The sequence below is a fragment of the Bos grunniens genome, chromosome 2 (assembly GCF_055505025.1).
Source record: "Bos grunniens cultivar Pamir isolate PY7600 chromosome 2, Bosgru_T2T1.0, whole genome shotgun sequence".
NCBI lineage: Eukaryota > Metazoa > Chordata > Mammalia > Artiodactyla > Bovidae > Bos > Bos grunniens.
Genome location: NC_141166.1, coordinates 53604692 through 53748870, shown reverse-complemented (window position 1 = coordinate 53748870; position 144179 = coordinate 53604692). Strand labels below are relative to the sequence as shown.

General features: G+C 37.1%; 1 long non-coding RNA gene across 2 annotated transcripts; it reads right to left on the bottom strand.

The window, feature by feature from the left end:
• Nucleotides 1–39840: 39840 nt before the first annotated feature.
• On the bottom strand, nucleotides 39841–121094 carry LOC147378107 (uncharacterized). Of its 2 annotated transcripts, none has more exons than XR_015151332.1 (3): nucleotides 120813–121093; nucleotides 107497–107583; nucleotides 39841–40500 (listed from the first exon to the last, which is right to left on the bottom strand). It is a non-coding gene; the product is annotated as an uncharacterized LOC147378107 (long non-coding RNA). The 2 variants fall into 2 exon arrangements; XR_015151334.1 differs by lacking the exon at nucleotides 39841–40500 and adding an exon at nucleotides 67086–68931 and having other exon boundaries at nucleotides 120813–121094.
• Between the last annotated feature and the right edge of the window lie 23085 nt (nucleotides 121095–144179).

Genomic DNA, 144179 nt, shown 5'->3' with positions numbered 1-144179 from the left:
TTAGCAAGCATGCACCTACTATGAAGTTTCTGTCATAAAATTACAAATCATCAGTTTAACTGCAAAACAAAAAGAAAAACAAAAGTATTTTATCAGATTATCTTGTAAATACAGACCATTTTTATTGAAATTAAATATTTTGCATTATTCATATTTATTTAAATGTCCACACATAATATATATCCCTGTTTCATGATTATGAGAATCCATAATTATATTTGTATTATTGACCATATATCAGGGCTCTAAACCAAGAGTTTGGGGGATGTGTAGAGTTCAATCAGATATGAATCTAGGAAGAGGATTATGATTTATTAAAGAAGATAAGCTAGGTATGAACCTAAATGACTATATTCTACAATAGGAAATGATGCAGTATGATTGGTAGAGATAAAATGGTTGTAGGATGAGGAAATACGAGCACATCTCTAAGGTATAAAATGCAAACTGTCTTAAGTCCCCTAAATATTTCAAAATAGTTGTAACAGTATTTCCCCTTTGAGACAATAAAAAGTGCTTCAAGTGCTTCATGTGCTTCTATATTATATGCACATAGGAAACCTTTTACTATTTCCTAGATGATATTTGTGTTATAATCTAGTTTACAATTCTTTTGATATGTTTGGAAATAACTGGGAAAGATAATTGGCAAAATATATTTCTCTCTATAACAGTGGCATAAAATATGTATGCTAATCACCAACAGATTTAAGAAACTACTCCAGAAAAGAATTTGAAACACAAATCTCTCATGCAGCTGGCTGTTATATTGTGTCATCTCCCTATTGAAGAACCATCATAGGTAAATGAAGAAAAATTTTTTTATATTTTAGATTAGCCACAAGAGGGAACTCACAGAGACCTGTTAATGCTAGTGAAATATATTAACAATGATAAAAAAAAAAAATGTTAGTCTGCAGAGTTCAAACAAAGTTCATTCTCTCTTACTAGGTTTTAGTGCTGTGATACTTGAAGATTTGATGAAAACAATTATTTTCCTATAGTTCCTGAACTTGTTTCACAAATTTAAAAGGGTTTTTTATTGCCCTATTATAAGATTTAATTATTTGATTAATTATCTCTTTTTAAGGGAGCCTCAGACGGTAAAGAATCTCCCTACAGTGCAAGAGACACAGGAGCCATGGGTTCAATCCCTTGGTCAGGAAGCTGTCCTGGAGAAGGGAAAAGCAACTAAATTCAGTATTCTTACCTGGAGAATTCCATGGACAGGGAGATCTGACAGGCTTACAGTCCATGGGGTTGCAAAGAGTAGGATATGACTGAGTGACTAACATGAGGCAAGTATTAGAGATCCTTAATAAACATAGTTTTGAACTGACTAAGCTGCTTTCACTGCAGTTTCACTTTAGGATCTTGGAAATCATTTAGTCTTTTTTCACATTATTCTATCTATTTCTTAAATAACGACACAAATTCATTAATATTCACACCTTTGTTTCAAAAAGTGCTTCAATGTCGGTGATATAAATCCAGAAGTAAATAGTAGTAATTGTACTATAGTATTGGCATTTTTAAGTTTCAACCATATTTGGCCCTAAGAAGATCTTAAATCTTATTCTATCTCTAAAAAAAAAAAAGAAGAAGAAATCCAGAGTAGAAATAAGTTAAACTACAAAACTAGCACATTTTTTGTAGCATTAACCTAATCAGATAATAACCTATTTAAATATTTACCAGAAGCTATAGAAACAAGAAATATCAATAACCTCATATATGCAGATGACACCACCCTTATGGCAGAAAGCGAAGAGGATCTAAAAAGCCTCTTGATGAAAGTGAAAGTGGAGAGTGAAAAAGTTGGCTTAAAGCTCAACATTCTGAAAACTAAGATCATGGCATCTGGTCCCATCACTTCATGGGAAATAGATGAGGAAACAGTGGAAACAGTATCAGTCTTTATTTTGGGGGGCTCCAAAATCACTGCAGATGGTGACTGCAGCCATGAAATTAAGACTCTTACTCCTTGGAAGGAAAGTTATGACCAACCTAGATAGCATATTCAAAAGCAGAGACATTACTTTGCCAACAAAGGTCCATCTAGTCAAGGCTATGGTTTTTCCAGTGGTCATGTATGGATGTGAGAGTTGGACTGTGAAGAAAGATGAGTGCTGAAGAATTGATGCTTTTGAACTGTGGTGTTGGAGAAGACTCTTGAGAGTCCCTTGGACTGCAAGGAGATCCAACCAGTCCATTCTAAAGGAGATCAGTCCTGGATGTTCATTGGAAGGACTGATGTTGAAGCTGAAACTCCGATAATTTGGCCACCTCATGCGAAGAATTGACTCACTGGAAAAGACTCTGATGCTGGGAGGGATTGGGGGCAGGAGAAGAAGGGGACGACAGAGGATGAGATGTATAGATGGCATCACCGACTCTATGGACATGAGTTTGGGTTAACTCTGGAAGTTGGTGATGGACAGGGAGGCCTGGTGTGCTGCGGTTCATGGGGTCACAAAGAGTTGGACACGACTGAGCTACTGAACTGAACTGAACTGAATTGAGGATATAAAAACCATTTTTTACATCTTATATATTTGGTCTAGCCTTTAATAACAGAAAATACCAGTTGGTGATACTGTGACAAGTTTTAAGCAAGTATAAGGACATTGAATTAAAAATAAGCAAGTGAACATACTTTACTTTATTACTCATTTAATGCAAAAAAGATTTCAAGTAATGCATTTCAGTGTATGGTCCTGAAATTGAACACCTTTAGATCTAAGATACTGACATCATAACTAAGTTGATTTAGTGTTAACAGTTGAGAAAGGGGGATATTTAAAGCATAGTTAAATATCTTTATGAAAAAAGTCAAAAAATTAATAAGGATATGAAGTAGTGCCTAGGTTACAAAAATTAGACTAAAACCAATCTCAGCATCTTTGTGGACATGTTTTAAGACCATATTAAATACCAACGCAATTTGTCTTTGAAAAAAAAAAAAAAAGGCCATGCTGTTGAATTTTTAACTCCTGTTACTTTAAAGGTAGGAAAATGTAATAACAAAAATTTAGCATCCTTAAGTAAACAAAATGCTTCTAATATTGTTGTCTCATCATATTTTCAAAGATTCTCCACATCCCAGAAAGTAAAATTTATACAACTTTTAAAGGCAGAAAACAACCTGAATCCTAGGTATCGTGATTAATTCTTGGATTATCTTTGTACTTTTCTTGCAACTATTAAAAGTTCTGTGGGAGGATACATTACAGAATATCTCAGAACAATTGAGACCTTGTTAGCTTTTTTTTTTTTTATTGCAATCTTGGCTGAAATTTTATTATTTGTTGTTTAATCCCTCAGTAGTGTCCACCTCCTTGCAACTCCTTGGACTGCAGCACGCCAGGTTTCCCTGTCCTTCACCTTTTCCTGGAGGTCGTTCTAACTCATATCAATTGAGTCTGTGATACCATCCAACCATCTCATCCTCTGTTGTCCCTGTCTCCTGCATTCAATCTTTCCCAGCATCAGGGTCTTTTACAGCGAGTTGGCACTTTGCATCAGGTGGCCAAAGTATTGAAGCTTCAGCTTCAACATCAGTCCTTCCAATGAATATTCAGGACTGATTTCCTTTAGGATGAACTGGTTGGATCTCCTTGCAGTCCAAGGGACTGACTCTCAAGAGTCTTCTCCAACATCACAGTTCAAAAGCATTAGTTTTTCAGCACTCAGCCTTCTTTATGGTCCAACTCTCACATATATACATGACTGCTGTAAAAAAACCATAGCTTTTAATATATGAACCTTTGTCAACAAAGTAATGTCTCTGCTTTTTAATATGCTGTCTAGGTTGATCATAGCTTTTCTTCCAAGGAGCAAGGATCTTTTAATATCTTGGTTACAGTAACTATCTGCAGTGAGTTTGGAGTCCAAGAAAATAGTCTTTCTCTGTTTCCATTGTTTCCCCATCTATTTGCCATGATGGGATTCTATGCCATGATCTAATTTTTTTAATGTTGAGCTTTAAGTCAGCTTTATCACTCTCCTCTTTCACCTTCATCAAGAGGCTCTTTAATTTCTCTTCACTTTCTACCATAATAGTTGTGTCATCTGCATATATGAGGTTGTTGATATGTCTCTCAGCAATCTTGATTCCAGCTTGTGCTTCATCCAGCCTGGCATTTTACATGATGTGTTCTGCATAAAAGTTAAATAGGCAGGGTGACAACATACAGCCTTGACATACTCCTTTTCCAATTTGGAACCAGTCTTCAATGTCTTCAAATGTCCAATTTGGAACCAATGTTCAATGTCCACTTCTAACTGTTGCTTCTTGACCTGAATACAAGTTTCACAGGAGGAAGATAAAGTGAAAGCTGCTCAGTTTTGTCCTACTCTTTGTGACCCCATGGACTATACAGTCCATGGAATTCTACAGGCCAAAATACTGGAGTGGGTAGCCTTTCACTTCTTCAGGGAATCTTCCCAACCCAGGGATATTCCCAACCCAGAGATCCCAGGTCTCCTACATTTCAGGCTATTTTTTTTTACCAGCTGAGCCATTAGGAAGCCCAAGAAAACTGGCGTGGATAGCCTATCCCTTCTGCACTGGATCTTCCCAACTCAGGAATTGAACCAGGGTCTCCTGCATTGCAGGTGAATTCTTTACCAACTGAGCTGTCAGGGAATCCCAGTTGTTCTGGTATTTCCATCTCTTTAAAAATATTCCACAGTTTGTTGTGATCCACACAGTCAAAGGCTTTAGCCTAGTCAATGAAACAGAAGTAGGTGTTTTCCTGGAATTCTCTTGCTTTTTCTATGATCCAACAGATGTTGGCAATTTGATCTCTGTTTCCTCTCTCTTTTCTAAATCCACTTTGTACATCTTGAGGTTCTCAGTTCACATACTATCAAAGTCTATCTTGGAAGATTTTGAGAAATTACTTTGCTAGCCTGTGAAATGAGTGCAATTGTGAGGTAGTTTGAAACTTCTTTGGCATTGCCCTTCTTTGTATTGGACGAAAACTGACTTTTTCCAGTCCTGTGGCCACTGAGTTTTCCAAATTTGTTGGCATACTGAGTGCAGCAATTTTCTTAGTTCTTCAGACACTCTGTCAACCAGATCTAATCCCTTGAATCTATTTGTCACTTCCACTATATAATTGTAAGGGATCTGATGTAAATTATACCTGAGTGGTTTTCCCTATTTTCTTCAATTTAAGTCTGAATTTTGCAATAAGGAGTTCATGATGGGAGCCACAGTCAGCTTGGTCTTGTTTTTGCTGAATGTATAGAGCTTCTCCATCTTTAGCTGCAAAGAATATAATCAGTCTGATTTCCATATTGACCATATGGTGATGTCCATGTGTAGAGTCATCTCATGTTGCTAGAAGAAGGTGTTAGGTATGGCCAGTGTGTTCGCTTGGTAAATCTCTTTTAGCCTTTGCCCTTCTTCATTTTGTACTCCAAGACCAAACTTGGAGTCTGTTACTCCAGGTATCTCTTGACTTCCCACTTTGCATTCCAACACCCTATGATGAAAAGGACATCTTTTTTGGTGTTAGTTCTAGAAGATCTTGTAGGTCTTCATAGCACCATTTAACTTCAGTTTATTTGGCATTCATAGTCGGGGCATAGACTTGGATTACTATGTTTAATGGTTTGGCTTGGAAATGAACTGAAATCATTCTGTTGTTTTTGAGATTGCACCCAAGTACTGCCTTTTGGATTCTTGTTAATTATGAGTTTTACTCCATTTCTTCTAAGGTATTCTTGCCCAAAGTAATAGATATAATGGTCATCTGAATTAAATTCACCCATCCTGGTCCATTTTAATTCACTGATTCCTAAAACGTCGATGTTCAATCTTGTCATCCCCTATTTGACCACTTCCAATTTACCTTGATTCATCAACCTAACATTCCGACTCCTCTGCAATATTGTTCTTACAGCAGCGAACTTTACTTTCACAACTAGACACATCCACAACTGGGCATTGTTTCTGCTTTGGCTCAGCCTCTTTATTTCTACTGGAAGTATTTTTCTGCTTTTTTCCATTTCCCAAACCACTGAGTCCATCTTTCAGTGTCATATCTATTTGCCTTTTCATACTGTTCATGGGGTTCCCAAGGCAAGAACTTAAGGGACTGTCTGTGGGAAAAACTGGGTTTTGCTCTGGTGGGCAAGTAAATACTTAATCCATGCTCAGTAAATCTTTAATCCAATTTTCTACTGATGGTTGGGGCTGTCTTTCCCTGTAGTTTGACCTGAAGCCTTCAAAAGAACAAAAGGACTTATGCCAGCACATGGTGCCTCCCAGGATTGCTGTGATCAGTGCCCCTGACCCTGCCGCAGGCCGCTGTTGACCTACACCTTGGCCAGAGACTCCTGGACACTCACAGGCAAGTCTGGCTCTGTCTCTTTTGAGGTGACTGCTCTTTTCTCCTGGGTCCTGGTGTGCACAGGTTTTGTTCATGTCCTTCAAGAGGGTACACATAATATTTTTATTAAATACAAATTTATTTGTCCTGCCGTATCATTAAATAATGGGGATGTGTGTTGGTATTTTAAAAATCTATGTCTGATACCATTTTAAAGAAATGTCATGAGATATTTAGTAAGTGGATTTATTAGCCTCTGTAGTTACTATACATTCATCTGTAATGTCTATCTTAGTCTTGATGTGGTAGGCAGAATAATAGCCTTTCATAGATGTCCATGTCCTAATTCCAGAAACCTGCACATTTGTTAGATCATGCAGCAAAGGGGAATTAAGGTTGCAAACAAAATTGTTGTCATTTAGTCACTAAGTCATGTCCAATTCTTTTGTGACCCCATGGAGTCCACCAGTCTCCACCCAGGGATCAAACCGTATCTCCTGCATTGGCCAGTGGGTTTTTTACCATTAAGCCATCTGGGAAGCGCTGCACACAAAATTATGTTTATTTATTTTTTTTTTGAAAGTAACATGACAATTTAATAGCTGAAAACACAATGCAAAATACAAAAATCTCTAGTGTCAGAAAGCAGATCAGTGGTTGCCTCAGAATGTGGCAGAAGGGTTAGGAGGCAGATTAACTCTCCTTAAAATAGGGACATTATATTGGATTACTTAAGTGAATCCAATGCATTTTAATAATCACAAGAGTCCTTAAAAGTGTCTCTGTGAGGCAGAAGAAAAGGATCAGAGGAAGCTGTGCTGATACAAGAATGATCAGAGAAATGCAACATTACTCGCTTTGAAGATGGAGGAAGGGGGTCATGATCCAGTAAATGGAAGTGGATTGCAGAAGCTGGAAGACAAGGAAATGGATTCACTTCCTTTCACTACCCAGAGCCTTCAAAAGGCAATGAAGCCCTGTAAATGCTCTGGATTTAAGCCAGTGAGAACCAAATCAGACTTCTAACCTACAGAAATGCAAGATGATACATCTGTGTTGGTTTAAGCTACTAAGTATTTAGTAAACTGTTACAAGTCTATATAAAAGTATTATAGATTTTGGTACCCAAAAGTGGAGTGCTACTGTGACAAATACCTAAAAATGTGGAAGTGTCTTTGGAAGTAGGAAGAAGCTTAAAGAATTTCAAAGGTCTTGATAAAAAACATCTAGATTTACTTGAACACATGTATACCTGTGGTGGATTCATTTTGATATTTGGCAAAACTAATACAATTATGTAAAGTTTAAAAATAAAATAAAATTAGAAAAAAAAGGTTAAATAAATAAATAAAACATCTAGGTTTGCTTGAATAAACTGGTAGTATTAATATGGGTTTAACAGCTATGCTAGGGAGGAGGCAAAGTTGAAAGTATGATAGAGAAAACATATACTGCCTTAGAGATTACCTAAACCATCTGAATACACTATAGAAATATGAGCACTAAAAGCACTGCTTGTGAAAGTTCAGAAGGAAATGGAAATTGGAAATTTGGGAAAGAGGATTCTTGCTACATGAAAGAAATATTAGCAGGATGATGTCCCATTATTATATGAAAAGCAGAACTTGTAAATGAAGAAAATGGATTTTTATCTGAAAGAATTTCAAGCAAAATGTTAACGGTATGACCAGGTTTCTTCTTACATTCAAAGTAGAATGAGAGAGGAAAGAGCTGGATTAATGGAAGAATTGTTAAACTAAAAAGAAAGTATGAAAATTTCTTCATGACTCAGAAATTTTTTAGCCTTCACTGATAGCAAAGGACTCTACAAAGAGAAAATCCTATGGACAGAGGAGCCTGGTGGGCTACAGTCCGTGGGGTCACAAAGAGTTGGACACATCTGAGTGACTAACACTTTCAATTTCACACTACAATTAAGAGATCCATTCTTCATAGAGAAAATGCTGGGGAATCATATTTGAAGTGGTCAATTAGAAAAACAAGCTAAACTGAAAGTACCAAGCAAGATTTTACTTACTACAAGACTTTGGATGGGTACCAAATTTGATGTTCTGGGAACAGATTTTTCTCATGAAACCTGCCCTGTAATTGTCTATAGTTGGCCCCAGATGATCCCAATAGGATTTTGGCCCAGAGACAAAAATCCTCACAATCATTTTCAAATACAGTGCTTCAGAAAGATCAAAAGGTCAGAATATTTAGTTGAATAAAAAGCAATTGGAAGAGATTAAGGATGAATCGATCCCCTGAGCCATCTCAACAGAAGACAAAAATAGATATGAGGTTATTTAAGAAAAATCTGTGGAGGGATCTCTTGCCTAATGGAGTAATGTCTCTGACATACACTGGAGATCCACAGAATTTTTGAGAATTTTAAGCTAGCAGAAATATTGTATTTTGAACCTGAAAGAACATACACATAGAGAGTACATGAAATGAAAAAAGGCTATTGAATTCTCAAGTATCTAAAGGTGAGAAAGTCTGATAAAACTACTGAGCTGCAAACATGTGGTCTGTCATGAAAAGAAAAGAATGACTCAGAGAGTGTAGTCATGGGCCTGGAATGCACCACCTATTCACAGACCTTAAAACCTAATGGAATTTACCCAACTTCATTTTGATAATGCTTGCGCTAGTGATTCCTTTTTCCCTTCCATTTTCTCCTTTTTTTGAATAGAAATATATACTACTATTCCTATTTCTTTCTTACAACTGTGTTCTAGGAATAGATAACTTGATTTCTTGTTTCCCAGACCCACAGATGGAAAAGAATTTTGCTCCAGAATTAATTATACACAAAGCCTCACACAAATCTAATTCAGATGATGAAATTTGAGACTTTTTAACTGTGGAGATTTGAGATTTTGCATTTTTTAGTTGATGATATAATGGGTTGAGAGTTTTTGGAGATCTTGATAAGAGGTGAATATTTTTCATATGTGGTGGACATGAACTTTTGTAGCGTACAGGGCATACCATGATAGGTACAATAATATCCCCTCCCCCCCACACACAAAATGTTTGCATGCTAATCCATCTAACATATGAACATGTTTCAGTTCAGTCGCTCAGTCATGTCCGACTCTTTGCGACCCCATGGACTACACTACTCCATGCTTCCCTGTCCATCACCAATCCCTAGAGCTTACTCAAACTCAGGTCCACTGAGTCAGTGATGCCATCCAACCATCTCATCCTCTGTCGTCCCAATTTCCTCCTCCCTTCAATCTTTCCCAGCATCAGGGTTTTTCCCAAGGAATCAGTTCTTCGCATCAGGTGGCCAAAGTATTGGACTTTCAGCTCCAGCATCAGTCTTTCCAATGAATAATCAGGAATTTAGGATGGACTGGTTGGATCTCCTTGCAGTCCAAGGGACACTCAAGAGTCTTCTCCAACACCACAGTTCAAAAGCATCAATTCTTCAGCACTCAGCTTTCTTTATACTCCAACTCTCACATCCTTACATGACTACTGGAAAAACCAAAACTTCGACTAGATGGAACTTTGATGACAAAGTAATGTCTCTTCTTTGTAATATACTGTCTACGTTGGTCATAACTTTTCTTCCAAGGAACAAGCGTCTTTTAATTGCATGGCTGCAGTCCGTGCAATTTTAAGTCTCAAAAAATAAAGTCTGTCATTGTTTCCCCATCTATTTGCCATGAAGTGATGGGACCAGATGCCATGATCTTAGTTTTCTGAATGCTGAGTTTTAAGCCAAATTTTTCACTCTCCTCTTTTACTTTCATCAAGAGGCTCTTTAGTTCTTCTTCACTTTCTGCCATAAGGGTGGTGGTGTCTTCTGCATATCTGAGGTTATTGAATATGCTAAATTACACAATAAAGAGGAATAAGATTGAAGATGGATTTAAGGTTGCTAATTGAAAGTGAAAGTGATAGTGTTAGTCATTCAGTCCTATCTGACTCTTTGTGACCCCATGGACTGCAGCCCACCAGGCTCCTCTGTCCATGGAATTCTCCAGGCAAGAAAACTGGAGTAGGTTGCCATTTCCTTCCCCAGGGGAACTTCCCGTCCCAGGGATTGAACTCAGGTCTCCCACACTGCAGGCAGACTCTATCAGGGAAGACTAAGCCACTTATAGTTTGAAGGGAAGGCCTTCAAATTGCAGACATTTTCTTGGATTATCTAGAAAGGTCCAATGTAATCAGAGAATGCTTTAAAATTGTAAGATAGAAGCAAAAGTCAGAGGGAATATGACTATAGAAGAACAATCAGAGAGGTGAAAAGTTGCTGGCTTTGAAGAAGGTGGCAATGGGGGTCAACTAATTGGGACAATCTCTAGACGATGGAAAATGCAAGGAAATGGATTTATTCCTAGAGTCTCCAGAAAAGAATGCAACTCCACCAGTATTTCTATTTTAGCCCACTGAAATCTGTGTGCAACATCTAACCTTCAGAATTGTAAGACAGTAAATTTCTGTTATTTTCAACTATTGTTTGTAGTGACTTGTTATCGCGGCCTTGGGGGTGGTGGTGGAATTAACACACCTAGGATGGTGAAATCCTTGATTTGTTATTCTTAATTAAATAGTTTGCAATTTAGTCAAAAGTGCTGCAACCTAGCATTAACACAAATTTTAATGTGACTTTTTTTTTTAATCTCAGGAATATATATTCTTAAACATAAAAATCAGCTAATACCTATTTTTTGAATAAAAGTCTAAAATAAATTGAAATAATCATTTGCATTTTTACATTACCAAATAATTTTAGGGATTCTATGTATATATCATTTTTTGTTCTACTTAGTGCCTACAAAACAGCACAGAAGAAAAAAAATAATACAGATAATGAAACTCAAGATTGAATAAGCCTTTAAAGGTCAAGGATTCTAACAATTCCTTTAATGCTTTTATTCCTTTCTCAGCATCCCTTTCAATTTGATTCTAGACTTTCTTTTGTAATGCACTTTACTTTCTGAAGCATCCTAAGCCATCCCCGTATTCATCAAATCAATGCAATTTTTGTTATTTTGTTATCCATACTTTCCATAATGTTGAAGGTGTGGTTAACTGGTAAATCCCAAATGCATTACACCTAAACTGAAGTAGCAGTTTTTTATTTTAATATCAAAGTAGATGAATTTTGGAACATTTTCATTCTCTTGGCCTTCTAAGCAAGGCTTTTGTACATGATTCTGACACACTGAAAGTTGGCATTTACTACTTTGGTCCATCTGTCAAAATGGAATTTTGCCTATTTTAAAATGTGATGAGGCAACTATACATTAACATGAGACCCAGCAAAATATACACATAATTTTTAATTCTGCATAGCATTTCTAGCATTATCCTTTGGGTGTTATGATATCTGTGGCAGATTTGACTTTCAATGGAAAAAAAGAAAAAAAGATATGTTTTAAACTCCATATCCTGCTGGATTACATCTGATCTTCATGTCAAGTTTTAGTTTTATCTCATGCCATGTTCAGCCATAGAAAAAAAAAAGAATCACTGTTGTCTTTGTTAAAAAGCTATACTCCATTTAAAGATACTCAAATCAAATATGAGGATAATGTGTGAAAGTGTAAAATACTGCACAGGTATGAAGTGTTATTTTATAACTAAAAGTAGTATTGAGCTTCAATTAACACTATACTAAAATAGTTTCCTTGTATCATGATTTTGAAATAATTGTTTTTTAGTTACTTGGCATAGAAAAAGAGAAATCTTTTGCAGAATAGAACACATTATTTAACACACAAAGATGAAGCTCAGTCTTTGGCACTTCACTTTTCATAAGCAATGTGATTACTACATGGATAAGCCATTTTTTAACAGGTATAGAGCACTGGGTGTTTGCTTCTGAATAAGTCAAAACATGCTTAAAATTTGTTTTTCCCAGTTCTCTAAACTATTAGAAAAATGTCAAATGCTGAGTAAATATTTGTGCTAATGATAAAATTAGATAAAAAATAGGTTAAACATAAGACTCATTAAACATAACTAAGCATGTAGTTCCTATAATATTTTATATGATAAGCACATTTTATATAATATTAATACTTTTCCTTAGTATTTCTGTGCTTTTGAGGCAGTCTGCTACTGCTACTGCTAAGTCTAACATATATTAAAAGGTGAAAATAGATAATTTTCAGTTGAGTATGGTTTTTACTAACAGTCTTAATACTTTAATGTTAAACCAACATAAAGGGGCTTCCCAGGTGGCACTAGTGGTAAAGAATCTGAATGCCAATGCAGGAGATGTAAGAGATACATATTCAATCCCTGGGTTGGGGCAGACCCCATTGAGGAGGGCATGACAATCCACTCCAGTATTCTAGAAAATCCCATGGGCAGAGCCTAGTGGGCTACAGTCCATAGGGTCACAAAAAGTCAGCCATGACTGAAGAAACTTAGCACATATGCACACAAACTAACTTAAAAGGTACTAAATAAAGGATATGAAAATATATATATAATCTAAAATTATTAACTTTACTCAGTGCTTAAATATTTAAAAAATAATATCTTAGCTGTTAAGATTTTTTAACTGTGTGTAAATTTTCCTATACCTGTGGCCTCTCTAAAGAATCAGGAAGGATGAAGAAGGAACATTTTACTTGGCTTTCAACATCAATTATTTGTCTTTTGTATTGGCTATATGTCTTTATACGGTCATTGTTCATAATCAAAAGAGTATACAAAATTATGCAATTTTTTTTCTCATTCTTGGAAAATTAATTCAGTTTTTTGCTTCAAAAGCAACCAGCAACATCAATTTCTCATGTATTATTCCAAAGTTAATTTTGTCATACTGGAGAACAGTATGCTGCTGCTAAGTCACTTCAGTCGTGTCTGACTCTGTGCAACCCCATGGACTGCAGCTTACAAGGCTCCTCCATCCATGGGATTTTCCAGGCAAGAGTACTGGAGTGGGGTGCCATTGCCTTCTCCTGGAGAACAGTATGGAGGTTCTTTAAAAAACTAAGACTTACCATAGGATCCAGGGACCCACATTTGAGCATATAGCTGGAGAAAACTTATATTCAAAAAGATACACGTACCTCAATGTTCAGAAGAGCACTATTTACACTTGCCAGACTTGGAAGGAAAGTTATGACCAACCTAGATAGCATAATGAAAAGCAGAGACATTACTTTGCCAACAAAGGTCCATCTAGTCAAGGTTATGGTTTTTCCTGTGGTCATGTATGGATGTAAGAGTTGGACTGTGAAGAAAGCTGAGCGCCAAAGAATTGATGCTTTTGAACTGTGGTGTTGGAGAAGACTTTTGAGAGTCCCTTGGACTGCAAGGAGATCCAACCAGTCCATTCTGAAGGAGATCAGCCCTGGGATTTCTTTGGAAGGAATGATGCTAAAGCTGAAACTCCAGTACTTTGGCCACCTGATGGGAACATTGATTCATTGGAAAAGACTCTAATGCTGGGAGGGGTTGGGGGCAGAAGAAGAAGGGGATGACAGAGGATGAGATGGCTGGATGGCCTCACTGACTCAATGGACGTGAGTCTGAGTGAACTCCAGGAGTTGGTGATGGACAAGGAGGCCTGGCGTGCTGCGATTCATGGGGTTGCAAAGAGTCGGACACGACTGAGCGACTGAACTGAACTGAACTCAACTGAGATATGGCATTTCCAGTAATCATGTATGGATATGATAAGAGTTGGACTATAAAGGAAGCTGAGCGCTGAAGAACTGATGCTTTTGAACTGCGGGGTTGGAGACTCCTGAGAGTCCCTTGGACTGCAAGGAGATCCAACCACCCATCCTAAAGGAAATCAGTCCTGAATATTCATTGGAAGGACTGAAGCTAAAACTCCAATTTTTTGACTACTTAATGCAAAGAACTGACTCATTTGCAAAGACCCTGATACTGAGAAAGACTGAAGGTGGGAGAAGAGGGGAATGACAGAGGATGAGTTGGTTGGATAGCATCACTGACTCGATGGACACGAGTTTGAACAAGTTCCAGGAGTTGGTGAAGGACAGGGAAGCCTGGCGTGCTGCAATCCATGGGGTCCCAAAGAGTCAGACACGACTGAGTGACTGAACTGAACTGAACTGAGCTAAAGACATGGAAAATGTCCATGTCCATCAACAGATAAATAGATAAAGAAGATGTGGCATATATACACAATGTAAGATTACTTGGCCATAAAAAGAAAGAAATAGTGCCATGTGAAGCAACATGGATGGACCTCAGTTCAGTTCAGTTGGTCAAACATGTCCGACTCTTTGTGACCCCATGGACAGCAGCATGCCAGGCCTCCATGCCCATCACCAGCTCCTGGAGTTTAACCAAACTCATGTCTATTGAGTCGGTAATGCCATTCAACGATCTCATCCTCTATCGTCCCCTTCTCCTCCCACCTTCAATCTTTCTCAGCTTCAGGTCTTTGCAAATGAGTCAGCTCTTCATATCAGGTGGCCAAAGTATTGGAGTTTCAGTTTCAACATCAGTCCTTCCAATGAAAATTCAGGGCTCATTTCCTTTAGGATGGATTGGTTGGATCTCCTCTCAAGAGTCTTCTCCAACACCACACTTCAAAAGCATCAGTTCTTCAGTGCTCAGATTTCTTTATAGTCCAATTCTCACATCCACACCTGACTACTGGAAAAAACATAGCCTTGACTAGACGGACCTTTGTTAACAGAGTAATACCTCTGCTTTTTAATATGCTGTCTAGGTTGGTCATAATTTAATGGCTCCAGTCACCATCTGCAGTGATTTTTGAGCCCCCCAAAATAAAGTCTGTCATTGTTTCCCAATCTATTTGCCATGAAGTGATGGGACCAGATGCCATGATCTTCGTTTTCTGAATGTTGAGCTTTAAGCCAACTTTTTCACTCTCTTTTTTCACTTTTGTTAAGAAGCTCTTTAGTTCTTCCTCACTTTCTGCCATAAGGCTGGTGTCATTTGCATATCTGAGGTTATTGATATTTCTCCCAGCAATCTTGATTCCAGCTTGTGCTTACTCCAGCCCAGCATTTCTCATGATGTACTCTGCATATAAGTTAAATAAGCAGGGTGACAATATACAGACTTGACGTACTCCTTTTTCTATTTGGAACTAGTCTGTTGTCCCGTGTCCAGTTCTAACTTTTGCTTCCTGTCCTGCATACAAATTTCTCAGGTAGGTTAAGTGGTCTGGTATTCACATCGCTTTCAGTTTATTGTGATCCACAAAGTCAAAAGTTTTGGTATAGTCATTAAAGCAGAAATATATCTTTTTCTGGAACCCTCTCACTTTTTCAACAGTGGAAGTGAGAAATAGATTTAAGGAACTAGATCTGATAGATAGAGTACCTGATGGACTATGGACTAAGGTTCATGACATTGTACAGGAGACAGGGATCAAGACCATCCCCATGGAAAAGAAATTAAAAAAAAAAAAAAAATGGCTGTCTGGGGAGACCTTAAAAATAGCTGTGAAAAGAAGAGAAGCAAAAAGCAAAGGAAAAAAGGAAAGATATAAGCATTTGAATGCAGAGTTCCAAAGAATAGCAAAAGAGATAAGAAAGCCTTCCCCAACGATCAATGCAAAAAAATAGAGGAAATCACAGAATGGGAAAAACTAGAGATCTCTTCAAGAAAATTAGAGATAACAAGGGAACATTTCATGCAAAGATGGGCTCGATAAAGAACAGAAATGGTATAGACCTAAGAGAAGCAGAAGATATTAAGAAGACGTGGCAAGAATACACAGAAGAACTGTACAAAAAAGATCTTCATGACCCAGATCATCATGACGGTGTGATCACTCACCTAGAGTCAGACATCCTGGAATGTGACGTCAAGTGGGCTTTAGAAAGCATCACTACGAACAAAGCTAGTGGAGGTGATGGAATTCCAGTTGAGCTATTTCAAATCCTGACAGATGATCCTGTGAAAGTGCTGCACTCAATATGCCAGCAAATTTGGAAAACTCAGCAGTGGCCACAGGACTGGAAAAGGTCAGTTGTCATTCCCATCCCAGGAAAGGCAATGCCAAAGAATGCTCAAATATCACACAATTGCACTCATCTCACACGCTAGTAAAGTAATTCTCAAAATTCTCCAAGCCAGGCTTCAGCAATACATGAACCGTGAACTTCCAGATGTTCAAGCTGGATTTAGAAAAGGCAGAGGAACCAGAGATCAAATTGCCAACATCTGCGGGATCATCAAAAAAGCAAGAGAGTTCCAGAAAAACATCTATTTCTGCTTTATTGACTATGCCAAAGTCTTTGACTGTGTGGATCACAATAAACTATGGAAAATTCTGAAAGACATGGGAATACCAGACCACCTGACCTGCCTCTTGAGAAACCTATTTGCAGGTCAGGAAGCAACAGTCAGAACTGGACATGGAACAACAGACTGGTTCCAAATAGGAAAAGGAGTACGTCAAGGCTGTATATTGTCACCCTGCCTATTTAGCTTCTATGCAGAGTACATCATGAAAAATGCTGGGCTGGAGTGGAGAAAGCACAAGCTGGAATCAAGATTGCTGGGAGAAATATCAATAACATCAGATATGCAGATGACACCACCCTTATGGCAGAAAGTGAAGAGGAACTCAAAAGCCTCTTGATGAAAGTGAAAGAGGAAATTGAAAAAGTTGTCTTAAATCTCAAGATTCAGAAAACTAATATCATGGCATCTGGTCCCATCACTTCATGGGAAATAGATAGGGAAACAGTGGTCATTGCAGCCACAAAATTAAAAGACGCTTACTCCTTGGAAGGAAAATTATGACCAACCTAAACAGTATATTAAAAAGCAGAGACATTACTTTGTCAACAAAGGTCCATCTAGTCAAGGTTATGGTTTTTCCAGTGGTCATGTTTGGTTGTGTGAGTTGGACTGTGAAGAAAGCTGAGTGCCAAGGAATTGATGCTTTTGAAGTGTGGTGTTGGAGAAGACTCTTGAGAAACACTTGGACTCCAAGGAGATCCAACCAGTTCATTCTAAAGGAAATTAGTCCTGGGTGTTCATTGGAAGGACTGATGCTAAAGCTGAAACTTTATTTCTTTGGCCACCTCGTGCGAGTTGACTCATTGGTAAAGACTCTGATGCTGGGAAGGATTGGGGGCAGGAGGTGAAGGGGACAACAGAGGATGAGATGGATGGATGGCATCACTGACTCGATGGACATGAGTTTGAGTGAACTCCAGGAGTTGGTGATGACAGGGAGGCCTGGCATGCTGTGATTCATGGAGTCGCAGACTCGGACACCACTGAGCGACTGAACTGAGCAGATGTTGGCAATTTGATCTCTGGTTCCTCTGCCTTTTCTAAATCCAGCTTCAACTTCTGGGTTCATGGTTCATGTATTGTTTAAGCCTGGCTTGGGGAATTTTGAGCACTACTTTACTCGCGTGTGAGATGAGTGCAATTGTGCGGTAGTTTTAGCATTCTTTAGCATTGCCTTTCTTTGGAAAGGGAATGAAAACTGTCCTTTTCCAGTCCTGTTGCCACTGCTGAGTTTTCCAAATTTCCTGGCATATTGAGTGCAGCACTTTCACAGCATCATCTTTCAAGATTTGAAATAGCTCAACTGGAATTCCATCGCATCCACTAACTTTGTTCATTGTGATGCTTCCTAAGGCCCACTTGACTTCACATTCCAGGATGTCTGGCTCTACGTAAGTGATCACACCATCGTGATTATCTGGGTTGTGAGATCATTTTTGTTCAGTTCTGTGTGTTTTTGCCACCTCTTCTTAATATCTTCTGCTTCTGTTAGGTGGATGTACTTAGAGATTATCATACTAAGTGAAGTAAGTCAGACAGAGAAAAACAAATGTCACATGGTAAGGCTTATAGGTAGAATTTTTAAAAAATTAAAAATTGAACTTACTTAAAAAACAGAAATAGATTCACAGACATAGAAATCAAACTCATATTACCAAATGTGATGGGAGGCAGAAAATTAAGAATTTGCTATTAAACTATATACACTATATATAAAACAGATAACAACAAGAACCTGCTGTATAGCACAGGCCATATACTCAATATCCTGTAGTAATTTATAATGGAAAAAGTCTAAAACAGAAGAAAATATATATGTGTATATATATATACATATATATATATGCATAATGAAATTACTCTGCTGTATATTTGAAACTATATAATTTACAACATAGTAAAATCAACTATTTATTCAACAAAAAACTTAAATTTAAGAGAAGTGAGAGCATCAACCTTAGGGCAATCTGGAGAAAGAGTGCTCAAATCTGGAGGAAGAGTATGTTCAAAGTATGCTTGGGGCTAGTGCACTGGGATGACCCAGAGGGATGGTACGGGGAGGGAGGAGGGAGGAGGGTTCAGGATGGGGAACACATGTATACCTGTGGCAGATTAATTTTGATATTTGGCAAAACTAATACAATTATGTAAAGTTTAAAAATAAAATAAAATTTTAAAAAAATAAAATATAAAAAAAAAAAAGCAATTCAATAACAACAACAACAAAAAAGATCCCCTGAAACACTATAGTTTGGTACTTACTGGCAGATAAGCCAGAATACCTGAAGTATTGATAATAAATTTATGCAAATTACTTTATTTTTGGTGGTTTAGCTTTTTGATTTAAAAATAAAAACTCTAAGTGAATTTCTTCGTATGCTTATGTTAAATAATGTATTAAAATCACATAGCATATTGTTTCACATAAAACATTTTCTTTTCTTTGTTCATTATGTTCTCATTTGAACTCTAAAGTTGGGGGAAGCTACTAGACTATCATTATTATGGATTTTAGAACATCTTTGATGAGACTGTTCAAAACAATGGAAAGACAAAAGCAATATATAATTATTTTGAAGTTGTTTGAAACAGTTCTTACTCTTTTTTGCACACAATATGGAAATTTAAATACATGAATAGATGAATAAATGAAACAACTACACATCAACTACCTCAAATATTCCTGTTAGTAGGAAGTCAAAAAGCAATACACTTTTTAAAATATAAATTTACTTATTTTAATTGGAGGCTAATTATTTACAAAATTGTATTGGTTTTGCCATACATCAACAAGAATCCGCCACGAGTATACACGTGTTCCAATCCTATGTTCTCCTCTAGAAGTTTTATAGTTTCTGGTCTTACATTTAGATCTTTAATCTATTTTGAGTTTATTTTTGTGTATGGTGTTAGAAAGTGTTCTAGTTTCATTCTTTATGAGTGGTTGACCAGTTTTCCCAGCACGACTTGTTAAAGAGATTGTCTTTTTTCCATTGTATATTCTTGCCTCCTTTGTCAAAAATAAGGTGTCCATAGGCAAGTGGATTTATCTCTGGGCTTTCTATTTAGTTCCATTGATCTATATTTCTGTCTTTGTGCTGGTACCATACTGTCTTGATGACTGTGGCTTTGTAGTAGAGCCTGAAGTCAGGCAGGTTGATTCCTCCAGTTCCATTCTTCTTTCTCGAGATTGCTTTGGCTATTCGAGTTTTTTTTTGGATTTCCATACAAATTGTGAAATTATTTGTTCTAGCTCTGTGAAAAATACCATTGGTAGCTTGATAGGGATTGCATTGAATCTATAGCTTGCTTTGGGTAGCATAAAATTTTCACTATATTGATTCTTCTGATCCATGAACATGGTATATTTCTCCATCTATTAGTGTCCTCTTTGATTTCTTTCACCAGTGTTTTATAGTTTTCTATGTATAGGTCTTTAGTTTATCTAGGTAGATATATTCCTAAGTATTTTATTCTTTTCATTGCAATGGTAAATGGAATTGTTTCCTTAAATTCTCTTTCTATTTTCTCATTATTAGTGTATAGGAATGCAAGGGATTTCTGTGTGTTGATTTTATATCCTGCAACTGTACTATATTCATTGATTAGCTCTAGTAATTTTCTGGTGGAGTCTTTAGAATTTTCTATGTAGAGGATCATGTCATCTGCAAACAGAGAGTTTTATTTCTTCTTTTCCAATTTGGATTCCTTTTATTTCTTTTTCTGCTTTGATTGCTGTGGCCAAAACTTCCAAAACTGTGTTGAATAGTAGTGGTGAAAGTGGGCACCCTTGTCTTGTTCTGACTTTAGGGACAATGCTTTCAATTTTTCACCATTGAGGATAATGTTTGCTATGGGTTTGTCATATATAGCTTTTATTATGTTGAGGTATGTTCCTTCTCTTCCTGCTTTCTGGAGAGTTTTTATCATAAATGGATGTTGAATTTTGTCAAAGGCTTTCTCTGCATCTACTGAGAGAATCATATGGCTTTTATTTTTCAATTTGCTAATGTGGTGTATTACATTCATTGATTTGCAGATATTGAAGAATCCTTGCATCCCTGAGATAAAGCCCACTTGGTCATGGTGTATGATCTTTTTAATGTGTTGTTGCATTCTGACTGCTAGAATTTTGTTAAGGATTTTTGCATCTATGTTCATCAGTGATATTGGCCGTAGTTTTCTTTTATTGTGGCATCTTTGTCAGGTTTTGGTATTATGGTGATGATGGCCTCATAGAATGAGTTTGGAAGTTTACCTTCCTCTGCAATTTTCTGGAAGAGTTTGAGTAGGATAGGTGTTAGCTCTTCCCTAAATTTTTGGTAGAATTCAGCTGTGAAGCTGTCTGGACCTGGGCCTTTGTTTGCTGGAAGATTTCTGATTACAGTTTCAACTTCCATGCTTGTGATGGGTCTGTTAAGATTTTCTATTTCTTCCTGGTTCAGTTTTGGAAAGTTATACTTTTCTAAGAATTTGTCCATTTCTTCCACGTTGTCCATTTTATTGGCATATAGTTGCTGATAGTAGTCTCTTAGAGTCCTTTGTATTTCTGGGTTGTCTGTTGTGATCTCTCCATTTTCATTTCTAATTTTATTGATTTGATTTTTCTCCCTTTGTTTCTTGATGAGTCTAGCTAATGGTTTGTCAATTTTATTTATCCTTTCAAAGAACCAGCTTTTGACTTTGTTGATTTTTGCTATGGTCTCTTTTGTTTCTTTTGCACTTATTTCTGCCCTAATTTTTAAGATTTCTTTCCTTCTACTAACCCTGGGGTTCTTCATTTCTTCCTTTTCTAGTTGCTTTAGGTGTAGAGTTAGGTTATTTATTTGACTTTTTTCTTGTTTCTTGAGGTATGCCTGTATTGCTATGAGCTTTCTCCTTAGCACTGCTTTTACAGGGTTCCACAGGTTTTTGGGTTGTTGTATTTTCTTTTTCATTTGTTTCTATGCATATTTTGATTTGTTTTTTGATTTCTTCTGTGATTTGTTGGTTATTCAGCAGTGTGTTGTTCAGCCTCCATATGTTGGCATTTTTAATAGTTTTTCTCCTGTAATTGAGATCTAATCTTACTGCATTGCAGTCAGAAAAGATTGTTGGAATGATTTCAATTTTTTTGAATTTACCAAGGCCAGATTTACGGTCCAGGATGTGATCTATCCTGGAGAAGGTTCCGTGTGTGCTTGAGAAAAAGGTGAAATTCATTGTTTTGGGGTGAAATGTCCTATAGATATCAGTTAGGTCTAACTGGTCTATTGTATTGTTTAAAGTTTGTGTTTCCTTGTTAATTTTCTGTTTAGTTGATCTAGCCATAGGTGTGAGTAGGGTATTAAAGTTTCCCACTATTATTGTGTTATTGTTATTTTCCCATTTCATACTTATCAGCATTTGTCTTACATATTGTGGTGCTCCTATGTTGGGTGCATATATATTTATAAGTGTTATCTCTTCTTCTTGGATTGATCCTTTGATCATTATGTAGTGTCCTTCTTTGTCTCTTTTCATAGCCTTTGTTTTAAAGTCTATTTTATCTGATATGAGTATTGCTACTTCTGATTTCTTTTGGTCTCTATTTGCATGGAATATCTTTTTCTGGCTCTTCACTTTCAGTCAGTATGTGTCCCCTGTTTTGAAGTGGGTCCCTTGTAGACAACATATATGGGGTCTTGTTTTTGTATCCATTCAGCCAGTCTTTGTCTTTTGGTTGGGGCATTCTACACATTTAGGTTTAAGGTAATTATTGATAAGTATGATCCCATTGCCATTTACTTTATTGTTTTGGGTCCCAATTTATACACCGTTTTTGTGTTTCCTGTCTAGAAAATATCCTTTAGTATTTGTTGGAGAGCTGGTTTGGTGGTGCTGAATTCTCTCAGCTTTTGCCTGTCTGTAAAGCTTTTGATTTCTCCTTCATATTTGAATGAGATCCTTGCTGGGTACAATAATCTGGGCTATAGGCTATTTTCTTTCATCACTTTAAGTGTGTCTTGCCATTCCTTCCTGGCTGGAAGAGTTTCTATTGAAAGATCACCTGTTATCCTTATGGGAATCCCCTTGTGTTTTATTTGTTGTTTTTCCCTTGTTGCTTTTAATATTTGTTCTTTGTGTTTGAGCTTTGTTAATTTGATTAATATGTGTCTTGGGGTGTTTCATCTTGGGTTTATCCTGTTTGGGACTCTCTGGGTTTCTTGGACTTGGGTGATTATTTCCTTCCCCATTTTAGAGAAGGTTTAAACTATTATCTCCTCAAGTATTTTCTCATGGTCTTTCTTTTTGTCTTCTTCTTCTGGGACTCGTATGATTTGAATGTTGGGGCATTTAACACTGTCCTGGAGGTCTCTGAGATTGTCCTCATTTCTTTTAATTCGTTTTTCTTTTATCCTCTCTGATTCATTTATTTCTACCATTCTATCTTCTACTTCACTAATCCTATCTTCTGCCTCCATTATTCAACTATTTGTTGTATCCAGAGTGTTTTTGATCTCATTTATTGCATTAATCATTCTATATTGACTCTTTTTTATTTCTTCTAGGTCCTTGTTAAACCTTTCTTGCATCTTCTCAATCCTTGTCTCCAGGCTATTTATCTGTGATTCCATTTTGATTTCAAGATTTTGGATCATTTTCACTATCATTATTCAGAATTTTTTATCAGGTAGATTCCCTATCTCTTCCTCTTTTGTTTGATTTGGTGGGCATTTATCCTGTTCCTTTACCTGCTGGGTATTTCTCTGTCTCTTCATGTTGTTTATATTGCTGAGTTTGGGGTGGTCTTTCTGTATTCTGGCAGTTTGTGGAGTTCTCTTTATTGCGGAGTTTCCTCACTGTGCATGGGTTTGTACGGGTGGCTTGTCAAGGTTTCTTGGTTAGGGAAGCTTGTGTCGGTGTTCTGGTGGATGGAGCTGGATTTCTTCTCTCTGGAGTCCAATGACGTGTCCAGTAATGAGCTATGAGATGTCAGTGGTTTTGGAGTGACTTTGGGCAGCCTGTATATTGGAGCTCAGGGCTGTGTTCCTGTGTTGCTGGAGAATTTGAGGGGTATGTCTTGCTCTGGAACTTGTTGGCCCTTGGATGGTGCTTGGTTTCAGTGTAGGTATGGAGGCATTTGATGAGCTCTTGTCGATTAATGTTCCCTGGAGTCAGGAGTTCTCTGGTGTTCTCAGGATTTTGACTTAATCCTCCTGCTTCTGGTTTTCAGTCTTATTTTCACAGTAGTCTCAAGACTTCTCCTTCTATACAGCACCGTTGATAATACATCTCCTTTCGAAGACAATGGACTGCTTTTCGGGGTGCCTGATATCCTCTGCCAGCACTCAGAAGTTGTTTTGTGGAATTTACTCAGCGTTTAAATATTCTTTTGATGAATTTGTGGGGGAGAAAGTGGTCTTCCCATCCTATTCCTCCGCCATCTTAGGACCGCCCTCAAAAAGCAATGCACTTTTTAAAAGCCAGATTTATAAAGATACAAAATGGCAAAGTGAAAGCTTAGTTCACTAAATTCTAATACATTATATGTAGAATTGAGTTCAAATGTTTAAACAGGCTTACATTGCAAAGGGGAATTATTTATAAATCTTATTCTTTTTGCCATCAGGTGATATCATGTAATTATTTATATGATGGTATGTTAAAGGAAAGTAATTCTTCAGTATGATGTTTAGGCTTCATTACTACATTTGAGAGATTTTGTGAATAAATGTGGGTTATTTATTTGAAAATGGATATATCTTATATTTTATTCCTCACTGATACAGCTAAAAACAAGAGAAGAATGTGTTTTTACGTACTTCTATTTTCCTGTCTTGTATAGCTTGATTGGAAAATGAATTACTTTATACCTGAATGAAGATCAATGCTGTGCCTTCTCTCCATGGTTTCACTGTAATTGTGGAATATTAAAATAATCAGAAATAGAACATGTTCATTTACATGAGGTTGAAGTCAAGCTATTTTCAGTGATGGTTTATAAGTCTCTCTGAACACAACTGGATGCTGTACCTCAGTTCAGGGCTCCCTTTCTCAAAAGATGATGCATTTTCTGAATTCCAGCTTGACATCTAGCAAGAATATAGTGGTTGCATTTCCTGGTCACTAAAGGTCCTGTCAAGAATAATCTAGTTTGAAGTTCTTTTAGCCTTTTATAACACAAGAAAGTAGTGGAAACCTTAAAACAAATGAAAAAATACTAAAACATGAGAGCAGTAATATGACATACAGTATTCTCCCAAGCACAATGACATGTGATATCCAGTTCTGTATTCTTTGGAATATAATTTTAACAAAAACTGAAGGCAGTGTTAGGTCCACATGTCTCCATGTGTTCTGTGTGTGTGTGTGTGTGTGTGTGTGTGTGCATGTGTGTGACAAATGTTAGTTAGAAATGGTAATGAGCACTATTTTAATCCCGTTCTTCAGTTGTTGAAATATGAATGATTTTCTCAGTTTTGCTCCACTGCTTCAATTAAATGCTGCTTCCCTTTGCTGTGAAAAATCATTCTAAATTTTTATAAGTGCTTTGCAATTATAGAATTTTTTTATACTTTAGAGGCCAGAGCCAACTACAATTGACAAATAGCTTTATAAAGAAGACACTTTTTAAAAAGAGGATAAGTAATATGCCATGCCAATTCAGAACACATCTCAGATGTTATAATTCTCTGCAAATCTATCTCATAATGATAGATTGAATGAAGTTTGCTGGAGGTTGTTCACTTTTATGCTTATGAAGTGTTTAAACAATTGATTTCAAAGTTTTGAAATAAGTATAATGATTGATAGAATTGGAATTGCTTGACAAGGTAGAGACAGACATCCTGGAATGTGAAGTCAAGTGGGCCTTAGAAAGCATGACTACAAACAAAGCTAGTGGAGGTGACGGAATTCCAGTTGAGCTATTTCAAATCCTGGAAGATGATGTTGTGAAAGTGCTGCACTCAATATGCCAGCAAATTTGGAAAATGCAGCAGTGGTTGCAGGACTGGAATAGGTCAGTTTTCATTGCAATCCCAAAGAAAGGCAATGCCAAAGAACGCTCAAACTACTGCACAATTGCACTCATCTCACATGCTAGTAAAATAATGCTCAAAATTCTGCAGGCCAGGCTTCAGCAATACGTGAACCATGAACTTCCAGATGTTCAAGCTGGTTTTAGAAAAGGTAGAGGAACCAGAGATCAAATTTCCAACATCTGCCAGATCATGGAAAAAGGAAGAGAGTTCCAGAAAAACATCTATTTCTGCTTTCTTGACTATGCCTAAGCCTTTGACTGTGTAGATCACAATAAACTGTGGAAAATTCTGAAAGAGAAGGGAATACCAGACCACCTGACCTGCCTCTTGAGAAATCTGTATGCAGGTCAGGATGCAACAGTTAGAACTGCACATGGAACAGCAGACTGGTTCCAAATAGGAAAAGGAGTACACCAAAGCTGTACATTGTCACCCTGCTTATTTAACTTATATGCAGAGTACATTATGAGAAACACTGGGCTGGAAGAAGCACAAGCTGGAATTAAGATTGCCAGGAGAAATATCAATAACCTCGGATATGCAGATGACACCACTCTTATGGCAGAAAGTGACGAAGAACTAAAAAGCCTCTTGATGAAGGTGAAAGAGGAGAGTGAAAAAGTTGCCTTAAAGCTCAACATTCAGAAAACGAAGATCATGGCATCTGGTCCCATTACTTCATGGGAAATACATGGGGAAACAGTGGAAACAGTATCAGTCTTTATTTGGGGGGGCTCCAAAATCACTGCAGATGGTGATTGCAGCCATGAAATTAAAAGACACTTACTCCTTGGAAGAAAAGTTATTACCCACCTAGATAGCATATTAAAAAGCAGAAACATTACTTTGCCAACAAAGATCCGTCTAGTCAAGGCTATGGTTTTTCCAGTGGTCACGTACAGATGTGAGAGTTGGACTGTGAAGAAAGCTGAGTGCCGAAGAATTGATGATTTTGAACTATGGTGTTGGATAAGACTCTTGAGAGTCCCTTGGACTGCAAGGAGATCCAACCAGTCTATCCTAAAAGAGATCAGTCCTGGGTGTCCTTTGCAAGGAATATTGCTAAAGCTGAAACTCCAGTACTTTGGCCACCTCATGTGAAGAGTTGACTTATTGGAAAAGACTCTGATGCTGGGAGCGATTGGGGGCAGGAGGAGAAGGGGATGACAGAGGATGGGATGACTGGGTGGCATCACCGACTCAATGGACTCTGGGAGTTGGTGATGGACAGGGAGGTCTGGCTGGCTGCAGTTCATTGGGTCACAAAGAGTTGGACACGACTGAGTGACTGAACTGAACTGGACTGACAAGGTAGAAAGAATTTTATGTTATTTCTCATCTTCCCAAAATTTGTCCAGTGCTTTTCTTGAGAAAAGCAATTTTAATTAATGTAAAAAGGCAGAGAGTAAAGGAGAGAATGAAAGAAGAAAGAAGGGAAATAAAGAAGACCTCAACTTATAATTCTCAGTTTGGTGTAGGCAGAGTCATGACCAAGTCTTTACAAATCTCAATGAAGACTTTTCAATTTAGAATATAGATAGATCATAAAGTAATAGGTTTATGTCTTATCTGCCCTTCATGTATCAGCCTAATTTGCAGTCTTTCTCTAATTATCAACCTCAGTCTCTATATTTGATTACCAAAGACAAATAAAATAATACATATATATCATTTAAATTGATCTTTTCTTTCATATATAATTCACTGTTGACAGTATATTCACACCTGAAAAGATGTCAGAAAAACAATATTTAACAGTTGTGAAATATAAGTGAAATATTCATATAAACTATCATATAAGACACGTAGAAGTCATTCAATAAATGGTCTCTATCTGTTTTATTTATCTGGTGTTCTTTGAGTTGAGAAAAATCACCAGGTTCATAGTGAAGTAAAGACAGTTTTTACTATATATAAGGAAATGAAGTCTACAAAGTCCCTCTGAAATATGTTCAATATTTTTTCATTAAATGATCAGCTAGGCATGGCCATAAGAGGGTCCACACGAGAAAGACAGGGAAACAGTGTTTATAATACTCACATGATCCCCTGAGAACACCAAAAAGTGGGCTTCAGAAGCTGTGGGCAAGTGTCTTATCAGAGGTCAGGATAGAGAACACAAGCAAAAGATGTGAGAAGAGTTCATTGGTGCATTTGAATACTAGGTCATAGCCAGATGAGGGCAAGAACAACTTGTGGTAGGGGTCAGCCTTATCACACTGTTACACCTGTCACCTGGGCAGAATGCTCACAACTTGTTTGTGGGGATGTTGAGGTAGCAGGAAAATAAGAAATTTTAAGATTTATAATATAAGGCTGTGTGTGTACTCAGTCACTTCAGTCATGTTTGACTCTTTGTAACCTTCTGGACTGTAGCCTGACAAGTTCCTCTGTCCATGGGGTTCTCCAGGCAAGGATACTGAACTGGGTTGCCCTGACCTTGGGGAGGTTGGGGATCTTCCCAACCCTGGGGTTGAAGCTGTGTCTCCTGTGTCTCCTGCATTGCAGGTGGATTCTTTACCCACTGGACCACCTAGGAAGCCTGTAATATAAGGTTATATACTACTATTAGCAATATACCACAGTGGGCAAAGGCAAGCCACCATGCAAGTATTCTTTTGTTACACCACAAGCAAATGCTGAAACTGGGATTTGAACTCAAGGTATTTGATTTTAGACCCCTTAGATTTGATTGCTTCCTGGCATTTCCTTGAAGCTAAATATTATATTTTGTCAGAAGATATTCCTTATAAGCTTATATAATGACAAAAATTAATTCAGAGGGGCCCAGAATGTGAATATATTGTTTAACACAATTGGAGAATTGCCATGGCGCTTCTGGGAAAAGACAATGAGAGAGAGGAGAGAAAGAACCTGGGCAGAGGAGTGAGCAAGTCCTTACTATTTCTTGATCCTTTTAGCACCCCCAGATCATCTAGCAAGTATTTGGCAATCATAAGTGATGAAAGAGAACTCCTGGAGAAATCACTGAAGATTAAAGATCCCTTAGCAACTAGATTTCTGTTAATTAAACATTCGTCTGCACCCTCCCCATTGTCTTTTCAAGGGTAGGAGCTAGGTCATGGTAAGTACACAGTAGGGATTTTGAACAAGGAATTAGAAGCTCTGGGATCCTCCCCCAGCTCTGTCACTCACTTGAGTGAGTTAAATGATCTAATTTTTGTCTCAGACTTCTAACCCTTCTGGGCCTAAGAGTTTATAATATCACAAGTAGAGTTGTTCTTTAAAGTTTTCTATAAAATACATAAATATATTGTTATGCTTTTTCAAAGAGAATTTCTTCATCACATGATTAATTGGTCATGGATTAAATCATAAATATAAAATAATATTCTATTAATGTAAATATGTCATATATTATGAATAACAAATATTTTGGAAACTTTTTTCCTTGTTTCTCAACTATTTTAGAGTTATTACTAAACATAATTTGGATTATTGTTTAGTTTAAGAGTCCTACGATTAGGACACTTTTGTTTAAATGAGCATGTGTCACTACATAGTGGGTAGAAATAGCCTAAATCTTACTAACTCTAGTGATTGCTCTCATAACCATTTCAATGGAAAAATGTATGTTGCTGCCAAATATTATCCAATAAATTAAGTCTCTTTGGTTTCATAAGAAGATAAACTAATCCTGGAATATAACATATTCCAAAAATCTGGTGGTTCATGAGGTGAGAAATTATGGGCTTGGGTTTTTATAAAATTTGAAAAGTCAAGAGGGTAAGCAGATGGCTAGCTGTAGAATATATTACACATTAAGCAATTGTTTTTATGTGCCAGGCAAAGTTCTGGAAGCTTATGAGATTGTAAAATCCAATGACCCTGCATTAGACTGAGGGTTCAGACTATGATACACATGCAATTTTAGAGACCACATTTATCACTGGTTTATTAGCTGTCAGAAACTCACACGATTCAACACGATTAATACCCTGCACTGTAGTTTTTACTACTGCTCTTTTTTTAACCTTCCCCCCCACCCATCTTGCTATTTTATGCTTCTTTTACAATATTACCAACTTCAGGATAATCAAGTGACAGTTCAGCAATGCTGAATGATTTTCCACTAACTTTTCAGTACTCATAAGTAATAAAATTTTATAAGGGATATAAAGAACTTAGATACTCAAGCCCACATACTGTCTTCAATGTACATGAATAATTTCATTGTCATCAGTTGGAGTTCTGAATAAAAAGAACGGCAGTAATTTTTTTCACAACTATGGAAAATGTCTAAAATAAATTATCTTCCTTAAAAAATTTTAATCCTAAGAAGGTGATTTGTAATAGGATGGTTGCTAAACCTTTCTCAAATCAAAATAAAAAAAAAAAAAAAAGCCAAAGGCAAATGACCATTTCAGAGACTTTGAGTTCAGTTCAGTTCAGTTGCTCAGTTGTGTCTGACTCTTTGCGACCCCATGAATCGCAGCATGCCAGGCCTCCCTGTCCATCACCAACTCCCAGAGTTCACTCAGACTCACGTCCATTGAGTCAGTGATGCCATCCAGCCATCTCGTCCTCTGTCGTCCCCTTCTCCTCCTGCTCCCAATCCCTCCCAGCATCAGAGTCTTTTCCAGTGAGTCAACTGTTCCCATCAGGTGGCCAAAGTACTGGAGTTTCAGCTTTAGCATCATTCCTTCCAAAGAAATCCCAGAGCTGCTCTCCTTCAGAATGGACTGGTTGGATCTCCTTGCAGTCCAAGGGACTCTCAAGAGTGTTCTCCAACACCACAGTTCAAAAGCATCAATTCTTCGGCGCTCAGGCTTCTTCACAGTCCAACTCTCACATCCATACATGACCACAGGAAAAACCATAGCCTTGACTAGACGGACTTTTGTTGGCAAAGTAATGTCTCTGCTTTTCAATATGCTATCTAGGTTGGTCATAACTTTCCTTCCCAGGAGTAAGCGTCTTTTAATTCCATGGCTGCAGCTACCATCTCAGAGACTTTAGGAAATGCTTTTCTGGAGGTTGTTTTTAGTATGATACTAATAAAACTCTACAAGTATGCTATGAAACAGCCTGCCATTGTGCTCCATTTCAAGAGTTTCTCATAGATGATGTCTAATAACTTAATATTTACTCAAAGCCAGCTTTAAAAAATGTACTCTCCCTTCTGAATTTCAGTAAATATAGTATTTCTAATTTTTAAGAATGCTATATGAGAAATCACAATGTCATTAAATGTACTATTTAAAATTCAAACGCTTAGCATTCTAAACTTGTGACTGGACTAAATCATAGTTTATTACTATGTTCATTCTAAGTTACTAATTTTAAGTGCATTTAATTTTGTTTAATGGAAGCTCCATATTTAGGGCAAACTTGACTAAGCAGTCTTTAATAAAATATAAAAGACTTTTTAAAATAATCAAATGATAACATTTCTGCTCCACACTTTTTTGTAGAAAATAACAACATAAGTGTCAAGATATCACACCTGAAAGAATGCTTTTTAAGATAAAACTTAATTCACTGTCCTCATTTCAGGGTTTATTTAGTGTAGAGGATACTGTTGGTAAAGATTTTCACTCTCTTTCAATTCCCTAGGACACTCACTAAATATAGCTGATATTTAATCTAGTAACTATGTCTATCTTCACACCAAATTAAAATAATTTTAGGAGTTATTTATTTCAAATTGTGGGAGAAATTACTATCATTCAATTACAGGCTATCTTGACCCATAGACTCTTATTTAAGAAAAGGTTTAAATACATGCTGAACTATTTATCAACGCAGGGACTCCCATCATGTGGGCTTTAAAAAAAATTAATACTAAAAAACAACCTACTGCGGGGATGTAAAGGGTCTGGATGATAAAAGGCAAAAGTATTATATGATCCTGAGAACACTGGGGTATGCTCTTGACAGAAAATGAATCTGTGCAAGATAGTGTACTTCTCTGGGACTAAGTTCAATTTTCTATTTAAAAAAGAAAAAAAAAATTGGACTATAGATCATCTTTAAAGTGGTGCCACAAAAGTATGGTTCTAGTAGGAGTAACCTAAATTTGCTTGGAGACAAACTTAACTGAAGTTTATTTTTTTTATTTATTTATTTTTTATTGAAGGATAATTGCTTTAGAAAATTTTGCTATTTTCTGTCAAACCTCAACCTGAATCAGCATATTTATTTTTAATGTGTATCATCCATATCATCATATCTTCCATGTAGCACTGCTATGGAAATTAAATGAGATAAATTTATCAAGACAAAACTAATACAATTTGTAAAGTTTAAAAATAAAACAAAATTAAAAAAAAAAGAATCTAGTTTAGCATAGGACATGTATGAGATGTTATTTAAAAATATGTATTCCTTCAATGGCTCAGTTGGTAAAGAATCCACCTGCAATGCAGGAGACCCTGGTTCAATCCCTGGGTCAGGAGGATCCCCTGGAGAAGGGATAGGCTACCCACTCCAGTATTCTTGGGCTTCCCTGTGGTTCAGCTGGTAGAGAATCCATTTGTCTTCTCTGGCCCTTTCTTTTCATTCTAAGTTCAAACGATTTACATCAAGATATTTTATACCCAGGTCTCCAAAAGTTCTTGAACTCAGATAATTATTGTAGCACAGGAATTCAATTGAGGAGTACGTTCGGCTTCAGATCATATCAATATGGAAAAAAACCCCAAGGTGTAAGGTATCATTGAAAACTTAAGAGAATTCATTCGACTTAAAAGTAAACTGTAGGAAATATTGCCCAGAGATAGGCACAACTCAAATATAAGGAACAATGTTTTCACATTAAACAATATTATGAATTCAGTGAAATTTTATTTTATTTTATTTTTTTGATTTGCTGTTCAGTCACTAAGTCAAGTCTGACTCTGCCACCTCATGGACTGAAGCACGCCAGGCTGCCAGGCTCCTCTGTCCTTCATTATCTCCTGGAATTTGTTCAAATTCGTGTCCATTGAGTCGGTGATGCTATGTAACCATCTCATCCTCTGGTGCCCCTTCTTTTTTAACCTTCAGTCTTTCCCAACATCAAGGTCTTTTCCAAAGAGTTTGGTCTTCTCATCAGGTGGACAATGTATTTGAGCTTCAGCATCAGCCCTTCCAATGAATATTCAGGGTTGATTTCTTTTAAGGTTGACTGGTTTGATCTCCTTGCTGTCTAAAGGACTCTCAAGAGTCTTTTCCAGCACCACAATTGGAAAGCATTGATTCTTTGGCACTCAGCCTTCTCTATGGCCCAACTCCCATATCCATACATGACTAACAGAAAAACCATAGTTTTGACTATGCAGACCTTTGTCAGCAAGGTGATGTCTTTGCTTTTTAATAGGCTGTCTAGGTTTGTCATAGCTTTTCTTCCCAGGAGCAGGCTTCTTTTATTTATTTATATTTTTTTGATAATCTGTAGAAATATATGCCTCTTGTGTTATTATTGTGTGCTAAGTTGCTTCAGTCATGCCCAACTCTTTGCGACCACATGGACTGTAGTCTGCCAGGATTCTTTGTCCAGGGACTCTCCAGTCAAGAATACTGGAGTGGATTGCCATGGCCTCTTCCAGAGGATCTTCCTGACCCAGGGATGGAACCCACTTCTCTTGTTTCCAGCCTTGGCAGGTGGGTTCTTAACAAAAGCGCCATCTGGTTATTAGTATTATCTTTATAAATTTAGCCACTGTTTGACAAAATCATGTAAGATAGACAAAATTCAAACTGATTAATTTTTAAATGTCTGTAAGAGTTGTATCTAATGAACGGAAAGGAATGCAACAGTATATAAAGTTCAATGTCTTTATCATTGGACAGAATATATTCTTATATTTATTAAGATACCATCTAGGTCAAATGCTGTTTGAATATAAAGAAAAAAAGAAAAAGTATGTATATATCTTAGAATTTCAAATTCCAAAGAATTTCAAATTTCAAAGATTATTTCAAATTTAATAATCAAATTTGGTAGAAGCTTCTGGTTCTACAGGTAGAAAATAATCAAGTAATGTGTATATTCTGAATATCAGGAGTTAAGTTAGATCAGTCTCTCCTCTGTGTTATGGAATAATTAACAAGAAATTCTACATATAGGATTTCATGTGACCCAATGATGTCACCTACACAATTCTGATAAGCATCCCAGTCAATATCCCTGGTTTGTCATAATTTCAGGTATACTGAAAAAGTCACTCCCAAAATTACTTGGGTAGATACAATAGCTTTCTGGATTGATAGTGAAATAAGTTGCTCTTAATGTCTGCAGGTTCAAGTTTCACACAAGGCCAGACTATCTAGTCTTCAGAAACCTTAGATAATAAAGATGGTAAACTAAATATTTTCACACTGAGGAAAATTTAGAGTTCAGTGTAGGGTCTGCTGCTGCTGCTAAGTCGCTTCAGTCCTGTCTGACTCTGTGCGACCCCATAGATGGCAGCCCACCAGGCTCCCCCGTCCCTGGGATTCTCCAGGCAAGAACACTGGAGTGGGTTGCCGTTTCCTTCTCCAATGCATGAAAGTGAAAAGTGAAAGTGAAGTCACTCAGTCGTGTCTGACTCCTAGCGACCCCATGGACTGCAGCCCACCAGGCCCCTCCGTCCATGGGATTTTCCAGGCAAGAGTACTGGAGTTGGGTGCCATCGCCTTTGTTTAAAAATTGGTAACATAACATTAATATTTTGTTTGAGAAGAAATTATTGGCATTTTTTGTGTGTACTATAAATTTTGTCTATTGGAGCAATAACCTTAGAGCTTCAATTTGAAGAGAGTAATTAAGAAATCTGTAATTTTAATTCCAAGCTGAAATATTACAAAATTTGTACAGTATTAGAACATTTAAGAGAATTTTAATTCCTTCATACTGTATTTACATATTTAAGTTATTAAACATTAAAGTCTATTTATCATTCAGAAAACTTTTGTTTGATAAGTGAGATAACTGAAATACTTATGAAGGGAATCAAATATATTCCAATTTAAAATTCAGTTAAAATATTTGAAAATATTTAATTAAGTTTGTAAACGGAATCAGACATTGCTCAAAGCTTACAAAAATTGCTAATACTCTGTAAATGTACAAACAAAATAATAAAATTTGTTTGCTTAACTTAAAGGCTTAAAATGTTTTTGCTATAATTTTAATAGTTTACATCTTAACACTAAAAAAAAAATCTCTGAATAATCATTTTGTATGTATGGTAAGAGTATGAAATGCATTCTCTTGAATTTTTAAGCACAATACAATACTGTTAAAGGAAGTACAATGTTGTATAACAGATTTCTAGAATTTATTCACCTTGCTTAACTGAAACTTTATACCCAAAGGATTATTAGCTTCCCTATTTTTCTCTGCCTAGCCCCAGGCAACCACCATTCTACTCTTTGATTTTGTGAGTTTCACTATCTGAGATACCTTATACAAGGGAAATGATGCAGTATTTGTCTTTCTGTAACTGGCTTTTTTCAATTGGAATAATGTCTTCAAGATTCATCCAGGTAGCACATATTGCAGAATTTGTTATCTTTTAGGGTGAGTAGTATTCCATGATATGTATATAGCACATTGCCTTTATCCATTTATTTATTGATGAACATTTTTGTTGTTTCAACATTTTGGCTTTCATGAATAGTGTTTCAATTAACATAGCAGTGCTAATATCTCTTTGTGATCACTATTTCAATTATTTTGAACTACCCAGAAGTGAGATTATAGGATTATAGTATAGATCTATTTTTAATTTTGGGGGTAATCTGTGTACTGCTTTCCATAGAGGCTACACCATTTTGAATTCCCATTAATAGCATGCAGAGATTTCAATTTCTCTACATCCTCACCAACACCTGTCAGTTGCTTTTTTTTTTTTTTTTTAATAATAGCCAATTGACAGGTGTGAGGTGGTATCTGATCATACTTTTGATGAATAGTTTTTCAAACATACAAAAATCACCACCATTGAGGGAGTTCCCTGGTGGTCCAGTGGTTAAAACTTGGCACTTTCCCTGCCTTGGCCTGGGATCAAAGGGAACTAAGACTCTGAAATCTGTGCTGTGTGGCTGAAAAATAAAAAAACAAAAAACACTCTTGAGAAATCCATAGTTCTTACTGAACTGCAGAGTCCAGTTTTACTACTTTTGTCTTAAAATTTCTAGGATATTAAGAATATAAGTTAATTTTACTCAGCCTTAGAATTTAACCTGGAAAAGGGGGATAAAAGCAACTATTTAATACAATTGCTTTAAGGATTGACACAAACAATATTTATGGAGTGCTGATTAAGTGCTTGGCACCTTTGTGCACAACAACTACTGTTACTATCAAACTCCTTCAGTTCAGTTCAGTCGCTCAGTCGTGTCCGACTCTTTGCGACCCCATGAATCACAGCACGCCAGGCCTCCCTGTCCATCACCAACTCCCGGAGTTCACTCAGACTCACATCCATTGAGTCGGTGATGCCATCCAACCATCTCATCCTCTGTCGTCCCCTTCTCCTCCTGCCCCCAATCCCTCCTAGCATCAGAGTCTTTTCCAATGAGTCAACTCTTTTCATGAGGTGGCCAAAATACTGGAGTTTCAGCTTTAGCATCAGTCCTTCCATAGAAATCCCAGGGCTGATCTCCTTCAGAATGGACTGGTTGGATCTCCTTGTAGTCCAAGGGACTCTCAAGAGTCTTCTCCAACACCACAGTTCAAAAGCATCAATTCTTTGGCGCTCAGCTTCCTTCACAGTCCAACTCTCACATCCATACATGACCACAGGAAAAACCATAGCCTTGACTAGATGGTCCTTTGTTGGCAAAGTAATGTCTCTGCTTTTCAATATGCTATCTAGGTTGGTCATAACTTTCATTTCAAGGAGTAAGCATCTTTTAATTTCATGGGAACTTCTAACACAACATTATTTTTCTCTTAGTAATTAAAAATGCTTTTTTGAAATACAAATCTGGCCATCTCAATGCCGAAATGTGAAACAGCACTTAATATGATATCTTTTATTGAATACCTCCATTGTAACTAGTCTGTGGAAATGTGTGGAATATTTAGTAAATTAGGCATTCCAAGGCTCTCTAGATATACACATTAGAAGCAGTTTGTCATATTCATATCAAGACTGTGCTTTGCTAAGGAAGTTTTAAAACATATATATTTTTGGCTATATATTTTTAGTTCAAGTAATTGCAGCTGTTATTCAAACTTTTGCAACTCCTAGGACCATAGCCCACCGGACTCCTCTGTTCATGGGATTTCCCAGGCAGAATACTGGAGGGGTTTGCCACTTCCTTCTCCAGGAGATCTCCCCAACTCAGGGATGTAATCTGTATAGGCAGGCAAAGTCTTTACCGCTGGGCCACCAGGGAAGCCCAATTCTTGCTCTTGTTGTTGTTCAATTGTTTAGTTGTGTCTGGCTCTTTGTGACACCATGAACTGCAACAAGCCAGAATTCCCTGGCCTTCACCATCTTCCTGAGTTTGCTTAAATTCATGCCCACTGAGTTGGGGATGCCAGCCAGCTATCTCGTCCTCTGTCATCCCTTCTTCTGCCCTCAATCTTTCACAATATCAGGGGCTTTTCCAATGAGTCAGCTCTTTGCAACAAGTGACCAAGTATTGGCTTGTCAGCCTCAGCATCAGTCCTAAACAAATATATGCTAGGGTCTGGCACAGATTTTCTTGTTAGCTTTTTAAATCCACTAGGTGACTCATCTAAGAGTACAAGATTACCTTTGGCTTAAACAAAACATACAAATCTTCTCCAACAATAGAAATTGCAATAGTAAAATGTATGTTGTATAAAAAATAAAGAGTGCCATATCTCTACATATCCAGGATAAATCCATGCCTTTAGATCCGTGTCACCAGGAGCTTCCCTGGTAGCTCAGATAGTAAAGAACCTGCCTGCAATGCAGGGGACCAGGGTTTGATCCCTGAGTCAGGAAATCCCCTGGAGAAGGGAATGGCTACCCACTCCAGTATTCTTGCCTGGAGAATTCCATGGACAGAAGCTACAGTTCAATAGGTCACAAAGACTTGGAAACAACTGAACACCAATGATTTCACTATCACTTTCACGAATGTAGCCATCTTTCCTAGCTAAAGAGGTAAAACTTTTAACTACTTCAGAAATATAAAATTGAGAAATCAATGGTTAGAGAATGTTAAGATTTATTAGGTACATGTATTTTTAAGCTTAGGGATTTCCTGCCATACATCAAAAACCAGTAAGTTGATAATACACATTGTGGAATTAAATGCTATTTAAAATTGAGCATGAATGAAATTTAAAGTTTTTTCTGCATTAAAGAAAGAAAATAATCTCAATATAACATTTTATAGAATAATTCCATTGAAAGAGAAATTAAAATTCATTAAATCATTGTGATATGTGTGAATATCTAGGTAATGAATATACCAACAAATAAGACATTATAATATCTATTTCACATTATGTTATCTATTTCATTGCAATTAAATAATTTTGGGAAAAGAAAGAGTCCATGTAATCAATCTGGGCTTGGTCCATTGTGGTGAAATTATTTCGGTTCAGTTCAGTTCAGTCACTCAGTCATGTCCAACTCTTTGTGACCCCATGAACCTCAGCACTCATGCCTCGATGTCCATCACCAAATCCCAGAGTCCACCCAAACTCATGTCCATTGAGTCGGTGATGCCATCCAACCATCTCATCCTCTGTCATCCCATTCTCTTCCTGCCCTCAATCTTTCTCAGCATCAGGGTCTTTTCAAATGAGTCAGCTCTTCGCATCAGGTGGCCAAAGTATTGGAGTTTCAATTTCAACATCAGTCCTTCCAATCAACAACCAGGACTGATCTCCATTAGGATGGAATGGTTGGATCTCCTCGAAGTCCAAGGGACTCTCAAGAGTCTTCTCCAACACCACACTTCAAAAGCATCAGTTCTTCTGGGCTCAACTTTCTTTATAGTCCAACTCCCACATCCAAACATGACCACTGGTAAAGCCTTGACTAGATGGACCTTTGTTGGCAAAGTAATATCTCTGCTTTTTAATATGCTGTCTATGTTGGTCATAACTTTCCTTCCAAGGAGTATCTTTTAATTTCATGGCTGCAATCGCCATCTGCAGTGATTTTGGAGCCCCCAAAAATAAAGTCAGCCACTGTTCCCACTGTTTCCCCATCTATTTGACATGAAATGCTGGGACCAGATGCCATGATCTTAGTTTTCTGAATGTTGAGCTGTAAGCCAACTTTTTCACTTTCGTCTTTCACTTTCATCAAGAGGCTTTTTAGTTCCTCTTCACTTTCTTCCATTAGGGTGGTGTTATCTGCATATGTGAGGTTATTGATATTTCTCCTGGCAATTTTAATTCCAGCTTGTGCTTCCTCCGGCCCAGCGTTTCTCATGACGTACTCTGCGTATAAGTTAAATAAGCAGGGTGACAATATACAGCCTTGACGTACTCCTTTTCCTATTTGGAACCAGTCTGTTGTTCCCTGTCCAGTTCTAACTGTTGCTTCCTGACCTGCATACAGATTCCTCAAGAGGCACATCAGGTGGTCTGGTATTCCCAACTCTTTCAGAATTTTCCATAGTTTATTGTAATCCACATAGTCAAAGGCTTTGGCATAGTCAATAAAGCAAAAATAGATGTTGTTCTGGAACTCTCTTGCTTTTTCCATGATCCAGCAGATGTTGGCAATTAGATCTTTGATTCCTCTGCCTTTTCTAAAACCAGCTTGAACATCTGGAAGTTCACGGTTCACGATTGCTGAAGCCTGACTTGGAGAATTTTGAGCATTACTTTACTAGCGTGTGAGAAGAGTGCAGTTGTGTGGTAGTTTGAGCATTCTTTGACATTGCTTATTTTTCGGATTGGAATGAAAACTGACCTTTTCCAGTCCTGTGGCTACTGCCAAGTGTTCCACATTTGCTGGCATATTGAATGCGGCACTTTCACAGCATCGTCTTTCAGGATTTGAAATAGCTCAATTGGAATTCCATCTCCTCCACTAGCTTTGTTCGTAGTGATGCTTCCTAAGGCCCACTTGACTTTGCATTCCAGGATGTCTGACTCTAGGTCAGTGATCACACCATCATGATTATCTGGGTCGTGAAGATTTTTTTTGTACAGTTCTTCTGTGTATTCTTGCCACCTCTTCTTAATATCTTCTGCTTCTGTTAGGTCCATACCATTTCTGTCCTTTATCGAGCCCATCTTTGCATGAAATGGTCCCTTGGTATCCCTAATTTTCTTGAAGAGATCTCTAGTCTTTCCCATTCTATTGTTTTCCTCTATTTCTTTGCATTGATCGCTGAGGAAAGCTTTCTTATCTCTCCTTGGTATTCTTTGGAATTCTGCATTCAGATGCTTATATCTTTCCTTTTCACCTTTGCTTTTCACTTCCCTTCTTTTCACAGCTATTTATTTGTAAGGCCTCCTCAGACAGCCATTTTGCTTTTTTCCATTTATTTTTCTTGGGGATGGTCTTGATTCCTGTCTCCTGTAAAATGTCATGAAGCTCCATCCATAGTTCATCAGGCACTTTGTCTATCAGATCTTTTCCCTTAAATCTATTTCTTACTTCCACTGTATAGTCATAGTGAAAGTGAAGTCACTGAGTCATGTTCGACTCTTTGCAACCCCAGAGACTGAATACCAAGTTCGTCTGTCCATGGGATTTTCCAGGTAAGGGTACTGGAGTAGGTTGCCATTTCCTTCTCTAGGAGATCTTTTCCACCCAGGGACTTAACCCAGGTCTCCAACAGTTGCAGGCAGATGCTTTACTATCTGAGGCACCAGGGAAGTCAAGGGATTTGGTTTTAGGTCATACCTGAATGGTCTAGTGGTCTTCTCCACTTCCTTCAATTTCAGTCTGAATTTGGCAATAAGGAGTTCATGATCTGAGCCACAGTCAGCTCCCAGGCTCGTTTTTGCTAACTGTATAGAGCTTCTCCACCTTTGGCTGCAAAGAATATAATCAATAAGATTTTGGTGTCGACCATATGGTGATGTCCGTGTATAGAGTCTTCTCTTGTGAAATTACTTATTTTTGTATAAGTAGAACTCCGTAGGTGAGTTTACTGTCAGATAAGTTTAAAGGTAATTATGTGAAGTCTTTTTGCTTATTTAGCAAATATTTATTGAGCAATTACTAAAACCAGGCAGACACTTTTAACACAGCAACAATAGAATTTTAAAAGGCCTTAATTTATAGAATTTATATTACAGTAACAAAATTATAAGATTTTATTTCTCCTCTTTTACTGATTCATGTAACACAGTTATTTTGATTTTAATATTAGTCTTAGAAGTGTTAATTAAATAGCTAGCAAACCATTTTTTTTAAGAGACAAAGACTCAATCTGAAATTAAGCCAAAACACTGACATTATTCTTGTTCATCTGTCCTGGCAATGTTAGGATACAGGCAGATTTCAGTAAACCAAAAAATAAAGGTAAAGAATAAAAGAAGTATCATGTCCTTCCTTTGTCAGTTCCAATATGAGCAAAAAAAAAAAAAAAACAGAGACTTTATTTTGCAAACAAAGGTCCATATAGTCAAAGCTATGGTTTTTCTAGTAGTCATGTATGAATGTGAGAGTTGGACTATAAAGAAGGCTGAGGCTGAAGAATTAATACTTTTGAACTGTGGTGTTGAAGAAAACTCTTGAGATTCCCTTGGACTGCAAGGAGATCCAACCAGTCCATCCCAAAAGAAATCAGTCCTGAATATTCACTGCAAGGACTGATGCTGAAGCTGAAGCTCCAATATTTTGACCACCTGATGCGAAGAACTGACTCACTGGAAAAAATCCTGATGCTGGAACAGATTGAAGGCAGGAGGAAAAGGGGATGATAGAGGATAAGATGGTTGGATGGCATCACTGACTTGATGGACATGAGTTTGAGTAAGCTCTGGGAATTGGTGATGGACAGGGAAGCCTGGCATGCTACAGTCCAAGGCATCACAAAGAGTCACACAGGACTGAATGACTGAACTGAACTGAAATAAACTGAATACTGTTGAAAGTTTCAAAACATTACCTAGCAACTAAGCAATAGAGAATTGAGCTGATAAAAGGCAAAGGTTTTCATCATGCATTCTTGTTTGTCTCACTGACATAAGAGAAAATTGGTACACTATTCATTTCATAACAGCAACTGGGGTACATTTTTTGACTCTTTGGTTGCAAAATAGTATATCAAATGAATTTATATAAGCATTAGTCTGGTGTTCATGTGTGTGTGTGTATTTTTTTAAGTTGGGCAAAATAATATTTATTTTTTCAATGTTCTGAGAAGTTAGAGTTAGTCATATAGTAGGTTCACTTGCTTAATACTTATTGAATATAATAAAGATAAGAAAATTATAATTTAAATAAAGAATATAATTAGTGTATTGAGTATATTTGCTTTCCTCTAAGCAGATAAATAATTATATATATCTGCTCAGAGGGAAACATAGATAAATTAAATGTAAACACACCTCACACTTGGATTGATACTAAACATGTGCTTGAGATTATATATAAGAAGAAAAGTATGGGTAAAGATGTATTGTTTGGTTTGCTTTATTTCCTTGGTCATTTTTTCATATCCTGCAGGTGTAATTTTCTTTCAAATCATATTTTACACTATTAAAAATTCATTTACATGCATTTATTTTATTAATTATCATTATTATAAAATACTGCAGCTCAATACTTCTCCAGTCCACATGGATATGAACTGGATTTTTTAGACCATGTTCTTTGAAAACCTGATAAAAATAATAACCTCTTGTTTTCTCTCTATATTTGCTTTCAAGGTGTGTTTGCCATTATGATTTACCCAATTAACATTTCATACTGATTTCTCAGACATTCAGAGCAGAGAATTACAGGGCTAAGTTCCTTGAAAGTCAAAGAAAAACTGAGTCACTGGGGATTGCAAGAACTTTTATTTGATTTTTCTCTAAATGTTTAAATAGGTTTTAAAGAAAGCATTGATAAACTAACAGGTATAAAATGTAAACCCTTTAATATGGTTGATGGAGAGCAAAATCTGGCAAATAAAACTTGCAGCATATAGAACTGCCTTAAGCAACCATATAATTTATCATCTAAACTGATCATTATGAAAGTGTACTATTAATAATTACATTAGAAATTTGTGTAACCTGCATCAGTGCTAGGCAAATAGGATTGTGAAAACCCTAGTAGTCAACATACATCATTACAGAGATAACAGGGTAATTATTATCGCTTTTTCTCAAAAGGAAAAAGAAGCAAATGCTTTTTCAAATTTGAATTAAAATTTAAAAACATAATTTAAAAATAGATATTTCACTGGAAAGTTTATATGGTTAACAACTTGTTACTTTTCAAATGGCCACTTCCTTGTATACATATAGAGCTTCTCTGATAAAGAATCCATCTGCAATGAGGACACCCCTGTTGGATTTCTGGGTCAGGCAGATCTGCTGGAGAAGGGATAGGCTACCCAGTACAGTATTCTTGGGCTTCCCTGGTGACTCAGACAGTAAATAATCTGTCTGCAATGCAGGAGACCCGGGTTCAGTTCCTGGGTTGGGAAGATCCCCTGGAGAAGGGAGAGCAAACACTCTCATCTAACAACACAAGGTAAGACTCTACACGTGGACATCACCAGATGGTCAATACTGAAATCAGACTGATTATATTCTTCACAGCCAAAGATGGAAAAGCTCTATACAGTCAACAAAAAAAGGACTTGGAGCTGACTGTGGCTCAGATAATGAACCAATTTATGTCAAATTCAGATTTAAACTGAAGAAAGTAGAGAAAACCACTGGACCATTCAGCTATGACCTAAATCAAATACCTTACGATTATACACTGGAAGTGAGAAATAGATTCAAGGGACTAGATCTGATAGATAGAGTGCCTGAAAAACTATGGATGGAGGTTTATGACTTTGTACAGCAGGCAAGGATCAAGACCATCCCTAAGAAAAAGTAATGCAAAAAAGCAAAATGTCTGTCTGAGGAGGTCTTACAAATAGCTGTGAAAAGAAGAGAAGGGTAAGACATAGGATAAAAGGAAAGATATACCTATTTGAATGCAGAGTTCCAAAGAATAGCAAGGAGTGATAAGAAAGCCTTCCTCAGTGATCAGTGTGAAGAAATAGAGGAAAACAGTAGAATGGGAAAGATTAGAGATCTCTTCAAGAAAATTAGAGATACCAAGGGAACATTTCATTTAAAGTTGGGAACAATAAAGGACAGAAATGGTATGGACCTAACAGAAGCAGAAGATATTAAGAAGAGGTGGCAAGAATACACAGAAGAACAATACAGAAAAGATCTTGATGACCCAGATGATCAGGATGGAATGATCATTCACCTAGAGCCAGACATCCTGGAATGCAAAGTCAAGTGGGCCTTAGGAAGCATCACTATGAACAAAGCTAGTGTAGGTGATGGGATTCCAGTTGAGCTCTTTCAAATCCTGAAAGATGATGCTGTGAAAGTGCTTCACTCAATATGCCAGAAAATTTGGAACACTCAGCAGGGCCACAGGACTGGAAAAGTTCAGTTTTTACTCCAATCCCAAAGAAAGGCAATGCCAAAGAATGCTCAAACTACCACACAGTTGTACTTATCTCACACGCTAGTAAAGTAGTGCTCAAAATTCTCTAACCCAGAGTTCAACAGTATGTGAACAATGAACTTCCAGATATCAAAGCTGGATTTAGAAAGGACAGATGAACCACAAATCAAATTGCTAACATCTGCTGAATCATCAAAAAAGCAAGAGAGTTCCAGAAAAACATCTACTTCTGCCTTATTGACTATGCCTAAGCCTTTGACTGTGTGGACCACAAAAACTCTAGAAAATTCTTAAAGAGAGGGGAATACCAGGCCACCTGACCTGCCTCTTGAAAAATCTGTATGCTGGTCAGGAAGCAACAGTTACAACTGCACACGGAAAAACAGACTTGTTCCAAATAGGGAAAGGAGTACTCAAGGCTGCATATTGTCACCCTGCTTATTTAACTTATATGCAGAGCACATCATGAGAATTGTTGGGCTGGATGAAGCTCAAGCTGGAATCAAGATTGCTGGGAGAAATATCAATAACCTCAGATAGGCAGATAACACCACCCTTATGGCAGAAAGTGAAGAACTAAAGAGACTCTTGATGAAAGTGAAAGGGGAGAGTGAAAAAGTTGGCTTAAAGCTGAACATTCATGAAACTAAGATCATGGCATCCGGTCCCATCACTTCATGGCAAATAGATGGGGAAATAGTGTAAACAGTGAGAGACTTTATTTGGGAGCGGGGTACCTCCAAAATCACTGCCAATGGTTACTGGAGCCATGAAATTAAAAGACGTTTACTCCTTGGAAGAAAAGTTATGACCAACCTATACAACATATTAAAAACAGAGATGTTACTTTGCCAACAAAGGTCCTTCTAGTCAAAGATGTGGCTTTTCCAGTAGTTGTGTATGGATGTGAGAGCTGGACTGTAAAGAAAGCTGAGCATTGAAGAATTGATGCTTTTGAACTGTGGTGTTGGAGAAGATACTTGAGTGTCTCTTGGACTGCAAGGAGATCCAACTGGTCCAACTGCAAGGAGATCCTGACTATTCATTGGAAGGACTGATGCTAAGCTGAAACTCCAGTACTCTGGCCACATGATGTGAAGAATGGACTCATTGGAATAGATCTTGATGCTGGGAAAAATTGAGGGCAGAAGGAGAAGGGGACAACAGAGGATGAGATGGTTGGATGACATAACCAACTCAATGTACACGAGTTTGAGTAAACTCTGTTAGTTGGTGATGGAACAGGATGCCTGGCGTGCTACAATCGTGGGGTTGCAAAGTGTCAGACATGACTGAGCGACTGAACTGAACTGATATGTGGCATCTAATAAAACCAAACTTAAATAAATAAAGAGCAGAATGGCAACTGCCAGAAACTGGGGAGGGGTCTGGGGAGAATGAGGAGATATTGGTCAAAATGTATGTACCTCCAGTTATAAGACAGATAATTTCTGGAGATCTAATGTAGAATATATAGTTAACAGTATTGTATTGAAAGTTGCTAAGGAAATATATCTTAATTGTTCTCACTACACACATAAATAAAATGATAATTATGGAGGTGTTATGGTGGCAATAATTTTCAATATGTAAATATTAATATATTTATTTGTTATGTTGTACATATTAAATTGGATTTCCCTCATAGATCTGTCAGTAAAGAATCTGCCTGCAATGCAGGAGACCGGGGTTCGATTTCTGGGTCAGAAAGATCCCCTGGAGAAAAAAATGGCAACCCACTCCAGTATTCTTGCCTGGAGAATCACATGGACTGAGGAACTTGGCAGACTACCGTCCATGTGGTTGCAAGAGTTTGACATGACTTAGTGACTAAACTACCACCACTACACATTAAACTGACTCATTTTTATATGGTAATTATTTCTCAATAAAGCTGGGAGAAAACTCCTGCTAGTTACTGTGTGGCAACAATTGAGATTTCACTGCCTTGATCAATAGAGTAAACCTCTTTTCTCAGGAAAGGTCAGTGGCATTGAAATAGGAGGGAAAAGGGCAGGGCACAGCAATTAAAAGAATGACATGGCCATGGAATATGACAAAAACTGGTTGGAACCAACTAGGTCCAAGATGGTAGAAGATTTGACTTCTGAAACTTGAGTCTCATTATAGGTTCATTGCAATATATGGGAATGCTAAATGATATACCACCAGTGCCATGAGAGTTCTGAGGTCAACATAAAAGGTCAAAAAGTGGGCAGTGGCTCAGTTCCTGAAAATCTCCATTCTTTCCCTGAAATAATTGAAAAAATCATCCCATTCATTAGCCTATGAAATTACACAGCCTATAAAAACTAGCTAAACAATAATCCAGGGCCTCTCACCTTCTGAGATGGCCCATGTTCTGTCTGTGGAGTGCGTTTCTTTCTAAATAAATCTATTTCTTACCTTTCACTTGATCTCTCACTGAATTCTTTATATGATGTTACATCATGAACCTGAGATTCATTAAATCCTGAGACCAGGTGTATGATCTCAATTAAAAGATTGTGGGCTCAAGTCCCAAACTGAGGTGCACAGTTTCAGCGTGAGGAACATAAAGTTGTAGAGCAGACTTCCACATCTTATGTTCTGCTTTTGTTTTCTTGAAATCTTAATAATTTTAACTGTGAACTTCTATTGTGGATGTGAAGTTTGACAGGACATTTGAAGATTCCTGTGAATAGAGTAAACTGTGCAATATGCATGTCTTACACTGTTTCTTGTCACTTCTTTCAAATATAGTATTTGCAATATCCCCTAAGCACTCTCTGGGACATAGTGAAGGATAGGGAAGCCTGGCGTGCTGCAATCCATGCGGTCGCAAAGAGTCGGACATGACTGAGTGACTGAACAACAAAAAATAAGCACAGAATTCCAGTGGCTCCATTATGCATGAGAGTTCAGTGAGATTCAAAGCACATTCAAGGTCATTATGCTGTGTCTACAACTGAGTCAGGGGAAACATTGACAATTTGTCATTGAACCAGAGCATGTTTCAAAAGCAAAAAGAAACCAACAGAGTTATGAGAAACATGAAAGACCAAGAAACCCTGTCATATTCTTTCTCACTCATGTTAATCCATGTATTAGTTATTCATTTACACTGAAAATGACACAGAGAAAGAAAGAAAAGGCAAGTACAGTTCTTTTTTTTCTTTTTTCTTAACTTAATTAGTAAGTCCTTCCTTTCTAATTCTGTACTAAGCCACAGGTCAAAAGTTTTGACAGAATGTGCACATATCAAGAAGTGAAATAAGTTAATTAAATTAGTCTCACACAGTATTTCTATTCTTCTGGTTACAACAAAAATGCATATTCATGTATAAGCTATGAAAAATGAATTGTATACTTTTTACAATTCTGAGTATGAGTTCAATGCTCTTTTATTTTTTATTTTTTTCTAATTTTATTTTATTTTTAATCTTTACATAATTGTATTAGTTTTGCCAAATATCAAAATGAATCCGCCACAGGTATACATGTGTTCCCCATCCCGAACCCTCAATGCTCTTTTAAATTAAATTTGCATTTAAAATTGTCATTGCAAAATAGATGATAAATTGAGAGAGACTTAAAGAAAAGAGAATGTTTTATATTTTAGTACTATTAAAGTTACTCTCCTGTCTTTTGAACATTTTGATTTTGTTCTTGGGCCCACAAATAGGAACTCCCTTTTTCCAACTGAAAAAGGAATAACAGTTAAATTACAATCTCTACCTTGACCAACTTAAGCATACTGAAGAGATATGCAAGCATTTTGAAGCTCTCTCTTTTCATAGCACATTTTTAATGAACTTTGTGAAGGATATAGTAGAAAAGTATGACTAAATTACACAGAAAAATAAGTTCCAACATTCCCAACTCTCTAGTCCTTAAAATCCTTCAACATTTAAAGGAAATTCAGGCATGACAAACTCACTGACTGTGATTCAAGACTTAGATTAACCAATACAACTGACTAATAAACCACTCAATCATAATTAAACCAAAATGTTGAAACCTGAGTTTTGAGTGTGAGACATTCACTAATAAATTCAGTCTAATGAAGCATTATATGCCTTCTCTGGTGGCTCAGATGGTAAAGCATCTGCCCGCTATGCGGGAGACCTGAGTTTGATCCCTGGGTTGGGAAGATCCCCTGGAGAAGGAAATGGCAATCCATTACTGACAAGCTTTATATATTTTTTCCCTGGGCTATTCTTTTTCATACGATTATATCTTCCCAGATTCCTGCTGATGCAAATTAGCCACCCTTTCTCTGTCTAAGCTGACATCTCTCAATGTAGACTGGTACTAGTGTGACTGATTGGAATCACTCCATTCTAGAAAAATGGCAGGTGGGGCTTGGGGACTTATAATACTAAGAATAAAGGCATCTTTTTGTATGGAAAAGTCTAACCACTAAAAGTCTTTTATACAGAGGAAAGCTGAATTCTTCAGTAGGAAGGAAAGCTGATTCTGCCAGATAGTTAGTTACAATAGGATTTATAGGTGTACATTTCTACCTTTGTCTTTTTGTTTGCCTAAATATCCCTATGCCGTGTCTCAGGGTCCACTCCTCCCCACACCTTAGTATAAGAAATCAAGTACCAATACAGGCTTGTTTCCTGTGTTGCTACTCAACTTTTATAATCAGACCCTGAACTTGATTTTGAAATATCTTCTCTGAAATTCTTCAAGAGGAGAGAGTCTATCAAGGCCAGCATGAGACTTTCTGATTTTATACCAGTGTGCTAAGTTGTGCTTCTCAGGTTCAGTTTGACCTTTTACTTGTATATGCTCACAGTGACCTTCCAAACCAGTCTCCCAAGTCACAAGCTCAGTAATCACCAACAATGATGCCACCTAAGTGCATAGATTATTAGTACACCACCACCCTCTACAGATAAATCACCTGTACTCCTCAAACATGTTAAAAAATGAATCCAAAATTCCATTGTGAAGGTCTGCCCATTGCTAATGCCATGGTTCCAGAGTGATGAAAAAAAGCATTCTTTGGGACTTCCCTGATGGCTCAATGCTAAAGAATCCACCTGTCAATGTAGGAGACATGAGTTCAATTCCTCATCTGGAAGATCCAATATTGCCATGGGGCAATTAAACCGTTGTGACACAACTATTGAGCCTGTGCTCAAAAGCCCAGGAGCCACAGCTAATGAGCCCACACTCTCCAACTGCTGAGTCAAAGAGCCTGTGCTCTGCAGCAAGAGAGTAGTTCACACTCGCCATAACTAGAAACAAGCCTAAGCAGCAATGAAGACCCAGCACAGCCCAAACTAACCAATTAATTTTTTTAAATAAATTATTCAAAAAAGATAGCATAAATTACACACCCCATTTAAAAGTCAAAATTGTACAAAATTACTATGAAAAAAGCAAGATGATTTCAAACAAGGAGCCATAATAGATTATTTTTCTTTTACAATCTGTACTTTCTTTCTAAATTGTTATACTAAATATTCAATGCAAACTAAAATGTATTGTTGAATTTAGTGTGCTAATATTTTGTTGAGAAGTTTGCAGCTATGTTCACCAAAGATATTGTTCTGTAATATTTTTCTTCTGTCCTTGTCTGGTTTTTGTATCAGGATGTTTGCCTCATAAAATAAATTTGAAAGAGTTGCCTTCTTTTTTTATATTTTTCAAAGAGTTTGAGAAGGATTGGTAATTATTCTTTCTGGAATGGTTTTTACAATCTGCCAGTGAAGTCATCCGGTTCTGGGGGTTTTATTTGTTGGAAGGTTTTCAATTACTGTTTTAATTTTCTTGCTAGTAAACAGTTCGGAGAAGGCAATGGCAACCCACTCCAGTGCTCTTGCCTGGAAAATCCCATGGACGGAGGGGCCTGGTGGGCTGCAGTCCATGGGGTCGCTAGGAGTCGGACATGACTGAGCGACTTCACTTTCACTTTTCACTTTCATGTATTGGAGAAGGAAATGGCAACCCACTCCAGTGTTCTTGCCTGGAGAATCCCAGGGACGGGGGAACCTGGTTGGCTGCCGTCTATGGGGTTGCACGTCGCACAGAATTGGACATGACTGAAGCGACTTAGCTGCGGCAGCAGCAGCAGTAGTAAACAGCTGTTCACATTTTCTATTTCATCATATTTCAGTCTTGGAAGGTTGTATGTTTCTAGGATTTTATCCATTTATTCTAGGTTATCCAATTTGTTGTTGCATAATTCTACATATTAGTCTCTTATGGTCCTTAGTATTTCTGTTACTAGTAATATCAGTTGTTATTTTATTTATGATTTTATTTATTTTGGACTTTTTTCTTTTTTTTCTTAGTGAGTGTAGCTAAAAAGCTTCTTAATTTTGTTTATCTTTAAAAAAAAACAACTTAGTTTCATTGAACTTCTGTACTTCTTTTCAGTCTCTTTTATTCACTTCTGTCTATTCTTTGTTATTTCCTTCTTTTTATTAACTTTAGGCTTCGTTTGTTGAGAAAAGTGTTGCTTTTTTTTTAATACATTGGAATATATGCATTCAACATGTATTTTCCAAAGGAACACACTGAAAACAGATATTTCTTAAATACTAATTTGTTTTTAAATTTTATTAATGAAATTTTATTGTAAATATGTTCATCAGGAAACAAAACTTTCTTTGATGAAAATGTAAGCCAATTGTAGAATGCTATAAAGTATGGTAAACATGAGATACAGAAATAGAAGTTTATTTTCTTTTCTAAATTGCCTTATGTATGAAATCTTATTTCTCATCATCATTTAACATAATGCAGAAAAATATAGTATAAGTAAGAAATTAATTATATGTAGTCATTAGACTTCATTGAATGTAGTCCCTGTATTGATTCTTACATTTATCTTAGGATCAAATTGCTCTTTATTTTACTTTGTCTTCTCTCTGTGCATTTGATACCTTTCTTTCTGAGGTGAGATGCATTTATTCTCTACAATTGGAACAGAATTATATAAAGAACTTACAATGGCATAAAACAGTGAAAGGCAAACATTAGCTTGGAAACTAATAGGTTAAACATTCCCACTTTTCTATGTCACTAAATATCCTGCAGCTTGAATTTTTAACCTAGGTTTTAGCATAGATGTTGTGGGGATCACGGTGAAAATATACTCCAGTGAACACTTTATACTTTCCAATCAATGGCTTCCATAATTTGTCACTTGATTGTTGAAAATTCTAGGATTATTGAATGAAAAGACTGTCCATTCTACCTCTATCATCTTTCTCTACTCCTGACTTTTCAATGCACTTGTGTTGAGCACATTTGTCACAATGGTTGTTTTAGTTATTGTGCTAAAACATTTGGCTTAAATCACCCCATTAATTCCTTACAACAACCATGAGAATTAGATATGATTAACATGCCCATTTTACAGAAAAAGAACATAAGAACTTGAAATAGCTTAATAAATCTACCCAAAGTAACAAGAAATAGGAAGAACTGTCAGACAGCAAAGTTCAAGAAAAGATGAGTACAGTTCATTTTCTCATTAAGCTTTTTATCCTTTTTTATGAGAAAAATTATGATTTCACAACTATTTGTACAGCTATGGGCTTACCTGTTCAAAATATTATTCCATTTGGTATTGGTGAGGAAAAAAAAAATCAGGGAATGAGAATGCTGTAATAACCAGTGGGATTTTTATGTAAAGCCTGTATGACATTCAAAAAGGGCAAAAGTTGCCAACTGCCTTTCCTATCATAATTCATAGTGAGTATACTTATTATTAGTTTCACCCAAAACTGAACTCCAGGGAATTTACAATGATGTAAGAAAATCTGTTCTCTTAATGATTCACATTTCAATTCTAGTAGAAAAAGGGTGATGAGGGAGTTAATGCAAACTATGGTGTCCAGGTTTAGAAAGAAGGCTTAGGCACTACACATAAAATCTGACTTTCTCTATAATTTGGCTGTTATAGCTTTTGTGTTTAGATACTTAATAAAATAATATATATATTTATATATATATATATATGTGTGTGTGTGTGTGTGTGTGTGTGTGTGTGTTTAAAGCAGGAATTAAAAGGTGCTTACTCCTTGGAAGAAAAGTTATGACCAACCTAGATAGCATATTGAAAAGCAGACACATCAGTTTGCCAACAAAGGTCCATCTAGTCAAGGCTATGGTTTTTCCTGTGGTCATTTATGGATGTGAGAGTTGGACGGTGAAGAAGACTAAGCACTGAAGAATTGATGCTTTTGAACTGTGGTGTTGTAAAAGACTACTGAGAGTCCCTTGGACTGCAAGGAAATCCAACCAGTCCATTCTAAAGGAGATTAGCCCTGGGATTTCTATGGAAGGAATGATGCTAAATCTGAAACTCCAGTACTTTGGCCACCTCATGAGAAGAGTTGACTCATTGGAATAGACTCTGATGCTGGGAAGGACTGGGGGCAGGAGAAGGGGACGATGGAGGATGAGATGGCTGATGGCATCACCGACTCAATGGATATGAGTCTGATTGAACTCCGGGAGTTGGTGATGGACAGGGAGGCCTGGTGTGCTGGGCTTCATGGTGTCGCAAAGAGTTGGACATGACTGAGTGGGTGAATTGAACTGAACTGAAAGTAGGAAAGTCATAAGGTGAGTCTGAAACATTCTAATGGACCAGAAAGTAAGGAAATGACTGGAGTTGTATCAAAAGGACAATGTAGCCTATTTAAAGTTGGACACACAACCAAAAGGTTAGTTAAGATGAATAGCACATAGCAAAAAGACTATTCTTGATATAAACATATTTCACAGGTAAAAATCCAGTAGTCTATAATAATCTCAAAATAGCAAAAGCAAAATAAGCCTATTTCTACAATTTGAAGTGTGTAACTAAAATGCCAACTACTTACTCTCAAAATTACTTCTTAAAAGGAAGGACTTAGGCTTTAAACCTGTTTTGCAGTAGACTATGTATAGTCATAGTTGATTCAAGAAAGATCATTTTCTTGTTGAGCTAGTTGATAAACAGTATTATATCAGTTTCAGGGGTACAACATAGTGATTCAAAATTATTATAGATTATATTCCATTTATAGTTATTATAAAATATTGGATAAATTCCCTGTACTGTACAATATATTCTTGTAGCTTATTATTTTATACATTGTGGTTTGTACTTCTTAGTCCCTTACCCCTACTTGCCCTTCCCCTAGACAGATCTTTTTAGTAAAAGAATGAAAATAATTAAATTTAGAAAGAGTGATAAAATTAGTAAATCAACATTTTGTAATCCACAGAGTATGTCATGAGAAACGCTGGGCTGGAAGAAGCATAAGCTGGAATCAAGATTTCTGGGAGAAATATCAATAACCTCAGATATGTAGATGACACCACATCTTATGGCAGAAAGTGAAGAGGAACTAAAAAGCCTCTTGATGAAAGTGAAAGAGGAGAGTGAAAAAGTTGGCTTAAAGCTCAACATTCAGAAAACAAAGATCATGGCATCCGGTCCCATCACTTCATGGGAAATAGATGGGGAAACAGTGTCAGACTTTATTTTGGGGGGCTCCAAAATCACTGCAGATGGTGATTGCAGCCATGAAATTAAAAGACGCTTACTACTTGGAAGAAAGGTTATGACCAATCTAGATAGCATATTCAAAAGCAGAGACATTAATTTGCTAACAAAGGTCTGTCTAGTCAAGGCTATGGTTTTTCCAGGGGTCATGTATGGATGTGATAGTTGGACTGAAAAGAAAGCTGAGCACCGAAGAATTGATGCTTTTAAACTGTGGTGTTGGAGAAGACTCTTGAGAGCCCCTTGGACTACAACGAGTTCCAACCAGTCCATTATAAAGGAGATCAGCCCTGGGATTTCTTTGGAGGGAATGATGCTAAGGCTGAAACTCCAGTACTTTGGCCACCTCATGTGAAGATTTGACTCACTGGAAAAGACTCTGATGCTGGGAGGGATTGGGGGCAGGAGGAAAAAGGGACGACAGAGGATGAGATGGCTGGATGGCATCACTGACTCGATGGACGTGAGTCTGAGTGAACTCCGGAAGTTGGTGATGGACAGGGAAGCCTGGCGTGCTGCGATTCATGGGGTCGCAAAGAGTCGGACACGACTGAGTGACTGAACTGTACTGAACTGAATCCCCAATAAAATGACTGATTCAGACAATGATCATCACTGATCCTAAATCTTTATCTAAAACACTTATGAGACATATTTGTGTTATATCAAAGTATCATTCCATACATTATTTGTTCTCAATGACTGAAGCCAACTTTTGTTACTTTATTAATAGTCAGTGATCTGTATTAATCTCACTTAACCACCTGACATCTTCCCATATGAAATTCACAGCATCCCTGCTGAAATGTGTTTGCAAAATATATTTAGCCCAAAATATTCCATCTCCTAGATTCAACTTTCTGGTTACAGTAATTCAGATAATGAATGAAAAACTAAAGTAAAAACATTCAAAAAGTTCAGAAGGTAGGACATTCTGGGAGCTCTTCTACAAGTCAGTACCATCAAGGAAATAAAGGGTTTGTGTGTCCATGAGTGTTTGTTTGTCTAGGTGTTGTCCTTTAGATTAAAGTGAATTAAAAGATATACCAACCAAAAGGAATGATACCTCATTATGGATATTCATTAAATGAAAACAGCATAAAAGATATTTGGTGAACTGGATAAATAAATGTGACTAAAACCAGTTTTTAGATCATGAGGGAGTTATTTATTCTGTTATATCTGAAGATATAATGGTAATGTTACTAACATTATCTTATATGTACAGATGTCAACTGAATTATTTATGTCTGGTATGATATGTTTTAGAATTATAACTTAAAATACTTCAGTGAAAGCAAAACTAGATGGACCAAATGTAGCAAAATATCAACAGTTGCTGAATCTTATTGAAAGGCATTAGGTGGTCTTTGCTTCTCTATATGTTTTAAATATGCATTACAAAAAAATTACAAAAAATGCTTCATAAAACTTATAATCAACTTGGCTGTTACTTATTCCACAATTTAAAATTGAAATTTGATTATTCATTATATATTATGCACACATATAATGTGCTTGGGCTTCCCTGGTGGCTCAGAGGTTAAAGCATCTGCCTGCAATGCAGGAGACCTGGGTTCAATCCCTGGGTCAGGAAGATCCCCTGGAGAAGGAAATGGCAACCCACTCCAGTATTCTTGCCTGGAGAATTCCATGGACAGAGGAGTCACTCAATCGTGTATAAATCTTTATGATCCCATGGACTGTATAGCCCACCAAGATCCTCTGTCCATGGAGATTCTGCAGGTGAGTATACTGGAGTGGGTTGCCATGCTTTCTTCCAAGAGATTTCCCAACCCATGGATCAAATCCAGGTCTCCCACATTTCAGGCTACCATCTGAGCCACCAGGGAAGTCCGTGAATACTGGAGTGGGTAGTCTATCCATTTTCCAGGGGATCTTCCTGACCCAGTAATCAAACTGGCATCTCCTGGATTGCAGGTAGATTCTTTACCAGCTGAGCTGCCAGGGAAACTCCACACACATAATATATATATATACAAAAATACATGTGTGTATATATATATATATATGTATGTATATATATATATATATTTATATATATGATAGTGTGACAACAAGATTACCTTAAATTGTACCAATAAAGCCAAATTTGTGGAAATGATTACCGAACGACAAACTAGAAACCTTGTTGATTCTCTTAAGGTACCTCACCCACAGCTTAACTATTAGGAAAAAGCAAATTTCTTGTAAACGTGCATACTCTGGCCACCAGATGCAAAAAGCCAACTCACTGGAAAAAACCCTGGAGTGGGGAAAGATTGAAGGCAGGAGGCGGGGCAGCAGAGGTTGAGATCATTGGATGGGGTCACCAACTCAATGTACATGAGTTTGAGCAAGCTCCGTGAGATGGTGATGGATAGGGAAGCCTGGCATGCTACAGTCCATGGGGTCGCAAAAAGTCAGACGTGACTTAGTGACTGAAAAACGACATCCTGTTTCTGAATGCAAGGGTGGAATGTCTCATTTTTTTTTCTAGCTTTCTAAGTTAAAATAGACTGTCATATAATATTTAATATTTTGTCACTGAAGGATCAATACACTAACTGGAAAAATAAGCTTGTGAAATAGAAAACAGTATCCATTACCTGATATATGGAGTATGGACATTAAGCAGAAAAGCTAGAATCCCTGTTCCATTATTGATGCTTTTCTAAGAGTAGCTTTCTAAGGATAGTTTCAGACTTCCTAAGTAGCTCAGATGGTAAAGAATCCACCTGCAATGCAGGACCCAGGTTAGATCTCTGAGTCTGGAAGATCCACTGGAGAAGGGAATGGCAATCCACTAAAGTATTCTTGCCTGGAGAATCCCATGAACAGAGAAGCCTGGTGGACTATAGTCCATGGGGTTGCAGTAAGTCAGACATGACTGAGAGTCTGAGAGTGAAAGTGGAAGTGAAGTCACTCAGTCGTGTCCGACCCTCAGTGACCCCATGGACTGCAGCCTACCCGACTCCTCCATCCATGGGATTTTCCAGGCAAGAGTACTTGAGTGGGGTGCCATTGCCTTCTCCATTCATCTCCATAAGCAACCGCTTTTCCCAAAACTCGAGTCTTTGACTCAGGAGTCAGCGTTTGTTCCAAGATATACATCACATCCTTCCAAGTGAGGTCATAAAGCAGAATAACACCTTTAAAAGCTCTAATATATTTTCTGGGTCCTCTAAATAGTCTCCCAGATCCTCCTTGACTCTTTGTATTTCTTGATAAGAAAAAGGCTTATTAACTCTCACAGACTGATTATTTCTCCTGGTGGGTGTTTCATAAAGAGGCAACAGCTTGTGTGGCTGTTCCTCAGTCTCTCTGGCTGCTCTGCGCATATGATCCCAGGGATAGATTGGAGAAACCTGTTTTTCTTCTTCTCTTTGTCTCCTGTCCTCCATCTCATCTCTTACTTCTATGGTCTGAGTTTCTACTGAAACCAGAGTAGTCTGAGGTCATACTGAGACAGGAGTTGTTTGAACCTCCACGTGGGCAGTTTGAATCTCAGTTTGGATTTCCACTGAGACCAAGGCAACCCTTCTGAGGGGGGTTCTCTGGCTTTCAGTTTGCTCAGCTTGGAGCCCCAGGTACGGGGGCAAAGTAGGAGGACAGGAGGGAGCTGAAGTTTTCACGCCCAAATCTATACCCTTAGGACATAAGTCTGGGATATTTCACAGAGAGAAAAAGGGCAACACATATGCTACTTCTACCCATTTCCCTTGTTCCTTACAGAACCGGTCTAATTGTGGAACAGTATCATACTTAAGAGACCCTCCAACTGGCCACCGTTGGCCATCCTCCAGTGGGTATCATGGCCATGCAGTATCACATAAGAAGACCAGGTGTGTCTTCTTTAAGCCCTGGGGATCAAATCTATCCCAGTTTTTCAGGATACAGTTCAAAGGATTGAGGCTGGAATTGTTAGCTCCCATCTTGTCCTGAAGGATCCTGGATGAGCCCCCAAGATGAAAGGTTGTTGTTGAATCACACGAAGACACCGGGATTCTTGGCCTCCAGAGGAGAAGAATTCAATCCAGGGCCAGAGATGAGGCTTGATTGCTCAGAGCTTTTGTGTAATAAAGTTTTATTAAAGTATAAAGGAGATAGAGAAAGCTTCTGACATAAGCATCAGAAGGGGGCAGAAGCAAACATAAAAGATAGTTGTATCTATAAAGAGGAAAGGATTTATAGGATGCAACAATAAGCATTCCACATTTTGAAATTAAAACACCTGCTTTGGGTCTGTGCCATGGAAAGAATGAAAGAGACTGCCATATGGAAAACTCATGGAAAAACATTTGGTTTAAAGGAGGTAAATAAAAAAAGAAACAAAAGACAAAACAAACAGAAAATCCTGCTGAACCAGCCTTTTGGGTCATAGCAACATACAGTTAAAAATATTTCAGAACATGTTTCCCAAGAATATTTCGTTTGTGAGAGATAACCAAAATATGAAATCCTAGAATTTCTATTGACTATAATTGGCTTTAGTTGTGCCTTAAAGTTACCTGTGTCTGAATATATGTTGCATTTTAAAAAACCTTAATATATATTCAGGGATAAAAAATGAATTTTAAGATGATAGCAATTCTAATATGATCCCTTACAATTATAAGGGGAAGTGACAAACAGATTTAAGGCATTAGATCTGATGGACAGAGTGCCTGATGAACTATGGATGGGGGTTCATGACATTGTACAGGAGGCAGTGATCAAGATCATCCCCAAGGAAAAGAAATGCAAAAAGGCAAAATGGTTGTCTGAGGAGGCCTTACAGATAGAAGAGAAAAGAAGAGAAGCTAAAGGTGAAGGAGAATAGCAAAGAGAGAGAAGAAAGCCTTCCTCAGGGATCAGTGCAAAGAAATAGAGGAAAACATTAGAATGGGAAAGACTACAGATCTCTTCAAGAAAATTAGAGACATGAAGGGAATATTTCATGCAAACATGGGCACAATAAAGAACAGAAATGGTATGGACCTAACAGAAGCAGAAGATATTAAGAAGAGGTGGCAAGAATAAACAGAAGAGCTGTACAAAAAAGATCTTCATGACTTAGATAACCATGATGGTGTGATCACTCACCTAGAGCCAGACATCCTTGAGTGTGAAGTCAAGTGGGCTTTAGGAAGCATCACTAAAAACAAAGCTAGTGGAGGTGATGGGATTCCAGTTGAGCTATTTCAAATCCTGAAAGATAATGCTGTTAAAGTGCTGCACTCAATATGCCAGCAAATTTGGAAAGCTCAGCAGTGGCAACAGGACTGGAAAGGTCAGTTTTCATTCCAATCCCAAAGAAGGGCAATACCAAAGAATGTTCAAACAACTGCACAATTGCTCTCATCTCACATACCAGCAAAGAAAGTAATGCTCAAAATTCTCTAAACCAGGCATCAACAGTACATGAACCATGAACTTTCAGATGCTCAAGCTGGATTTAGAAAAGGCAGAGGAGCAAGATATCGAACTGCCAAAATCCGTTCCATCATCAGACAGAAAGAAAGTCCCAGAAAAACATCTACTCTTGCTTTACTGATTATGCCTAAGCCTTTGACTGAGTCAATCACAATTGTGGAAAATTTTTGAAGAGATGAGAATACCAGACCACCTTACCTGACTCCTGAGAAAACTGTATGCAGGTCAAGAAGCAACAGTTAGAACTGGACATGGAACAACAGACTGGTTACAAATTGGGAAAGGAGTACATCAAGGCTACATATTGTCACCCTGCTTATTTAACTTATATGCAGAGTACATCACGAGAAATGCCTGGATGGATGAAGCACAAGCTGGAATCAAGATTGCTAGGAGAAATATTAGTAACCTCAGATATGCAGATGACACCACTCTTATGGCAGAATGGGAGGAACTAAAGAGCCTCTTGATGAAAGTGAAAGAGGAAAGTGAAAAAGCTGGCTTAAAACTCATTCAAAAAACTAAGATCATGGCTTGGGCTCCCATCACTCCATGGCAGACAGATGGGAAAACAATGGAAACGGTGACAGACTTTGTTTGTTTGGGCTCCAAAATCACTGCAGATGGTGACTGCAGCTATGAAATAAAAAGACACTTGCTACTTGGGAAAAAAGTTATGACCATCCTAGATAGCATAGTAAAAAGCCATAGACATTACTTTGCTGACAAAGGTCCATTTAGTCAAAAATATGGCTTTTCCAGCAGTCATGTATGTATGTGAGAGTTGGACTGTAAAGAAAGCTGAACACTGAAGCATTGATGCTTTTGAACTGTGGTGCTGGAGAAGACTCTTGAGAGTCCCTTGGACTGCAAGGAGATCCAACCAGTCCATCCTAAAGGAAATCAGTCCTGAAGATTCATTGGAAGGACTGATGCTGAAGCTGAAGCTACAATACTTTGGCCACCTGATCCAAAGAACTGATTTATTGGAAGACATCCTAATGCTTGGAAAGACTGAAGGCAGGAGATGGGGACAACAGAAGATGAGATGGTTGGATGGCATCACTGATTCGATGGATGTGAGTTTCAGCAAGCTATGCCAGTTGGTGATGGACCTGGAAGCCTAGTGTGCTACAGTCCGTGGGGTTGCAAAGAGTTGGACACGACTGAGTGACTGAACTGAACAGAAAAAATGAATTCTAACATGATACCAAAACTCGTGGTGATCCAGACTCAGAATTATTCAGTGCAAAGTATTTTTGTCAGGAACATTTGAAGCCTTAGATCAGATCAGATCAGATCAGTCGCTCAGTTGTGTCCGACTCTTTGTGACCCCATGAATCCCAGCACGCCAGGCCTCCCTGTGCATCACCAACTCCCAGAGTTCACTCAGACTCACATCCATTGAGTCAGTGATGCCATCCAGCCATCTCATCCTCTGTCGTCCCCTTCTCCTTTTGCCCCCAATCCCTCCCAGCATCAGAGTCTTTTCCAGTGAGTCAACTCCTCGCATGAGGTGGCCAAAGTACTGGAGTTTCAGCCTCAGCATCATTCCCTCCAAAGAAATCCCAGGGCTGATCTCCTTCAGAATGGACTGGCTGGATCTCGTTGCAGTCCAAGGGACTCTCAAGAGTCTTCTCCAACACCACAGTTCAAAAGCATCAATTCTTGGCACTCAGCCTTCTTTACAGTCCAACTCTTACATCCGTACATGACCACAGGAAAAACCACAGCCTTGACTAGACGGACCTTTGTTGGCAAAGTAATGTCTCTGCTTTTGAATATGCTATCTAGGTTGGTCATAACTTTCCTTCCAAGGAGTAAGCATCTTTTAATTTCATGGCTGCAGTCACCATCTGCAGTGATTTTGGAGCCCAGAAAAATAAAGTCTGACACTGTTTCCACTGTTTCCCCATCTATTTTCCAGGAAGTGATGGGACCAGATGCCATGATCTTTGTTTTCTGAATGTTGAGCTTTAAGCCAACTTTTTCACTCTCCACTTTCACTTTCATCAAGAGGCTTTTTAGTTGCTCTTCACTTTCTGCCATAAGGGTGGTGTCATCTGCATATCTGAGGTTATTGATATTTCTCCCAGCAATCTTGATTCCAGCTTGTGTTTCTTCCAGTCCAGCGTTTCTCATGATGTACTCTGCATATAAGTTAAATAAACAGGGTGACAATGTACAGTCTTGACGAACTCCTTTTCCTATTTGGAACCAGTCTGTTTTTCCATGTCCAGTTCTAACTGTTGCTTCCTGACCTGCATACAAATTTCTCAAGAGGCAGATCAGGTGGTCTGGTATTCCCATCTCTTTCAATTTGTTTTTAATTATCTAATGCCATTTTCATCCGGTCTGTAATATGCAATACTAGAACTATTCCTCAGAAAATCTGACCATCTTAACAGGTAAATATGCAATTATAACCAGTGTAAAAAGCAGAAGATTTTCTAACTTCTCATAAACTGATTTTTTAATGTCAGAGCTGAGGCACTAGCAGTTCTCTAGAATTTACAGATTTAAGTGTTAAGAGTGTTGACATTTTCAAGAGCATGCCACTATTTTTATTCATTCAGAGTAATTATGGGTTCTTATAAAAATTCACACACATTACTTGCTTGAAAAAGTAAACAATCTTCTCTTATTTCTTATCTTATTGTCAATAATAATAGGTTTTTCCTGGTAATGTTGCTTTTACAAAAGATATATTCATATTTTAGAATTCATTTGTATTAATGAAATTAATCAGTTCTATTTCATATGTTAGAAATCAAACTAATAAAATAAAGCACCCACATAGGCAGAAAGCTGCTATTTATTTTAATTTTTACCATGAATCTACTGTCCTCAGAACTGAGAGTAACTGCAACTGAGACAATAAGACTCTTGTGAAGGATTTGAGGGTTAAGACTAACTCTGAGGGTCTCTGAATCAGAGACTTTACCAGGCATTGGAAAAACTTATACAAAGGACCTACATAATAGATTTGAAATTTTAAAAAATTCCAATAGCGAACAAAAGAAATAGTATTACATGAGGGCAATGCTAGTAGAAACAAGACTGGTTAGGAAGCCCTTGCTTTTATATAGGGGAAGAAGGGTGTCAGCATGAAGTAGATATTAATGATGTCAATGAATGTTTCTAAGAGGCTGACTTTAAAGATATGGTGAAAAATAAATGGGAGAAGATGGAGGATGGCATCGAAGGATTTTAGTTGGTTCATTCAGGGAGGAATATTGTTCACGTGACTGAAATATAGCAGTTAGAGAATTATGTTTGTGTTTTATCTAAAGCCTGGGGGGGAAACCCAGTTTATTCTTTTGAATTTAGACAGAGGCATGGGATGTTGATCTTGACTTGAGAAATCTAGAAAACAAGCAAAGGCTTGGCTGCTTCTATAGCAGACATAGGTGCAAGTGAGCACCTGCTCTGCTTCTTAGAGACTGTGAGGTGAAGGAATGGTGAGTGCCGTTGGGAGGAGCTGTGGACCACCAAGAGAGAGTCATAGAGAAGGAGGAGCCTTGGGACACCCAACAGTAAAACCTGTAGTGTGGATAGAGAGGAAGAAGGGCATTGAAGTAGCTCCAGGATAAAGGACAAAAATTGCCAACAAAATCCTTCTGGTCAAGGGTAACAATGCTAGTGATCAGATTGAGAGGAGATCAGGGTTCTCAAACCCTAATCCCTTTTCTGTTAGAAAGCAGCTTGCGGCACTTATAGCTGTTAGTTGCTCAGTTATGTCTGAGTCTTTATGACCCCCATGGAGTATAGCCTGCCAGGGTCCTCTATCCATGGAATTCTTCAGGCAAGAATACAGGCATGAGTAGCCATTCCCTTCTCCAGGGGATCTTCCTGAAGCAGGGATTAAACCTGGGTCTCCTGCATTGCAAGCAGATTCTTTATTCATCTAAGTCACCAGGGAAGCAGCAGTTATAAGCTTTCAGTCAAAAGTAGCCTGAGATTAGGGAAGGGAAACCACTTAGTATTAACTTAAATATTGTGGTTTGAAAAAAGTCTTGTATGCTCTCTAGTAACTAAACTGACATTTTGATTGTGACATAACCTAACACTTAAGAGAGGATGGATACTGGAGTTTTCAGTAAGAGAAAGAGGTTACTCTAAACGGGGAAATTAAAGGGAAAAGAGGGAGAATGACTCAGTTTGAGCTCTGGTATAAGCTTACTCAGTGCTTGTTTAACTTACTTGACACAACTGTGTAGCCCCTAACTCTCCACCCTCACCTTTATGCTTCAGACATATAGGAGGCCACCTCTGCCTTCCTAAAATATATACAATTTTTCTTTCAATAGAGTATTTACACATAGTGTTTCCATGACCGGGAATGTTCTTTCCCTGGTAGCTTGCATGTTGACCCCTTTTGAAAATTCACTATTGGATAAAGTTTGAATCTTTCAAATATCCTTCCCTAGCCACTGTCACATAGATTAATAGAAGAATAAAAAGATGAACAGAGAGAAAGGGAGGTTACTTGTAGCTCCACTCATTTGTATATAGCATATACATATACTCATATAGTATATATGTATATATAGCATATATATAGTATATATAGCATATACATATACATATACTCATATAGTATATACATATACTTATATGGTATATAGCATATGTCACTCATTTGTGGCATTTTTTAATTGTTTCTTTGCCTATTATATATCTTCTCCAGTAGGCTGGAAGTCTCACGAAGGCAGATGTTTTGTTCTTTTCATATACATTGTACACCTAGCACCAAGCTCAGTACATATGGTGACTCAACTCATTAGATATTTATGGAATAAGAGAGAATGAATATACTAGGAAGCACATTGAATCACTGTAGTATTTTAAAAGCATCATTTCCCAACAGTTACAGAAATTGAATAATTTGTAATACATGCATATACTAGAATATTAGAAAGCCACTAAAAATCATGCTTCAAATAATTTCCATGACTAAATGAAATGTTTAACATATAGCAATGAGGAAAAATCCAGGACAGAATACTATGTATACACCAAGACCATGATTTTATATATTAAGCTGCCTTTTATCGAGTCCTATTATAAGTAAAGTGTGCTTTGTGGTATATTAAAAATAGGGTGTTAATTAATACAGTTATGAATTTAGATAATGAATTTTTTTATATTTTATAAAACCCTGGTTTGTTGAGATTAAATAGTAACCCTAATGTCATATTGCTAACAAATAGCAGTGTTGAAAATATGGATGCAGTTATGATTTTAAAACACTCTTTGCCAGTAAGCTACAACTTACATGTTAGCAGTAAGTATCTATGACTGGGAGGTTTTTTTTTGTTTGTTTTTTTCCTTAATCTTTAGAGTTTTTCATAATGGTTAAAAATTACATTTTATTTCAGAAAAATAAATCTTATTTAAAAAACTAAGTTTTTCTTGTTAAGGATACTGTTAGTTCCCAGATTTTTTTTCCTCCTTATAATGGTTGACCTTTTAAAGTCTGATGTACTAACACTTATTTAGCTTTCTTAATGTCATACTTTGTTATTTCAACACCAATTCAAAAATGACTTTAAGCCTTTATAGGATTTACTATTCAAAGTTATCTTTGTTTTATTACTATTTTTAATTTCAGAAGTATTTAGATGTTAAAGAATACTGGGGGGTTATTATAGGTAGCATAGTGTGAATCCAAACTTTTAAGAGTTAACAAATATGTACTTTTTTCACAAATTTGGAATGTTCACTTTAAATGTCCAAGTTTGTCATTTAAATTTGTATCAATGTACCTAATATAAAATTGTGTGTGCATGCTAAGCCACTTCAGTTGGCTTCAACTCTATGGACTGTAGGACTAGAGTCACCAGGCTCCTCTGTCCATGGGGATTCTCCAGGCAAAAATACTGGAGTCTTCCTAACCCAGGGATGGGATTCGTATCTCTTACAATTTCTGCCTTGGCAGGAGGGTTCTTTACCACTGCTGCTGCTGCTGCTGCTGCTGCTAAGTCGCTTCAGTTGTGTCCGACTCTGGGCGACCCCATAGACAGCAGCCTACCAGGCTCCCCTGTCCCTGGGATTCTCCAAGCAAGAACACTGGAGTGGGTTGCCATTTCCTTTTCCAATGCAGGAAAGTGAAAAGTAAGAGTGAAGTCCACTAGCGCAAGAATTGTAGATGGATATTAATACTAGTAAGTAGGTCTGCATGGTGCAGTGCTTTATGTTAGCAATAGTGAGACTATTTTCTATATATTTTAGACTTTGAGCAAAGGCATGAACATATTGAAGATAGTGGGAGCCATATTTCATATGTTTGGAAAGAGCTGCAAAGAGAGAGAGGAAAGATTAGGATGTATCCTCTGTCATTGGGTTGGGGATTAAGGTATCAGTATGACATCCATCTTTCTATCTCTTTCTCTATCTCCATTTCTATCTCCCCAGTTGACCATTGAACAACTTGGAGGTTAATTTCAGTATATTTTTTAGTTAGTCTTCTGTATCTGAGATTTCTCTGAATCTGTGAATTCAACCAACTATGAATAGAGCAGTATGATAGTATTTACTGTTGAAAAATACCCACGTGTAAGTGGACCTGTGCCTTGTTCGAGTCAATTATGTATTTACATCTATGTATCTGCTTACATATCCACACTCATCTATATATCTACATATGTATCTATATACATATGTATCTATCTATATATATATATACACACACACATATATGAGAGTATGTATATGTATATCCCTCCAAATACATTATAAGTATTTTATGTAATATATATCATCAGTATAATTTTGCTTTATATTAATATATTTTAAAATATTTTATAATACACATTTGTGCATTAAACATTACTATACATATGCTTTGGATATTTCATATGTGCTTATTTCATGTGTTTTATATTTTACAATATGCAATCAATTCTTATTATCCGAGTTCATATTTGTCAATTTACTCACTTACAAAATATATTTTCAATCCCAAAATCAACAGCCACAGTGTTTTTATAGTCATTTGCAGACATGTACAGTGTGGTGAAAAACTGGAATTGCCTGGGGCACCTGTTCTCAGCTTAGGTTGAACAAGGAAACTCTGCTTTCATGTTTCAGTTCTCATGCTGAATACAAGTGTACTGCTCATGGAGTACTTAGTGCCATTTTTTTTCACATTTGTCTGTTCTTCATTGGTGATTTTGCTGTTTAGAATTGCTCCTGTGTGTAGTGCTGCAGTGCACTAGAGTGCATCTAAGCACAAGAAAGCTGCAGTGTACCTTAGAGAGAAAATTTATGTGTTAAATAAGTTTCACTCTGACATAGGTTATAGCGCTGTTGGCTGCAGGTTTAATGTTAATGAACCAACAATGGTGTACATTCAAAAAAAAAAGGAAATCGCCCATCTGCATGTGAAGCAGCTCTGGAAAGTGCTAACGTAAAATAGATAGCAGGTGATGAAGTTATGTAAAAGATATAAAGATGACTGATAAAGCACAGCACAAGGCATTATAGTGAGACTAAGAGTCAAAGAAATCGTTACTCAGGGTTGCATGTGTGTATGTGTATAGTCACACATTTGTGTCTTACTCTTTACAACCTTTTGGGCTGTAGCCCACCAGGCCTGGCTGTCCATGGGATTTTTCAGGCAAGAATGCTGGAATGGGGTGCCATTTCTTTCTTTAGGGGATCTTCCTGATGCAGAGATCGGACCCATGTCTCCTGTCTCTCCTGCATTGCAGGCGATTCTTTACCAATTGAGCCATGGGAGAATCCTCATTACCCAGGAAAACGTTAACCTTTTCATGACTCTTCATTTCTTTATTACAAACAAATACCATATAAAATTAATTATTTGCTACATATAGTGTCTTTAAACATACATACACATTAAGAAGGTTATATATTGATCAGTGGATGGAAGTGCTGTAGCCTGGGGCTTGTAGGAATCTAACTCTGTATTTCTCCTAAGAACAATGACTCAGTATTCACTAAATCAGTGTTTGTGGCCACTTTGTAGGATAAAACCGCTATAAATAAAGAGATTGTCTCTATGGACAGAGAAGTAAATAGGATAGACAGACAGACATAGAGATAGAACTTATTTATATATGTTTCACCTCTATCCATTGATAGTACTTAGGGACAAGGATACACTAGTGGCATTAAATTTGTTGTTCAGTCACTCAGTTGTGTCCGACTCGTTGTGACCCCATGGACTGCAGAACCCCAGGCTTCCCTGTCCTTCACCATCTGCTGGAGCTTGCACAAACTCATGTCCATCGAGGTGGTAATGCCATCCAACCATCTCATCCTCTGTCTTCCCCTTCTCCTCCCGCCTTCAATCTTTCCCAGCATCAGGGTCTCTTCCAACGAGTTGGCTCTTCACATCAGGTGGCCAAAGCATTAGAGCTTCGGCTTCAGCATCAGTCCTTCCAATGAATATTCAGGACTGATTTCCTTTAGGATTGACAGGTTTGAAGTCCTTGCAGTCCAAGGGACTCTCAAGCATCTTCTCCAACACCACAGTTTAAAATAATAAATTCTTCGGTGCTCAGCTTTCTTTATAGTCCAACTCTCACATCCATACATGACTACTGAAAAAACCATAGCTTTGACTAGACAGACCTTTGTCAGCAAAGTAATGTCTGTTTTCTTAATTTATCATCTAGGTTTGTCATTGTTTTTCTTGCAAGGAGCAAGCATCTTTTAATTTCATGGTGGCATTCACCATCTGCAGTGATTCTGGGGCCCAAGAAAATAAAGTCTATACTGTTTCCACTGTTTCCCTATCTATTTGCCATGAAGTGATAGGATCGGATGCCATGATCTTTGTTTCTGGAATGTTGAGTTTTAATCCAGCTTTTTCACTCTCCTCTTTCACTTTCATCAAGAGGCTTTTTAGTTCCTCTTCCCATTCTGCCATAAGAGTGGTGTCATCTGTGTATCTGAGGTTACTGATATTTCTCCCAGCAATCTTGATTCCAGCTGTGCTTCATCCATCCTGGCATTTCTCGTGATGTACTCTGCATATAAGTTAAATAAGAAGGGTGACAATATATAGCCTTGATGTACTCCTTTTCCAATTTGGAACCAGTCTGTTGTTCCATGTCCAGTTCTAACTGTTGCCTCTTGATCTGCATACAGTTTTCTCAGGAGTCAGGTAAGGTGGTCTGGTATTCTCATCTCTTGAAAAATTTTCCACAGTTGTTGTGATTGACACAGTCAAAGCCTTTGTCATAATCAGTAAAGCAGAAGTAAATGTTTTTCTGGTACTCTCTTGCTTTTTTGATGATCCAAAGGATGTTGGCAGTTTCATCGTTCATTCCTCTGCCTTTTCTAAATCCAGCTTGGATGTCGGGAAGTTCTTGGTTCATGTACCACTGAAGCCTAGCTTAAAGAATTTTGAGCATTACTTTGCTAGCATGTAAAATGAGTACAATTGTGTGGTAGTTTGAACATTATTTAGCATTGCCTTTCTTTTGAGCATTACTTTGCTAGCATGTAAAATGAGTACAATTGTGTGGTAGTTTGAACATTATTTAGCATTGCCTTTCTTTGATATTGGAATCAAAACTGACCTTTTCCAGTCCTGGACTACTGCTGAGTTTTGCACATTTACTGGCATATCAAGTGCAGCACTTTGACAGCACCATCTTTTAGGATTTGAAATAGCTCAACTGGAATTCTATCACCTCAACTAACTCTGTTTGTAGTGATGCTTCTTAAGGCCCACTTGACTTCATACTCCAGGATGTCGGCTCTAGGTGGATGATCACACCATCATGGTTATCTGTGTCATTCAGATCTTCTTTGTATGGTTCTTCTGTATATTTTTTCTACCTCTTCTTAATATCTTCTGCTTCTGTTAGGTCCATACTGTTTCTGTCCTTTATTGTACCCATCTTTGCATGAAATAGCTGAATTAAATACACCTGTAAAAAAATTCACAAATAAAAGTAACCAGGGTTCATGGATAATTACTCAGCTGAGTACAAGAAATTACAAGATGAGCCTAGTGCATTTTATTGAGCCAGGAAGTTAGGAGAGGCTTAAAGAATCTTGGAGATATGTGAAATGGACAATAAAAGTAATGAAAGGTGCATGCACTGGTCAAATCTAGGATTTTACTTGAGCATTAAAACCAATCATGATAATAATGGATTAAAACTCATTGAATAAAATAAGAATTCATTTTAACGTTGACATTAATGAATGAAATAATGTCATTTGCAGCAACAAAGATGGATCTAGATATTGTCATTCTGAGTGAAGTAAGTCAGAGAAGTAGAAATATCATATGATATTCATTATATATGAAATTTAAGAAGAAATGATATCAAAAACTTACAAAACAGAAACAGACTCACAGAGTTAGATAATATGGTTGCCAGGGAGAAGGATAGGGGTGAGGGGTAGTTAAGGAGTTGACATGTACACACTGCTATATTTAAAATGGACCATCAACAAAGACATTCTGTATAGTACATGGAACTCTGTTCAATGGTATATAGCAGTGGGAGATGAGCTTGGAGGAAAATGGATACATGTGTATGTATGGCTGAGTGCCTTCACAGGTCATCTGAAGCCATCACAGCATTGTTTATTAATTGGCTACGGTAGTAGTGATTTAGTTGCTAAGTCATGCCTGACTATAGCAATCCCATGGACTATAGACTACCAGGCATCTCTGTACATAATATTTCCCAGGCAAGAATACTAGAGTGGGTTTCTCCCATACAAAATAAAAAATGTTTAATAAAAAGGAAAGTTCTTCCTTAGAACACAATAAATGTGTGATTGATGGACTAAAGCTAGTCAGTAAGCCTTGTGGTAAGGAACAGGATAAATGCATAGTCTCAAAGTATCTCCTAACAAAATATTTATTGAAAAAAAAAAAAAACAAAAGAAAACACAGTGACTTTACAATGGTGAAAACTACAGGATACTTAGACCATCTGAATTATCTAAGCTAACATCATTAACATTGGGACAAACCTGCATCAAGCCCCTCCTGAGAAGATTCACTGAGGACAGTTTCATTTCAGTGATATTTTTGCCAAAAATATATGACCTAATTATAATCATGAAGAAATAATGGAATAACCCAATACTGCTTTGTAAAATAATTGACCTATTCAAAAATTCATATTAAAGAAATACAAAGAAAGAATACTAAGAGACTATCTCTGATTAAAGTAGACTAAAGTGTTATGACAACTCAATAAAAAGTATGATTCTGGTTTGGATAATGAACTGCAAATCTTGATGAAATTTGCATGTGGACTTTGGATTGGAAAGTAGTTTTATATCAGTGTTATCAATAAATTGTTTTATTTTCATAACTATGCTGTAATTAGGTAACAGAAGGTCCTGTTACTTGGAAAATATACACTGAAAAATTTAAAGCTAAAGGGATATATTTTACCCTTTCTCTCAAAAAATTCAGAAAAAAAGTATTTTTATACATGTGTACAGTATATACATTATGCAATATACATGTGTATATACATAGAGAGAGAGAGAGACGGTCAGACACAACTTAGTCAACTGAATAACAATGTATTATATATATGTGTGTGTTGTGCAAGTATATGTGTGTATATAAAACTCTAAAGCATATGAAGCAAAATGTAAATAATTGTTGACTCTGGATAAAGGGTATATGGAATTCCTCGTACTATTTTGAAAATTTTTCTGTATGTTTCAAATTCCATCAAATAAAAAGTTATAAAATAATAAAGATGAAATTTTATAAATCACTCCAAATGATAGTAGTGCAAAATTTTCTCTTTTTAAAGAAAACAGAACAGTTTATACACATCATATAGGCTGAGCAATTTTTTGAAAAATCTTGCTATGATGATATTTTTTTAAGATAGTAGTTACCTAAAACAAACAAGCAAACCCTGTTATTCTGCTTTAGAATCTAGTCAGAGTAAATAAAAATTTTAAAAAAATTAGAATTCTTTATAAATATTTCTGGACTTCCTTTGTGGCTCAGGTGGTAATCAGCCTGCAATGTGGGAGACCTGGGTTCGATCCCTGGGTTGGGAAGATTCCCTGGAGAAGGGAAAGACTACCCACTCCAGTATTCTGGCCTGGAGAATTCCATGGACTGTCTAGTCTATGAAGGATCTAGTTCAGTGGCAATAGGACTTATTGTTAACAATGGAATCTCATAAGAAAATAATCTGAAATGTCCATTTTAAATCCATTTATCCCAACTCAATTCATGTTAATATATAACACTGCTTAAACTTAAAGCTTTTGGTATTCAACACAGTAAAAAGTACCACATGTCTTTTTCTCTGATTTGAGCCATGCAATATTCAAAATATAAAATATATATTTGATGAGACAGTTGGTAATTTTAAATGTGGTGAATAAAACTGATCATTTTAAAACAATATAGTGACAAGAATATTATAGGTATGTGCTAATTACCATTTCTTTAAAGATGGCCTGTTATTTTAGGGTTATCATGGAATGTGTGATAAGAACATTGTCTTTGAAGCCAGATTGTGATAGAAAATTCTGGCATAAATGCTTACAAGTTGCGTGCTTCCTGGCATTCTTAGTTAACTTGTCAAGACATTAGTTTCCTTACTGTATAAATAATAGTGGTATCTAATAATAAGATATGAATAATAATGGCATCTACTTCATGGGATGGTTGTGATGAATGTACAAGTTGAAATTTGAGCTATTATATATGAAGCATATAAACACTGTCTATTCTGTAAGTTAACATTAAGTTCTGGCAATTGTTATTCTCAAAATTAAAGAAAATAAATTAACAATCAAGTTAGTAGCATAAAAACAACACCATGTTAATACTGAAAATATTTCCTTGAATCCATGTTTAATTGAGAATTATTGAAAGCAAAGAAGTTCCTCCAGGTAATGCATGCAAAATCAATGAATAATTGTCACACATCTTATTTTTAGTGCACAATTGTCCTTGCACTCTACATAGCTGTAGTTGTAGTGTTAGTCATCTCCAACTCTTTGCGATCCCATGGACTGTAGCCCACCAGGTTCCTCTGTCCATGGGATTCTCCTGGCAAGAATACTGGAGTGAGTTGCCATTCCCTTCTCCAATGTTGCACATTATTGCCACCTATTCTTATTTCTAATTTAAACTTTTTAGTATACTTCATGCTTTTATTTCTCTTGTCTTCACCAAGTTGTCTATCTCATTCAATATTTTTAACTTTCATATCTTTTGTTTACTTGGTCATTCTTTTACTTTCTTTCACTGAGTGTCTTTTCCACTCACTTTTCTAAAATATTTCCTGGTCTGTGCTGTCACTAATCTATCTTCTGCTGAAGTTTGGTTTCTTCTGTTTTGTGCAGACTGTCCCTCACAGTTGAAACATCTTTGGAGGCAGGTGCTGCAGTGCTAGTATGTGAGGGCTTCACTCCTTAGATTTTGCTCTGTAGTTAACAATTACTACTTCCCAGTGGGAGTGGAGGCAAAGGCTAAGGGTTTAAAGGCCTGAGTCCACACATGGCCTGTTGCAGACAAACTTCATGTATATTAGGTGGGAAGAATCTCAGTGCCAAACTGCCCTTCTAGGCTGCCAGTTAAGAGCTACTGTGCAGACAACTCAATCCTCCATTCATGTATCCTACCACTTCTTACCAAGTTAATAATTTCTTGTGAGTGCCACATCCCTTCATATCACATCTCTTAGGAAATATGTATTTGAGGAAATACATGCTTATTTACAACTTACATGAATAGAGATACTACTGACAGTTATGCTGAAAAATCATAAAAACATTTGTCTCTTCAGAATGACTGGCTGAAAATTTTCCTCAAAAACTCAGGAAAAAAAAGCATATATCATCACATTGCTCCAGGCATGCTTTTTAAAAAGCAGAAAAATGTTAAAAGGATCAAATCAGATTTGTAAACTTGTTTGTCTGTGTAGTTGTATCAACTCACTTACCAACTAGCACTAAATCATGTACAAATTATTTTCAACATTAGTCAAAAGTAACATACAAACTCATAAGAAATACCTTCATTAGGTTATATGTAAATATACATTTTAAAATAAGTATTAAATTTATTGCATGAGTGTTTTAACATTAGTAGATGTGACTTTAAACATCTTGGATATTCCCTTAAGAAACCAGCTATTTAGAAGATAGATTTCTAAATGATATATTCACCTATCACTGATTCCATTGGTATTTTTTGTTTAATAAAGTTTGGAAATTATTTGATTACAGTTAACAAAGCATAAGTTATAAGGTGTAAGTTATAAGTATATGAAGTGATAAAGTTTTATTATGAGATAAAATGAGTTACCTGACATACTCTCTTAAAAACACCTGTGATACTTCTCTGGATTTGATTCTACACTAATCAATTTTTGATAAAGTGATCTCTTTTTATTTTCATTTTTAAATCATGATTTGGTTTTTAGCTTGTGAAGTTTCAGCAAACAGGAATCTTATATGTTAGAAATGCCAAAATTTATTAAAGAAATAGTAGGAAAAATTGATATCACATTTTCCAAAGACTTTCATTTGCTATTTGTATTGCTTTTTCTCTGTGATCTATGAAACAGCATTCTTACAAAATGAATCCTCCCAAAGAAAGCTGAGTGTCAAAGAACTGAGGCTGTTGGACTGCAGTGTTGGAGAAGACTCTTGAGCATCCCTTGGACTGCAAAGAGAGTCCATCTTAAAGGAAATCAGTCCTGAATATTCATTGGAAGGACTGATACTGAAACTGAAACTCTGATACTTTGGCCACCTGATGCAAAGAACTGACACTTTCAAAGAGACCCTGATGCTGGGAATGACTGAAGGCTGGAGGAGAAGGGGACAACAGAAGGTGAGATGGATGGATGGCATCACTAACGCCAGGAGTTGGTGATGGACAGGGAAGCCTGGTGTACTGCAGTCCATGGGGTCGCAAAGAGTCAGACATCAATCTAATAAGATATTCCCTTTCTGGTATTTTAACTATGGTTTGAATAGACATTCGCATAACTGCAACAGACTTCTGTGTAGTCAGGCATAGAAGAATCCATTTTTAGAACTTACAATAATTAATCTCTATGTTTAAGTGTGCAGGAAACTGCTATGAAGGATTGTGAATGTGCATGTGAATCATAAATTTTGAATGTGTATTTCAGAGTCCTATGTTAATTGATGATGACATATATTCCAATTTAATTATTCAAGAAGAAAAATTATTTTTAAACTCTATTCATACACAAACTAGCTATGCCATACCAAAACCACTACAAATTTTTAAAATTAATTAATTTATTTTAATTGGAGGCTAATTACTTTACAATATTGTAGTGGGTTTTGCCATACATTGACATGAATCAGCCATGGGTGTACATGTGTTCTCCATCCTGAGCCCCCCTCCCAACTTCCTCCCCATCCCATCCCTCAAGGTCATCCCAATGCACCAGCCCCGAGCACCCTGTCTCATGCATTGAACCTGGGCTGGCGATCTGTTACACATACGATAATATACATATTTCATTGATATTCTCTCAAATCATCCCACCCTCGCCTTATCCCACAGAGTCCAAAAGACTTCTTTACATCTGTGTCTCTTTTGATGTCTCACATATAGGGTCATCGTTATCATCTTTCTAAATTCCATATGTGTGCGTTAGTATACTGTATTGGTGTTTTTCTGACTTACTTCCCTCTGTATAATAGGCTCCAGTTTCATCCACCTTATTTGAACTGATTCAAATGCATTCTTTTTAATGGTTGAGTAACATTACATTGTGTGTATATATACCACAGCTTTCTTATCCATTCATCTGCCGTTGGACATCTAGGCTGCTTCCATGTCCTGGCTATTGTAAACAGTGCTGTGATGAACACTGGGGTACACATTACAAATTGACTAACATAAAGGTAAATTTGAAAACACAAAAACACTAAGTTGGAAGAGAAAAGTCAATCTTGCATTTCCCTATTTTAGCATAAGTTGAACAAGTACAAAAGGATAAGATGACATCTTTCTTACTGTCTGTAAACACAGGACTATTTCTCTATTTAAACCTGTTTGAGAAGGAGTTAAGAAAATAACTGAGTGGGAAAATAAATGAAGCTTGAGACAGCAAATTACTGAAGAAGAAAGTAATGTGTATTTCTTCAACAAACGAGATAAATATCTGTCATCTCTACTAAAGAGGTGTTCTGAAAGAAAAAAAAAAACTGAATTATAATTGAAGTAATTCACTCTCAGAAGTTGTAAACAGGTAATTCCTGTCTGTACCTATAGCAGCAGGGAACAACTCTCCAGACACTGGGATTTTACAGTACAGGGAATATAAATATATTATTATTATATTTTTGTTATTGCTATCATCATTACTATAATTTCAAGGGATGTGGGGATTGGCAGAAATGAACAGTTTGAAATTTCCTGAGTTCTGTCTGAGTGAATTAAATTTAAATTCAGCAGAAGGTACTCAGTAGTCCTAGGTGTTTTGACACCTTATCTTTTCCCTGTTTATTCCATTCTTAGACAAATTAATTTGTATTAGTATGAAAGCAAAGTATTCTATTCCATAGTGTCTTCCAGCATGTGGATTAAAGAGAAGTCAAATTATTGGTTACAACTGAAGTGCAAGTGAGGCTGACATGGCTTCTTGGAAATTTTTACTTCATTTAATATTTCAGTAGCAGTCCCACCTCCAAGAGTGATCCCTAAGTACTTGAAGGTCAGGTTTGCGTGTCTTAGCACCAATTCCAAGCTTGTAGCTTCTAAGTTTCTGTTCTTGTACTTGTTCTGCTTTCAGTTCAGTTTAGTCACTCAGTCGTGTCCGACTCTTTGTGACCCCATGGATCGCAGCACCCAGGCCTCCCTGTCCATCACCAACTCCCGGAGTTCACTCAAACTCACATCCATCGAGTCGGTGATGCCATCCAGCCATCTCATCCTCTGTCGTCCCCTTCTCCTCCTACCCTCAATCCCTCCCAGCATCAGAGTCTTTTCCAATGAGTCAACTCTTCGCATGAGGTGGCCAAAGTACTGGAGTTTCAGCTTTAGCATCATTCCTTCCAAAGAACACCCAGGACTGATCTCATTTAGGATGGACTGGTTGAATCTTCTTGCAGGCCAAGGGACTCTCAAGAGTCTTCTCCAATACCACAGTTCAAAAGCATCAATTCTTTGGTGCTCAGCTTTCTTCACAGTCCAACTCTCACATCCATACATGACCACAGGAAAAACCATAGCCTTGACTAGACGAACCTTTGTTGGCAAAGTAATGTCTCTGCCTTTCAATATGCCATCTAGGTTGGTCATAACTTTTCTTCCAAGAAGTAAGCATATTTTAATTTCATGGCTGCAGTCACCATCTGCAGTGATTTTGGAGGCCCCCCAAAATAAAGTCTGATACTGTTTCCACTGTTTCCCCATTTATTTCCCATGAAGTGATGGGACCAGATGCCATGATCTTCGTTTTCTGAATGTTGAGCTTTAAGCCAACTTTTTCACTCTCCTCTTTCACTTTCATCAAGAGGCTTTTTAGTTCCTCTTCACTTTCTGCCACAAGGGTGGTGTCATCTACATATCTGAGGTTATTCCATGAATATTTGGGGGGGAATTTGAATTTTAGAAAACTAGAGATTTAGAACTCAAGTCACAAAGATACATGTGCAAAGATAATTTCAGAACTCCTCACAGATTTTTTAAATGGAACTGTTTTAGAAAGTTTTAAATGTATTGTTTAGTTATAAAGTTTTGCATAATTTTAAGTAGAAGCATGCTTAACTAGAAAAGAATTCTGAGCTCTTGCTACTGATCTTTGGGCCTATTTAAGAGAACAGAAGCTGGATTTACAGAGGAAACAGGTTTGATGCTGTTGAGGAGGCAGTGTTCCCTGAGATTAGAGTAGCAATGACCATGCATATCCCTGAGATAAATTTCATCCCTCATCCTCTGCCAATGCCTAGGCACACACTTGAGAAGAGATTGCTAATAGATATTGGGTAAAAAGAGATTAAATATGAGGGATAGTAACAATTTCTACCACCCAAATATTTCTCTAGCTCATCTTCTCTTCTAGTTTCCAAATCCTGTATTTTATTTCTGCCCTTTATTCTTTCTGTTCTCTGTTATAAGATTTCCTAAAATGTTACCCTATTTCTTCTTTTTCTGATCTTCCATCAATTTTTAAAAAATGTTTTAGGCCACATCATGTGGCATGTGGGTTCTTAGTTCCCCAGCCAGGAATCAGACCCGTGCCTCCTGCATTGGGACTACAGAGTCTTAACCACTGGACAGCCAGAGACGTCCCCATCATTCATCTTTATATTAGGTACAAATTATTTTTACAAAAAAACAAAATGTGATAAACCTCTTCAAAACATTTTGATAAATGAGCAAACTGTGGTTAAATAAGAAACCCACACACACACACAAATCTACCTTTATATGTTTCTACTACCATATACCAACAGTAAAGAATCTAGAGGAAACTCTTGCCAATCAAGAAGATAGCTTTTATTCCCCCACTGATTTTGGAGACTAAAAAAAGAACACACTTTCCTTGACTCTGTTTTTTAACAAAGCAGACCCTATATTCTACAGCAACTTATTCTATTTTATTTTCTTTGTTGCAGTCAAAAGTATTTGGATATATGTTTATCTCTACATATAATTTAGACCTTTTATTGGTCATCTATCTCTTCTCTATATCTATCTACATTATTCATAGTACATTAAGTAGATTAAATAGATACATAGACAGATATATAGACAGATAAAAAGGAAGGAAAGAAAGAGAAAGACAGAAGGAAAGAAAAGCTATCATTTATTAGGTGTCCTATTCATTATCAGTTTCCCTCTTCTGTATTTACACTGTTTAAGAGAAGAAAGTATTTCCTTCATTGCTGTCTAAAACATTATTTAGCAAACAATTCTTATTGAATAAATTGATGATTACCAAATGCTTTCTGGCTGTGGTATAGGGAAATGGTTAAACTCACTGATATACCACTAAAGGGAATGAATTAGTACTTCTTCTAAAAATCATTTTGTTTGGATGTCTACAGTTGATTAGAAACATGTATTTACTTGATCCAGTAACTACTACTTTGAGAATCTATGCAAATAAGACTCATTTTCACAAGGAAAATGAAACCACATTTGTTTTTAAACTTACGAACTTACCACATTGGCATACATATTTTCTTTTCTCTTTCTTGTTATGATAACAAAGATATTTCTACTCATTTCTAAGGTTAATCATTCAACTTGTATAAAATTTCCTTCTATAAGACACACAATAAAGCTGTTCTATTATTCTACTGATTTATGGATTTTCCACAGTCTTCTAAACTCTCCTTCATTTTAACTCATCTGTCTTTAAAGAAGTAAAAAAAAAAAAAAGCAAACAAGGAAAAAAACCCTTCGAGATCTACAACCAGTGATGGGTAATCTTTTCTACTCTATTTTGAAGTCATTTTTAATAAAAGTTTTTATATAATAATTACCCTCATTCCCCTCAGTAGCTACTGTCGCTCAGTTGTTAAGAAAATCAATGACTTCTTCAGTCTATTATATAGAAATCATCATTGTCCTACATGTTTCCAAAACAATAATAACAAAACAGTACTAATAGTAACAACCAGCGCTTGTACTCATATTGCTCAGGTGGTGTAATATGTATTTAATGTACAAATTTACATTTAATCTTCTTAGTAGTCCTAGGAAATAGGTTCTATTGATGACCCTATAACTGGCACAGTTGATAAATCTATGAATTAACAAAGTTAAAAGATTAGTCTAGATTCACAGAGTAAGTTATTGGCCAAGCTGGGACTTCAATTAAATCATATCTGACACCATTGTTTATGGTCCTCACAACTCTGTTGCACTATTTCCACAATTCTTTAGAATATTTAACAGTTATCTATATTTTTTAGGGGTTTTTGTGTTATAATCTAAATTTTAGTGTTGTTTTACTGGCCAGAAAGGGCCTATTCACCACAATTATATCGATTAATTTAAATATCAGATTTTATATTTTTTAATTTTTATCAGCTGACTAAATGAGAAAATGCGAAATGAATATATTATTTACTTAAGACAGAAGTCATTTTTAGTATACTGTCAACATCCAAATTAATAACACATATAGTGAACACGACTGAGTGACTAAACAACAATAGTGGAATAATTTCTAAGGTAATTTTGATGGTTTGTATTTAACTTTAAAATTTTATCCACCTGAACAGTCAGAAAATTAAGCATTTTTTTATTATAAAACTCTACAAGTGGATAAGAGAAAGGACTGTGTATTGAATGTAATGTGTTAGTCACTCAGTCATGTCCAACTCTTTGAGATCCAATGGACTGTAACCCGCCAGGCTCCTCTGTCCATGGAATTCTCCAGGCAAGAATACTGGAGTGGGTAGCCATTCCCTTCTCCTGGGGATCTTCCTGAACCAGAGATTGAAGTTGAGTTTCCTGCATTGCAAGCAGATTATTTACCATCTGACCCACCAGGGAAGCCCACTGAACTGTAAACGTATTTATTGAATGTAAAGACAAGTAGAAAATAATTAAAATGATAGTAACTCCCTAGTGGCTCAGATGTTAAAAGGAGACCTGGGTTTGATCCCTGGGTTGGGAAGATTCCCTTGAGGAGGGCATGACAATTCACTCCAGTATTCTTACCTGGAAAATCCCCATGGATAGAGGAGCCTGGGGGACTTCAGTCCATAGGGTTGCAAGAGTTGGGCATGACTGAATGACTAAACACATAAGCACAATTACCCACTACTCCATCTCCCTCTTCCCAACCACATAATAGAAGATTCTTGAGTTTCTGAGACTCTTATCCCTCTTAATATATAACTTGCTAACTTGTTAGATATTTTTATGACTTTTGATCTTGGCTCTGTTACTTAGCTTTATTTCTGTAGTTTCAGAGAAAGAAAAAGAAACATAGAGAGAAGTTATCATTGTATTGAATATAAATTAGACCAGTCACAACATGTGCTTATGGGACATGTCTTCCTAGTGGCTCAGTTAGTGAAGAATCAGCTTGCAATGTGGGAGACCTGGGTTTGATCCCTGGGTTGGAAAGATCTCCTGGAGAAGGGAACGGCTACCCATTCCTGTATTCTGGCCTATGGAATTCCATGGAGTGTATAGTTCAAGGGGTCACAAAGAGTCAAAGATGACTGAGTGAATTTCACTTTCAAAGCACACTTCTCTGGACACCCTGCCTACAGTAATGTCCTTCAGAGTGAGAAGAGAGGAAAAGCTCTATCTCTTATTACCTAATAATGAATGGTTCAGTGGCTGTATAGTTTGTCAACTTTAATAAATCTGTGCATTCCTCTAGCAGGTAGATGAATTTTTGCTCTCCCCGCCTTGTTTTGCTTGCAGATTCAAACCCCTTCTCAGTTTGTGGGAAACCACAGTTGTGAAGCAAGCAGTTTTGAAGGTATGACACTGTTTTCAAATTTGAAGCCAAGGGTTTGCACATTAGAATTGCATGCAGTTGTTAATTTAGATGAGCAAAAATTTGAGAAATGTATGTTGCTATCAATTCTGAAAGAGCCTTATCTAAAGAGGAATAAAGCTTTTAATCAGTGTTGCTTCCACACACATGTACTTGCCAGAAATCTTGAATTCAGTATTTAAGAAATTCTAATAAAATTAGAATTCTAATAATTCTAATCATAATATGGATGGTATCACCTACTTGATGGACATGAATTTGAGCAAGCTTCAGGAGTTGGTGATGGACAGGGAAGCCTGGTATGCTGCAGTCCATGGGGTTGGAAAGAGTTGGATGCAACTGAGCAACTGAACTGAACTGGGGCTGAATCACCTGGGGCTTCCCTGGTGATTCAATGGTAAAGAATCCACCTGTCAATGCAGGTTTGATCCTTGAGTTGGGAAGATCCTCTAGAGGAGGAAATGGCAACCCACTCCAGTATTCTTGCCTGGGAAATCCCATGGACAGAGGAGCCTGGTGGATTAGAGCCCATAGAGTTTACAAAGAGTCAGATAGGACTAGGCAACCGAACAATAATATTTCCTACTAGTTGACTGCTGCTAAGTCACTTCAGTTGTGTCCGACTCTGTGTGACCCCATAAACGGCAGCCCACCAGGCTCCCCCGTCCCTGGGATTCTCCAGGCAAGACTAAAAATATTCAAAAAAATTTCATGATAGCAGGAATTGAAGGATTAGACACATCACTCAAGATTTTGGTAGAGACTGGATAGGGTATTGAGGAGGTTTTAATAGTTACTATTTACTAAGCTGAAGGCCAAATGCAGCAAACCACAAAGGAGGATGCTATCCCTTTTCATGAAGCTTAATTTATAAAGAGAGACAGATACAAAAAGAATATGCTAATGAGTTCTATGAAGAAAAATAACATGTGAAAACAGGATGGCATTTTGTGGAATAAGAAGTGATAGTTTATATAAGATAGTGAAGGAGTACCTCTCTGAAAAAGGAGTAAATGGCATATATATTTGAAGGAAATGCCTTAGTGGTAGAAGTATTTACAGAGCATAGGCTTGGAGGTGCCAGTATTCTTGGAATATTTAATAAATAGCAAGACATGCAAGTGGCTTGTCTTCAAGGATAAATGAAAGTAATACTATCCTGTACATGCAAAATGTTTGTATAAGTTTACTTTTTTTTTTTTTTATCTGAATCTCAATCCCAAATTCTTTTTTCAAGACAATTGAATTTGTTCAACCTTAGTTATTTGACCATAGTTATTTGGCATTACAATCTACTCTGCTAGGTTAGGATGAGTCAGTTTAAACATTGCTGGTAGTGTTCGCTAAAGAGAAGGGGGATGGCTTGTTATTTGTGAAAAGTATGCCAAGATTGTCTCCTATGGGTATAAGAAGACTGAGCTCTCTAGGTCAAAATCTTCAGAATATTGGGTAGGGACCCGGACCTAGCTTATGTGACATCATTTAGAGGAAGCTGAGTATAAGGAAAATATCATAGGCTTATATAATACTTGGGTTAGAAATGAATTAAATATTTTATGTCCAGTCACTATATCAAAAGTGAAGTCAGAAAGTTTCAGAGGGGTTAAATTACTTTTTCCCCCCAAGGTTAGGATCACACAGCTAATTAGTGACAGTCCAAGGATCAGAACACATATCTTGATTCCTTATAATTGTTGACCTAGAAAATAATCTGACTTAGTCCTGAAGAAGCATACTTTTCTAGAAGAGTCTCTGAGAATACTTCCGAACACAATTAATTAAAATGGAACTGATGGCAATGTTAAAAGAAATCTGAAAACAGCACTAAAAACAGAATAAATTTAATGTACATCAAAGTGTGTCATCATGGGAATGGCTCTTGAACCAAACCCTGAAGGAGAATAATGTGGCCTCAGATCATTTCAGAGCCTAAGGCATAAATCTTCTATGAAAAATGCTGTTTGTCTGAAATCTTAAAGTAAAAATATGGGCTTTCATTAAAAGAAAATTTCATAAGGAGAAAGAGAAACCCACCCAAAATGTTTGTGCAAAATTTCCTTACTGTGTTAATACAGCTATGAAAAATATCAAGAAGTGTGAGTTTAAACTTTCAAGTCCAAGTTATCCTTATTTTACTCTTTTCTTGGTCACATATTAAATATACAAGAGAGGGCAAGTGATTCAATATTTCTGACTTGCAACTTTTCCTCACTAAATGGAGTTTCCTCATTTATTTAAAAAATAAAACAAAGCAAAATGATCAAGCTGGATTCCACTTAATGTTGCCAGCAACATTTTGAGGATTATTACATTTGGCATGCAAATTATCATACACACTTGTTGACATGTTTTATGTGTGTAAAGTGATTTTAGAATAGCCAGAGACATCATTTGACACAAAGTATTTCCAAACAAATAACTTTGTGTTATTGATCTAGAGAAATTTTCTTCTATCTTATTCATTATTCTCAGTTTCCTAACTAATATATCAGATGTAGTTATTGGAAGTGAAATATAGTAAAAACAGTTGTTGTTTCAACTAATGGGCAATACTAGACTTCTTGAGGCATGCAAAGACTAACAGTCTAATAAAGACAATACCAAGTATTTGACAAAAAAAGGTTAAATTAGAGAATCAGAAATTTTGAGCTCAGGGAGAAGGCTCAAAAATTCAATGACCTATTTAATAAATCAAAGGAAATGACAAACGATTGATTGGTCTTGATGTTTTAAATAAAATAAAAACCATGGATGTCATGGGGGTAACAGAAAGGACTAAATGGTTTACTAAGAAAGAATGAATTAGGACAGTCTTTTGGACTCTGTGGGAGAGGGAGAAGGTGGGATGATTTGGGAGAATGGCATTGAAACGTGTATAATATCATATATGAAATGAGTCGCCAGTCCAGATTCGATGCATGATACTGGATGCTTGGGGCTGGTGCACTGGAACGACCCAGAGGGATGGTACAGGGAGGGAGAAGGGAGGAGGGTTCAGGATGGGGAACACGTGTATACCTGTGGCGGATTCATGTTGATATATGGCAAAACCAATACAATATTGTAAAGTTAAATAATTAAAATAAAATAAAAAGAAATCTTATTAAAAAAAAAAAAAGAGTTCTTTGAAATTAAAAAGTTTCCCATGGCATTTCCTTAATCTATGTAAACAAATTTGTGTTACCAGTAGCAATTCAGAAAGTCTGTAGAGCCGCTCCAGGCCTATGTTCTGGGCTGCCTGCATCAGCAGCTCCTTGAAGCGGGTTCTGTGCATCCCAGCAGTCCCCCTGACTTTGCTGTGAAATGACGTGGCTCTGCACTCGCTTGGATAACTGTGTGACCTTCAGAACAAGGTCAGGAGGGGCGGCTGTGAGGAGATACCCCTCGTCCAAGGTAAGGAGCAGAGGCTGCACTTTGCTGGAGCAGCGTGAAGAGATACTCCACGTCCAAGGTAAGAGAAACCCAAGTAAGACGGTAAATGTTGCGAGAGGCATCAGAGTGCAGACACACAAACCATAATCACAGAAAACTAGTCAATCTAATCACATGGACCACAGCCTTGTCTAACTCAATGAAATTAAGCCATGCCATGTGGGGCCACCCAAGACAGGCGGGTCATGGTGGAGAGGTCTGATACAGTGTGGTCCACTGGAGAAGGGAATGGCAAACCACTTCAGTATTCTTGCCTTGAGAACCCCATGAACAGAATGAAAAGGCAAAATGATAGAATACTAAAAGAGGAACTCCGAGATCAGTGGAGAAATAACTCCAAGAAAGAATGAAGGGATGGAGCCAAAATCACAGTTGTGGATGTGACTGGTGATAGAACCAAGGTCTGATGCTGTAAAGAGCAATATTGCATAGGAACCTGGAATGTTAGGTCTATGAATGAAGGCAAATTGGAAGTGGTCAAACAGGAGATGGCAAGAGTGAACATCAACATTCTAGGAATCAGGGAACTAAAATGGACTGGAATGGGTGAGTTTAACTCAGATGACCATTATATCTACTACTGCGGGCAGGAATCCCTTGGAAGAAATGGAGTAGCCATCATGGTCAACAAAAGAGTCCAATACTTGGATGCAATCTCAAAAACAACAGAATGATCTCTATTCGTTTCCAAGGCAAACAATTCAATATCACAGTAATCCAAGTCCATGTCCCAAACAGTAATGCTGAAGAAGCTGAAGTTGAACGGTTCTATGAAGACCTACAAGACCTTTTAGAACTAACACCCAAAAAAGATGTCCTTTTCATTATAGGGTATTGGAATGCAAAAGTAGGAAGTCAAGAAACACCTGGAGTAACAGGCAAATTTGGCCTTGGAATATGGAATGAAGAAGGACAAAGGCTAATAGAGTTTTGCCAAGAGAAGGCATTGGTCATAAAAAACACCCTCTTCCAACAACACAAGAGAAGACTCTATACATGTACATCACCAGATGGTCAACAATTGATTATATTCTTTGCAGGCAAAGATGGAGAAGCTCTATACAGTCAGCAAAAAAAAGACCGGGAGCTGACTGTGGCTCAGATCATGAACACCTTATTGCAAAAGTCAGACTTAAATTGAAGAAAATAGGGAAAACCACTAGACCATTCAGGTATGACCTAAGTCAAATCCCTTATGATTATACAGTGGAAGTGAGAAATAGATTTAAGGGCCTAGATCTGATAGATAGAGTGCCTGATGAACTATGGAATGAGGTTCGTGACATTGTACAGGTGACCAGGATCAAGACCATCCCCATGGAAAAGAAATGCAAAAAAGCAAAATGGCTGTCTGGGCAGGCCTTACAAATAGCTGCAAAAAGAAGAGAAGCAAAAAGCAAAGGAGAAAAGGAAAGATATAAGCATCTGAATGCAGAGTTCCAAAGAATAGCAAGGAGAGATAAGAAAGCTTTCTTCAGTGATCAATGCAAAGAAATAAAGGAAAACAACAGAATGGGAAAGACTAGAGATCTCTTCAAGAAAATTAGAGATACCAAGGGAACATTTCATGCAAAGTTGGGCTCAATAAAGGACAGAAATGGTATGGACCTAACAGAAGCAGAAGATATTAAGAAGAGGTGGCAAGAATACACAGAACTGTACAAAAAAGATCTTCATGACCCAGATAATCACAATGGTGTGATCACTCACCTAGAGCCAGACATCCTGGAATGTGAAGTCAAGTGGGCCTTAGAAAGCATCTCTATGAACAAAGCTAGTGGAGGTGATTGGATTCTAGTTGAGCTCTTTCAAATCCTGAAAGATGATGCTGTGAAAGTGCTGCACTCAATATGCCAGCAAATTTGGAAAACTGAGCAGTGGCCACAGGACTGGAAAGGTCAGTTTTCATTCCAATCCCAAAGAAAGGCAATGCCAAAGAACGCTCAAACTACCGCACAATTGCATTCATCTCACACGCTAGTAAAGTAATGTTCAAAATTCTCCAAGCCAGGCTTCAGCAATATGTGAACCATGAACTTCCAGATGTTCAAGCTGGTTTTAGAAAAGGTAGAGGAACCAGAGATCAAATTACCAACATCCGTTGGATCATGGAAAAAGTAAGAGAGTTCCAGAAAAACATCTATTTCTGCTTTATTGACTATGCCAAAGCCTTTGACTGTGTGGATCACAATAAACTGTGAAAATTCTGAAAGATATGGGAATACCAGATCACCTGACTTGCCTCTTGAGAAACCTATATGCAGGTCAAGTAGCAACAGTTAGAATTGGACATGGAACAACAGACTGGTTCCAAGTAAGAAAAGGAGTATGTCAAGGCTGTATATTGTCACCCTGCTTATTTAACTTATATGCAGAGTACATCATGAGAAACGCTGGGCTAGAAGAAGCACAAGATGGAATCAAGATTGCCAGGAGAAATCTCAATAACCTCAGATATGCAGATGACACCACCCTTATGGCAGAAAGTGAAGAGGAACTAAAAAGGCTCTTGATGAAAGTGAAAAGAGCAGAGTGAAAAAGTTGGCTTAAAGCTCAACATTCAGAAAATGAAGATCATGGCATCTGGTCCCCTCACTTCATGGGAAATAAATGGGGAAACAGTGGAAACAGTGTCAGACTTTATTTTTTGGGTCTCCAAAATCATTGCAGATGGTGTCTGCAGCCATGAAATTAAAAGCCACTTACTCCTGGGAAGGAAAGTTATGCCCAACCTAGATAGCATATTCAAAAGCAGAGACATTGTTTTGCCAACAAAGGTCCGTCTAGTCAATGCTATAGTTTTTCCAGTGGTCATGTTTGGATGTGAGAGTTGGACTATAAAGAAAGCTGAGTGCCAAAGAATTGATGCTTTGAATTGTGGTGTTGGAGAAGACTCTTGAGAGTCCATTGGCCTGCAAGGAGATCCAACCTGTCCATCCTAAAGGAAATCAGTCCTGAATATTCATTGGAAGGACTGATGCTGAAGCTGAAACTCCAATCCTTTGGCAACCTGATACAAAGAACTGACTCATTCGAAAAAAACCCTGATTCTGGGAAAGATTGAAGGTGGGAGAAGGGGATGACAGAGGATGAGATGGTTGGATGGCATTACTGACTCGATGGAAATGAGTTTGATTAATCTGTGGGAGTTGGGGATGGACAGCGACGCCTGGCATGCTGCAATCCATGGGTTTGCAATGAGTCAGACACAAGTGAGCAATTGAACTGAACTTAACTGCTAATAATATTACTAATAGTGCACTGTTCTGCCTTTAATTTCCTGTTTGTATCATACCTTGCCTCATAGTATTCCCTCAACTTAAAATATCTTGCCCACCCTCTTTCTAACCCATACAAAGACTTCTCTTCTACTAGAAAGAACATCTGAGTAGATTATCAAATTGTATGACAGCAATGTATCAGAATCATGTTTTTCATGTTAAACCTAACAGTCTGATTTGTGTGTCTGTTTCTTTTTTCTTTTTTTTTTCTGTTTATGTCCTACTTTTATGCAGTGCTTCATTTATTCTGATTTAATCTCTCAGTTCAGTTCTGTCGCACTGTCATGTCAGACTCTTTGTGACGCCACAGACTGCAGCACTCCAGGCTTCCCAGTCCATCACCAACTCCCAAAGCTTGCTGAAATTCATGTCCATTGAGTTGGTGATGCCATCCAACCATCTCACCCTCTCTCATTCCCCTCTCCTTCTGCCTTCAATTTTTCCAGGGTCTTTTCCAATAAGTCGGCTCTTCGCATCAGGTGGCCAAAGCATCGTCATATTATCTTTACATTTTATACTGTATCCTTCACGCCCAGATTTTTATAATTAGAGCACAACAGTGACATCATATTCATTGTTTTACTTGCAGGTTCACACAGTGTTTTTTATTAGAAGGTGCTTAATAAATGCTCATTAAACAAAAGGAAAATAAACAGAGTGTGTACCTTTCAGACATGTCCACATACAAGCATATACTTGGAATACTTATTTGAGGCATCACATTCTTTTTTTGACATACACTTCAGTCAGATCCAATGTACTTTTTCAGAAAACAGACAAAATTCTAATTCCTCACCAGAGAGCAGCTGATGGGAGAAGTGGGAAGAATCAATCATCAATCTCTTTCATTCACTTTCTCTCTCTCTCTCCTACAAACTACAGCATTATTGTTAATGATGTTTTGTGCATATAAAAGGTACTTTGGGAAGAAACAGATCTTCCTGATGTTGAATATAAATTAATTGTAAAACATGATCTGCTTCTTTTTTTCCAAGCGGATACAATATACGCATGATTCTGAAGCTCTAAAAGGCTATTCTGAAACTATCTGCAGACAAGGTTGCTATGGAAACCATCTTTTTTGGAACAGTACAATAAATAGTCATCTAAAAGAACACTGAACACAGTGTACCTTGCTCTAGTAATTATAGGTGGTCTAGAATTGAAATATCTATATGTTTTGCCTTCAGGAGTGCCACCAGAGCATTTCTATTACCACAGCAGAATATTTTTGTAAAGAAGTGAGGTGAAAAATGTTTACTCTCAGCAATAACTTGAGTAATGGAGGAAAAAGGACAAAGATTTTTACTTCAAAGTCCCCAAGACTCCCTCCACCGCCACCTTACCTACACATGCACTTCACATATAAACTGAAGAGAATAGGCTGGAGACAATAAATTGGAAGATTCATTAGAGATCTAGCAACATGGAAAACAAACGTATTTAAAGAGATGTACATGCCACAAATAGTTCTAAATCCTCTTTCCTCATACCTCCCAATTTCTTACTGAGAGACTTGAGACCAAAATGGACACAAAGAAGGAGAGAGTAGAATTTGAAGATATATTATAGAAAGAATACGATGGCAGGCTTTCTGTGTCTTCTCCCTAGGGGATTGGGGTGTGAAAGGCTGCCAAGAAGCTAGGGGATGGTGTCTGAACACAAGGACTAGTCTTGCTTCTCAGGAAAACTTCTGCTGGCAACATCTACAGAAGTATTGATACTTAGAGCTTTCTGAGTTGAGAGGACTGCCTTTTCTGAGTTGAGAGGACTGCCTTGAGTAGTGACACAACCCAATGTGAACTTGTCCATCTAGGGGACTTAATTTTTTAGGTGAGTCCTAGGCTAACCATGGGCTCAAGCAATCACCCAGAGGTATAAACAGTGTAATATATTTGCTAGACATAAGGATTAGGGGAAGAGGGACTGTCTCCATACCTCACAAATGCACAGAAGCAGAAGAGATGCATAATTATCCCACACAACAGAGTCAATATTTGTCACTCTCCTTGGTGAGAGAGAAGGAGAGAGTTCAAAGAATAAGCTTTGAGCTGGACAGGGGCAAAATTTTTTTTTAAAGTCTGTATACAGTGAAAATAAAGGAAAAAAATCTCTATCAAGAGACTAATCATTTTAAGAAATTTTCTTATAATCATTTTTTCTTTTAAAAATACATTTTGTCAAATAAGATAAATGATGTGAGATGTGCATGTGTACAAAACCATAGAAGTAGATACAGAAAAAAGAGAAAGAGAGCTCTAAAAAGTGGATCATCACTAACTCAGAGAACACATTTTTCTGTTTTAAAAATGCCTTTGCTATTAAAAAGAAAAAGTGCCTCAGGCTGTCCATGGTCTCCAGTTATACATTTTAAAAGAGGCATCATCTCATGCCTATCAGAATGGCCGTCATCAAAAAGTCTACAAACAATAAATGCTAAAGAGGGTGTGGAGAAAAGGGAACCTTCATACACTCTTGTTGGAAATGCAAACTGGTGCAGCCACTATGAAGAACAGTGTGGAGATTCCTTTAAAAACTGGTAATAGAACTGCCATATGACCCAGCAATCCCACTGATGGGCATACACCCCAAGGAAACCAGAATTGAAAAAGAGACACGTGTACCCTAATGTTCACTGCAGCACTATTTACAATAGCTAGGACATGGAAGCCACCTAGAGGTCCATTGGCAAAAGAATGGATAATGATGTTGTGATACATATACCACAGTGGAATATCACTCAGTTATAAAAAGGAATGTATTTGAGTCAATTCTGATGAGCTGGATGAACATGGAGCCTATTATATGGAGTGAATTAAGTCAGAAAAAGAAAGACAAATACTGTATATTAATGCATATATATGGAATTTAGAACCATGGTACCAATGATCCTACTTTCAGGGCAGCAAAGGAGACACAGATGTAAAGAACAGACTTTCAGACTCAGTGGGAGAAGACGAGGGTGGGATGATTTGATAGAACAGCACTGCCACATATACGTTACCATGTATAAAATAGATGGCCAGTGCAAATTCAATGCATGAAGCAGGGCACCAAAGTCAGTGCTCTGGGACAACCCAGAGGGATAGTGTGGGGAGAGAGTTGGGGGAGAGCTTCAGGATGAAGGGGACACATCTATACCTGTGGTTAATTCATGCTGATGTGTGGCAAAAGTCTTCACAATATTGTAAAGTAATTATCCTCCAGTTAAATAAAAAATAAATTCTTAAAGCTACGTTTAAGACAAATAATGTTCTTCCTATTTATATGTGTCACTCTCTCCTGAAATTCACGCTTTATCTTAGAGAAAAGAACACTTCATCAGGGACATCCCCTTGCTGCTATTAGAAGGAGCCAGGGAAAGGCAGACACAAACAGGCAAACTGTGTAAACCTCCTATAGACATGGTGTGGTGAGACTGATCAGGAAAGAAATTGACACTTGAGCTGATATCCATTCACCACAAGTTTCCCCAAGTAGCTAGTTTTCAGCAACACCTAAGAGACAGCAAAGTATGGAGACAACTTCTAAATTAGATATTTTTAATCTGTCCCAAAAATGAATTGAAATGATTAGGAAAACAAAACAGAACTTTTTGGTATAGTTAAGTTCATGATTATATACTTAAGTGAACAGTTAAAAGAAAGCTTTATTAAAAATTTGTTGACCTTATTTCAATGCATTTAAGTCCAACATAAAAATACATAGCCTTACTACTGCTATTTTTTCAATATATATAATAAGCAGTAGTAAGGCTATGTATTTTTATGGTACATATACACAATGGAGTATTACTCAGCCATTAAAAATAATACATTTGAATCAGTTCTAATGAGGTGGATGAAACTGGAGCCTATTATACAGAGTGAAGTAAGCCAGAAAGAAAAACACCAATACAGTATACTAACGCACATATATGGAATTTAGAAAGATGGTAACAATAACGCTGTATATAAGACAGCAAAAGAGACACTGATGTATAGAACAGTCTTTTGGACTCTGTGGGAGAGGGAGAGGGTGGGATGATTTTGGAGAATGGCATTGAAACATGTATAGTATCATATATGAAATGAGTCGCCAGTTCAGGTTCGATGTATGATACTGGATGCTTGGGACAACCCAGAGGGATGGTATGGGGAGGGAGGAGGGAGGAGGGTTCAGGATGGGGAACACATGTATACCTGTGGCAGATTCATTTTGATATATGGCAAAACCAATACAATATTGTAAAGTTAAAAAATAAAATTTTTTAAAAATAAAATAAAAATAAAAAGTAAATAGTAATATCAATTTTAAAGTAATATATTTAAATAAATCTGAATTTTTTAGTATTAAAAATTAATATAATTACAATTATTGACTTATAATTGCTTCCTGTTACAAAAACTACATAATTGTTTGATACTTTAGTTATCTGTTGTTTCATAATAACCAGTCTTAAAGCAACAATGAATTATGTTGTTTTAGAGCCTTAAAGCAATAATACATTATTATCTTTGATGACACTATGGGTTGCCTTGGCTCAACTAAGCGGGTCTTATTTAAAAGGTCAGCTAGTCAGTGAAACACTGACTAACACTTCAGTCAATGAAATTCTCATTTGGGTTGACTATTGATTATGACTTTTGAATTTATTTCCACTTTTGATTTCCATCACAAATCTACACAGATTTTTTATTATAGTTAAAACTGAATAATCATTATAATTTGAACACTTCCTAGGCAAACTCATTCTTTTCTTTATATCATCTCTGGAACATTCTTTTTATACCTCAGCCATTTAGAATAGCAATTTACACACAGCAAAGTCTCAATAACTATGTGTTACATTAGATGGAGTTGCTTAGATTATTACTATACTCATACATTTGATTATTACTTTTGCACAGAAGCATCTGCATAGTGTAAGAATTACATGAGATTAAAAATCCTGAAGTTTAGGAGTTCACAATTTATTGAGATTTCTGCCCAGAAAGCTTTCTTATGCTTTTATATTATTTACTTTGGAAGAAAGAAATAATAAATTAGTAAGAACAATAAATGGCATGGAGGTTTCCCTAAAATTAAAAAAAAAGGACTACCATATGATTCAGCAAGGACCTGATACCAGTTTTTACTCCAGATTTGATATTCTTGACTACAGGCTTGGACTTCCCCAATGGCACAGGGGGTAAAGAAATGGCCTGCAATGCAAGAGATGCAAGTTTTATCTCTGGGTCAAGAAGATCCCATGGAGGAGGAAATGGCAACCCACTCCAGTATTCTTGCCTTTTTGGAAGCTTACAGCACTCCTCAAAGAAACTGTCTAGAAGCAAATATTAATAATTACACATTTATGCATTAGGAAACACAATATGGTCCAATGGAATACTTAAAAAGGCCATACTTCCAAATAACCACCAGTTTGGAACTATTAGACTGAATCATGTGAAATTAGAATCATGCAGGTTATAAAATTTTGATATTGACAATTTTATTTGAATCAAACTAATATTAAGAGTATAAATTAAGCAATATGTGTAACATTGGAAGATTCTAATTACTTTTTCTGTTTTAACACCTTTACACACAAAAAAAGGATAAATAAACCAGTTTTAGGCCAGAAAGTTTCCAATGTCATAATAAATATAACAGTGTCAGATATATTAAGAAGAATGGTCTTGTGAATGATATCAAAACATCATCATAAAGTAAGAAACTTAAGCCTGCTTGATTGTGTTTTTGTAACAAGTGATAACAAGTGATCTAGAAGCTGAACTTATTCCTTTATTGATATAAATCTATTTTCACAAAATTGCTATGAAGTAAAGAATTTTTCTGAAATTTAATTTCTGCAATGAACAACAAATCCTTAAAGTGAGCATTTTTTAAATGCATATGTGCTTGTGTGTGCATGCACACAGGAGAGTGTATGTGTATTCTGTATAATTACATTGATAAAAATGAACCAGGAAAAAATGATTGATAAACGTGTAAGAAAAAGTCAGTCAGTTAGGGAAGGTCAGCTTGCTAACTGGCTGTCAAGAGTTCTTTCCAGTTGGCATTTGCTTTCATATGTTTGTCTCACTGCAGTATCTGGCACTCAATTTTGCAGGCTTAGAGACTTGAATTTATGAGTGTCTCAAAGTTGACAGGGCATGCTAATATTGATGCAAAACCACAAACATTATAAGAAAATGTATTCTTTTTTTAGCATATCTATTTAGTAATTTATAGATAGACATATATGCCTACTAAATCAGACCAGCACATCACTTTTCAATATATTTTCTTCCAGTAGATAATCTACATGGGACACACATTATAATCAGAAGTTTGCAGGGAAAGAATGGAGTATAAGTGAAAAGAACCAGTTTTAAAATTCACAGGCTTGATGGCGTAAGATTAGAGAGGACTGAGTCAGAGTTCCAATATACATGAATTGTTCTTGCCTTTCCATGCAGACAGACAGGATTTTTTGGCTACAGAACACTCTTCCCTGGACAGAGCTTGAATGGAAACTGAAGTGGAAAGGTTGATCTTTGTCTATATGCCTTTGTAAGTTTTAAGGACACATGCCTTGGCAACTCCTGTTACCAAGATGTTATGTCTCTGTTTCTACAACTGGCCTCAGATATTTTGGACTAATAGTAAGCATTTGATCCCAAACAACTGACCGCCAGGCTGGCCAACCATCTCTGACCACACTGTGTCCTGAATGATGAATTAGTCAGTTTCCTTTCTCAGGATTTTAAATGGGAATGGCAATAAAATCATTACTTTGAAGTTATAAGAAACTATAAGGAAACTGAAATAGTATATCTGCCAATGTAAGCAGAAAGGATAAAGAGTAAAAGGTGTGTCAATAGAGTAAGGACAGTGAAGTCATTCTATAAAGAGAATTAAAGAGAATGTATACTCATTGCTAAGTATTTTAAGCAAAATTATTTCCTCCATGCTATTTAAGTAACTTTGCTTTTATAACTCATATCCCAGTTAAAGAAGCAGCACTGAAATATCCTCTATGAATTTTGTTTTTCTATTGCTTATGTTTATGAAGGAACATTTTTAATATTTTCATTGTGATATAAAACATATATTTTTTGAAAAATTTTAGTTTGTATTGCAGTATAGCCAATTAACACTGTTGGATACTTTCAGGTGAACAGCAGAATAAAGACTCGGCAAAACATGTGCATGTATCTGTTCTTCCCCAAACTCCCCTCCCATCCAGACTGCTAAATAATATTGAGCAAAGTTCCATGTGCTATACAATAGGTCCTTGCTGGTTATCCATTTTAGATATATTAGTATGTACGTGTCCATCCCAAATTCCTTAACTACCCCTTCCCATCATCCTCTGGAAACCATAAGTTCTGAAACATACTATCTTAACCATATTTAACTGTACAGTTCAGTGGCTCTAAGTAAATTCGCACTGTTGTGCAACTCTCACCATCATCCGTCTCCCAAATCTTTCACTTTAGTAAACTAAAACTATGTCCCCATTAAACACTAAGCCCTCATTCTCCTCCTCATTCCCTCCCCTGGTCCCAGGCATCTAACAGTATACTTTCTGACCCTATGAATTTGACTATTATAAGTACCTTGTTTAAGTTGAATCAAATTATTTGTCTGCACCAAATAGGAAAAGGAGTACGTCAAGGCTGTATATTGTCACCCTGCTTATTTAACTTATATGCAGAGTACATCATGAGAAACGCTGGGCTGGAAGAAACACAAGCTGGAATCAAGATTGCCGGGAGAAATATCAATAACCTCAGATATGTAGATGACACCACCCTTATGGCAGAAAGTGAAGAGGAACTAAAAAGCCTCTTGATGAAAGTGAAAGAGGAAAGTGAAAAAGTTGGCTTAAAGCTCAACATTCAGAAATGAAGATCATGGCATCCGGTTCCATCACTTCATGGGAAATAGACGGGAAAACAGTGGAAACAGTGTCAGACTTTATTTTTAGGGGCTCCAAAATCGTTGCAGTTGGTGACTGCAGCCATGAAATTAAAAGACGCTTACTCCTTGGAAGAAAAGTTATGACCAACCTAGATAGCATACTCAAAAGCAGAGACATTACTTTGCCAACAAAGGTCCGTCTAGTCAAGGCTATGGTTTTTCTTGTGGTCGTGTATGGATGTGAGAGTTGAACTGTGAAGAAAGCTGAGCACCAAAGAATTGATGCTTTTGAACTGTGGTATTGGAGAAGACTCTTGAGAGTCCCTTGGACTGCAAGGAGATTCAACCAGTCCATTCTGAAGGAGATCAGCCCTGGGATTTCTTTGGAAGGAATGATGCTAAAGCTGAAACTCCAGGACTATGGCCAACTCATGCAAAGAGTTGACTCACTGGAAAAGACTCTGATGCTGGGAGGGATTGGAGGCAGGAGGAGAAGGGAACGACAGAGGATGAGATGGCTGGATGGCATCACTGACTCGATGGACGTGAGTCTGATTGAACTCCGGGAGTTGGTGATGGACAGGGAGGCCTGGCGTGCTGCAAATCATGGGGTCACAAAGAGTTGGACACGACTGAGCGACTGAACTGAACTGAACTGAAGGTATATTGGAATCGAATGTCCCTTTTTGATCAACATATTATTTGTACATTTTAGTATCAACTTTTTCCCACTTTAGTTACTCTTTCTCTTCCAAGATGGGATGGTTTTATCACAGATTATTTTATGAGTTAACTCAAAGGGAAACCCAATTTATCTTATTTTCAACTTAAGTGACTGCATTTCATGGTCTCATAATGTTTATGGTATTAATAAAGTAATAAATGTAATTTCAATATAACAATATTTATCCTCTGTAACTTGGTATTTAGTTTAAGTCTAGTTTGTTAAATAATTAACTTTAGTAATGCATTTCCTTAAAAAAAAACAAAAACAGATCAGGCATGAGAAATGTATCATTGAGATGTCTGAGGAACCAAGTAGCAGAGTTTAAATAATATATTATTTTAATAATTTTATCTATATTATACCTCTCATATTATTATAAATAATTTATTCTTAAGTAATTTTAAATATTTTATATGAACTTTTAAACTTTTTAACAAATATTCCAATATTCAATATGTTATGAAACCTGAAGTTTAAAAAATTCAAGTGTATCCATGACAGCTTATTAAATGTAAGTGTAGGTACTTAAAAGTGTCATGAATGCTTCCTCTATTATAATCTAGTTTGTTTGGCCCCCAAAAAACTATTTTATCATATTTAAGACTCATGGAAGTATAACAACATAGATTTGACACAATATGGTTTTAGTTATTTCTACAGTGAATAGTATGAATTCAAGAATAGATTTCACTAGTTTTAAAAAATAAGTCTACATTTTTCATCTACATTTTCAAGTCTACAAGTCTACATTTTCAAGTCATCTTTACCTGTCTTATTCCCTTTGAATGCATGCTTTTATGTTCCCTAAGAACATACTGATGCATTTTCATTGCGTGAATTTGATTCAAGGATGCAGCATTGTGTGAAGATAAGCTACTATCTCAAATTCTCAAATCAACATGGAAATCTCAATGACTTTTATTATTGTTGGTGGTTGAGCTCAATCTGAATTATATACCAAATCTGAAGCAGCAATCCAATCTATCACAAAAATACAGTATCTTAGTCCATGGTCTTAGTGAAGACTAACAGGGAAATCTCAGATCTTATTTTCTAGATGTTAAACTATTTATTTAAATGATTTATTTTTATGTAATTAATAACTAAGTTTTAATTTCCAGAATATAATTAAAACTCTTAACAGAGTAATGTGTATATCATTTTGAAACTATTGTTACTCTTACCTAGTTCTTCTCCACCTCTGAAGGTGAGAAGAGATATTGTTTATTAATGTGCATGGGTAGTTATCTATTCAAAATTTACTTAGGCTAATTATATGTTTACCTCTCTTCTACCACACCTACTGTTCAACACAATAATAATTTTGATCCAAAAGAATGACTGAGCCTCATTGTCACTATATATTTAATTATAAGCTATCATGGTTTATTTCTTAAAATGATAACTAAAAGGCACATTTATATACAATATTGAAGAAGGGAATGGAGACCCCACTCCAGTATTCTTGCCTGGAGAATTCCATGGATGAAGGAGAAGAGTTAGACAAGAGTTAAGTATCTAACATACATACATATACAAAATATACATCTGTTTCTCATCTTCTTTTTACCTAGACAGACTTCATTAATTCTTTGATAGTTTCCATTGACTCTTCAGTTTACTTTTTTGTTACTTTTGGACTCTAAAATAATATTATTGTGTAGTCCAATTATGATTCATAACTTTTGTCAATGATAATTTTTATATCAAAAGACATTCCTTCTTATCTACCCATATGATGATTTTCACTTTAATAATTGTCTCATGAAATAACTGTAATTTTGAAATTTCTTTTCAACTAGGCTTTCCTTGGAGAAGGAAATGGCAACCAACTCCAGTGTTCTTGCCTGGAGAATCCCAGGGACGGGGGAGCCTGGTGGGCTGCCATCTATGGGGTCGCACAGAGTTGAACATGACTGAAGTGACTTAGCAGCAGCAGCAGCAGGTATTCCTAAAGTAAACAAAGTTTTGTTCCTCCTAATTATTTTATAACTGTATTTCTCAGCATGTAAAATATGAGGTGATACTGGGTTACAGCAACTGTTTGATGTCCATTCCCATGTTTCTAAGTGATCACTTCCTGTACATAGCAACAATAAGAACAAGCATCAAAAATATCTTTGAAGGTACAAGTTAGGTTTCACAAATAAGCTCCAAAGAGCACCTGGTTCCAATAAATGCTAATAAACAATCTATGAAAAAAAAAAGATACCTTAATAGAAAGTTGAAGTTTCTCAAAATTTCCCAGAAAAATCAATATTGAATTATCCCCTTCCACACACACACACAGAGTACATCATGAGAAACGCTGGGCTGGAGGAAGCATAAGCTGGAATCAAGATGGCTGGGAGAAATATCAGTAACCTCAGATATGCAGATGACACCACCCTTATGGCAGAAAGTGAAGAAGAACTAAAGAGCTTCTTGATGAAAGTGAAAGAGAAGAGTGAAAAAGTTGGCTTAAAGCTCAACATTCTGAAAACTAAGATCATGGCATCTGGTCCCATCACTTCATGGGAAATAAATGGGGAAACAGTGGAAACAGTGGCTGACTTTATTTTTCTGGGCTCCAAAATCACTGCACATGGTGATTGCAGCCATGAAATTAAAAGACGCTTACTCCTTGTAAAGAAAGTTATGCCCAACCTAGACAGCATATTAAAAAGCAGAGACATTACTTTGCCAACAAAGGTCCGTTTAGTCAAAGCTATGGTTTTTCCTGTGGTCATGTATGGATGTTTGAGTTGGACTATAAAGACAGCTGAATGCAGAAGAATTGATGTTTTTGAAGTGTGGTGTTGGAGAAGACTCTTGAGAGTCCCTTGGACTGCAAGGAGATCTAACCAGTCCATCCTAAAGGAGATTGGTCCTGGGTGTTAACTCTAAGGACTGATGTTGAAGCTGAAACTCCATACTTTGGCCACCTGATGCAAAGAGCTGACTTATTTGAAAAGATCCTGATGCTGGGAAAGATTGAGGGCAGGATAAAAAGGGGACGACAGATAAGATGGTTGGATGGCATCACTGACTCAGTGGACATGGGTTTGGGTGGACTCCAAGAGTTGGTGATGGACAGGGAGGCCTGGTGTGCTGCGATTCATGGGGTCACAAAGAGTCGGACATGACTGAGCGACTGAACTGAACCAACACACACACACAAAATACATTTAGTTTAGGAGTCATAAATATTAAAAAACTATGCTCAAGACATCAAGTGTTAGTAAGAGAATTTGAGGCTATTCTCTGAAAACATCAAGAAGTGAAAATTGTTTCTGCATTGTTAGAAGTTCCTGCCTGAGCGTATATACATATACTGTATATGAGTGTATATAATATGTAGTAGATATAGACCATGTATTATATATGTTATGCTATTTTGTTTTAGTCACTAAGTCATGTCTGACTCTTGTAACCACATAACTGTAGCCCTCCAGGCTCCTCTGTCCATGGGATTTTCCAGGCAAGAATATTAGAGTAGTTTGCCATTTCCTTCTCCAGGGGATCTTCCCAACGTAGGGATCAAACCCTAGTCTTCTGAACTGACAGGTGGATTCTTTACCAGTGAGTCACCAGGGAAGTCCTTATATGTTATATATAATATATGAAATAACCTTAAAGGCTCTGAAAAAATACATCCATTTAATTTTGTTTATCCTCATTTTTCTCAAATTTTGTTTATCTTGGAATATTGTTTCTACATGAGACATTTTAAATTTTATTGTAAGAACTCCAAGAACACAGTTGAAACATTACTGTATATACTAATCTATCACTCTGATAAACTCAAAATATCCCATACCTGGAAAAAACGATTTAAAAAAAAATTAAGATACATTTCAAGCATGAACCATACATGCATTTTAAACAACTTTGTATTTTTTATAAATATGCAACATTTTGATCAAGAGTAAATACTAATTTTGATATGACCTGATGAGCCAGACTGAATAGAACATGACTTTATGACTCAAGCATGTTTAAAGGCAAGTCCTGACTTTCCTATTGCTAAAATGAAAGTAAATACTATGGGCAATAAAGCATTTCAGTAGGATCTACCAAACAATGCTAGTATAATTCTAAACTCTAAAGTGAAACGTGCACTTTTAAAATAAGTTGAGGATTTCTCAAGGACTAAACGAAGCATTTTCTTAAATTAATGCATTTATCTCTTAAGACCGTTTCAGTGACCCTGTTAAACATTTCAGGAAGGCAGTTCCCATTCTGTGGTTTATTGTCCATAAGAACACCATTTAAGTCATGGGAAATAAACAGTTTCCAATAAACAGACTAATTCTTCAGAAAATTCAATTTAAGCTAGTTATTTCATACTCAGAATTGTAGTTTCCTTTGGAAGCAATGCTGGCACTAGCTAGGGGACATAATATATCACATCTTTAACTAGGCCACTTCATCACCTTTCATAAAATGGTTTTCTATTATAACAGTTAAGCAACAATGACAATAAAACTGGCTTTCTCACTTTCTATTATGAATTGTTGTATAATCAAGTTAAAATGTTTTGAGCAGGCATTCTACTTGTTTGGTAAAAAGTCCTATATCCTGCTGCTATTGCTAAGTTGCTTCAGTCATGTCCAACTCCTTGTGACCCTATGGATTGTAGCCCGCCAGTCTCCTCTGTCCATGGGATTCTCCAGGCAAGAATACTGGAACGGGTTGCCATGCCATCCTTCAAGGGATCTTCCCAACCCAAGGATCACACATGCGTCTCTTATGTCTCCTGCATTGGCAGGCAGGTTCTTTACAACTAGTGCCACCTGAGAAGCCCCCTATCTCCTGAGTTAATATGAAATAAATTTCTGTTGATTGAACTCTACAAAACTATGCTGGCTTGAGTATGAAAATTATACCAATAAATCTTAAATTAGTTTTTCAAATATGCTCATGTAGTTATAAATATCATCTCAGTGTTTTTTAATTTGCTGTGGTCCATATATCCATTGAAAAGGTTATTGATGTCTATAGATCATTTTCCTAGAAAAATAAAAATTGAAGTTCCAAAAGGGTTACATTTAGGCAGTTCATAGGTGCTGAAAACTGACTCATGATCTCCAGTGTTAGTGTGATTTTCACCAAAATTGGAAGGTATTCTCTTGAAAACTGAAAGTGTCAGTCTCTCAGTTGTGTCCAACTCTTTGTTACCCTGTAGACTATAGCCCACCAGGCTCCTCTGTTCATGGAATTCTCTGGACAAGAATACTGGAGTGGGTTGCCATTCCCTTCTCCATGGGATCTTCCTCCAGAGACAGAACTCATGTCTCCCGTGTCTCCTGCATTGGTAGGCAATTTTTTACCCTCTGAGCCATCAGGGAAGCCTTTAGGGGTCATTCTTTTAAAACATTGGAATTGGAAATTGCTTCTGCATATTTAAAAGTTCTTGACTGATAGCTCAGTTGGTAAAGAATCCGCATGCAATGCAGGAGACCCTGGTTTGATTTCTAGGTTGGGAAGATCTACTAGAGAAGGGATAGGCTACCCATTCCAGTATTCTTGGGCTTCCCTTGTAGCTCAGCTGGTAAAGAATCCACCTGCAATGTGGGATACCTAGTGCGGGAGACCTGGGTTCAATCCTTGGGTTGGGAAGATCCCCTGGCTAAGGGAAAGGCTGCCTACTCCAGTATTCTGGCCTGGAGAATTCCATGAACTGTATAGTCCATGGGGTCACAAAGAGTTGGACACAACTGAGCCTGAATATCATTTTCTAATAGATGCTTATAACTACAACTATGTTTCCATGTTTTAGAAAGGCAGAGGAACAAGAGATCAAATTGCCAACATCCACTGGATCATCGAAAAAGCAAGAGAGTTCCAGAAAAACATCTATTTCTGCTTTATTAACTATGCCATAAGCCTTTGACTGTGTGGATCACAATAAAATGTGGAAAATTCTTAAAGACATGGGAATACCAGACCATCTGACCTGCCTCTTGAGAAACCTATATGCAGGTCAAGAAGCAACAGTTAGAACTGGACATGAAACAAAAGACTGGTTCCAAGTAGGAAAAGGAGTCAAGGCTGTATATTGTCACCCCACTTATTTAACTTATATGCAGAGTACATCATGAGAAACGCTGGACTGGAAGAAACACAAGCTGGAATCAAGATTGCCGGGAGAAATATCAATAACCTCAGATATGCAGATGACACCACCCTTGTGGCAGAAAGTGAAGAAGAACTAAAGAGCCTTTTGATGAAAGAGAAAGAGAAGAGTGAAAAAGTTGGCTTAAAGCTCAACATTCAGAAAACTAAGATCATGGCATCTGGTCCCATCACTTCATGGCAAATAGATGGGGAAACAATGGAAACAGTGGCTGACTTTATTTTTCTGGGCTGCAAAATCACTGCAGATGGTGATTGCAGCCATGAAATTAAAAGACACTTACTCCTTGGAAGGAAAGTTATGCCCAACCTAGATAACATATTCAAAAGCAGAGACATTACTTTGCCAACAAAGGTCTGTCTAGTCAAGGCTATGGTTTTTCCAGTGGTCATGTATGGATGTGAGAGTTGGACTGTGAAGAAAGCTGAGCACCGAAGAATTGATGCTTTTGAATTGTGGTGTTGGAGAAGACTCTTGAGAGTCCCTTGGACTGCAAGGAGATCCAACCAATCCATTCTAAAGGAGATCAGTCCTGGGTGTTCTTTGGAAGGAATGATGCTAAAGCTGAAACTCCAGTACTTTGGCCACCTCATGCGAAGAGTTGATTCATTGGAAAAGACCCTGATGCTGGGAGGGATTCGGGGTAGGAGGAGAAGGGGACGACAGAGGATGAGATGGCTGGATGGCATCACTGACTCGATGGACATGAGTTTGCTTGAACTCCCGGAGTTGGTGATGGACAGGGAGGCCTGGCGTGCTGCGATTCATGGGGTCGCAAAGAGTCGGACACGACTGAGCAATTGAACTGAACTGAACTGATGTTTCCATGTAACAATCAAACAGCACACACACACACGTGCACACACACATACACACATAAAATTTGGTATAATATTTGAAAATCTGTTAATGCTTAATGCAGAGAGATGAAACACTTGCTTGGATATATAATAAAGTCTGATAGACTTATTTATAGATTAGTTGCTATAAGACACTAAGGATATGAAGGAAGTTATAGAAAGAAACATCCCTGTACAAGTGATATATGTTTAAATCTTGTGACTTAACAAAAGATATTCCCTGTCTTTTTCTATTATTCTTTTTCCAGAAGCTCCATCCAAGGCACATAATGTGCTGCTGCTGCTCCTGCTAAGTCGCTTCAGTCGTGTCCAACTCTGTGTGACCCCATAGATGGCAGCCCACCAGGCTCCTCCATCCCTGGGATTCTCTAGGCAAGATCACTGGAGTGGGTTGCCATTTCCTTCTCCAATGCATGAAACTAAAAAGTGAAAGTGAAGTCGCTCAGTCGTGTCCGACCCTCAGCAACCCCATGGACTGCAGCCCACCAGGCTCCTCCATCCATGGGGTTTTCCAGGCAAGAGTACTGGACTGGGGTGCAATCGCCTTCTCCAGGCACATAATGTAGGTAATTTGAATTCAGATGAGACTGAAATCTGACTGACGACTGAATTGTAGGGCATAGAGGATGGTGATTCCTTATGGCCTATATGAGTCTTCATTAGAAATAGACACCCTTGTGTAAGGACTGAAGAGTAACTTTGAGGGTTTTCCATTTGATATTTTGACATAATAAGAAAAATAGGGGCTCCCAGGTTATTGAAATCAAATTAATCTTTTAAGTTAGAAACCTAAAGTCCTTAAATACTGTGCCAAGCCCTTGACAAAAATGAAGTCAAATTTTCTTATTAAGAAAGCATGTTATTAGCTTTTGAGCAATGTTCATTATCTCACACAGAGATCCCATTAGTGAACTGGGCTTCATCATCAACATCTGCCCAGATGAGCTGGAACTGTATCCTGATGTCAATTTATGTAGGAATAGAGAGCACAGGAATGATGATTTAAGCTTTTTGATCATAAATGCTATTCCCACACAATTCCATCCCTTTGAACTGGCATTTAATTTTATGTAATGCTTAATTTTACATATAAATGGAAAAAAAAGCCAACAATTTAATTTGTCTAATTATTTTCACAGATGCAAGTAATAATCTCTTAATTCAAGGAGATAAATTTTTAAGTATCCATTTCTGCTCAGGTAACCAAGTTTAACTGTTAGATTCAGATTATTTAAAAAAATAATTTAATTATGTAATCTTCCATGATAAAAATGCTCAGCATTCTTTTATGAATTAATATGGAATCCATATCACACACAAAGGATGAATTTATTTATAGAGAACCTGACATGACTAAATTGTTCCCTTTTGCAGGTCTTTTCCTATTTATTTATAAGATATGTAAAATTAAATGCAACTTTAGCACATAAATATTCATAGACCTTATGTATCTGAATATTTATATAGCACCTGCCAACTAGTTTGACAGGCATGATAGGTTAGAATGCATATTATGAGGAATGGAAAGCCTATTTATTTGGCGTTAAGTTTTAGGTCACTTTTAAAACAAATGTGGTTTAAATTCATACAGGCACAAGCAAGAAAAATACAACATTGCTTAGAAATGGACAGATCATGGTAGGTTTCATTGCTATAACCCTTATAAATATTGAGTTAATATAATCTTTATATGGTGAAATTTAATAGTCCATTTTAATTTTGTTAGTTTTGCAGATGAAAAGTCTTTTCTTGGAAAAAAAATTGATTTGGGCCTTTAAATATCCAGACATGCCACCTACATGAAGACATGAGATGATCCTTTCAATAAGTACGTAGAGTAAGAGACTTAGTTTTCATAATAACATTTCAATATAACTACCCTTTCTTTGGTTTCTAAAACTCTTAGAACTGCCTTAATGAGCAGGCTTACAATTCTGCTGGCTCCTTCTACATAAGGCAAGCTTATTGCTTTATTCATAACTCCCATGAAAAACTTGACATAGAGAAAAATGTAGAGGAGTTAACCCAAGAAACATGCTATTTATACAATACTTAAACCTAAGAATTTAATGAAGAGTTCCTTGTTAAATTTGAGTACTGGAAGACTACATATTTTGAGCACAAAATACTTGCCCTTTGCATTTGCAAGAATTGATTTTAGTGCTACATCTTCAGCATATATCAGAAGTCACAACATATCCTTTCCACTTCCAATCATTTTCATTAGTGTTCTGCAGACTTCTGCTCAAGGTCCCTCTCTAGAATGTGAAGTAGGACTATATGTTCCAGTGCCAGAATGACTTGATTTGACTTTCAGGTCTGACATTTTATAAGCAGTGTGAACTTGAGAAACTTACTAAATTGCTCTGTAAAACAGCATTATAGTAGACCTCATAGGATTGCTATGAGTATCAAGAATTAAAGTGAAACATTTAGACCTATGCCTCAAACAGTAAACTTCTCTGAGATTTTGGAATCACTGTGTAAACTCCATTCTTCTCACTGAGAAATAGTTCCTTGAGGAATCAACACCCACTTCCTTTGGCTGACATTGCTATTTATTGGCTGATGATCACACAATTATTAACCATTTAGCTCTATTGGCCTACTTAGAGATTTTTACTGAACTGCTCTTTGAGAAAAAAAAAATCTCTTTGTCCCACTTTAAGAGAATTAGAATCTTGGCTGCCTCCAGAACAGTCACTGCATTCTACTCTCTGATATTTTGCTTCATTTTATGTGTTAGATGGAGACACTAATTTTGATCTAGTAACAACCAAACACTCCACTTTTCTATCATCATCTCTAAGAATGTAGCCCCATGTGCATATCCATTTCCTTTTTACACTCATCTACCTTGCCCTGGAGATCTCACTTTCTCATTCATAGCTCTCTACTTTGTCTAAGATTTAAATTCTCTGCATAGGAAAATTCTTCCTTTCTCTAATGGTTATTTCTGATATTTAACACTAAAGTATTTTTCCCAAGAAACTTTAGTTCCTCTTTGATTTTCTGAATAGATATAATCCCCACAGACAGATTATTCAAGACACAGGACTATACATTGTCCTTCTTCGCCTTTGGATTTGCAGTAATCTAGGAATTTAATTTTTGTGTTCCTCTAACAAAATTTATGAAAATGGAATACATTTAAAAAAAATGAAATAGGCTTTTATTTCTATTAAAAAATTATCTACCATTCTGTATATGAAGCTCTTATATGAAAACTCATAATCATGGCTTCTAAAATTCCCAAATCCAGAGTCAACTTTTCATCATATAGATAAGGCTATCCTAATCAACCCCAAAGAAATTTGAAACGTTAATAGGAGCGAAATTTTACTGCTAATCTAGTACAACTTACTTATATTTCGAACTAACAGTTTACTGCCAGAATATCCTTATTTTGCCATAGATCACATGTAACTCAGCTGTTTTTGAATTTTTAAAGATGTAGCTTCCTAAGCTGGCTGAGCATCACAGTGCAAACAGGAAATACTATTATTAAAATACTTTCATTTCAGTGTGATTTCCCAGGATCCAAAAGTCTCTCTTAAGGTTACCCCACCCCTGTCTCTCTCTCATTTGAAATTTTAAGAAAATGCACATGGTTTAAGGTCTGCTGTTGCAGCCCACACAGTGAGGCTCCTATGACTGTGTTTACCAAGGTTTCCATGGAAGCCATTTGCCTGTTCCCCCAAGCCTATTATTTTCTAATTTTTCTGTAGCCAGTGACTGCTAAAACTAATATAAGGCATAATGACATCCTGAAGCAAAATGTCCATTATGGTTGTATTTACTCAAGTTTGAGGCCTAAAACCACAATAGCCTATAAATGGGTAGCATCAATTTAAAGAAAAACAAAGAAGTGTGGGACCACTAACATTCTTGCCACATCCTCTGTGTCTCCAAGACCTCTGATCATAAGAGATTATTTTTAGTTCCTAGAGCACACTGAGTACCTGTCTCTAAGCTCTGCATGGCCAACATTTACTTGTCCTCAGGATTTATCACTTTCTCCTGGATATTTTTCTTAACCCTCCTCATTAAATTAGCTGCCTGTGTTTATGTGTATTATATTTCTCATAGCAGACCACTTAGCATATTTTATGGTTTGTTTGTCTCTTTCATTATATTTAAATTATATTGATACAAGGATTTTAAAGAGAGACAAAGGAGATCCACATGGACCACTAGATCTATGTGAACCGTGTGAATGAGTCCTGACAATCTATGGGGATTAGGTACATAAAATTTTCTACTAGAAGAGAACACTGTTCTGCTTATCTCTATATTCCTGTCACATGGTGGAATTCTTGACTTATGGTAGGAATGCACTGAATGTATAGAGTATGTAACAAAGCTCTATAAGCATCCCCTTTCATTTCACTTTGAAACTGTTCAGTATGTTGCCTAAGACCTATTTTTTATAATAATTCTTTCCATATCTGATGTGAAGGGCTTCCCTTGTGGCTCAGCTGGTAAAGAATTGGACTGCAACATAGGAGACCTGGGTTTGATCCCTGAATTGGGAAGATCTCCTGGAGAAGGGAACAGCTACCCACTCCAGTATTCTGTCCTGGAGAATTCCAGAGACGGTATAGTCCATGGGGTTGCAAAGAGTCCGAAACTAGTGATGTTTACTTCACTTCACTTCTATATGGTTTGAAGAATATATTGGATTCCCCTTGGAAATTAATAACAAACTGAGCTTACCTTTTTCATTTATTAGACAGAAGTTTTAGATCATCTTGTACTCTCAATCCTTCTAGAGTTTGCTTTAATCTCATAGTGGTAGATAGACTGACAAAAAAAAAAAAGAAAGAAAAGAAAAATTGCTATGAGTTCTTCCCTGATTGTATCCATGCCAGGTAGCAATAGTTTTTTCAGGTTTTCCAATAGGTAGAGGAATCTATTTCTCCACCCCATAAATCTGAGCTAGACTTGTGACTTGCTTAAACCAACAAAATGCAGTGAGAATTATGTGTCAGCTCCAAGCTTGCATTTCAGGAGGCTTCACATACATTTTCTCATACCTTTGAAACTCTTCCAATCTAGCAAGTGAACAGTCCTGAGTTAGGTTTCCAAGTAATATACCCAAGGTCGAGCCATTTACGTAAACCCAGTCAATAGCCTGAAAAATTCCAGATACGTGAGAGAGTCCATTCTCAATCAAGCAGTCAAGCCAACCCACCATGTGAGTGTAGATGCATGACTGGATCTAGCCAATATCAGCTGAATGAGGTCTTTACCTGTAAAACTACCTGGTTTTACCCAACTCTCATTTTAAGCTACTAACCTTTGAAGTGGTTTGTTAAGTAATTGTTTCTTACTCAGACTTTACTAAATGACCTTATTTTAAAATAGCAACTTCTCTCCCCAAGTTTTACTCCAGCATTCCCTGTCCTTTCCCCATATTTCCATGTGCTTCTTCAGCAATATACATTTATATATCTGTCTGGGGAGTGTAATTTCCTCAGTTCTGTCTTGCCACAGCAAAAAATTTGAAGTGATGGATAGACCAGTGTTACAGCTCTGTTACAGTTCAGTTTTATTTGGTAAGCAAAGGAAAATACATCCTCGAGGTAGGCTGACCCAAAAGAAGTGAAGAGAAGAGAAGAGAAAGCTCAGCTTTGGCTCCTCTTTTTATATGTTTTTTTTTTTTTCCTCCCCCTGAGCCTGCCTTTTGTAAATTGGGCTAGCCAAGGAGGGCTGTTTGCTTCACCTGAGGTTCTTTCTCACTCAGGTCCTTTGACCTTCCTTTGTTCTATTTTTGTGCACTTTTCCTTTCTTTGTCTTTTAGCCAGTACCATTCTGGACTCCTTTTCCTATTCTAACTACCTAGTTGAGTTCAGTTCAGTTCAGTCACTTAGTCGTGTCCAACTCTTTGCGACCCCTTGAATCATAGCACGCCAGGCCTCCCTGTCCATCACCAACTCCTGGAGTTCACCCAGACTCACGTCCATCGAGTCAAACATATCTATATTTTATTTATTTATATGGTTTCTCCCAATCCCAAATCAGAATGGAAACTCTATGTGCACAAGGATCTTATTTTATTCTGTTTTCTGCTATATCTCCAACAGCTAAAATTGCCTTGGACAGAATGAAAATGGAATTAAGTTTTTATAATTAATCAATTAATTAATCTTGCCCATTTTATTCATTCATATATATGGATTATTTTGTTTCTTTCATCTAAAATCCTCATCTACCTTGCCCCTCACTTGACTAATTCTGTTGCACCTGTCAGATTTGCTACCCAGCATATTCATTATATTAAACAGAACAAACTGAATGGATGCATAGGTCACTGCAAGAATGCATGAAAACCTGTTCTAATATATAAAAATGACAACTCTTCCCAGTGAGATTCAGCCATAACACTTATTTAGAAAAATAAAATCCCTGAGTTTATTTCAACTTCTTATTTAAGAAACCAATAAACTTAAGAACTTTACAGAGTATAGGTAGTTGATTACTTGTTTTCAAGAAATCTCTTCCTGTTATTAATGATTCACCATCTCCAAAAAACACAGGAATATATTGATGTTTCTAGGAAAACAAGAATGGTTACTTCTACCCTGTATCTCATTCCCTTCAAGTAAGCAAGCACACAGATTAGGAATATGCAGTTTGTTGATGAACATAAAACTAGCCTTAGGATGAAACTAATTCTAGAAGGCAATTGATAGTACCTTCCCTGGTGGCTCAGATGGTAAAGAATCTACTTGCAGTGCAAGAGACTCAGGTTTGATCCCTGGGTCAGGAAGATCCCCTGTAGAAGGGAGTGGCTACCCACTCCAGTATTCTTGTTTGGAGAATTCCATGAACTGAAGAAACCTGGCAGTCTATGGGGTCACAAGGACATGACTGAGTGACTATTTCTTTTTCCTCTAAGTAGATTAGTATCACATTGTATTGTATATGCTATTTAAGATGCAAGAATTTTAAGTTATCATCTAAAATAAACTGGATATATAACAACCTAAAAAATGACTCAATTTAATACAAAAATTATTAAATGAGAAAGCATTAATCCACACAAAGTACACTTATGGAGTTGAAAAAATAAAAGGTCATCAAGAGTTCAGTTGTGTTACTTTTATTATTCTATATAGATTTTATTCTAATATTCAAAGCTCATTTCAAAATGAAAGTACTTTTAAGTCTTTTTCTCAAGAGTTAAACATGAAAATTCTGTTTAACAATTTTAGAAGAGTTGTAAAAAAACTGAGAATATTTCAGATTTCTTGATGATAAAGCAAAGCATAATTTTTCAAGTCATAGTGATTATGCTGGCTATTACCCCATTACTGATATCATGTGAAGCTAATAAGCCAAGTAATTAGTATGCTCTAGGTCAGAATCTTCACCTTAGTGACTGGAGGGTAAATGAAGACAAAGCAGGGTAATATTAAACATACAAGCAAAAGAGTAGTAATATATTATAATAAAAGTCTGAAACAAGTTAAGTAGTATATTTTCATTTGTGCATTGAAGAAAAATATAAGCAATTGATTTAATCTTTATGCTTAGATAAAGTTAAGACATTCATTTGTGTTACTAATGGGCGTTATTAAATATACAAATGCTTAAGTGGAATGGGCATGCATTAGATAAGGCTTACCTGGTAGCTCAGTCAGTAAAGAATCTATCTGTATTGCAGGAGACCTGGGTTCAATCCCTGGGTCAGAAAGCTTCCCTGGAGAAGGAAATGGTAACCCACTCCAGTATGCTTGCCTGGAAAATCCTATGTACAGAGGAGCCTGGCAGGCTACAGTCCATGGGGTCACAAAAGTCAGACAGGACTTAGCAATTAAATCACCATGATTAAATCAATACGCAGATCTTAATTAGCTACTGCACTTTCTTAACTGTAATTAGTTTTTGTTGTTGTTTTTGTTGTCTTGAAGAAAAACAGATAAAATTTAAACTTGCATCTTAGAGTTGGTGCACTCATAAAAAGAGAAAAAAGTCAAATGTAATCAGATGTTGAGAGGAGTTTTCCTATTGTCTAATTACTGGGGCTAACCACAATCTGAAGCCAAAAGAGCACATGACTCCCCACTTCTATGCTCAGTATAATACTAGAGATAAGAAACAGCTTCCACTATGTAAAACTTCTTAAGACATACAGAACTGGTACTGAATACACCAGCCCTTACTCCACCCCAGAGAGAGGTTTATTTATTTCTGGGAAGTACAGTGCTCTAAATAGAAGTTATTCCCTTCCCTTAAGAGTGGGGGAGTCTTTGCCATCTTCCTCGGGTCAAGGTTCATATATGGAAGGATACATATAAGGTAGAAGGATACATATAAGGGAGCACCCTTGAGACCAACACCTGTGAAAGTGAGGGCAAGGAACTAAGGATGAGTTGAGATAGAAGTTGAGTTATGATACAATGAAGTTAAGATGAAGGACTCAGTCTGCTCTTTAGAGAGTTCTGGAGTTGATGGCTCTTCAGTGGAAAAGTCACAACTGTGGGCTAGGCATTTAACCTAGCCCTTTTAAGTTAAATGGGCTAATTTAGCCCATTGGGTTAAACCTAGGAATTTAACCTAAAATTCGTAAGAAAACTGAGGACTATGGGTCATTTTATAGCAACACTCTCAGAGCTGCAGGAATAATCTCTTTTCTTGAGAGTAATTTGGGAAGCATGATGGCATTCATTTTGCTGAACTTTTAAATCTTGGCAAGAGATACAATGGAAAACTTACACATAGAAAAGGGGCAGAATTGCCACCACTGATCCTATCACCTCTCAAGGTCCAAGTGATAAAAATGATCATTACTAGAGTTCAATAACTTACTGAAGAGAGTAGATGAGATTAAGGACATGCACCTTGTACAAAAAAAATTAGTATGAGTGTGTGGAGTTGTACAAAGCTATTGTGGGCATAGTGATGGGTGTGGGTTGTCAGCTAAAAGTGGTTGCCAGATATCACAAGAGAAGACCAATTTCTAGGGGGTTTGTACAATAACTGGTCATTTTGTGTCCATACTTAGCTGGAGACATGGGTCAACCACAGAGGAGATCACAACACTGTTTAATTAAATGGCTTTTTCTTTGTTCTTTTCTCTGTTCCATACCAGAGAGGAGGGTGAAGAAAGGAGAGAGGGGAGAGTGAACAAAACATCATACTTAATCCCCCCTACTCCAAACTATTAAAGCCACACACAAATCATAGATTACTCTCAGTCCATAGGGTTTCAAAGAGTCAGACATGACTGAAGCGACTTGTCAGTTCAGTTCCACCGCTCAGTCATGTCTGACTCTTTGCGACCCCATGGACTACAGCACGCCAGGCCTTTGTGTCCATCACCATCTCCCAGAGTTTACTCAGACTAGTGTCCATTGAGTGGATGATGCCATCCTCTGCCGTCCCTTTGTCCTCTCGCTTTCAAACTTTCCCAGCACCCGGGTCTTTTCAAATGAGTCACCTCTACGCTTGAGGTGGCCAAAGTATTGGAGTTTCAGCTTCAGCATCAGTCCTTCCAATGAACACCCAGGAGCGATCTCCTTTAGGATGGACTAGCTGGATCTCTTTGCAGTCCAAGGGACTCTCAATAGTCTTCTCTAACACCACAGTTCAAAAGCATCAATTTGTCAGCACTCAGCTTTCTTTATGGTCCAACTCTCACATCCATACAACTCTCTCACATACATGAATACTGGAAAAGCAATAGCCTTGACTGGATGGACCTTTGTTGGCAAAGTAATGTCTCTGCTTTTCAATATGCTGTCTAGGTTGGTCATAACTTTTTTTTCAAGGAGTAAGCATCTTTTTATTTCATGGGTGCAGTCACCATCTGCAGTGATTTTGGAGCCCAAAAAAATAAAGTCAGCCACTGTTTCCACTGTTTCCCCATCTATTTCCCATGAAGTGATAGGACTGGATGCCATGATCTTTGTTTTCTGAATGTTGAGCTTTAAGCCAACTTTTTCACTCTCCTCTTTCGATTTCATCAAGAGGCTCTTTAGTTCCTCTTCACTTTCTGCCATAAGGGTGGTGTCATCTGCATATCTGAGGTTATTGAGATTTCTCCCAGCAATCTTGATTCCAGCTTGTGCTTCTTCCAGCCCAGCATTTCTCAAGATGTACTCTGCATATGAGTTAAATAAGCAGGGTGACAACATACAGCCTTGACATATTCCTTTTCCTATTTGGAACTTAGCACACATCATATCTATTCTGGGGGCTTCCCTGGTGGCTCATCGGTAAAGAATCTGCCTGCAATGCAAGAGCCATAGGAGACAAAGTTTCCTTCCCAGGATCGGGAAGATCCCCTGGAGGAGGAAATGGAAACCCATTGCAGTATTCTTGCCTGGAGAATCCCATGGACAGAGGAGCCTGGCGGACTATAGTCCATAGGGTTGCAAAGAGTCCAACAGGACTGAAGTGACTTAGCACACACATTATGCACAATACAGAAGTATTGGGGCCACAGTTGACTTTTAAGGAATTGAAGATAAGGGTTTAAAGCCTCTACATTTGTCCTTCAGAGCAGAATATTCTAAAATGTATTATAAGACTCCTTATAATCACCTAAAGGAAATCAGCATGCATGTGTGTGCTCAGGCATGTCTGACTATTTGAGAACCCATGGACTTCTAGGCTCCTTTGTCCACGGGGTTTTCCCAGGCAAAAATATGGGAGTGGGCTTGCATTTCCTACTCCAGGGGAACTTCCTGATCCAACCTATGTCTGCTGTGTCCCCTGCATGGGCAGGCAGATTCTTTACCACTGAGACACCTGGGAAACTGAAAGGAAATCAGCACCAGTGGCTTCTAGAGTATCCAACTTAATAAATTTTCTTGCATTTTCCTTCTTTGCTCTCTTGTTTCACTCTCCTCCTCTTCTTTAATTTCCTTTCAGGGGTCTTTGTATTGAAAGTATAATTTTGTTCCTCATTGAACTTGATCAAGGAGACTTGATTGTATGTTTTCTCCCCATATCATAGATCTTTGTCAGATTTATATTGCTGTTTTAGAAATGTGATAGTCTTAGAAATATTTCTACTTAAATTCTCAAGCACCAGAAAACTGTAAAAATAATGTATTACAACCTTGGGTTGGACTTGTATTTAAATAATCACAGAGACTATTCTAGGCTCTCTTTTTGAGAAACTACAGTTGTAGGACTATCAAAGTCACACTGAAATATTCATGTTATAACTTATATATAATATCAGACCTTCTAATAGCACACACTTTCCCTTCCACTTTATGGTTTCTGCAATTTTTTTTCCTCTCAGGAAAATGAATACACCTTGGACATTTATATAAATCATCACTAGAGAAATATTTGTACCTATCAAGCTGAACAAATGTTCTACACCCCTTTCATTGCCATGAATCTACCAACTGACTGCTGGTTTATTCATTCTGCTTACATGTTTGATTTATAAAGGAACAAAGAAAATCCAAATGATTGGATACATTCAGCATTACATCATTTTTAATAGTGAATCAATGAATAGCTTTGGTAGGTTTGAAGGAATTTTCAATTAAAATAAATGCTGAGGATATAAACTTTAAATTAAAAGAAATTTGATCTGAAATAAACATATATTGAACCATCATATGCAAAAAAAAAAGTCAAGATAAAGCATTTATTTAAAGCATATTTTCTTGAAACTGAAAGTAAAGGAGATATTTTATATGAAAAAGCTGCCAAATATAGGAGAGGGGCGGAAAGCATGTATAACCACTATGCTTACTCAAAATGCTTCTGAAAATATGGATGTTGTGGTGTGACTGTATATGTTAACATAATGTGTTACGATTCATTTGGAATCCATTATATTTGTCATAGTTCAATTTTTTTTCTCTTTTTTTTAAATAAGAAATTTCTTTTATCAGAAATAACATTGGTATTTGGTTAGTGGTTCTTGAAAGGTTGTTGTTGAATCACACGAAGACACCCGGATTCTTGGCCCCTGGAGGAGAAGAATTCAAACTGGGGCCAGAGACGAGGCCTGACCGCTCAGAGCTTTTGTGTAATAAAGTTTTATTGAAGTATAAAGGAGATAGAGAAAGCTTCTGACATAGGCATCAGAAGGGGGCAGAAAGAGTACCCCCTTGCTAATTAGCAATGAAGTTATATACTTTCCAATGAATCCAAAGAATGTCTGGAGGTTGTAAAGACCTCACCAGCAGACCTACTCCCATAATTTACATTTTAAGATAACAGAATTAGCCAGAAGGTTTAATCCAGAGACTGTCCTCAGACAGGATACATTATTGTTATATAATCCTAAGGAATGTAGAGAAAGAAAAAAAAGTTTGTCCTTTCTTCCTCCTTGAGAATTCCAGACCCCTCTCTCCTTGCGGACCCCTAGACTCCTTATCAACCTGCCTAGGAAATGATTCTCATTCCCCCATTTTCTTTTAGGAGAATTATGTTGCCTAAGGAAAAGGGGTGTCATTCTCGTTCCATAACTGCTTCCGAGCTGACAAGGGGAGTTGTCCCTAAATTGGTGAGGCAACATATTCTCCTAATCCTCATATTGACGATATCTGATCCAGGGGCCCCAAATAGTAGTTGGAGGAAGCTGCAGCAGTAGCAGGAATTTGAGCAACCATCTGTAACTTAAAAGCTTTCATGAGGCTAGAAACAAATCCAGTTATACAGTTACAGATGCAGGGAGCAAACAGCAAAAACAAAACAATCAGAATCAAAATTAAAAGTCACATTATGTCCATAGTTAAAGTGCAACGTGTTGCACCAGTCCATTTTAGGGTTGGTAGATGTCATCAGATGAAGAAGAGGCATCGCATGTGATTGTTGTCGAAGGTATTCACAGACTTGGAGAAAGTCTTTTCCTTGAAGTGGATATGTCCACCTCCAGAAGCCTTCCACTGATGAAGAGGGGAATGCTCCACAGACCCAGCAGTTAGACTGATTGTAGAATGCAGCGTAGGAGTGCGCCCAGGACCAGGACAGGAAGGCATTGTCTTGAGGATCAAACGGCAAACTCAGGATTTTTGGAGTCAGCAGAAGTAAACTCACATAGATTATCAGGCCCATCTGCTGCCCTTTGCTTAACTCTAGAGCTCGGTCAGAGCCACAAGCTCTGCTAACTGAGCACTGGTTCCCTGGGGGAAAGATTTTGCTTCCAAAACCTGTTCAGCAGTCACCACGGCGTAACCTGCTTTACACTTTCCATCCCGAACAAAAGAACTGCCATCTGTAAATATTTCCATGTCAGGATTGTCTAATGGGGTATCCTTTAGATTCTCCCAAGCTGCATTGTTTAAAGTTAGGAATTGAGAACAATCGTGATCAGGTGTTTCATTTTCCTTCTCAGGAAGGAAAGTGGCAGGATTTAAATTTCCACAAACTTTAAGCTTAGTTACCGGTCCTTCTAACAACAATGACTGATACTTAAGAAGCCTACTGTCTGTCATCCAAATATTAACCTTAGAATTTAATATTCCACTCACATCATGAGAAGTAAGTAAGGTAAGGTTTCATCCATTAATTATTATTTTTTTTTGCCACTGATTCAATGTTTATTTAAAAATGAAATTAAATTATATGGTAATGAATTTCCCAAGCACATGTGGATCTCTGTATTAGTGCTAACATATCAAGTCTTTTATTTTTTCTTTTAATTTTATTTTATTTTTAAACTTTACAATATTGTATTAGTTTTGCCAAATATCAAAATGAATCCGCCACAGGTATACATGTGTTTCCCATCCTGAACCCTTCTCCCTCCTCCCTCCCCATACCATCCCTCTGGGTTGTCCCAGTGCACCAGCCCCAGGCATCCAGTATCGTGGATCGAACCTGGACTGGCGAATCGTTTCACACATGATATTATTTATTTTTAAAGCTTCAGGTGCTAATAAAGCCGCTGCCCCAATTACTCTTAGGCAGTGGGGCCACCCACGTGAAACTACATATAATTCTCTGCTTAGATAAGCAATAGGTTGCTGGTGAGACCCTCGGGGTTGTATCGAAACTCCCAATGCCACACCTTTTCTTTCAGTGACAAACAAATTAAATTCTGACCCTGTGGGCAAGCTCAGAGCTGGAGCTTGTAGGAGAGCAGTCTGAAGAACCTTAAAAGCCTTTTGAGTTTCTGGAGACCAAACCAGTTTGTCAGTTTGGGCCTGCTGAGTTTCAGCTATAAGTTTATATAAAGGCCGGGCAAGTTCCCCATAACCCGGAATCCAAATGCGACAGTAACCTGTGATTCCCAAAAATCCTCTCAATTGTCTTAAAGTCATAGGTAGGGGGTGATTTAGTATAGGTTTAATTCTCTCAGGGCCTGTGGCCCTAGTCCCTTCTGATATGATTAGGCTCGGATATCTAACTGATTGTTATCAAAGCTGAGCCTTTCTCTTGATTCCTTGTAACCACAGCCTTCCAGAAAGTTTAAGAAATCTTCTGAGGTTCGCGAACAAGCTTCCTCTGTCTCAGCACAGAGTAAAATGTCATCTACATATTGTAACACCACCGCTTCAGAGCTATTAAAGTTTTGTAGATCCCGTGACAAACTTTGTCCAAATAAATGAGGACTGTCACGAAATCCCTGGGGCAAAACTGTCCAGGTTAACTGAGAAGCTGCTGTGTAGGGTCTTCAGAGGCAAATAGAGACTGACTTTCTTCCGCCAAAGACACTGAATAGAAGACATCCTTTAAATCAATTACTGAGAAATATTTGGCCCGTCCAGGAATTTCAGACAATAGAGTATAAGGATTAGGCACCACGGGGTGTAAAGGAACTACAGCCTCATTTATTATTCGTAAATCTTGAACTAGTCTCCATTTACCATTTGATTTCTTTATACCCAAAATAGGAGTGTTGCAAAGACTGTTACAGGGAATTAATAGTCCCTGCTCCTTTAAATTTTCAATGATGGGTTTTAACCCTTCCTTAACTTCAGGTTTCAATGGATACTGCTTCTTATGTGGAAATACGTGTGGGTCTTTGAGCTTAACAACTACAGGAATAGCATTTTGTGCTCTACCCACAGATTCTCCATCAGCCCATACTCTACAATTTACATTTTGTTCAACTAAAGGGAGAGAAAGGAAGGGCTCCATATTCATGAAAACAGAGGCATGGACCTTGCTCAGTATATCCCTTCCCAAAAAGGGTGAGGGAGATTTTGGCACAATCAGAAACTTGTGTGAAAACAGCACAGAATCCCAGTTGCAAGATAAAGAATAACTGAAATAACACCTTTTGGCTCGTCCAGACAGTCCCATTATGGAAGCGGATCGGGAAGAAAGTGGGCCAGGGGCTTCAGTAAGCACAGAATAAGTTGCTCCAGTATCTAAAAGGAAATCGACGTATTGGCCCCCCACAATTATTAATACCTGGGGTTCCTCAGGTGTAATTAGGATGGGAGCTTGCGTGGGGACCCCTGGGCACCTTCAGTCCTGATTGTCTTGAGAGTCTGACCCTGGAGACCTACGCCTCTGGGGGCAGTCTCTCTTCCAGTGTGGTCCTTTGCAGACCGGACATGGAGCCTGGGGCAGCTTAGATGCCTGAGGGCAATCCCGCTTGAGGTGCCCCTCCTTTCCACAGTAATAGCAAGCCCATCCCTTTGCACTCTGGGCATTTTTCTCAGGCTGTTTAAGAACGTTTTTCATAGCCATGGCGAAGGCTTCTGCCTTTCCCTTTTTTTTTTCCCCCTTTCTTTCTTTTCCTCATATTCCCTACCATAATAGACTGTCTGAGCCAGTTGTAACAGAGTATCTAAAGACTGATTTGGTCCATACGCCTGTTTTAATAGCTTACGGCAGATATCTGGAGCCGACTGAGTGAGAAATCTATCCTTTAAGATCACTTTTCCCTCTTCACTTTCGGGATCAATCTCAGTGAATCTGCGAAGGCCTTCTCTCAGTCTATCTAGGAATTTACCAGGAGCTTCCTTCTCCTCCTGTTCTATGTCTGCCAATTTGCCATAGTTTGAAGGCTTAGAATGCGCCTGCCTAAGTCCTTCAAGAATACATCTAACAAAATGGCTCTGATCCCATCTTCTTTTAGCTGTGTTGTAGTCCCAGTCTGGTTCTATAGTTGGGACCGCCTGATTCCCAGTGGGGAGGGCCGCTATCTTGTTCTCCCTCTTCCCTACTGATTCATTACCAAGCCATTCATCTCCATAAGCAACTGCTTTTCCCAAAACTCGAGTCTTTGACTCGGGAGTCAGCGTTTGTTCCAAGATATACATCACATCCTTCCAAGTGAGGTCATAAAGCAGAGTAACACCTTTAAAAGCTCTAATATATTTTTCTGGGTCCTCTAAATAGTCTCCCAGATCCTCCTTGATTCTTTGTATTTCTTGATAAGAGAAAGGCTTATTAACTCTCACAGACTGATTATTTCTCCCAGTGGGTGTTTCATAAAGAGGCAACAGCTTGTGTGGCTGTTCCTCAGTCTCTCTGGCTGCTCTGCACATATGATCCCAGGATAAATTGGAGAAACCTGTTTTTCTTCTTCTCTTTGTCTCCTGTCCTCCATCTCATCGCTTACTTCTATGGTCTGAGTTTCTACTGAAACCAGAGTAGTCTGAGGTCGTACTGAGACAGGAGTTGTTTGGACCTCCAGGTGGGCAGTTTGAATCTCAGTTTGGATTTCCACTGAGACCAAGGCAACCCTTCTGAGGGGGGTTCTCTGGCTTTCAGTTTGCTCAGCTTGGAGCCCCAGGTACGGGGGCCCTGACAGGGCAGGAGGGAGCTGAAGGTTTCACACCCAAATCTATACCCTTAGGATATAAGTCTGGCCTATTTCGCAGAGAGAAAAAGGGCAACACATATGCTACTTCTACCCATTTCCCTTGTTCCTTACAGAACCGGTCTAATTGTGGAACAGTATTATACTTAAGAGACCCTCCAACTGGCCACCGTTTGCCATCCTCCAATGGATACCGTGGCCATGCAGTATCACATAGGAAGACCAGGTGTGTCTTCTTTAAGCCCTGGGGATCAAATCTATCCCAGTTTTTCAGGATACAGTTCAAAGGAATGAGGCTGGAATTGTTAGCTCCCATCTGTAAGAGAGAAAAAAAGCGACCAGGGCCATTTTTCTACCAGAGGCATCCCTCCCTGCTCTAGATGGGGGTGTAGACAGACATTATACCAAAAGCTTTTCCTTCCCGGTCGGACTTAGTCTGTCCCTTACCAACGCAGGTGCAGTCCACATCCCTCCTGGTTCTACCACCAAGATGGGGTGGGGATGTACCAGGGGTAGACTTGATAGCATCCCTACTTGACGTCCAGCTCTTCACCTTTAACCTTGCTTGCCTCTGATGTCACCCGGGGTGAATCAGAGTAACCTTCTGGATTGCCTCTCAAGCTGAGACTGCTGGGGAAAACATTTATCACCTGAGTGCCTGTGCACGACCCTGAGTATTTCCTGACCACAATAAGACCGACGCGAGCATAAAACTGAGATGTTCTTTCCAAGCATCACCACACCAGTATAACAGCCTTCTCTGATCCACTAAGAGCTGGCGTTACCAAAGGAAAAAACCCATTGCAGTCCCAATCTGAGTAACCTTTAACCTCAGAAATGTTCTTGGAGCTAGAGCTCCATCTAGCTTCCAAACTTTCGATTCCTAGCGAGGCTAGGCGCTTTCTTGAATACCAATCCAAGTTTGGGACCTAAGCCAAAGTACACAGTAATAGTATAGATCACAAGCCCCTTTAAAGTCTATGATCCGATAGATTAAGTTAGTACTTCTAATTTCCAAGGAGTTATGAAATGGTCAAAGACACCAAAAAGTTTGACCGAGAAAGGAGAGTTCAGTCCACACGCTTTGCCCATTTCTGGTCAGTTCCTGAAGGAGACATTGGGTGCCTCTTGGCATTGGCAGGTTGATATAACCCCCTGACAGGTTTCTGCCATAAGCTGTATGAGATCACCGTGGAACCGCAGAGCAGGGCTCCTTACTTGCTTCACGCAGGACATGCCATTCATTCACACGAGCACACCGTAGAGTTAATAAAGCACAGCAGAAAACGTGTTTGCTAAGAGAACAAAGAACTAAAGCTCCAAGCATCCTTACCTTGTCCTGAAGGATACCAACAAGCCCCCAGGATGAAAGGTTGTTGTTGAATCACACGAAGACACCGGGATTCTTGGCCCCTGGAGGAGAAGAATTCAATCCGGGGCCAGAGACGAGGCTTGATCGCTCAGAGCTTTTGTGTAATAAAGTTTTATTAAAGTACAAAGGAGATAGAGAAAGCTTCTGACATAGGCATCAGAAGGGGGCAGAAAGAGTACCCCCTTGATAGTATTAGCAATGAAGTTATATACTCTCCAATGAATCCAAAGAATGTCTGGAGGTTGTAAAGACCTTACCAGATCTACTCCCATAATTTACATTTTAAGATAGCAGAATTAGCCAGAAGGTTTAATCCAGAGACTGTCCTCAGGCAGGATACATTATTGTTATATAATCCTAAGGAATGTAGAGAAAGAAAAAAGTTTGTCCTTTCTTCCTCCTTGAGAATTCCAGACCCCTCTCTCCTTGCGGACCCCTAGACTCCTTATCAACCTGCCTAGGAAATGGCTCTCTCATTCTGACTGACTGATTATATTCTTTGGAGCCAAAGATGGAGAAGCTCTACACAGTCAGTAAAAACAAGACCGGGAACTGACTAGCTCAGATCATGAAACTCTTATTGCAAAATTTAGACCAAAATTGAAGAAAGAAGGGAAAACCACTAGGGGATTCAGGTATGACCTAAATCAAATCTCTTACTATTTTACAGTGGAAGTGACAAATAGATTCAAGGGATTAGATCTGATAAAGTGTTGAAGAACTAGGGATGAAGGTTTGTAACATTGTACAGAAGGCAGTGACCAAAACTATCCACAAGAAAAAGAAATGCTAAAGGCATTTGGTTGTCTGAGGAGGCAAAATGGTTGTCTGAGGAGGCCTTACAAAGAGCTGAGAAAAGAAGAGACATGAAAGGCAAAGGAGAAAAGAAAAGATATATCCATCTGATTGCAGATTTCCAAAGAATAGCAAGGAGAGATAATAAAGCCTTCCTAAGTGAACAATGCAAAGAAATAGAGGAAAACAATAGAATGGGAAAGACTAGATCTCTTCAAGAAAAGTAGATATACGAAGAGAACGATTCATGCAAAGATGGGCACAATAAAGGACAGAAATGGTATGGACCTAACAGAAGCAGAAGATATTAAGAAGAAGTGGAAGGATACACAGAAGAGCTATTGAAAAAAAGATCTTCATGACCCAGATAACCACGATGGTATGATCACCCACCTAGAGCCAGACATCCTGGAATGCAAAGTCAAATGGGCCTTAGGATGCATCACTATGAGAAAAGCTAGTGGGGATGATGGAATTCCAGCTGAGCTGTTTCAAATCCTAAAGGATGATGCTGTTAAAGTGTTGCACTCCACGTACCAGCAAATTTGGAAAACTCAGAAGTGGCCACAGGACTGGAAAAGTCAGTTTTCACCATAACAGTGGTTCCTGTATAATACTGCCTCTTTCCAGAATATACCTTAATATCAAGAGTAAAAGTTTGGCTGTTCTGTTTTTCCTCTTCTCTTTACCCTAGTACTGACTAACTTCTCCTTTCATCTTGCTCTTAATTGTATATGAGAGTTAAAACAGAAATGTTATTGTAAGATATTTAACAGTACTTATCAAAAGCAGACCGAATTCAGAGTTCTGTATTCAAATTTCTCAACCAAGCTCTACAAGAAAAAAGTTGAGGCTACTCCTTAATTTCCCACTCATTTGTTTTGGCTACATGTGAAGAAAAGATCATTTTATGAAGTGAGATTTAATCTCCTATCCATATTTCAGAAATCAGGTCCAGCTCCTGAGAGACACAAATATAAAATCCATGTAATCAACAATTTAAAAAAAAAAAAAAAAGGAGAGGCAAAAATGAAGCCAAGTCCTAAAGAAAAGACATCTTCCTTATGAAGCACAAAGAAACACATGGATGTAGTATAGACTGGGAAGGAGTATGTCTGGAACTGACCTCTATGTATTCTATATGTGTTTACGTAAGAAGAGGTACATGAAAAGCCATTTGTGTTATGACAGTAAGTGGGAAAATAACAAATAAGCAGGAATAAATCTCTAATATATTTTTTAAACTGGAGGACAATTGCTTTACAATGTCATGTTAGTTTCTGCTGTACAAACATGTGAATCAGCTGTAAGTAAGCAAACATCCCCTCCCTCTTAAGTCTCCCTCCCACTGCTCCCCCTCCATCCCACCCTTCTGGACCATCATAGAACACTGAGCTGAGATCCCTGTGCTATACAGCAGCTACCTCCTAGCTAACTATTTTACTCATGGTGGCATACAGATGTCAAGGCTACTATCTCAGTTCATTCCACCCTCTCCTCCCCCAGCTGTGTCCACAAGTCTATTCCCTATGTCTGCATCTCTCTTCCTGCCCTGCAAATTGATTCATCAGTACCATTTTTCTAGATTCCATATCTATGCATTAATATATTTGTTTTTCTCTCTCTGACTTACTTCATTCTGTATGACAGACTCTAAATTCATCAACATCACTAAAATGACCCAATTTTGTTCCTTTATATGGCTGAGTAATATTCCATTTTATACATGTACCAAAACTTCTTTATCCATTCATGGACATCTAGGTTGCTTCCATGTCCTGGCTATTGTGTAAATAAGTAGTGCTGCCATGAACCCTGGGGTTCATGTGTCATTTTGAATTATGATTTTCTCAAGGTATATGCCCATCAGTGGGATGGCTGGGTTCATATGGAGATTTATCCCTAGTCTCTTAAGAAATTTCCATACTGTTCTCCATAGTGGCTGTATCTCTAATGATTTCAAACTTCAGAGCTAGTTGCCTCTTTCTCTCTGTGTGTTTGTGCATGCATGCATGCATGCTCAGTCATGTCTGACTCTGAAACTCATGAACTATAGCTCACCCAGGCTCCTCTGTCCATGGAATTTCCCAGGCAAGAAAACTGGAGTGGTTTGCCGTTTCCTACTCCAGTGGATCTTCCTGACCCAGGGGTCAAACCTGCATCTCTTGTGTCTCCTACCTTGGCACATGGGTCCTTTTACCAGCTGAACTACTGGAGAAGCCCCCTTCCCTCTTTATTGCTCATTTATTGCTGTACCAACCTATTATTGAATGTTTGTTCCATGCCAGACACTATTTTACTTATTAAATTTCTAGAGTAAATTTGTGAAGTAAAATACATTATTTAACTTTTAAGAAGGAAGAAACTTAGGTTGGAAAATATTACAAATATTGTACAAACTCTATAGCTGATAAATATCAAAGTCAAGATTCTGTCCTTGGTCCTTGGTTTTAGGAGTCCAGTCTGCTACTGCAACATATCTAAGGCCCTCTATGCCAATCACCAAGTCTATCAATCTGTATCTGTGAAATGTTTCCACCAGAACCAGTAACAGGTCAGTTCACATCATCTTCCACTAGATTATTTTTAACGTATCTCCTTCCTTCCAATTTTTCCCCACTTCAATTCAATATCCAAATTGCTGCCAAAATTATGTTTATAAAATGCAATTCTGTTCCTGTCTCTCCCTTATATAACACCTTCAAATTTATGACTTGTTAGTTCATGACTCATAATTTTCACTGTTAAGCTGTACAGTAGTAACATGGGGCATCCTCTATAATCATTGTGCACATTTACCTTCCCTACAGGCTTAGAGAATAAATTGAAGAACTTTGAATCCAATATTGACTTTCATGATGGTGTGCCATTATTTAGTCTAAGACAAACAATTCAGTGTATACTTATGTGCAGGCTGTGTTCTAATGAGAAGAGCCAAGAAACATCTACCAGGTGGAACTGAGAAGAGAATAGTGGCACCATGAAATCTGTGGATTTGCCATCCTGTAACTTCTCTAATTGCCTGCAAAGTCTTTGCCCACATACTAAATCAAGCATTGCCTCCTCTTTGAAATCATCATCAATTCTTCTTTAGAGGAGAGTTAAGCAGCCTTCTGGGCTTCTCTGATAGCTCAGTTGGTAAAGTATAAGCAGTCTTCTATGGCTTTGCATGACAATCTTGTAGATTGGTATCTAGCACTGATTATATTAGATTAGTCAAAGGTTTATGTGACTGTCTCTTCAATTTCAGAAATTCTTAAGGGTAAAGACTATATCTTCCTCAATTTTGTATTCCCAATGCATAATACAGATCTGACTTTTTATAGATAGTTACCATATATGTAATTAATTAGATTTTAATGATCAATTGAATGCTTTTAGTGGATATTCTTAAAGTTTTCAATCTTATATGTTTTGCTTTTTTGATGAATTAAGTATATATTTAATACAAGAAAAGGACAACTTCCAAACAAAACAAACATTTATAACTTGGATTTAACATGTCTTAAAATGCTAGGGGTTTTGCAGTAATAGAAATGTGTATAAATTTTTAAAAATTGATGCAACAAAATATGAAAACAAAATAAACTAACAAAAATTGCTTAGTGTATTAATAATAAGTTCAAAATATAGCTTCATAAAATTATTATTTATTTTGTATTATTGACCAGGCTTCCCTGATAGCTCAGTTGGTAAAGAATCCTCCTGCAATGCAGAAGACCCTGGTTCAATTCCTGGGTTGGGAATATCTGCTGAAGAAGGGATAGGCTACTTACTCCAGTATTCCTGGGATTCCTTGTGGCTCAGCTGGTAAAGAATCCACCAGCAATGCAGGAGACTTGGGTTTGATTCTTGGGTTGGGAAGATATTCTGGAAAGGGGGAAGGCTACTCACTCCAGTATTCTGGCCTGGAGAATTCCATGGATTGTATAGATCATTGATAAAAAAGAAAAGCACTTTTCTTGAATTGTTACACATAAGCAGTAACATAATATTGCAACATATGTTGTAGTTATATTTTAAACTATAATTTTGGATTATATTAACAAAATACTATTAATTATTTACTTAATAATTAAGGCAGTCTATCAATTTCATCTTTCAGATCTCTTTTCTGAATCTCATGACTTCCTGTAATTTTCTACAGCAGTTTCATGAAAAATAATATACAGGGAATAACACATTTACAGTTTGCATGTGGCAAAATATTTGCATATAGCCCTACCATTTAATTGATACTTTAGTTCAACACTGAATTAAATAACAGATAGTATTTTCCTCAAAGACTTTCTAGACATGGCACCATTTTCTTTTAGATTTTTCAGGAAGCTCTAATATGTGATGCTGTTTCAATCCCCGATACTCTGATGGAAGCCTTTTTGTTTGAGCTTGGCTTAGGTTTTACTCTCTGCAAACTTATCATTTACTACCTGTTACCACTATTGTGACATTGGAAAGTGATGTGTCTTTTGGTTTGTGATCTCCCAGAAGCAGAGAATGAGATAGAATTTAAGTGCGCACACCTGGGATAGTTACTTCAGGGAACATAGTGTTCTCGGCAAGTGAGACAAGGGAAAGAAGGAAGTCAGTAAAGGGTTTATTATCAATCCAGTTACCACTGAGGGTAACTGGACCTAAAGTATTGGTGAGTTCTGGATAAAAGCATAGGAAATATCTCAGAGTTATCCTAACCAGAAGTAAAGGGTCTGTATATACATTAACTGCACATTAGGAAAAAACAGCACTAAGAGTCAACAAAATCCAAATTTGGTATCAGAAAAACATAGATTAACAAATATGACAGTTTCTTTCAAGACCAATGTGTGTGTATATGTATGTGTGTAAGAAAAAAAAAAAAGAGAGGGAGGAAGGAAAGGATGGAAAGGGAGATGATATTAGGAATAAACACAAAAATGACACAAAAAGGAATTAATACTCAAAGTTAAGAGAATATTGAAATAACTGGATGTGACTCAATACCAGTTATATGTCAAAACTCAGCCTATTGAAATTGTACCAACACTGACGACTCAATACCTCCTTCTATTATACATAGGTCCATAGCCCACAAAAATTGAGGTGCTGGATAAGACTTTTGAGAGTCACTTGAACAGCATGGAGATCAAACCAGTCAATCCTAAAAGAAATCAACCCTGAATATTCATTGGAAGGACTGATGCTGAAGCTGAAGTTCCAATACTTTGTGAACTGTCCCTGATGTGAACAGCCGGTTCGCTGGAAAAGACCCTGATGCTGGTAACAATTGAAGGGAAAAGAAGAGGATGGCAGAGGATGTCATGGTTGGATAGCATCACCGACTTAATGGACATGAACTTGGCAAGCTCCAGGAGATAGATCAGGGAGGCCTGGCATGCTACAGTCCCTGTGATAATAGAAAGTTGGACACAACTTAGTGACTGAACAATAACAACAATGCCTTGAAAGTTGTGGTAGTCATCTTGTTACTTGCCAAAATATCTGAATAACATGTTACTCATTAGTGAATCTTCATTAAGTATTAGGTGATGAGGTAATAAATATATTAATGGCATTATGTTGAATTTAATAAAATAAAAATAAAATGTATCTAACTTATAGGCATAAGAATATTATTTGGCCTAGAAAGACAGATTCTGAATTCATCAGTACAGTTAATTGCAATTTCTAGTTTTGAATAGTATTAAATTCTATTTATCTTGTATTTGTAAGATCAAAATAATTTGAGATGACCACTTAGAAGTTGTTTGCTTCTTAAAAATCATGTTTTTCACTACTGGCTATGATCAAACATCCACAATATTGATGGAATGTGTAGTATTTATTATCCAGCATGAAACTATTCAGAGAAATGATTATATGAAACTATACATTTCTTTGAATAGTTTTATTCACATCTGAATATAAGAAGAGAAGAATTTTCTACAGATCCTTTGAAAAATATTTAACAGTGTTTCAGTTGCTTTACCACTCTCCCCTACAACCCTAGTGCAACCTTAAAATAAAACTGGAGAACATATATCCTGTAATAACCTCATGAAAAGTTATTGTCTAAAACTCCTACATTTATTAAATACTGTACAGCTTCTGAGCCTGTCTGCAAGAAAAGCACTGTAAACATGGATCTCTGGACAAGAAACAACATGATAAGAGTGGACAAGATGGAAAGGTAATGTAAAGAAAGAATATATCTCTGTCTACCAATAGACTGTAATGGAAAACGATTGAGATGAGAAAAAAGTGATTCTATCTGGAAAAGTGAGATAGTTACTATTTTGAATAATCTGAATCATATATTAGTTGAATAGAGAGTAAGTTCATTTTTACTATGTTATGAGAAAGCAGGATAGAGCTTGATGATATATAATATAGACATAATAATGTAGAATAATAAAGTATAATAGTGTACATTATTTTATTTCCCTTAATCTACACTTTTAGTGTAGTACATTTTAGTACATCTTTATAATAAGAAAGAAAATGTAGGATCTCTGAATATGAGTACTTTCTATTGATTATATTTATGTCATCCAAATACAGTCATTTTTCTTGGCAAAAACTATTTTTTTACAAGAAGGCCAAATTGGATGTGTCTGTGTTCTACTTAAGAAATAGCCACTCATTTGAAAAAACTGTATGGTATGGTTCATCTCTGTTTTATAGCTTTATTTGTGTAAGGTTGTCTACTTTCTCAAGTGTAGGGATCTTTATTTCCTTAAATGCATGAATTTTTTAAGGCACCAGAAACACAACAAAGGCTTTCTATCATTTTTCCTATGATAACAAGAATGTTGTGATATAAAAAAACATGAATACTCACTCAATATGTAACTTTTTAAATTGAAATATATACCAAAGAAATAAAAATATTGCACACAATTTATTTCACCACAAAGGCCAATATCCTTATTTGTATAAAAAATGAAGAAAAGAAATGGAAAAGAGGGACGATGAGACGGAGACACACAGAGGGAGAGAAAGAAGTGCTTGAAATTAAATTGAAAACATAGACCAGAAAGAAAGATAAGACTCCAACAACACTGAAAAGACACAAAGAATTGAATCTGTTATAAATGATTTATGCTCCAGGATCATGAGGTTAAAAAGGCAAAAGCTTTAATGCTCACTCATGCGAGAATGTCAAGTCACTGGCCTAGATAAAGAATTTGACAGTAATAAGATTTTAAAAGCGGATATTTTCTGGTAGCATTGTCTGCCATAATAAATAGAGGTCATAAAGCTTTGGTCTAAACATATTCAGGGGGGATTAATACTACAAGCAGATCATTCATCTGAACTTTGAGAATGTACTTATAGGCCAATTTAATAAATGGATAATGACATAAAGACTATTTGTGAGTCTTAGGGAAGCACATGTCTCTTCTGAGGTTTTTCTTTTTCCAGTATTATTCTTCTAGTAGATATTTTTTTTTATTGCAAATTTGAACAAAGTCATGCTTCTTTTAGAGTCAAAAATATATAAATCATTTATGTTAACCACAAAAACAGAAATGTCAACACCACCATCATTAATTCCCATATGCCCAAAAAGGTGCTCAGAAAAGTGAGCCACATAATAGAAATGGATTTATTTTTAAAAGATAATTTGAATTTTAGTGAATCGCTCATTTAAAAAAAAAATGATTCATCTTTTCTGAGTTCATCCTTTACAGAGATTGATGTTTGACAAATAATCCCGTTCATTTAAGCAACATATCCACTTAAAAGAAAAGTCAAGTTTGTTTCAAGGGATGTGAGTTAATGACTGTGCAAAATGGTTTGAGTTTATCTGGTACATATATTGCAAATATCTGACATTAGTTTTGTACAAAAACAAAATTAAAGTTTCCCTTTGACTTCTAATACTAATTTTCATATACTAGCTGTTTATAATTTGTAAATACACTAGTTGTATAATTATGATTTATTATCAACTTAATTAATTCACAGCACTTTGAAGATTTTAACACTTCCCTTGTTGGGCTTCCCTGGTGGCTCAGACAGTAAAGCGTCTACCTGTAATGAGGGAGACCCAGATTCAATCCCTGGGTCGGGAAGATCCCCTGGAGAAAGAAAAGGCAACCCACTCCAGTATTCTTGCCTGAAGAACTCCGTGGATTGAGGAGCCTGGTAGGCTACAGTCCATGGGGTCGCAAAGAGTTGGACACGACTGAGCGACTTCACTTTGCTTTGCTTCACTTTGTATATAAAGATATAGTTGCCCAATACAACACCATATAAAATTCTTTTTAAAAATTGTACAGGAAAATTTAAATGCTTTAGAAGCATGCCTCTGTCACTGGCCCACAGATAAGCCTATTATTTTATTACCATTAGTCACTGGTAGGTAGGAGAGATATGTTTCTTAGAATTTATATATGTATGTGTGTATGTGTTGGTGTGTATTTGCTAACAAAATTACTGAGAATTTGGAATTTGTATGACACAAGAAGAAAACAGCATAACCACTAACAAGATCCAAAAACAAATTGTATTAGGTTTTAATACATATGCCATATTGCAAAGAATTTCATATATGCAATTTCCCTTTTTAAAAATATCATAAATCATCAACAGTTTACCATTTTGGTGGCTGCAAAACATTACTTGTCACTTCACTTTACCCCTATTTAATTAAGTACTATTCTTTCCCCTATTGAATGGTTTTGGGAATTCAACTTGAATACAGATTATATATATTATATAACAGGAACATTTTACATCAATTTCTGATCTCTCAAATATAGCTGATATATTTTGAAAGAAAGATGAAAAACTGATATCCTCCTCTGTAAGACAGATCTATCTATGGGAATTTATATACTAAAATAAATGCAATCTTTACTACAGGTAATTGTTATGAAACATAATAGTTCATAACATTCTACTCACTTCATGTTTACACACTCATTAAGTACTCATGAGAGCCATATGGAGTGATTATAATTATTTACCCAGTTATATGAAGAAAACTGAGGCAAAATTATTTGTAGCTACCAAAGCTAATCTTAGTAAGAAGTCGAAATAGGATTCCAAACCATCTGACTCTGGACCCAAACTCTTAATCGTTGCCTAATTATAGTACAATTTCATTTAAAAATCTTGGTATGGGATATTTTAGTCTTAGAGTGTTCTTTTATATTATTAAAATTTATATTGGTGTGCATGCAGTTCCTTAAGAGAATTTTGAAAATGTTGCTTCCTGTCTTGCAGTCCCCAGTGGCTAGCAATCATTTGAATTTTGTTTCTTTTTGCAATTATATCCCTCCCTTTATCTTTAAATGTTTTGATATTTTGTATTTATTATTGATACTATGAAATTTTATTATTATAACTCCAGATGTGAACCCTTTACTCATTTCTGCTCATTCTTTTGCATGTCATTTTTTCAGTTTGGGTGATTTTCCTGTTAATGATTATTCCACTAGCCTCTCTCTTGGCTCTCTCTCATTCTCTTTTCTCTTCCCTAATGGAACTCTTATTATATGCAAGTTGGAAATTCCCAATTCAGCTCCTTAATATTGATACTTTAATTTTGCACAGTATCAAACTTTTACATACACTTTTCCTTGTGCTAAGTTCTTTTGAAATCTGTATAAGGCATACTTGAGAAGTTCTTGCAACAACTTTAAGCCTATACATATCTGGGTGTCATCTGTGAAGTTCTTTGTATGTTCATTCATTTGTTTCAAATAATGGTCTTCTGAATTTCCAAGATCTTAAATAGTTGATATCCATAAAAATAGGTCACCCATGTTCTTGTCATAGGTATATGATATCCTCTTTCAAAATTCTGAAGTTAAGCATTATATTTATTTTGAAGAATTAGGAAGATTACTCTATTAATCCTAATTAATCAAGTTTCAATGATCATTTAATGACTTTTTATGTTGTTTTTCTGATATATTCAATATTCTTTTCCATCCTGCTTAAAATTTAGGGTTTTAGTTTCTTATTTATTTTCAATTAAAGTATTGTTGATTTACAATGCTCTTTCCTTCTTTGTCTTTAATTTCATTGACATTTGTGTTTTAATAGTAGAGAGAATTTATTGTCAGGCTTCCCAGGTGGCTCAGAATCTTCCCGCCAGTGTAAGACATGAGGGTTTGACCCCTTGTTTGGGAAGATCCCCTAAATTAGGAAATAGCAACCCACTCCAGTATTCTTGCCTGGAAAATCCTTTGGAAAGAGGAGCCTGACATGCTGCAGTTCATGGAGTTGCAAAGAGTCGGACACGACTTAATGACTAAAAAAACAAACAAATTTATCATCAGAATCAATTCTCTACAAATCTCTAGCTCTCTAAAATCTAGGCATTAATAGCCCATTTGCTTTATGACTGTCTTTTTAAGAACGTTTGTATAAACAGACATCTCCAGAAAAATGGAGAAGTGACTCCCTCTGAAGGAGATGTATTTACAGTCTCAAAAGGGAGATTGAGATATCCTCCTTACCTGTTATATCTGAGAGTAAGAAGAAAACCTCTTTCCCTTCCTTAGAGAGATTTGCTTACAACTCAGGGTCTTTCTCTCTCCAGAAAGACAGATGCCCAAATTTGCCAGTAACCTTTGTGTAAGTAAGGGTCTTCTAATTTCTGGGTTTTTCTTCTTCCCTGGTGGCTCAGAGGTTAAAGCCTCTGCCTGGAATGTGGGAGACCTTGGTTCGATCCCTGGGTTGGGAAGATCCCCTGGAGAAGGAAATGGCAACCCACTCCAGTACTCTTGCCTGGAGAATCCCATGCAGGGAGGAGCCTGGTGGGCTACGGTCCATGGGGTCTCAAAGAGTCGGACACGACTGAGCGACTTAAATTTCACTTTCACTTTTCTTTCTTCTGTAACATATTTCTACTATATGAGCAGGTAACACTGCACTCCTGGAAACTGGGGCTTAGGAAACCCACCAGTATGTTACTGGAGTGGGTTGCCACTCCCCTCTCCAGGGGATCTTCTCAACTCAGGAATCGAACCTGGGTTTCCTGCACTGCAGCAGATTCTTTACCAAATGAGCTATGAGGGAAGCCCCAATATGTTACTACTTCTGTAAGAAATAAACTTTCCAAATTCATTCAGAGTCAGTTTTTTACCAGCAAAATCTTTGGAAGTGTTGCAAGCCAATGTAATAGCTACCACCATGCTAAGGATCGGTTGCTGCTTAACTTCTTTATTGTGTAGAATTTCCATCCCCACTTGGGTATTCCTGGTGTTTCCTTGTGATTAGATTCAGCTTATACATTTTTGGCAGGAATACAACATAATATTATGTCATTCTCAGCACCATAAGAAAAAGCACATGATGTTCATTGGTACTACTACTGGTGATGTCAGTTTTGATCACTTAAAATGACTTAGTAAGTAATTTGTGGGGAGAAGTTTTGATTGTGTATAAATAGTCTGTTCCTTACTAGTTTTGATATCCATTGATGTTTATTTCCTTAATTAATTAGTACTATGATGACAGGTAAATAGTGATTTTTCTACCGTCATTTTTTATATGAATGAGTGGCCATCCTACTATAATGAAGAGCTGTTACTTTTTATATATGTACGCATTATGAGTAGGGATTACGGATTATCACTTTATTCAGTGATGTATAGACTACTGCTGTCATTATTTTAATATTGTGAATTTGGGCAGTGACAGTCTCTGGGACTCTTTTCACACGTTTTTCTATAAGATTGTTTTTGCTTTAACAATTTATGGAAAATCAATTATTAAGCTTTGCCTCAGTCCTACCTTAAGATGCTCTAGATCCTTTAAGTGGAAAACAATACTTAAGAAATCAATACATGGGTGCTGGATTTGCTCATTGCTACTGACATATTATTGCTTATATGTATTTCAGGAGGTAGAGACTGTGAATAAGTTCAAGATAAATTATGGGATATTCTGTTATTTGTTCAAAACAATGCTATTGAAAAGAGGAAGTTTGAGAAGATAAATGCAGAACAAAATGAGTCATAATCATTGAATGTAATTGATGAAAAGCTGGGGTATATCAAACTATTTTATTTATTTTGGAAAATATTTGAAAAATTCCTTAATAAGTTCAGTAAGTTCAGTCGCTCAGTCGTGTCCAACTCTTCGCGACCCCATGAATCGCAGCATGCCAGGCCTCCCTGTCCATCATCAACTCCCGGAGTTCACTCAGACTCACGTCCATTAAGTCAGTGATGCCATCCAGACATCTCATCCTCTGTCGTCCCCTTCTCCTCCTACCCCCAATCCCTCACAGCATCAGAGTCTTTTACAATGAGTCAACTCTTCTTATGAGGTGGCCAAAGTACTGGAGTTTCAGCTTTAGCATCATTCCTTCCAAAGAAATCCCAGGGCTGCTCTCCTTCACAATGGACTGGTTGGATCTCCTTGCAGTCCAAGGGACTCTCAAGAGTCTTCTGCAACACCACAGTTCAAAAGCATCAATTCTTGGTGCTCAGCCTTCTTCACAGTCCAACTCTCACATCCATACATGACCACAGGAAAAACCATAGCCTTGACTAGATGGACCTTTGTTGGCAAAGTAATGTCTCTGCTTTTCAATATGCTATCTAGGTTGGTCATAACTTTCCTTCCAAGGAGTAAGCGTCTTTTAATTTCATGTCTACAGTCACCATCTGCAGTGATTTTGGAGTCCCAAAAAATAAAGTCTGACACTGTTTCCACTGTTTCCACATCTATTTCCCATGAAGTGATGTGACTGGATGCCATGATCTTCATTTTCTGAATGTTGAGCTTTAAGCCAACTTTTTCACTCTCCACTTTCACTTTCATCAAGAGGCTTTTGAGTTCCTCTTCACTTTCTGCCATAAGGGTGGTGTCATCTGCATATCTGAGGTTATTGAGATTTCTCCCGGCAATCTTGATTCCAGCTTGTGCTTCTTCCAGTCCAGCGTTTCTCATGATGTACTCTGCATAGAAGTTAAATAAGCAGGGTGACAATATACAGCCTTGATGTACTCCTTTTCCTATTTGGAACCAGTCTGTTGTTCCATGTCCAGTTCTAAACTGTTGCTTCCTGACCTGCATACAGATTTCTCAAGAGGTAGGTCAGGTGGTCTGGTAGTCCCATCTCTTTCAGAATTTTCCACAGTTTATTGTGATCCACACAGTCAAAGGCTTTGGCATAGTCAATAAAGCAGAAATAGATGTTCTTCTGGAACTCTCTTGATTTCTCCATGATCCAGCAGATATTGGCAATTTGATCTCTGGTTCCTCTGCCTTTTCTAAAACCAGTGTGAACATCTGGAAGTTCACGGTTCACGTATTGCTGAATCCTGGCTTGGAGAATTTTGAACATTATTTTACTAGCATGTGAGATGAGTGCAATTGTGCTGTAGTTTGAGTATTCTTTGGCATTGCCTTTCTTTAGGATTGGAATGAAAACTGACCTTTTCCAGTCCTGTGGCCACTGCTGAGTTTTCCAAATTTGCTGGCATATTCAGTGCAGCACTTTCACAGCATCATTTTTCAGGATTTGAAAGAGCTCAACTGGAATGCCATCACCTCCACTAGCTTTGTTCGTAGTGATGCTTCCTAAGGCCCACTTGACTTCACATTCCAGGATGTCTGGCTCTAGGTCAGTGATCACACCATCATGATTATCTGGGTCATGAAGGTCTTTTTTGTACAGTTCTTCTGTGTATTCTTGCCACCTCTTCTTAATATCTTCTGCTTCTGTTAGGTCCATACCATTTCTGTCCTTTATCAAGCCCATCTTTGCATGAAATGTCCCCTTGGTATCTCTAATTTTCTTGAGGAGATCTCTAGTCTTACCCATTCTGTTGTTTTCCTCTATTTCTTTGCATTGATCACTGAAGAAGGCTTTCTTATCTCGTCTTGCTATTCTTTGGAACTCTGCATTCAAATGGAGATATCTTTCCTTTTCTCCTTTGCTTTTTGCTTCTCTTCTTTTCACAGCTATTTGTAAGGCCTCCCCAGACAACCATTTTGCTTTTTTGCATTTCTTTTCCATGGGGATGGTCTTGATCCCTGTCTCCTCTACAATGACATGAACCTCATTCCATAGTTCATCAGGCACTCTATCTATCAGATCTAGGCCCTTAAATCTATTTCTCACTTTCACTGTATAATCATAAGGGATGTGATTTACATCATACCTGAATGGTCTAGTGGTTTTCCCTACTTTCTTCAATTTAAGTCTGAATTTGGCAATAAGGAGTTCATGGTCTGAGCCACAGTCAGCTCCTGATCTTGTTTTTGCTGACTGTATAGAGCTTCTCCATCTTTGGCTGCAAAGAATATAATCAATCTGATTTCAGTGTTGACCATCTGGTGATGTCCATGTGTAGAGTCTTCTCTTGTGTTGTTGAAGAGGGTGTTTGCTATGACCAGTGCATTTTCTTGGCAAAACTCAAAATTCCTTAATACACAACTTTAAATCAACAAAAACCCAAACTCAAAAAACAAAAACAAAATTTCTAGTACCAACAGTCTTTCAGTTTGAAAGTTATTTAAATGGATATGTAAGTATTTGGCATTGCCACAATACCTAAAGAAAAAAAAATTATAAAAATAGCAAGATTCTACTGTATATGTAAACAATCATTTCATATAATTAATTTACTTTATTCCCAAATTTTATTTCTAAATTCTTCTGAGTCAAAACTAATTAATTAAATTGTGTTTAATGTCTTTGCTCTTTTGCATATAGTTTAAATGAGGGGCTCAGTGGTAAAGAACCCACCTGCCAAGCAGAAGACATGGATTCAATTCCTAGGTTGGGAAGATCCCCTGAAGAAGGAAATGGCAGCCCACTCAAATATTCTTGTCTTGGTAATCCTATGGATAGAGGAGTCTTGTGGGCTACAGTCCATGGGATCACAAGAGAGTTGGCACGACTGCAGACTAAAAACACAGCATAGTTTAAACAGGTGCTTAAATTCTGGATATTATATAAAACTTCATCATCTTATCACATAGCCATATTCTTCTCCATCTACATTTGGGAGCTGTCCCCCACTACCAAGTAAATATTTTTCTTTGTAATTGCATGCTTTTTACTCCTGTGATAACTAGGATACAAACATGGCCCCCATTCTCAAGTGTCTCAGGTGCCCTCACAGCATCATTCTGTGTTTCATGTCAATGTCTCCCTGTCTTGGGAGATTTTATGTAGTGGATTACATAATGGCTCACGTTTAACAGCCGTTATCTACAGAGGAAAAAAGACCCTATTCACTTAACTCTCACTTTTTAATACCAAGAAAGCAATTTAATCACCTCAGTCTTTGTCAAGTGTCCAAATTTGTTGCTGAATGTAAGGAAATTATGCTTGGCCATCCCCTCTAGAACCGAAAAAAAGGAAAAAAAAGGAAATGCAAGTCCTAGAAAAAGATGGTAGAAAAAATTACTGGGAATATAAAAAAATTAATATATGCTCACTTATTCTTTTCAATATATTGTGGACCAATTTATATGTTTAATTTATCTCTAAAAAATTTTTGCTTTATAAAATTATGAATTCATTATATATTATTTAATTCTACTCACCATTAATGGACATTTTGTTCCTAATTCTATAATCACTTTACAGTAAAAATATCGCTGGGAATTTAAAATTATGAATTATAATTCTACAATTTCTCAATTCATTTAAGATAAAGTTTTCAGTCCTTTGGGCTTCCCATGTGGCTCAGCTGGTAAAGAATCCACCTGCAATGTGGGAGACCTGGGTTCAATCCCTGGGTTGGTAAGATCCCCCGGAGAAGGAAAAGGCTACCAACTCCAGTTTTCTGGCTTAGAGAATTCCATGGACTCTAAAGTCCATGGGGTTGCAAACAGTTGGACATGACTGAGCAGCTTTCACTTTCACTTTCAGTCATTTTCATCGTCATATTAAATGATTACTGGAAAATGATTACAGTTAGGTAATAGACTATTTAATAAATACATGTTAATACAACTTTTCTTAATGCAATCATATAAAAATAAACATTTGTTGAACTAAAAGATTCTTTGTTGAATACCTTTTCCTTATAAATAGTATGTATATTAACAAATCTATAAAAGAAAAGATTATTTGGTTATGGTTGAGATACATTTGCAAAATAATAGCAGAAACCTACTTGCAGTTATATAGCTAGAGTGTAACTCAATACATAGGTTCTTCCTGAAACACACTATACAAACACTACCTTTGTTATCAAATAGACAAAAATGTTAAAATCACTGAGAAAAAGAACATCATATGAGTTAACGAGCATGGAAAATTTGTAATGCTGCCACTACAGAAAATGTTGGTTTGGGGGTCATTTAAACTTTATAGACTATAGTAATTTCTATCATAATTCTGATATCTGCATTTTTATACTATCCTGTTAAAGATATTTTTCATTGGTTTGTTGGAGGGCAAGGATCCCCTGAATCTTTTTTCTTATTCCCTCCCCAAATTAAACACAAATATTATTTAATATTTTCACACAAAAGAAAACTCCACAACTCAAAAGGTCCAAGAATTATCAACAAAATGCAGTTAGTACCAGTATACATATATCATAAGCTCAGTTTTAATTTAAGTAAGATTTGTTTTCCTTTTTTCCCATTTTTTTCTTTGTAAAATAATGTTTCTGTATATGTGTTTTTTTTAAATACTAAAAATGTAAACCCTATCAGAAGATATCTTTTTATCATAAATTTTTCTTCATTGGCTTTTTGTGTGTATTACCACATGGCTGTCCATTACTTTATGGCTCAGTTCATAAAGAATCAGGCTGCCTGTGAAACCACATCTTGATAAGAATCATCCAGCCATGGCATATCCCTAAGCATCTGGTTTGGGAAAATGGAATACATAGTTTAAGTATCTACACATCTGTATGAAACACACTGGAGCTGGTTTCATTTGTTTGTTTCCTTTCTACAGTTTAGAAAATGAAAGCTGACGCATTTGAGGCTTACAATAATGATAGCAAATATTCTAAAGGCTTTCATATGCAAAATATTTTAGTTGCCAAAGACGGGGAATAAATTTTGGCTCACTTTCACTGAAACTTCTGTCCTTGGGACTTTGCTTCATTTTTCACAGTTTGTATTACTAGTATTCCATCAAATTTTGCATAAGATTTCTTTCTCTTGATGCCTTAAACAGTAGACACAAAAATCAACCTCTGTCCCCCCCTCAAAAAAAGAATAGAATTCAGTCTCACACTGAAATTGAATTTCATAACTAATGTTCAGGCTACAGTAATGTTCTTAGAAATTTTACATAATAATGAGTAAATCAGCAAATCTAGTCTATTCCACTTTGAAGCACCAGGCTTTTGAAATTCTTAAGAAACTGTGATGGTGATGTAAAACTTGAAGAGATGTGAAGTCTAACTAAAGCAACATTTCTCTCAGAAAAAAAACATTTATTATGATAGTATCAATTGGTATGAACTCAAATGCTCTTGAGTTCTAGTCCTTGTGTTCTCCTTCTACTTAAGACAGTTGAAGTAGATTAGCTTTTGCAGTCTCATTTACAATTCGATGAGGTCATGAGATGTATTTTTGTCAGTATAAGGTAAGATGAAATAATACCTACAATATAAATGTCTGGCTCATTAAAAATAAAAATCATGTTTGATTCTGTCACTATCTTTCTCCATCTCCCAGCAGTTGAGACAGAGGCACCGTCACTGTATTCTAGGGCTCCGTGGGATGACAATGCCACAAATAGAAGGCACTGTCGTTATTGAGATTCCTCACACATTACTAAGTACTTATTTATAAAAGTATTTATTTAATAAAATATTTATTAAACCTCATTTTGATTTTAGGGTTTAATAGCAATTATTGTATTCTGACTTCATCTTCAAAACTCTCTTGGCTATTTTTAGTCCTTTAAATTTCCATAACATTTTTTTGCAATCAGCTAGTAAACTGCCGAACACACATGCACACATGTGTATAGACACCCAAAAAACAGCTGCTAGGAATGGGATTGCAATTGTCTTGAATCTATTTATAGATTAATTTCAGGACAGTTTACAGCCCAGCCTGAGAGTATTAAACTTCTCCCCCAAGGCCATATCCCTTTATTAAGTTCTAGTTATTTTTTTCAATATTCCATTATAGTTTTCTACGTAAATGTCTTGTTTATTTTTTCATTAGATACGGTATTGTATAATTTTAGTTTTCTAAATTATGTATTTTTAATTTCTTTGTTTTTTATCATTTATTGCTAATGTATGCCAAAATATTATTTTTAATTTTTTGAGGTATAACATACAGCAAAGTGCACTGATTTTAAATGTACAGCTTGCTAAAAGGTTACATATGTTCATAGTAGTGTAACAAACACAGAGATCAAGAAAAAGAACTTTTGCAGAAACCAGTAATTTCTCTTCTCTTACATAAGAGAAGTAACCATGAAATAGCCCCTATTCTAACTTCTATGCTAACAATAACCCTGTGTATGAGACAGCAAAAGAGACACTGATGTATAGAACAGTCTTATGGACTCTGTTGCAGAGGGAGAGGGTGGGAAGATTTGGGAGAATGGCATTGAAACATGTATAATATCATGTATGAAACGAGTTGCCAGTCCAGGTTCAATGCATGATACTGGATGCTTGGGGCTAGTGCACTGGGACGACCCAGAGGGATGGTATGGGGAGGGAGGACGGAGGAGGGTTCAGGATGGGGAACACATGTATACCTGTGGCGGATTCATTTTGATATTTGGCAAAACTAATACAATTTGTAAAGTTTAAAAATAAAATAAAATTAAAAATAAAATAAAATAAATAAAATTTAAAAAATAGATTATGTATATATTTTTTAAATTTCTATAAAGGGAACCATATAATATATACTCTGTGGTCTCTTGTGCTCAATATAAAGTTCGAAATTTATTCACATTATTACTTATAACAATAGTCCATCCAGTTTCATTGCTGTATATGACTATACGAATATAGTTTTATTTACTTATATATTCTCATGTTGATGAATGTTTGGATTATTTCCCATTTTGTCAATTTGGGGAAAGAAGCATGATTAATATATCTGTATGGATTCTGATTCAGGACAATGACATAAGGTGAACCTGAGCCAATGTCCTCCCACAGATACATCAAATCTACAGCTACATACGGAGAAGTTCCTCTGAAAAACAGTAAAATCTGGTGATGTAACTAACCCTTTACATCAGGCAAATGAGGGAGAAACCACCTAGAAGCAAGTAGGAATATCTGAGACCCAATCTCTTTGTAAATCCTACCCTTAGTGCAGCAACCCATAATCGAGAGGAAACTCAAAAACCCAGAGCTTTTCCCTAAGAAAAGGTTTATACCCCAGCTTTTAGGAGCAACACGTGAGAGATGAGCCCCCAGAGCATCTGGCTTTGAAGACCAGTGGGCCTTACAATCTACCAGAACTGCAAGGCTGTGGAGAACTGACCAATGACTCTTAAAAGGCTTATTCTTGTGGACTCCACAGCTCAAGGATCTAGTGCAGAAGCAGCCCTTTGAAAAGTATCCAGACTTTTTTTGGGGAAAAAAAATCATTTGCTAATTTTAACATCTTGGTTTGAGCGGCAAGGCCCTGCTGGGATACTCTCCAGTAATAGAAGCAGGCAGATGCCATCTTCCTGCCCTCCTACCCCCTTGCTAAAGCTGGTAGAAGCCACCATTTTTTTTTTCTCCTTCCTTCCAAATAGGTGCCATCCTTATGCTGTAGCCACAGGCACCATTTTTATACTTGCCCTCTGGCTAACTAAAACCTTCAGATGCCATCTTTTTAAAAATTGCTTTTCTTTTTTCTTTTCTCTATTTTCTTTTTCAAGAGGAGCCATCTTTCCACTCCCCTTCTGTCATGCTTGAGAATGACAGTGTTCCCAGAGGGAGCTTGTACACATAATCTCTTACCACATTTTGACTGTGTGGATCACAATAAACTGTGGAAAATTCTGAAAGAGATGGGAATACCAGACCACCTGATCTGCCTCTTGAGAAACCTATATGCAGGTCAGGGAGCAACAGTTAGAACTGGACATGGAACAACAGACTGGTTCCAAATAGGGAAAGGAGTAGGTCAAGGTTGTATATTGTCACCCTGCTTATTTAAATTATATGCAGAGTACATCATAAGAAACACTGGGCTGGAAGAAGCACAAGCTGAAATCAAGATTGCTGGGAGAAATATCAGTAACCTCAGATATGCAGATGACACCACCCTTATGGCAGAAAGTGAAGAGGAACTAAAAAGCCTCTTGATGAAAGTCAAAGAGGAGTGTGAAAAAGTTGGCTTAAAGCTCAACATTCAGAAAACGAAGATCATGGCAGCTAGTCCCATCACTTCATGGCAAATAGATGGGGAAACCGTGGAAACAGTGTCAGACTTTATTTTGGGGGGCTACAAAATCCCTGCAGAGGGTGACTGCAGCCATGAAATTAAAAGACGCTTACTCCTTGGAAGAAAAGTTATGACCAACCTAGATAGCATATTGAAAAGCAGAGACATTACTTTGCCAACAAAGTTCCGTTTAGCCAAGGCTATGGTTTTTCCAGTGGTCATGTATGGATGCGACAGTTGGACTGTGAAGAAAGCTGAGCGCCGAAGAATTGATGCTTTTGAACTGTGGTGTTGGATAAGACTCTTGAGAGTCCCTTGGACTGCAAGGAGATCCAACCAGTCCATTCTAGAGGAGATCAGTCCTGGGTGTACTTTGGAAGGAATGATGTTGAAGCTGAAACTCCAGTACTTTGGCCATCTCATGCGAAGAGTTGACTCACTGGAAAAGACTCTGATGCTGGAAGGGAATGGGGGCAGGAGGAGAAGGGAACGACAGAGGATGAGATGGCTGGATGGCATCACCGACTCGATGGATGTGATTTTGAGTGAACTTCGGGAGATGGTGATGGACAGGGAGGCCTGGCGTGCTGAGATTAATGGGATCGCAAAAAGTCAGACATGACTGAGCGACTGAACTTAACTGAGCCAATTTTTGCAGCTGCCCCACAGGAGATAATTATTGATTGTGCATTTATAATGTCTTTCAGCATCTCTTCATAGGTCTCTTACACACCTATTTTTGGGCCATGCCCCCAACTTTGACACTTGAACCAGAATGTGGAGGCAGTACTATTGCAGTCAGTAAGCCATAGAACAAACACTACATTCTTCTCAGCTGGGTCAACACTCTATTTTTGTTCAGTAACTAAGTTGTGTCCAACTCTTTGTGACCCCATGGACTGCAGCATATCAGGCTTCCCTGTCCTTCACCATCTCCCAGAGTTTACTCATGTCCATCGAGTCAGTGGCACCATTCAACCATCTCATCCTCTGTTGTCCTCTTCTCCTCCTGCCTTCAGTATTTCCCAGCATCAGGCTTTTTTCCAGTGAGTTGGCTCTTTGCATCTGGTGACCAAAACACCAAAACTGATGCTTCAGCATCAGTCCTTGTAATGAATATTCAGGGCTGATTTTCTTTAAGATTGACTGCTTTGATCTCCTTGCTGTCCAAGGGACTCTCAATTTTTTCAAAATTTAGAGATGCCCTTAAAGAACTGGAAATATTGTGTTGTCAGCAAACTGAGGCAATAGCTGAATGAAGAATATTTTAATAGGGCCAAATTTAGTTAATGAGTTTTGGTAATAAATTATTTAAACACACTGGATTTGACAGGTTAAGAGTATTATTTTTCTAGAATTTTAGCTACACCAAAAACTCCATACAAGCAACATGCATTTAATTAAAAACAAAACATTTCACACTCAAGAGCTAAACATGGTGAAGAATTATAAACTATGCTATTTCTTTCCTTTTGAAGCAATTTTAAGTGGTAATATTACATGAGTAATACTTGATTTTATGCATCTACATATCATCCAAAATAAAAATATCAAGATAACCTATAATAGTAAATACAATGCAGAAATGCTAAATAATGTATGTACACTCACATTGTTATTATTTAGATAATTTGATTTAATCTAACCATAATGTTTTATACCATGCTCTTTAAAAACATTTTTATTATGAAATATGACAGAGAAAGTTGCATAAAATTTAAACAATTATTGAGGTGATTTTTCTGTAATTCTCAAGTAAGTTTGAAAAAATAATGTGTTTAGAAACTTTCATATGACTTCTTGACCATAACTTCCTCTATGCCCCCAGCAGTAGCTACTTAACCTTTGTGGCACTTACTCTTTTGTTTTTCTTACTTATTTTACTAGTATCTAAACAAAGTTTGGATTTTAAGTGTAATCATACTACATATATTCTTTTGTGTCTTTCAACAGTATGCCCTTAAGCTTCTTATTTGTATTTTGCTTATTTATGCAATCACTTCATTTTCATGATTCTACAGTTTTCCATAATATCAATGCATGATGATTTGTTTATATATTCTATGGTTACTTGTGTTGTTTCGAGCTTTGATGTGTTACAAACACTGTTATCATAAACCTGTGCATGTCTATGAACAAGCTTCCATTCTTGTGAAATATACCCAAGCATGGGACTGTTGAGTTACATGTCATGTTTGTTTTTTGCTTTACTAGACAGATACCACCCATTCTTTTCACAAGTAT